Here is a 120,286-nt window from a genome sequence, read left to right as displayed (position 1 = left end):
TAATAGGCCTACTAGTATCTACTAACTACTTGGAATAGTCATAACAGTTGAGTATTTGCTAGTGAGACTAAAGACGGACTTTACACTGCCAAAGCTATTTCATTTCATGGCAAAACAACATTCATTTTTCTTTCATTCGTGAATGACATTGATACAATAAATATCAATATAGGTGACGATAAATGACTTTTTTGTCAAGTGAAAAGATGAGACTATTGTGGAAACCCCTCCTCTTTTACTGCACAAGGGGTTGGGGTCTATTACCCCAAAAAGCATGCATGGATGTGTACTTCGAAAATCCACCAGAAATAGTCACAATATAACCGTAAACAGTTTTAATTTAGGCTTAAAATAACATAGCTACTGAAGCTTGTACATTAGCCAGCAAAGTTTTAGTCTATCTTGGACAAATCCTAATTACTACTTTGTAGTGAGAATCAAATCCCAGTTGAGAGATATTGAGCATGAAAAGTAATTGAATTAAGCTTGACACAATATATGAGGGTACTAACTATCTCTGTACGAAGGACACTAGGTAGGAAATATGATGCCCCATTACTGATGGGTCACACCCTGTCCATACCACCTGCTATGAACTGTGTATGTGACTGTCATAGGACTCTCTGAAATAGACCCTTGGGTCATAGGTTGGAATACGCCATACAAGGGTTTTTTGTAGGATAAACTATATTTCTTATAATAGTCTGTGTAATGGTTGGCTATGACCACTGACCACCTCCTGTGTGTCCTGGTATAAATGACTGTGTTTACGTTGTAATCATTTGGAGAGAAAAATTAAAGAACTATGGAAAGGTTATCATCATAAACCTCATGCTGAATAAAGGCTCTCCCCTGACTCCCTTGAGTCTAACACGGTCCACTGCTTGGCAGTCCGCATCTTTAACCACTACGCTATTTAACAATGGGTAGTCAGTCAGTCAGTCAGCCAGTCAGTCAGACACTCACTCAATAAGAGACATGCACTCTTCTTGGCCGGCTCCGCTTACGTAGTCCCACAAAAAACATGCAGTCAGCAGCAGTTCTGTGGGTTGAAAACAGCTTTTTGATGAGAGAGGACCAATATAGAATGTCAGGAATTGTAGTAGTAGTAATAATAATGGTGGAGAACAGCACCGGTACGCCTGTGTCTGGTATGGCAGTGACTGCTTGGCAGGACTCTAAATGGAGGCAGGACTCTGACAAGGACTGGCGGTGTGTGTACTCGTAAAAACTTTCCCAGTGACTTCAGTAAATCAAATGAAATATCTTAGCCACACAATATTTTCACACAAAATATTTAATTGATTACAGATACAATTTATTCTGCACAAAATAGGTTTAAGAAGTATTGGTACCCCTAAAGAATATTTAAAATAAAACCAAACCAACTCTGTTCTACAGTTATAAAATTCTATGGTTTTTAGTTGATCAGGTTTCATCTAATTTGATGCTTTTTACATGTTCCTGTGGTATGAATATGAGTTTGCATGCAGTTAAAATCCCATTGTCATCCATCACCATAGGTAAAACCAAAGAGCAGTCCACTAAAAGGAGACAGGTAGTTGTTCAAAACATGTGATAAAGGATGATGGTGAGGGAGGCAAAGAAGAATGCAAGGATCATAGTTTAAGAGTCTTGGGGCAATTTATTCACAAATCAACAGCTAAGTCAACAAGCGCTTTAGAAGGGTGCACACAAAGGCCTGTGAAGGACCTTTGAACCAGACAGTGGCCCTGATTCATGAAATGTGCATAAGATCAAAGTTATTGTACAGTAATTTCTCAGACAGAGCTAGAATTTTTCAATGTTATCTTTGTTGTACGTGTTAGCCAATATTATTATTGGAGACCGTGTAAGCCAACATAAAAGAAAATAATAATGCTTGATTGGCATAGCCTAACAAGACCATTCCAGTCCCTGTTTAAGTTTTGGTTTTGTTGGTTTCCATGCCCTTATTTGGAGTTCCAGTCCTTGGTAGTTAATTAGTCCATGTCATGCACCTGTTTGCTCTCACCTGTTCTGTTTTGTCTCGTTAGTCCTTGTATTTATTTCTCTCATTTGTTCAGTTCATGGTTGGTTATTGTTGCTATATGTGGCAATGTAATGTGTTCCTGGTCTCTTTAGGAGGCGTATGTGTTCTGTTTGCTTGGCTGTGAGTTCGGTTTAGCATTGTGTAAGCTGTAAGCATTGTGTAAGCTATAGCTACTTTTTGGATTAAACATACCTGGTTTTGGGAATCTCCGTTCTGCCTGTGCCTACATCCTAAACACCCTTGAAATGTTACACAATGATCGTTATCATGAAAAAAATACAATCACAATAATAATAATAATAATAGGTAATATAAAATAGATGACAAGGAATAAAACATACAAACGTACCAATATGTTAAATAATGTATCACACCTTAATGTATGATTTATTCCTTTCACTTTATACTGAATTTTTTATCTCTTATTCCTGTTTTTCATGTGTTTGTAAGGTTTGAATTCACTTTGTGTACATAATGCTCTAGACAAATCACCTAGCTTTGCCTTGCTTTCCTTGTCATTCTTTCCTATTCAAACTAATTTCATGTATGTTTTCATGGGAAACAAGGACATTTCTAAGTTGCTGAACGGTAACAAGTACACCCCAAGCTTTTGAAAGGTAGTGTATATCAACATCAACACAGAAATGGTTACGAGACCATGAAACCTTAGTCTCTGGACTTGAATCCAACTGAAAACCTATGGTCTGAATTGAAAACAACTTAGTCAGTGGGCACACACTTTTAGAGGGATCTTGGATAGAAGCACTGAAGAGGCTCAGTGCTTGACAGTTGTCCAGAAGACATTCATTAAAACCCCTCTAAGAGGTGGGTAAGCCACAGAAGGTCATTGCTGAAAGGGCTGGGTGTTCACAGAGTGCTATATCAAAGCATATTCATGGAAAGTTGACTGGAAGGGAAAAGTGTGGTAGGAAAAGGTGCACAAGCAACAGGGATGACCGGAGCGTGAAAAGGATTGTCAAGGCTGATTCAAGAACGTGGGGGAGCTTCACTAGGAGTGGATTGAGGCTGGAGTAAGTGCATCAAGATCCACCACGCACACACATGTCCAGGAAATGGGCTACAAGTGTCACATTCCTAGTGTCAAGCCACTCCTGAACCAGAGACAACGACAGAAGAGTCGAACCTGGGCAAAAGGAGAAAAAGAACAGGACCGTTGGTCAGTGGTCCAAAGTTCCCCACCAAGTATTGAGTGCATAAATTAACATACTTAGGAAAACTTAGCAGGTGTTTTGAGTTAATTAGCTGATTTGAGCTCATCTCACATTGACATTTGGTATTATACATTTTTATTATAATATTTTGAGACACTGGATTTGTGATTTCCATGAGCTGGAAGCCATGATCATCAAGATTGAAACAAAAATAGCTTGAAATGTTTCACTTTGTGTAATGAATCTAGAACATATGAAGGTGTCACTTTTACGGAAGAAAATTTACTTTCCCATAATATTCAACATTTTTGAGATGCACCTGTAGATTACGAAGGTAATGGGTCCACCAGAACACTGAAAAAAGCATCTGCTTAAGGATTTAAATGTAAATGTTTCAACAACTAAATAACATTTACCAGAATACAGACCAACCAATCAAGACTAGGGACAAGCTCTTAAACAAAATTCTGTATTTATTGAATGTACAGTAAAACAGTTTATATTATTTCTCCAGATTAACAATTATTACATCCTGATGCATCATAGTATCATTCACCTTGACATGGAGGAAATGTTGTGACATAGTGTCTACAAGCTATATATTTATATATATATATATATATATATATATATATATATATATATATATATATATATATATATATATATCTCATTATTATTCTCTTTGGAACAAGACAAATATAAGCACTCCGCTGTATTGATTTCTCTCTATAACGCTGCCTAGGGCTTGGAAAGATCCTATTAAGGGTAAGGAAGGGAGCGATAGAATGGATCTTAAAAAAAAGCTTTCGCAGTCTAACAGTGTCAACATCCTTCTCTCTCTTTATCTTGGAGATGGGAAGGTTGGAGGGATAGCGAGGGTCAATGTAAGATAGCATGGCAGTCATACAGCGTCAAACAAACCCTCTCTCTGTCTTTCTGGACCCCTTTCTATATACAGTATTAAGCGGCCTGGGGCAGGGAGGGACTATTAAACTATTTAAGGGACTGACACCGGGATGGATGGAGTCATGGCAGTAGTAAAGTATGAATCGACTCAGTCTCCCTCTCTCTACAGTAAAGTAGCCTTGGCAGGGGAGGGTAGAGACAATTTGGTATGGGTAGGGATAGATGTAAGAAAAAACGGCAGTCGACAGCCTTACAGAAGGCCTGAGGGCAAGAAGGCAAGAAGAGTGGCCACATGGTTTACAGTCTGGGGCTGAAAAGTGAGCGTATGCATGTGTGTTACTCAGCTGAAGTTAGCCTCTAGGCAAAAGGAAATTATCCCCTCCAAGCTGATTCTCCCGGGTAGGAAACTGGCTAACCACATTAGCAAACCAAGCGCAACCTTCCGGCTCTTTCTTTCAGTTTGATCTAGATCTTATTTGATGTACATGAACACACAGATGCACACTTTCAGTTGAACTTTCTAGAGCATGTGACCAGAAAGGCCTTTTCATTGGTTGCATCTTTATCACATTGTTCCAACTTATCTTTTTACAGATGCCTTTTTATACCAGAAGTAGAATTGGGGCTAATCATTTTGAACAGGGGCTAACCGACTGTCTCATCAATATTACCGTGGCTTATAAGTACAGTGGCATTGGTAAATTAGGTAAAATATTTAGAAGGAATTTTACTTGTTGGAACTAGCCACCAAATTTAGCCAGAAGTGGTAACGTTACCTAGCTCAATTCCACTGGCCTCCTCAATTTTAGCTAGCAACTAACCGTTACCCTCAATGTTAGCTTGCTACATTAAACTACATGGTAAGACATTTGGGTGACAAATGATGAAAAAAGGTTTTCCTACAAATAACTTTTTTTCTTAAGAAATTTCAATGTTTCTTATCACCACAGTATTTTACTTCAGACCAAAATTGACCAGCACCTTAAGTATAATGGTTACTGGGGAAGCCCTAAAATGAATTTTCTAAATAAGTGTCAAAACATGCAATTCAAGAATTTAACTTTCTAACATGGAACCAACTGCCATATTCTAAAATGTTTAGAGTTCTCAACCTAGGTAATAGATAAGGTGACTTTATAAGCTATTTAAAAAGTGGTTGTCATGACATCCTGGAATAAAAGGTTTAAAAACTAAATTATAGAATGATTAAAGTGCAATAACTTTTATAAAACTAATTTTAAAACAGTTTTTAGAAAAGCATTCTCAAAGACAAGAAACAGTTAAAGCCAATGTTGTGCATGTTACACACATACCGTGACAACCCCCCCCCCCCCCCCCCCCCCCCCAAAATAAACTAGTATTTTGCACCAAGTATAATATGAACGTGTGCTACTCAATTACATTTAGGCCAAAATGTTCTGATGTACATGAATGCATCCACATCAAGATTTTGTAAGTTCCGTTACCCAAGTCTGAACATACGTGATGAAATTTTACTTTAAAATAAAACATTTTGAGGATAAATTAACCTGGCATGGCAGTAGTTAAAACTAAGGTACTCAAAAAATACATATTTGGTATATTCTCCCCAATTAGGTTCCCAATAATGGAGTTAACCATTCAAACAACAAGTGAACATTTTAAAACATATAAAGTCAAGCCTAGCAACTTAAAGGGAGGGGATACCATGATTGTTAAAGTACAATAATATTTGCATTTGATGATAACATTAAATAGATGAAATAGATCATCCATGATGATGTAAAATTAAAAACAGTAAAATAAAAGATACATTATATTTAAATAAAAATGGATAACGAAGATAAACATTGGAAGACATATTACAAGACAGACAGGCAGCAAACACCAGTGAGGAAAGGATTCCGAAAGGTGTTTCTATCCAAGAGCATCTCAATTTCTTTTTAGGAATGAGTGTCTCGGAAATACCTGTGTCTGAAGCTTACATATCACTCCATGTCATGTGCCAAAGACAACGTTTGCAATGTTAGCAAGACTCAGGCAATCCCAAAGACACTTCCTTGTAAAACAAAGAATAAAGAGTTGTTTACTACCACCATCACTTCTGTTCTGTTTTCCATTTAGTCCCCCACCCAGTCCCCCATTTAGTCAGTAGTATAAGTCATGAAAACAGACAACAATATGAAGTTACTCAGATTAATAGATATATATTTTTTAAATGTATCCATGGAATATTAGAATTCACTGTCTGCCGACGGATAACATCTGCTCCTCGAGTGTACACTGTCCCAAACAAGGAGACCAACATGTCATGGAGGGGTTTCATCATTAATATGGTAGAGCTGTGTGGCTGTGTGTGTGTCTGCTGGGTTATTTTGTTTAAATTTTTATATCCACAGTAACCTAACATCTGCCTCCTATAGAATGACACACACTACTGCCTTCTCACTTGCCATTTCAGCATGCATTTGAGTCTGCAGTTAGATTGAGGAAGCAGTGGAGAATGGAACATCGGCGGTATTTGCATGCCCTTGGTTAGTAAATAAATGTGTATAACATTGTGTGGCACGCAGCAGATGCCAAAACTAGTGTGAAGGATGTCAACTTCACAACAAAAAGTGAGAGAGACAGGGGCAGAGTGATCTAGAGAGAGAGGGTATGGAGAGCTGGTAGAAACAGAAATAGGAGAGACAGCTTCTGAGAGGGATATATGAAGGTCCCTGTTCCCAGTCCACTGATCCAATTCTGCTTTTCTAACTGAGGCTACAGAAACCCTGACCCATTTACTGGACTCACCGCATCATTCTGAACATGTGGTTTCAACCTCTGAATGCTCAGCTAAGAAAAGTCAACTTAAATGGAAAAAGGTTTTACGCTGTATTAAACCACTGTGCGCTTAAGGCGGTTAAGCCTCTCTAGGTTTCTTCCTAGATCCCGACAGTTACAGGGCGTTTTTGTTAGCTACTGAGATTTCACATCGGTGTTGCTTGTTCTCTCAGGTTTTATACTGTATATTTAAGCTCTTTGTGACAACTGGATGCTAAAAAAGAATTCATCAAATAAATGTGATTTGATTAACTAATGCATGGAAAATGGCTGAAATGAAAGAAAGAAAAGGGGGGATACTCTTACTTTTCTCTGTCTGTCTCTCTTGCTAACTGTGAGCATCGATGGAGAAGTAAGAGATGAGAAAAAGCTTAGTGGTCTACTCTGGAGATTAACACTTGCACACACAGAAATAATCTCCAGCAAAACACAAATAATAATATAATCTATATATGGTATGCAAACTAATTTATGTAATGGCAACTGAACATGGGGGGTTCAGAGGATTAATTTATTCAGTGTCCCATATGTCTCCACTGTTCACTGTATAGTACACTACGTTGACCATGGCTCTAGTCAAAAGCAGTGCCCTATATAATGAATAGAAAGCAACTTAAGCCGCATGCTTAGCCAACACATCAGGAAGCTTAACTGTGGACAGCAATAGGGTGTGTGTCTGAGAAGGTACCGTATCACACCTCACAGGGGTCAGAGGTCAAAATATGATCCCTGGCCAATGAGGCTAACAACGCACAAAGTATCGTGTACACATCATCCCTCTATTATTTCGTCCCTCTCTGTTTATCCATGAATGTCCAAGATGCAAATCAGGGGATTAGCATCAGCATCCTAGCAATTGATCACGTAAGATTAGTGACACGATCCGCCGTTCCATATGTAATCCTCAAGTGGCTTTCTTTATTTATTGAGTGTGGACAAAAACAGTCTTAAAAGGGCTAAGAGAAACCGCTTGCTTCTGCTGATACAACATTGCCGTTTGGTGGTCTAACTCAAGTACTGCAGCTTGGTCTATGGATTGTTTTGTAAATATTTCAACACTATGAGGGTGAAATAATACCATAAAATAGTGAAAAAAATTTATAATGCCATTTTAATGCAAGAGCTTCTGGAAAAGGAAGGGAAATTCTTGCTTGACCATTTTTCTATTTTGCCAAGTAATTTTTGTTTTACTTCACTATCACATTAAAACAGCTAATTGCTAGCCAGAAATTATTTGATATTTAGCTCCTAACAGCTGCATTGGTTTAAATAGTTTTGGTTCCTGACTTTCTGGTTTCAAAAATGAATTCTCAGCTATACAATGCTATTTAAATTTGAACAGATAACATTTCAGTTTTGGACAGATAGCAAACGGAAATATATTGAGAAAAAAAGGTGCTTGCATACAACTTGAGAATTTAATGCTGGAGTGTGTGTCAAACAAGCAAAGGGCTTTGGTAAAGAGAACACATTTCAAAAAGACACAGGCATGGAAAAAATACATTAATTTCATGAAGAAAAGTATCACTTCAATATCTTTCTCCCTCTAAAACCCCGGTGAGAAGAATTAGATTTTTTTAGAATAAGTAAAATTCTATTACAAATAAAAACAATTTAAAAATGAAAACATTAGAAGTTCACCAACAAAAGCCCAGGACAATTATTCAATAAATGTACATATTAAAATTTACCCCGTCAACTCTGCTTCTGATAGGACAGGAGTAGAGGAAGAGGATGAGTCTACCAATGAGGCAATGCTATTGTCCATGCTCCTGTTCCAGGTGCTCCTATTGGGAGTTAGGGGAAAAGTGGGCGTGGAGCAGTTGGAAGGTGGGCCCGAGCTGGAGCTAGGACTTGGACTGTTGTGATTGGATGAAAATAGAGCGTCACTACGGAGACCTTTGGACTCAAGTTCTGTTTGCAGGTATGTGCAGATCTCCTCTGGTAGACGCTGTAGCTCCTCGTTCAAGTCTTGCTCCAAACGGGCTTTCATCTAGACACATGGACACAGACACACACAAAAAATAAGAGATGAAAGATTAGATAAAATGTATTTCATATGAACAGCCATGCCAGTTAAGCATGTTTGAAAGTGCAACTGGATGTGTGGGTATTTTCTCACCAGTGGTTGGTCTTCCTCAATGTGTCTTAGGACTTCTCTATGTCCGATTAATAACTTCTCTTGACGCTTTAATTGGGCATCATCCAACTAAAGCAAGAAAAATATATTATTATTAGCATTTTGTACCCAGCATTTTATCCATATTTTTTAAAATATTGGTCCCCTTTTATTCCGACAAAAGTTTATCCCATTTTTATTTCTTTGTACATTTCATACAGCCATTGCTGTAGACAGGAATTCTAAGCCCACGGTGAAGTCATGGGTCTTGTTCCTTTATCCAACGTAGTGTCCACATCTTTAGGGCAATTAGGTCCATTGTCTGACAGGCTAAAATAACCAAAATCTAAAACAATACATCTGCAAATAATGTAGACATTCTTTGATGAGCAATGTGTCTGATATTACCCACGTGCCCTTTCAGACAGAAAAAGGTTGGCCTATAAGTTTATTTTTTTGGGGTTAGGGGAAAACAACCTTGGAGCAATTAGGGTTAACGGTCTTGCTTAGGGACACACAAGGTGACAATGTGAGGCCTGCACTCTTACCCGACGGATTAAGGTGACCGAGTCTGAGATATGCTTCCTGTTGATCTCTATCAGTTCCCTAAGGGAGGGGAGATAAAGTTAGCATCTGAGAATTATCACTAGAACCGCCAAGCCTTTCAGACGAACATTAACAGCCTGAGCCGAACGCAGTTTGTCGTCATTAGCATACGAATCGGCCCTATTAGCATACACATTCTCCTCTGCAGCGTCACCATCCAGTCAGAAGTTCAGTTCATCTACAGGGTCTTCATATACGTAGAACAGTCTAAAAATAATGAATTACAGAATTTGTTTTAAATAGTTAATGAATTTGAAAAAATACAAGAATGTCTTATCATACAAAAAGGATACAGAGAAGCATTATTTCTAAGAACATAGGCTACAGTATTTTCATTTGTTTATTAGGCCCTACAAATGTACAAAATGAAAATGACACAGCCAATCTATAGGTGACATGAATTGTCTAGAGGTGACATGAATAAGAAAAAAGAATAAGAAAAAGACAAGGTCCAATATGAATAGGCTATGTGAAAGGTGCGTCTTTGCAGGACTCTCCCGGGGGTTGTCATGGGGCTATCGAGTTGATTTCAAAGCCAATGCATAGCTCTAGTCTCCTAGATTAATAACATATAAGGTCTGTCTATAGTTGACAAAACCGAGAGGAGTTATTAGAAAAGACTATGTCCAAAATGAAAAGGCTGTGTTTTTGCAGATAGATTTTACTGTTAGGCATTTAGAGGCCCTAGTGTTATATGACCACATCGGTTCAAATCTGCCAATACAACAATAAAACACATTTTAGCAGTTTCTTTGTAGAGTGTGATGGGATGTTTAAAAAGGAGGAGCATATCAGCAAATGCATGACCTGAGTAGCAGTCAAATTCTTACCGTAACATAAACCCAACAATTTTTACCTCAACTGAAACCCTAAGCTGTAAATAGATTTTTCCTTGTGGGCAACAGCAAAATATTTTTGTTCCATGCCATAGGTAACACTTTATTTTGAGTTTCCCGAAAGAGTTTCTGTAGATGCTTTGACTATCATTTACTATTTACTCACTATCAGTAACATTTTAGGTACTTAACCATTAACTCTAACATCCTTACCCTAAATTTAATTCTAAACCTAACAACATATAGATCTACAGATGGAAATTCAAACCCTCAAAATAAAGTGTGATTTGTTGGTAAAACACACACGTACTGCTCGGCCTTCTCGCTTTCTCTGCTCTTGGCCTCGACAATACTGTTCAGTCTCTTCCTGTCTAGAATCTTCTGAAGCTCCTTCTTCTCTCTGTAAACAACAAAAGAAAATCTAATTTTGCCGACTTGATAGTGTTTTGATGTAACCCCTTCCACATTCAGAGTATTTCAAAGTTATTAGAAAGCAATGGCACATGTATGTTCAGTGTTCTGGCACAAATGATTGACCTTGACACTGGGGACAGGACAAGTGAATTTCCCTTTACAGTGCTTTGACCGGCTATATAAATTACCATAAAAGATGATATCTTTTTTCCATTAAATCCAGCTGTATTAGGAGAAATCCAATGGTTATAAAGAATAAGAAAGCAGTAGTCATTATTTATATAATGGCTACTGAAACTGCTAAACGTGTAGCAGAAATAATGTTAATTAAATATTACAATGTTGAAAAAAATATTATGTTTTCTTCCCCATTGTGCAAGGAATTCTGGATTATAAAACTATTTGAATACTGTACTTTTAAGTATACACCTTTTTTTATGTGTATTTCTGTTATTAACCTGTTACCAAAACAAATATAATTATGAGTAAAAGTCAATGTGATGTCCCTTACATCACCACAGCTTTCAGACAATCAGTATTCAGGGTTCAAACCACATGGTTTATTAATGTGTTAAATGACACCTTACCTATCACAAATGTCTTTGAGCTTTTTTAGCTGAGCCGTCTGACATTCCTGGGCCACCTCCTTCAGTTTTGGAAAAGACTGGAACACACAGCACCATAAATGAATGTTTGTGTGTACATACGTATGTGTCTGCGTGCACGTGTCGTGTCATGTACACGTTTGTACCTCCTCCAAGTGTTGGTGTTTCTTCTCTCTCTCCAGCTTGTGTTGTTCCTTGCGGAGTTTCAGGAGCTCCTCCATCTGCCACTGTCTGAGCTGCACTGTTTTTGTCTTCACCTCCATCTCCAATGCTGTCAACTGCTTCTGCACCGGCTCAGCTGACTCACTAAGACATACACACACAAAGAAACTAACCAAAATAAATGCATTGAATTTTTTATTTGATAGACAATGGTTGACGGTGGAGATGTTTTGCTCAACGAGCAGTGGGCCGGGTTTGAACCCATGTGGCAGCAATTCATGTGCACTTGTAAGCTTAGCCTGCTGGACCACCCACGGCCACGTATTTCAAGGTTTGCATCCATTTCAGTAGTCGTAATGGTAGTGACTAATTACCATTAAAAAAGTAGGTATATGAGAATACTGATTGATTTGAAAGCCTGAACATATGCAGATAACCAAGTTAATTTATACACATTTTAAATGGTATAAAAATGTGTATATTGAAAAGGTATACATACAGTAACATAAAAAATGAATTTGACATGCAATCACATTTAGACCAGTATGTGCATAATTTGGTTTGAAACTGATTGGTTATGTAAATTCTATGTGGGCTTTGACAGATGCTTAATAAAATATTTAAATCAGCCCACGAGAAGCAGCTGATGACATAAATTAGTTAACAACTAATGAATTAACACATGGATATGCGTAAGGGGCTTGTCATCATAATCCTCATCACCCCCACGGCCTCTTACTTCTTCTTTATACTGCGTTTCAAGTGTTTTTCCATCTGACTGCGTCGTCTCTCTGTGTCTGACTGGAGCTGGTTACAGCGATTCCTCTGTTCCTTACTCAGGGCCCACACCTATCAATTCACAAGCACAAATAAATATATTGCAGTTAGGTATGCATTGATAAGAACATTGTTGACCGAAACAATAACCAATATACAATATATTGAATAAAAAATAATATGTTCCCTTTGATGATGCTTCTTATTTCAACAAATGCAAATTCAATCGTACAAAAGTTACTTCTAAATACTTAATAAATAAAGACTATCTTTCTGTAATTGTACATTATACAATGCAGATAAATAAATAAGACATAAGACAAAACTGAAAATAAGAAAAATTACATTAAAACAATAGTTCAACGATGAGCAAAAAAGTTGATGAAAATTACTGGAGTATATTAGATGCCTATTCAGATGAAGGCACAATTGGCCTGAAATAATCAGTAAATTGAAAGCAATCAGCTTATACTGATTATTACATTTTGCCTATAACTAACCGATACCAATTGCTGGGCAATATATCCGTGCATTCCTAAATGCAGTTGTTTATTGGCCAGATTCTGCTGCAGTGAGTGAATGAGCCTGAATGACAAAGACCAAGAGTGAGGGAGTGATAGAGTTAGCAAGTAAGCGGCGATCAAGAGAGAGTACGTGAGTGAGAAAGCAAGAGTGATAGAGACACAAAGTGAAAGAGGGAGTGTGCATGTGTCAAACCTTCTTGAGGTGTTTCTTGCGGATCTCCTTGAGCTCTTTGCATTGCTTTTTCAAAAGCTTGAGATAGGACTTATGCTGTTTCAGCTCTTCTAGGGACTGAGGCTGGAGTTCTGAGTGGTGGGGGGGAGAGGGGGAGAGAGAGGCAAAGGAAGAAAGAGGGCAGGTGGAAGAAAAGGAGAGGGAAGAAAACAATGTAGTTAACTGGTTGGGCTGCCCACCGCATGGGACATAACGCGTTCTGTGGTAATGTACAGTGGTTGGGTGAAATGGAGATCACTTACTCGCCAGGACTGTGGCAATAAGATCCTCTTTCTGGCCTGAAACATGGAGATGTCGACAGGGACAGGAGTGATTGAAATGTAACACAGTGATTTTAACTTTAGGATACAGCACTTCTAATTCTATTGAAATACCACGTCTGTCCTAGACTTACTAAACATTGGGATATTTGTCTGCAATGTAGTAAGTCTGGACCCCAGTAAAGACTTATGAGTGCTTTCTCTCGCGACACACACACACACGGCTATGCATGAGTACACGTTAATTAACAAGAAATACAAGTCATAACTCAGTCCACAAAAAACAGTATATCTAACGCTATTGGAGTTAAAAAGCCAATTTAGCATGGGTAGTGTCTTCAACCTTCTAGGGGGGATGGGATTTCATCATTGGCTGATGCCTATTGACGACGCAAGGGTTGGCCAATTATGAATAAAACTGAACAATTCAAAATGGAGACTGTCTGTTCCCATTGTGAACTATACAGGGATGCCTAATTTCCTTCACTGTACTGTTACACCGAAAAAAGATGTGAGCTTACCTTGCCCTGGTGAGTTGATAATCTCGCTGATGTCATCAACAGGGGCAGGGACCTGGTGAAGTGGGGAGGGGACCTTGACCTTCGGGGCATCGCCCTCCCAATCAATCTCACACAACTTTGGTTGCTCCAACACTCTCTGTAAGGTGGTGGTGGAGTGAATTTGGAGATGGTAGCACAGACAAAATAAAACCAAAGCATGGTCATCTGACTAGGCCTGGGTACTGCCAGGAACCTCACAATATACAATGCTGTTGCGATACTTTGTGATTCCAATTAACTTCCCTTTAGTAAATGCGCACAACTGGCTGTTTTAAATAAACAGATGGTGTTATTATAATAATGGCAGACTTTATAATTCTGTGTGTGTGTGTGTGTGTGTGTGGGGGGGGCTCCTCACCTCACTGTTGTCCTCAATCAAAGAAGCCAGTTGTCTTTCTCTCTGAGCCAGCAGACTCACATGTTTGATGGGGTTGGTCAGGGCCTCAGCATACTCTAACACCACAAACACACACAAACAGTTAGTAGTTGGGACACGTATGATTTCAAAGAGCCACTCCAATCTCTGTCTGAAACTTGCAAATATGATTGGTTTAAAAGACATTAGTTACAATCAACACTAGTTTTTGTTATCTATGTAGTGCTATGGGGTTATGGGCAGTGTTAATGGTTCTCAACCTTTTTTGGGCCAGCGTCCCCCTATCCATTATCCCTTAATATTAAGGGATCCCTTAATCCTTTAATACCCAAATAAGATGTAGGCTAATTGCCCTGAATATTATTGATTATTATTATTGTTATGAGTTAAGATTATTATTATTATTACAATTGTTATCATCAAAAAAGCACATATTGAATTGAATGACAAACAACTGATTTATTTTTTAACAGCAGCCAATCAGAAACAGCTAGCAATTTAACATTCAAATCTGAATTAAACAACAGCCAATCAGAAATGGTATTGAAGTTGTATTGCAGTCATGTCAACAAAGCCACTTGTATTGAGTAGTGTTTCAATGTGTGTCTGGATGCTGGATGCTAAGTTGCTTTCTGAGGAAGTCCAACATCGGAATATCAGTATTTGAGTTTGTAATTAAAATAAAACTGCAATTTTGAAAGCTTCACCCTCCTCCTTCCATGACTTTTCCTAAATAGACGTATATTACATTGTTCCGTTGTCAGAATTCTAAAATCACAAAACTATTTAGAGACTATTTACCTATTTTTTTTTTTTACTGTTTTGCAACTTAATCGGCCAACAGCCCACACCACTTAGCACTGGCACCTAAGCAGCCACTAATGGTACCCAGGTGCTAATCACCCCTCACTGAATGCATGACGTCCCCTGGGAGAGTCCTGCAAAGACACTATTTTTATAGCCCATTCCTTTAGAAAAAGGGACCTTGTCTATTAAAAAAAAAAACTCAGCTCCGTTTTTCTATAACTTACTGATGTCACTTATAGACAAATCTCATATGTAATCCAGGGGACTAGAGCTATGCATTGGCGCTGAAATCAACTCGATCTGCCCCACTAGAACCCCCAGGAGAGACCTGCAAAAATTTGCCATTCACATAGCCTATTCATTTGGAGAAATAGACCCCTCTCCATTTTTGTATCATTTATTCATATTACCTATAGACAATTCATATCACCTATAGATTGGCCGTGTAATTTTCATTTTGTAAATTTCTAGGGCCTAATAAACGAATGAAAATACTGTGTTCTTAGAAATAATTAAATTAATATAAGAAGATCTGGTTCAGCTCATTCTTCAGACTGATGTAGTGGTAACCTACACGTATAGACAGACATTGTTTTCAGCATCTTTGTGTTGATCAAAATTGTTCTATCCAAAAACAACTTTCTCTAACTTTTATCCCCCCATGTTCTCTCCAAGTTATTTTGTTTTGGCACCAAAGCACAAGGCCAATGCCACATTGGAGTGGCTCAAAAACAAAAAGGTGAATGTCCCCAAGCTTATATCCTAGAACCCCCAGGAGAGACCTGCAAAAATGTGCCATTCACATAGCCTATTCATTTGGAGAAATAGACCCCTCTCCATTTTTGTATAATTTATTCATATTACCTATAGACAATTCATATCACCTATAGATTGGCCGTGTAATTTTCATTTTGTAAATTTCTAGGGCCTAATAAACGAATGAAATACTGTGTTCTTAGAAATAATTAAATTAATATAAGAAGATCTTCAAAGAAACACATTCTTGTATTCTTCAAATTCATTAACCATTTTAAACAAACAAATTCTGTAACTCATTATGTTTTTAGACTATTATATATAGTTTGATAACGACCCAGTAGATGAACTGATGCTCTGGCTGGATGGTGACGCTGTGGAGGAGAATGTGAATGCTAAAAGGGAAAATGTGTATGCTAATGACGCCAAACGCCGTTTGGCTCTGGCGGATACTGGGGGTCCGAAAGGCCTGGCTGTTCTAGTGTTAAGATCAATGTAGTCTTTCATGTTCTATATTGACGTTTGTGGTGAAAGATTAGAAAATAAGAATTACTTGCTCCGCACAAAAAAAAGGCAGTATATTTGTTTATTTAGGTTGTACTCATTAGCACAGGTGATTGTGATGTTAAAGGATACTTTGCGGTTTACTTTTGGCTAGGGAGGTAATGTTATGCTTCTGGCTAGCTAGCCTTAACGTTACCATCAATACTGTAGCCTGTTTGTTGTCGTCATGTGAACGCTCCCAACTAAAACTTCTGAAATGAAACCGATTCCAGAATCTACAAAAATGTTGAGGGAGGAGTAGATGTAATTTCAAGGATTAAAACGTGTTATAATAAATTAGTATTCAAAATATGATATTAAATAAGTGAATAATGTATGTTTTTATGCCATGCATGTTTTTTTGTTCATTTGTAAGCTCCAAATCCTCTTATTTCACTCAATGACCTTTGTGCCCTGGCATGTGGCCTCGGTGCCCTAAACATTTTTGTGACACCAAAGACCAAATGGCCTTGTCGCTAAAATGACGAAATTCCAAGCCTGGTTATGGTTAGTATAGTTTCTTACCCTGGTGTTCGTTGGGAATGTAGTCTTGAGCCTCGGTGAAGACCAATAGCGAAGGCAGCATCAGGGGCTGGTTCAGCTCATTCTTCAGACTGATGTAGTGGTAACCTACACGTATAGACAGACATTGTTTTCAGCATCTTTGTGTTGATCAAAATTGTTCTATCCAAAAACAACTTTCTCTAACTTTTATCCCCCCATGTTCTCTCCAAGTTATTTTGTTTTGGCACCAAAGCACAAGGCCAATGCCACATTGGAGTGGCTCAAAAACAAAAAGGTGAATGTCCCCAAGCTTATATCCTGATTTTGATTTTATTAAGAATTTGTGGCATTAATAAAAAAATCGCAGCCCACAAGCATTGTACAACCAACCTGAATAGCCTGTAGCAAATCTGCCAAGAAAAATGAGACAGGATTGATCCGAAACCATGTACAATTCTGCTACATACCAAAACACTTAAATGTGAAATTGCAGCAAAAAGTCCTGAACATTTATGGAAGCAACATATTTATGTTTTTTTCACCATCCAAAAAGCAATGTCACCATACAATAATTGATTTTGATTGTCAGTGTATAAAATGAAATATCAAACTGCACGATTTGACTAATAGTTATTCTATAACATTGGGGAATTGTTCTGGGGTCTTGAATACTTTTGCAAGGCTCTGTATGTACAAATGGTAGGGGGAGAGTGACTAGTCAGTAGGATATATTGTTAAAAGCAAAAAAATACTAGAATATTCAATGAGTGTCTGTGTGAGCTGAGGTGGTCTGCATGTGTTTGTTTAAATTATAAGAACTATGGTGAAATCAGAAAAGGTTGACATTGCTCTGTAAAGATATTTCCAAATGGGGACAGGAAGAGAGAGAGCAGAGGAACCTGTACCAAATGGATCAGTTTGAAAACATGTACTTTTTCATCATTTCTGCAGACAGCTGAAAAACAAAAGACCAATCCCAGAATCCATCATATCTCTACTCACCAGGGCGGATGGTTGAAACAGGGCATATTCGATGTCCCAGGAACTTCCCGTTCTCCTCAAACACTGCTATCCTCAGAGAGGCCAGGGTTGGAAGGACAATCTAGAGGCAGAGAGAAATTATCAGTTTGTCATCAGTTGCTTAATCATGGTTCAGGTTTAGGACACACGAACAGTTGAAAAAAAACTGGTGAATAAACTGCATTTAAATTTCATATTCTAGTCATTTAGCAGATGCAATTATCCACAATTTACAGTTAGTGCATCCATCTTAAGATTGCTAAATTGGACAACAAAACAACTGATTCACAGTAAGTACACCTCACTCAATGAAGTTACCTTGCTAAAGACGAAGACCTCTTCATCCCAAACGGGGTCTAGAGAGTTTCCGTTAGATGTCTTGGTACGATGCTTTCTCTTCGTATCAGCAGGAAGTCCAAATATGTCCACCTCCACATATACGCCCACCTTTTTATCAGTCAGGAACTGGCCCGAGATCACCTGTCAAAAGAAGGACAGATCGTAGAATCTTAGTTAGTAGCCTAGTGGTTACAATGTTGGGCCGTTATTCGAAAGGATGACAGGTGTAATCCTAGAGCTGACAAGAAAAAGTATTCCCAATTTTCCCTAAACTAACTCCAATCCTAAATCTGATTTTAACATAAACCTATCCTTACTTTTAACTGCAATATACTTAATCTGACCCTAACCTTTACTCCATGACTAAACCTAAAACAAACCCCAAAAAGACACTACCAACAAAGGATTTACTCTTAACCTAATCCTGGAAATCGTTTTTTATTACTATGACAGGTTTGACAATCTTTCTGGAAACTTTTGGAACTGGTAAAACCAGGATCACACAAACACACACTTACCTTGATCTTCACGGTGTTGGCTACAATTCCATCCACAATGTTCTCAGTGAAGGGGTCAAAGTGCTTGTCGGTTCTTCTCATGAACTCAGGTTTGAGAAGGTAGCCACTGCGCCCATTGTACTCAAACACACCCATGTTCAACTGCATGGGCAGGTCTGAGAGAGGGGGTTGAGAGAGGGTGGAGGAAGAAGATGTGTTAGCCATAGAAACAAATGAAACAAAGGAACAGAGAGACACACAGGACAGATAGAGGAATAAGAGCAAGATGAGAAAAGAACTCAAGGTTAAGATGAGATCAGAAGTGCAATGGTTGAAGAGTGAAAGGTTATTTCCTAGGGCGTCCCAGTGGTCTAAGCCACTGTTGCAGAGTTGGTTCAAATCCTGCCACTGTTCTTTCAGGAACAACTCTTTCACCACTTTCCTTTCCAATAAGGCATAACATTCCTGAAACCATTAATCTTTAAAAATAAAATAAAAGATGGTGGACTTACCAAGTGTCTGAAAGTTTAATGCCACCATCTGGCAGCCAACGTTCCAAAAGAGTTGTGGCATGTAGTTGGAACTGTCTACTCTGGTGCCTTTTGGATAGATACGACTGAGTTGCTTCTTATTGTACTCAACAAACTCGATAGGAGAACTCTTCAGCGTGTCCATACCCTTGGTTTCCACAAATGACGACATTTCAAAATACTTATTCCTCTCTGAAAGAGAGAGAAAGAAAAGTGAGAGAAAGAAAGGGAGAGAGAAAGAAAAGTAAATAAAGGACGTTGGCTGACAGACCTAGAAACCTATCTTGTGCTATTGTTTAGTTTATATATGATTTCTTTTAATATTTACTCGTTGACAATCTTGATTATTATCATTACTTGAATTATGTTATATTGTAAATACAATTATTAGGGTACACTATGGCAATGTGTACATTGTCAAGTCATGCCAATAAAGAAATTAATTGAAAAGGAAATTGAGAGCATTTCAAAGTCAAAATCAATCTGAGTGTGTATTTATCTTAGCTAATCATTAACTATGAAGAGTCATTTAGCTGGCCTAATGAGCTACATGAGAAAGGTGGTTAGGACAAATGATGCATATCCACCCACACACAAACTTGGCGCCAACCACGGCTTACTACTCATGCCTCGCACTGAAGGCAGGCAGACACTTACTGTTTGCGTTCTCGAAGCTTTTAAACTTAACAGGTTCGATGTAGTTGACCAGAGTCGACATTTCCTCTGTTGCATTCACTTCACTACTGGCTGTACCCTGAGAGAGACAGGGAAAGAAACAGAGAGGAGAGATAGAGAGGGAGAGACCAGGGAGAGAGGTAATGGGGAAAGAGGGACAGGGGAGGGAGAGACAGGGGAGGGAGAGGAGAGAAAGTGTTAATAAATGACTTCCCCATTAAAGGAGCCATTTGGTAGATTTCCAACAAACAAAACAGATTTATAGGGATGACCAAAAGTCAATAAAAAATAAATAAATACATAAATCATGAATAAAAGTTTTTTCAAAACAATGGTATGATGTCATAATAATACTTAGTATTATGCATGTTTACACATTTACAGTTGTGTAAACATGCAGGGTGATGAGTAGTGTTGGCTGCAGTATAGTGCAACAAATTAATGTAGAGTGCTTTAATCACCCTGATATTTGCTACACTAACATAATGTGGACAGCAAATGAGCGAAGGACACTAGGTGTTACAGTGATGCATTCTATTCAGTTGGAGTGTTAGATGGTTACCACCAATAATATTGTACAATAAGTTATTTCCCCTGTGGGCTGCTATCCAACTCAATATAGGTCTTAAAGTGGGAAATATACTGGCCAGATTGACTAGCACTGGCACCACAGTATTCAGCCCAGAAAGAAGCAACTCACTGTGGACAATTGTAAAAATAAAATGACTTAATTTTTCATGCTTCTGCTTTTAGTTTTCCTCACAACCAATTTCAAATACCATATTTAGTTAAAGAATTGCTCTAAGGCAAAAGTATTTTAGAGGAATGTTTTCCTCTGTGTGTCTTATGATTTGTGTGCTCATAATTATTTGGTGTCAGTATTCCCCATACTTAGTACTGTGTAAAACAGAGCATTTTAATAGAAATGTATGTACTTGATGTGTCAACACAGGGCTCATCTGCAGGTCTCAGTAATAAAAATAAAGGTTAAATAACAGAACCATAGTTGGAGAACCATAATGCACGGCACTCATGGCAGCCAATTAAAGGGACCCACAATAACTTTTATAAACAGAATAAAATTGTGTTTAGGAATTACTACATACTGTTTAGTGAAGGGAATAATTATGTTTGAAGTTAATCTGTTTTATGATTCCAGATTGCATTTTTAGGATCAACCAATAGGTGACCGCAGAGGCAAAATGTCAGATCTTGCCGGCTCTTTTGTGATTTTCTTGTTTATTTTTGTCCAGATGTTGTGTAGTATTACCAGTCCCAAATACATTTTGATTAAAATTTAAGTTTACATTCTATAGTTTAACTCGATCCTCATTGTATTATTTAAAACCCAAAGTGCCGGAGTAGAAAGCAAAAATAACAAAACTGTCCAAACACTCATAGATTGCACTGTATACACCAATCAGCCATAACATTATAACCACCTGCCTAATATTGTGTAAGTCCCCCTTTTTATACAATTCAGTTGCCGCGAAAGGTTGCACATGGTCTGCAACAATGTTTAGGTAGGTGGTACATGTCAAAGTAACATCCACATGAATGGCAGGACCCACGGTTTTCCAGCAGAACATTGGCCAAAGCATCACACTGCCTCTGCCGGCTTGCATTCGTCCGATAATGCATCCTGATGCCATGTGTTTTTCATGTAAGCAATGCACACGCACCCGGCCATCCACGCGATGTTAAAGGAAATGTGAGTCATCAAAACAAACCACCTGCTTTTCCTTCCTTGGACCACTTTTGATAGGTACCAACCACTGCACCCCCACAAGGGCTGCAGTTTTGGAGATGTTCTGATCCAGTGGTCTAGCCATCACAAATTGGCCCTTGTCAAAGTCGCTCAGATCCTTAAGTTTGCCCATTTTCCTGCTTCTAACACATCAACTTTGAGGACAGAATGTTCACTTGCTGCCTAGTATATCCCACCCACTGACAGGTTCCATGAAAACGAGATTATCAGTGTTATTCACGTCACTTGTCAGTGGTCATAAGGTTATAAGGTTATGGCTGATCAATGTATAAAAGCTCACTCGGTTAGAATTACACCACAGACACAATTAAAAGCACATGTTGCATAACATTAGTTAGATTGCTACGCTTGCTAGCTGTTACATAGCTAACAGCAAAGGCAAAACCTAGTAAATTTTCTCTTTTTGGCCCGACTAGCCTGACACAGAATAGGCTCTCTTTAACTTGGTATGTTTACCATGGGCACAATACGCGGTAAAAAAATTTATAAAAAAAAATGGAATAGCTTATGTCATACAAACCACAAGTTGTATGACATTAGCTATTCCGTCAAAATGAAGATGTCGAATAATCTTTGAATTCAAAATGATTATGTGACATGCAATCATAAGTCCTGATTGATCTACCCCAGGGGTTCCCAAACGTTTTTGACCAAACAACCCCATTTCAATATCTAAAAATGATTGTGTCCCCAACCATGTGAAGAAAAACGATATCATATATTTTTAAAATTTGAGGCTATGAGAGTCATTGTAAAACATTCCCTCTAAACCCCATTTTCATATCAGGGGACCCCACATTGGACCCCTTGTTTGGGAACCTTATCTACACGCTAATTTGGGGCATGATTTTGTATGGTATGTTTATTTGGATGTCGGGTTAGCTTTAGCATCACTGCGTTCAGTCTTTTGTAATAGTTGTCTGGTTGGTATAGCTGCCCATTCATCTTGGCAAAATGCCTTCTGGTCATTCAAAATCTTGGGTCGCCTTGCATGAACCACACGTTTTAGATCTCCACAGAGCGTCCCATGGCCAGCTTTCGTGCAGAAGAATGCAAATTGTCTTCCAGTATTTTCTGATAACATGCTGCATTCATCTTGCCATCAATTTTCACTAGATTCCCTGTGCCTTTAGAGCTCACACACCCCCAAAACATCAGTGAGCCACCACCATGCTTCACAGTGTTCACTATAGGCCTTGTTGACCCCACTCCAGACATAGTGATTACGGTTGTGACCATAAAGCTCTATTTTGGTCTTGTCATTCCAAATTTCAGTGTGCAAGAGACTGTGAGGCATGTCAAGGTGTTGTCGGCATATTGTAACCAGGGTTTTTTGTGGCATTGGCCAGTATTGTCATATTGTGCTCCTTGAAACAACCACACCACCTTTTTCCAGAGCAACCTGTATTTCTCCTGAGGTTTTTCTATGTATCCCGAACAATTCTTCAGGCAGTTTTGGCTGAAATCTTTCTTGGTCTACCTGACCTTTTCCACTTCTTAATAAGTGATTGAACAGTACTGACTAACATTTTCAGGTCTTTGGATGTCTTTTTATATCCTTTTACATCTTTATAAAGTTCTGTTACCTTGTTATGCAGGTTCTTTTGACAGTTATTTTCTGCTCTAGCCTGCTCAGAGCTAACAAACTCATTGACTATTTATACACAGGCACTAATTGCAATTTAAAAAGCCACAGGTGTGGGAAATTCACCTTTAATTCCCATTTTCATCTGTGTGCGTCACCTTGTGTGTCTGAAACAAGGCCAAACATTCAAGTGTATGTAAACTTTTGATCAGCACCATTTGGGTGATTTGTGTTAACATCTTATGAGCACAACTGTATGGGGGCAACCTAATTGTTAGTATGAAAGCCAAAATAAAGGACTAACCTCATCTGAGTTAGGTTTCTTCAGTTCAGGCACTGGTTCATCTTCCTCCTCTTCCTCGCTCTCTCCCTCGCCTCCTAGAATATATAGATGTGTCAATAACGTCCAGCTGTCTATGTAACTCTGTCCATCGTTCTGTCCCTTCCACCCACCCACCCACATTCTTCATCCAGGAAGTGAACTGACCAAGAGACTTGCGAGGATCTCCATCTTTGATAAGCCTCTCAGCCTGCTTCTCCTCCCCATTAGAAAGCAGCTGGCCAGTCTCGCAGTCACTGAAAGTGGAGTCTGCATGCGTGGTGGGCACACACACACACAAAATACATATGCATGCTATTAGACTGAGTGTGAAAGTTAAACTTGAAAAGGGAAAGAAAATAGAAAATACAGCAAAACATACAATGCCGTTTCCATTGTTAAAAGAAGAGGAGATGCAACACAGTGGTAAACATGCCCCTGTCCCAAATGTTTTCAATGATTTGCAAATCATTGCATTCTGTTTTTATTCACATTTTACACAGTGTCACAACTTTTTGGGAAACAGGGTTGTACACAACCAGCAGTAAGTGCGTGTGTCTAGATTTTCCTGTTTTACATTCTTAGTGAGGAACTAAGAAAAGTTCACTACAAAAGCTCTTCAATCAAACAAATGTATTTTATAAAGCAGTTTTTACATCAGCAGTTGTCACCAAGTGCTTTTACGGGTACCAAGCCTGAAATCCCAAAGAGAAAGCAACAACTAAGTTGATCAACTGGGGCTAGGAAAAATTTCCTAGTAGGTCGGAAGGAAGAAACCCAGAGAAGAAACAGACTCTGAGGTGTGGCTAGTTCTCTTCTGGATGAGGATTACGTTTTGGACCATAAAACCAACGTCTTTGAGTATGTGTGTGTAAGTGTGTTCAGTATATATACCATGAGCAGGTGAAGAAGCCATGTCCACAGCATCCTCTCCTGTCCTCCTCCGACAGCTGCCCCCGCTGGATGCTCTGTTGTGCTGGTGCTTCTTCTTGTTCTTAATCAGAATCTTACCCAGCAGCTCCTGTGGTGACGGTAAGGGCTGTCCTGGGACCAGCTGTTAGAGGGGACATTATTCAATATGTTCATACCTTTTGGGGGGGGGGGGGTAAGCTTGTGTTTAGAGTTTTGGTCTCACAACTAAAATTGGTTTGAATTGACAAAGTAAAAGCCCTGTTGATGTGCCCTTCTGCTAAGCCCTTAAATATAATTGCTTAAATATAATTGCCCTGTACGTGGCACCGCTTAAGAGTGTCTGCTAAGTGACTAAAAAGTCAAAGCATCTATAGAAAAATAGTAAATTAAGCAATATCTATGGAACCAAATTGAGCTCAAATGTAATGTCTGTAAGAAAAGAAATACGTAACTGAAATATTTCATAGTATGAAAAAATTCGATCATAGGAAAAAAATAGATTCAAACGTCAGAAAATGTATCCTAAAATCATTAAATGGATTTTCGCATCCGACCTTAAAAATGCGTCATTCAAACAAGTTTTTTCTACGTTCGCTTCTTCTTACAATTACAATTTATTTCCAGCTTCATTCTAATCATGTTTTCTCAAAACCAAGTTTTGAGCCACTATTGGTGTGGAGGCGGGGCTTTATCTAGGCACTGTTGCCATGGTCACAGACACAGATATTGATGAAAGTTTGTGTTCTGTAGGTAATATGTACCCCAACATAATCTCCCCCCAGATTACCAGGGTGACTGGAGCATATAAAACACGACAAACTCACGGCTTGTCAGGCCTCTCAGTGCAGACTTATGTGTGTGCTATGGTTTATGTAACTAATTAATAACTATCAAAGTTAATTTAATATACAGTTGTTCTTCATGTAAAAAATGGGCCGTTATTGGGGTGGCACAAAAAATAACTGCTTTTTTGCTGTGATGTTTCCAAACCATTAGGCTTAGAACAAATGGTAATTAGCCCCTGTCTAACTTCAGTCACTTGGACACATTAAACTTTAATCAATATCTGTGTCTGTGACCATGGCAACAGTGACGTCGATGTTACCTGGGAATAGCAGTTTATTATTTTGCTTAAATGTACACATTTAGCCTAGTTCATACAATTATTCTTGAAGTTCAACTTCGCTCCACATGTTGCATTGGGAAAGCAGTGCATGGAAAGGCTAAGATTTTCACCTTATTATGGGGTGATTCATGGCTAATTGGGTGCGAGAATGCCAATAGAGGCTCAAAACCTGGTTTTGAGAAAACAAGACTCGAACGAATGTGGGAAGAAACTGTAATCGTAAGAAGAAGCGAATGTGGATTTTTTTTAAGATCGGACACAAAAATCCATTTAATGATTTTAGGATACACTTTTTCCACGCTTTAATCAATTTTTTTCATACAATTTAATTTAGTTTTTTCAAACTATGAAATATTTCAGTTATGTTTTTCTTTTCTTACAGTCAATACCTTTGAGCTCAATTTGGCTCCATAAATATCTTGCTATTCATCTGATATTATGAAGCTAAGGGAGAACACAGGGTCAGCTGTTAAAAACCAAGAACACAGCCAAAGATTGGTGTGCATTTACATAGGCATCTCAATTAACATTCAAATCAGATGTTCTTGGTCAAAAGTTCAATTAGTGGAAACTTTTGGGAATTAGGCTTCCCATGAGACTTATGAGGAATGATCTGAACTCATTTAAATAAAAACAGTTAAGAGAGTCTGGAGTCAGGTCATAGAGGAGACATGTTAGACTAACAGAAAATATTATTAGGGTTAGTACATGGGTTCCAAAACTTTCTTGGCCTGTGAAACTTCTAACCCTTTGCAAGACCCACCGGATATTTCTCCAGAGGGTCAATGAGCAGGGCGTCTCCAAAGATTGTCCGGCAATACTCTGCCATCTTGGCCTGCTGCTTCGCACTAAGAAAGGAATAGAGAAAGATGAAGACAGAAAATAGATTTTTTTTTAATAACACATCCACATGTGTAACAACACCCACCCCCAATGCACACACCCCACACCTCGAAAAAACACAAGTAAAGGGAGAGGGGGAAGAAAGAAAGAGGGGGAAGAGAGAAACACTAGAGGAAGATAAAAATAGAGGAAGAGATGCGAAGATGGTGGGGGCAGAGGGAGAGGGGGAGATGGGGGGGCAGAGGGGGGCGAGACAGAGTGGGAGAGGAAGACCAAGATGGAGAATGTGTGAGGGAGAGAGTGTGTGAGGGTGAAAGAGGGAGGGAGAGAGCGAGATAATGGTTTACTCACGAGTCAACATGGTTTTCAAAGGAGAGTATGACAGGATATGGAGAAGACTTGAATGCACTCTCTGCTATTGCTTCAATAACTTCCTATAGCAAGAGACAGAATTTAATGAAAGATGAATAGAAAGAAAAAGATGGATTGAAAGAAAAAAAGATACAAAGAGTGTGAGAAAATTGTAAGTTTATGTATTCCATTGTTGACGATCTCAAGACTGCGGGGCTCAGGTCAAAAGCAGTGTACTACATAGGTGCTAGGGTGTGATTGGAGACAACGCATTTAAACTGTCCTGGAATCCTGAATGCGCTCTCATTGGGTCATGCTGAAGTGCGTGATAAAAACACACACATACACACACACCTTGAAGGGTATCTCTGTGGTCATGGTGAAGCCATGTGTGATGTAGGGTTCATCGTCTTGCGGCCGTCCTTTCCAACAGTCCAGCTCGATACAGCGACATCCAGTCAGCAACACCTGACGATACATCTCCACTGACGACAGACCAGTCAGCTGACCAACTGGAGGTGAGGGAGAGAGATGTGAACTGAGAGTGCGTGCACCCATGCGGATAGAATTGGGATGTCTGCAAAAATGGGATGGTGGCCAGTTCCTGTTTTACTGAACAGTTCCCTGCTTTCTTTGAACGCAGACTTCCAAAGGATTGGTCAAACTCTTCATTCCCTCCTTGCCTGGCAACTATGACGTGCGTATGAGGTGAAAAACTAACATGAGACTCTGTTCTTGTGTATGTTTCTGTGTGTGTTTACCTGTGAGGTAAGTGTTGTGTGACGAGTTGATGAAGTAATGGGACAGTGGCTGGTTCATGTCATCTATAATGTCTAGTCTCTCTGGTGGGACGATGGTATTCTCCTCTCCTCCTAGATACTTGGTAAACCCCATCAGACTAATTTGGTCTGCGGGAGGTTGAAAAAAAAGGTATTCAACGAGAATAAGAGAAAGAGACAGAAAGGGAAGGAGAGACAGTACATAGATTAAAACACTTAAAATTTGTTTATCCTTTTGCAAATGCGGGTAATGTCAAGTAAAAAGTAGATTTTCTTTCTTAACTGTTTTACTACAAATTTTCCACATTTGCATTGGAAATGTACACAAATCTTTCCCAATCCAATAAAGCCATTACATTTCATTGAGAGAGAGAAAGATTATTTCTTAAATTAATGAGGGGATTGAGGGAGGGGACCAGAAAGAATGAGGGACAAAGAGGATGAACGACCCAAAGAAACTAAACCAACACACACACGCACAAAACACACACACACACACACACACACACACACCTCTCTCCAGCTGGCTGGCGTTACTCTCGTATTTCTCCATCAGCTGTCGAATTTGTTCCCTCTTTAGCGGAGGGTACAGTACCTCGTTGAGTCGAGAGTCTCTTTGACGTCTGTTTATAAAGTCTGTCAGCTGATCGAGGGAAAGAAATGGCTTCCCCTTAGAGCCACTGTGAGAATGAGGGGGAGAAAGAGAGAGGAACAGAGAAATAGGAGGATGGGAGAGAGGGGGACATGGAGAGAAAGGAGAGGGAGGAATGTTTGTTGTTTAGAGAGAGATTAGGTTGGCGTGGTTGGATTTGTTATATTAGAGGGAGATTTTTTTTTTTATATGTGCGTATATATGTGTGTGAGCGAGCACATATGTTAATGGGTTAAATGTGCGTGTGTGCACATGCATGTGTATCTGTGTGACTCACAGCTCTACGAAGATGCGTTCTATTTCTGGACGTAGACAGAGACTGTGAAGAAAACTCTGGAACATCTCCCATGTAAAATCATCTGGTTTAATGCCTTCCACCTGGAGTAAATGGCAGAAACAGATGAAGAATGATAACCCATTTCAAATCCAATACTCCACATTCAGTTATCTATATCGGTAGAAGTTAGACCAATGTAAAAAAACAAAAAAACAAGAGATAGTGAGCTAAATGACTAGTGTTGGTAGCGCCATAGCTAACGGATGAACCAGAAGCTCAAAGGCAGCCCTTTAGAATCCCATGTCAGACAGTAATAAAAAAGGTGAAATTATCTGGCAAGTAGGTTCATATCACAAGGGTCCTTGAGCTAGGCCCATAACCCAACAACATGGTAAAAAGCTGAACACAATTTTTTTTGTTTTTTGGCTTTGACTGTGGACAATAGTTATATTGCATTGTTACCACTAAAATCTGCAAGTCTATCCATATGCTTCAGATGTGCTAACATCTGGGATTTGGTGCAAATATCTTAGCAATTAACAAGAATACTGTGCTGATATCTGCAAATTCATTGTCCTACTGCATACAGTATGTTTCAACAGTTTGTAGATTTGCTGCCTGATACATTACAGGCAGGATTAAATTTCAGCTCCATTATGCTATCAGCATTGCGACAATGACAAACTACCTGCCACACCTGAAACCAATCATAATACATTTTGTTAATTCATTATATTTTATTATTATAACTTTATTTCAACAAGGAACACAGACTAAGACCAAGGTCTCTTCTAAAGCTTGGCCGTACAATGATTACAAACAGAAAAAAACACAGAACAGACAAAACAAGACGATCACAGATAGCAGAAGACAAAATAGATTGCTTTAAACATAGATGTTATTCCCTTAGAGGCCTCAGGTTTTAATGGATATTGGACCGTTCCATACCTTCTAGCCCAGGGACCTAGAGACCATGCACAGACCCCTTCAACACACACATAGCTTCTTTAAAGTTTTATAACCTTTGTCAATCACAAAGACCACAGCTGATTGTTATTACTCCTGTTCACAAGGCCGAAAGCACAATCAAGGATCAAATATCAGCAGTCCTTGTGCTTTAACAGGAAGTCGATTTAGCTTGCTGTGATTCTGACAGAGGATGATCCAATTTCCCTAACAGGCCTTTTTCTGTTATTGTACCAGCAGGGGGCAGAAGAAAACAGCAATGAAACAAGCTACATAAAACAGTTACCGTGGCAACGCACTATGACTGAAGGCATTGGTGGGTGCGTGTGTGTGTGTGTGCGTGTATGTTTGCCCATGTCCAAGTGTGTTTTCACAGGGGACAAATGGACAGAGGTCAATGGAGAGAACTACCACGTGGTAAGGGAGAAAATGGGCTTGAACTTTGACCCTTTCACATGATGCCGCTCCAAAAACCATGATCGAGTCCCAGTTGGGACCCTGTTCCCTATATAGTGCACTACTTCTGAACAGAGGCCTCTGTAAAAGGAGTGAAGTATAAAGGGAACATTGTGTCACTTGTGACACAACCCCATTCATTATGACTAGACTGTATTGCTTCAGGGTGAAGTTTATTTTCAGTACAGATCTCGGATCAGCTTGCCCTCCCATACAATTCTAACCTTAAAGATTTAAGGGTAAAAAGGAAAACTAAAATTTTAATCTTAAAGATTTCTGTGTGAAATAGGTGAAGATGTAAAGACCGAGCAGTGTTTGTATTGATGGTAGAACCGGTTTTCACTAGGTGAAACTGCTTACATCTAAATTGTAACGGAACACTGCCAATTTCAGCAATGCATTTTGTTAAAACCTTTACCACACTGCTAACTTTGGATTTATCCCTGACACTACATAAGAACCCAAAAGTCAATTTCTTTGTTTCAACAATTTACATAAGACAACAGACTTTGTGGCTGTTTTAACAAATGCCAACCATGACAGACGTGGTTGATGAGTCTATTTGAACACTGACCACTGTTCAAAGCATAAAGGAAGGAATCTGAATTTGTTATTGATAACTGTTGAAGGGGGTCTGTGATTATGGATTGACAATGGACTGCTTAACTGATTACGTTACAATAAAAATAAATGAAGGAATTTGAAGCAGAAATGCAACTGCTAAGTATAAAATGAGGTGACTATGAATAAGTATGAATTATATGTTAAATGTTTTATTACCCTGTTGGTGACCAGACCGCACTGTTCCAGGGCTGTCTCCACTCTCTTCTTATCAGAAAACATTTTGAGGATACTGCGAGAAAGAGGAAGGATAGAGAGGAAGAGAGATGTCAGGGGCGACCAGGAAGACGGGAAAGAACACGAGCAGGAGGGGAGAAAAGGTGGGAGGAAACAGGTGGGGAGAGAGAGGGTGAGTGGGAAAAGGGAAAGACAGAGGGCAATTTATTCAAGACTGATGTTTTGTCAACACTGTAGGGTTTTGTTTGGCCAATAAACAACTTTAATTGAATGAAACTGAGGGAGAGAGAACACGCTATCTTAACCACTCAAACTTAATTGGGTGTAATAATGAAGTTGACCTAGCCACGTTTCATTTAGTTTGCAGACACAGCACTACATCTGAATCTCAGTTACACCGAAATTAGTTGAGCGAGAAATTGAAAAAGAGAAAGTGAGAGAAGGTGTGTGTGTGTGTGTGTGTGTGTGTGTGTGTGTGTGAGTGAGTGAGTGGAGTGAGTGAGAGCATTAGAGCAAATGAGAGAAAGTGAAACTGGGATATTAGACTGAAAGAGAAGTGGCAAGTCAATGTTGAGCTGTGACAGGAAAAGCAGAAGTGTGTGTAGGTGTCTTTGTTTCATAAATAGCAGAAGTTTCTCACTTCTTCACTGGGATCTTTCCATCCTGATTAACTTGCAACTTTAACCTGGTGTACCTGAGACAAAAAGAGGGGGGGAGACCATGAACAATCTTGCACTGTTAGTGGAATAATTGGAGTATAAGATACACAAACAGACACATGCGCATACAGCCACAACTTACGCTTTGAGGAGGAAGGTGTTGCGAGATGCATTCTGGGAAAGGATGTTTGTGGCTAGTTTAAACAATTCATCTGTCCACACCTGAAAACAAAGTGCACAATGATTTTTAAATACTTTTGAATACACACACACACACACACACACACACACACACACACACACACACACACACAGAGTTAGGTCTGGAAATAACTGGACACTGACACAAGTTTTGTTATTTTGGCTGTTTACCAAAATATATTCAAGTTACAGTTAAATAATTAATATGGGCTTAAAGTGCAATCTCTCAGTTTGAAGCCATTCATATCCAAATTGGAAGAAGGGTTTAAGAATTACAACTCTTTAATATGTAGGCCCCTCTTTTTCAAGTGACCAAAAGTAATTGGACAATTAACTCAAAAGCTGTTTTATGGACAGGTATGGGCTACTCCTTTGTTATTTCTTAATCAATTGAGCAGGTAAAAGGTCTGGAGTTGATTCCAGGTGTGGCATTCACATTTGGAAGCTGGTGCTGTGAACCCACAACATGCTGTCAAATGAGCTCTCAAAGTAAGTGAAACAGGCCATCCTTCAGAGAGACAGCAGAAACATTAGGAGTGGCCAAATCAATAGTTTGGTACATTCTTAAAAAAAGAACGCACTGGTGAGCACTGCAACACAAAAAGGCTTCCACAGAAGTCAATAGTGGTAGATGATCATAGGTTTCTTTCTATGGCAAAGAAAAAACCCTTCACAACATCCAGCCAAGTGAAGAACATTCTCCAGGAGGTAGGCATATCATTATTCAAGTCTACCATAAAAAAAAAGACATTACAAGACCAAATACAGTGTTCACTACAATGTGCAAACCATTCATAAACCTCAGGAATAAAAAGGCCAGATTAGACTTGTTCTGGAACAGCATACTTTAGATAGATGAAACTAAGATCAACCAGTACCAGAATGATGGGAAGAAAAATGTATGCAGAAGGCTTGGAATGGCTTATGATCTGAAGCATACCACATCATCTGTAAAACACAGTGGAGGCAGTGTGATGGCATGGGCATACATGGCTTCCAATAGCACTGGGTGTCTAGTGTTTATTGATGATGTGACAGAAGACAGAAGCAGCGGGATGAATTCTGAAGTGAATAGGGATATATTGTCAGCTCAGATTCAGCCAAATGCAGCAAAGTTGATTGGAATGGCGCTTCTCTTTACAGATGGACAATGACCCAAAATGTACTGTGAAAACAACCCGGGAGTTTTGAAAGGCGAAGAAATTGAATATTCTGCAATGGCTGAGTCAATCACCTGATCTCAACCCGATCAAGAATGCATTTCACTTGAATGCATTTCACTGAAGACAAAACTTAAGGCAGAAAGACCGACAAACAAGGAACAACTGAAGACAGCTGCAGTAAAGGCCTGGCAAAGCATCACAAAGGAGGAAACCCAGTGTTTGGTGATGTCCATGCGTTCCAGACTTCAAGCAGTCATTGCCTGCAAAGGATCCTCAATGAGGTATTAAAAATGAAAATGTTATTTATGATTGTGTTAATGTGTAACCTGAAATAAGGTGACCTGAAATAAACCTCAAATCCATTGAGGCGGCATACAGAACCAAAATTGTGTCAGTGTCCAAATATTTCTGGACCTAACTGTACACACACACACACACACACACACGCACATAGGGGAAAAGAGGAGGAAGGAAAGAGAAAACAAGAGAGTGAATGAGAAAGTGTGGGGGGGGGGTTGAAGAACCTATCCTAATAGTGAATAGACAAACATATGAAGGATAGGGTCATGAAGGGAGAGAGAGAGAAGGGCCAAAGGGAAAAAGAGGTGTGTCAGAAAAGTGGAGATGCAGGAATTAGTTGAACAGGATAAAGGAATAAGAGGACAGATCGAGGGGAGTCAGTGATAGAGGGATGAGAAGAGGGATGAGCGGACAAGGAGTGAGCGGCAGTGAGATGAGTTAAGGGATGACAGTGAAAGACACGAGAACAGAGAGTGAAGTTTCAGTGAAGTGATCAGGGTAGACAGAGAAGACAGGTGAAATGAGGGATGGATGAATGAGAGATGTTTCGATTGTAACCTTGGCGGTTTCCTCATTCATAGCCTGGAAGTTGAGAAAGGAGACATTGACCAGGTCGTTGCCATGGACGACCGTGACCAACTTTGCCTCCACGCTAACGCCTGCCTCGCCCGGTTTACCGAATCCCAGCACTTCTCGGACACGTGGCTCCTATCGCAAAGCACATAAATCATACTAAACACATGCAGTCAAGGTGTCAAGAAGTACACTAGGTAGGAAATAGGGCGGTACTGGGAATGAAATACAGTATGTAGGAAACAGGGTGAGGACTGCCACCACAATTCTATTGATGCAGTGTGTATGTTCAGAGGTTCATTTATAAGCATTATCTGATAGAATGTATCACATTCAGCATTTCAAGTATTACTTCTAACCCAGATAATGCTTTAATCACTGAGGAAGGATGCAGAAGTATTATTGGAAGAGCGTGAGACTGCTTTTGTTTTTGTGTCTTTACCTTTAGGTCTTCATTTAATTTCAGTCATCTGGTTTGTTTTCTTAAATGCTTTTAAAGAGGAATGACCCAAACTATTGTTAATTTGTTGCTTTAAATTATGCGGGGGGAAAAACTGCTGTGGTTAATGTCAGGGTCGGGAGAAGGAGATTTAGGCGACCTCAGTTCGCCACTTGCAATAATTTCCTGTTCCAGTGGGAGTATTTCTGTTAGACAGTTGATCCACTCGGTCACCTTTAGACTCTTAAACAAGGCGTTGCACACACACACCTTTCAGTTTTTGGTGAACGTTTCACACTTAAGCTCACTTCTGGTGTGTGTTTGCATTACTAGTAGGGACCAGAATTCCAAAAAATTCCCCACAGTTAGTAAATCCATCAATATCACATTCCACCAGATGTCTTTACGGTCCCAAAGTTCAGAATGGAGTTTAAACCCCAAAAGTCAATGGGAAGGTGGGGTTATCTAGACTTAATGCAGAGAATTGCGCTGAGAGTTAACCAAAACATGAATGGATTAAATGCATCATTTTCGTCCATCATGAAGTGTTCAGGAACTGAAAACAAACACACACAAGTTACCGACCTTTGGCAATTTGGCAAACTTCCCTGTTCTGGTATCCCTGATCTGGCTGATATCCAGAATTTCCACCTCCTGGAAAAAAGAGAGATAATAGAACAGACATAAACAGTTTGTTAATATATCGTGTTCGGTCTCCCTTGCATTACTTAAAACAGGTTTGAATTTGGATTTTCAATACATTCTTACATGCAAGGTGAAATTAGTTATTTTTTCAGAAGGATGGAGAGAAATACAGTACTGAATGAGAGGAAGCGGGACAGACACCAAAAAGAGTTATGGAACAAGAAAAGGAAGCAGAGCAAAAGTCGAACGGAAGCTTTTGTCACATTTTTCCCCTCCAAACCTGCTAACTCTTATTAAGCATTGCTCCTTTCTCCTCTCAGTCACTTCTCTCATCCGTCTCTCAAACATAAACAGCATGGGAGAGCGGAGCGGCAAAAAGTTTAAAGAGGTTTCCGGCAGCTTCTATGACTGTTTAAAGTCACACTGACAGCCAGCAAACTTGAAAGGGACTGAAAAATCACCCAGATGACTGGAAAAGAAACCATTGGAAGCGGAATGAGAGGAAGACAAGGAAGTAGAGGGATAGAAAGAGAGAAGTAGAGAGGGATGGTGCATTGGAGGGCAGCATGATTGTAAAGGGGACCATAAACAGACTTGCAGCCACACTGTAAATATTTGTGCTGTGAAGCTGAATGAGAGCTCTCCCTCCCTCTCTCCATCCCTGCCTCCCTCCCTGTATTTCCTTCTTCATTTCTCTCCAGACATTTCCCTAAAGTAGCAGTCATTAAAGGTTAAAGGTTAGGACTAATAGACCTATAGGATTTGGTTATTCTCCAGGAGCTTATCCCTGATTGACCCGTGGGGAGTCGTACTTCCTGAGGAAGAAAGCTTCTGGGTCGTTAGGACGTTTATATCCTCTCCCTGAGGCGCTCCCGCACTCACCTCTCCCAGAGGCCTTGGTTTCATTATATCGCCATGACGTTTCCCTGGAAACCTCGCAAACAGACTCACTTTCAAGCCGACCACCAAGAGGGCACTCTACATGTGGATGTGTGGGTCCATTTCTCTGTGACCATTAATTACAGCTATACCTGGCCAGGTAAAGACCAGAACCCTTGGGTCTCTCTGATATACGCGCACAAAAACACACAAATATACATTTGATTTTCTATCACTGTGGGAACTCAAAACCCAGAAATGTTCCCCATCCCCTAGCCCTAAACCTCAATAAGATAGGTCGTAATGCCAAACCCCGTAATGCCTGAATCTTAAAGTATCCGCTATTCTAACACTTGTTTGTTTTAGCCAAAACTTAACACCGATGCCCAAAATTTTCCAAGTAAGGACCGGCCCCAAAAACGTTTTGGAGACCGGCCAAACATTTTTGCAACTGATTTATCAGTTTGTACTCCGTGTGGCATCTGGTCCCAACATGTAAATAAACATGGATCACACACAGACATGAGCTCACGCACACAAACACACACCACAGAAATATATCAAGTACACAAATCCTCAACATGTCCTGTCTTGTGAAACATTCTCCAAATGAGAAGTGGCAGTGTTTGCCGTGCATGTGTGTTTGCGTTTTACAGTCAGTTCCAGGCACACATTCCTGGGATATTTTGGCCTGTTCATGTTGTTGGCTTAGTGTGTAGTAGTAAGCCTTTTCTATCACTTATTACTAGCATAAGTTTCTCAAAGAGACAGAGAGGCTGAGAAACAGAGGGCTGATTCACTTAAACAAAAAATGATCACTAGGCTTACATTTCTATACAATCGCAGTCAAAAGTTGGACACACCCCTTAAACCTAATAGTTAAGCGTCCAACCTTTTGAATGGTACTGTTTATATATGTCAGCATTATATTATATTATACATAGATATATAACGCTGACATTGACCTTTGCAACAGCAGCATATTACATCGACCTTTCTAGCTAGTTAATTGGAGATCATTAGCTTCCTTGGTGAATGTCAATAAGACATGAACCCAGAAACTTCTGAATCTAGCCAGACGTTGGCCTAGTCAGACAATGTACACCACCACTCACGAGACTGCAATATTATGGTAGTATGTGTCCACCCCATAGATTTTGTTAACTAATCACTGGGAAGTAGGGACTGTAGTGGGAGGCAGATTGTGAGCATTTTTAAGTTGTAGGGGCAGGAGTTACTTACTGAGAGCCCAAAGCCTAGAGTATCCTGCCTCTTAAGACCATCGTAAGCCTTTGACATGTACACAAATCGAATTGGTCGTCTGGGGATGAGATCTCTTCCCCAGAGCAAGGACGCCGAGATGTTATAACTTCCATTTTCATAAGCAACGATGCAGTTCCTGTGAAATAGGGTAGGTCTAAATGATTTCCTTACATATACCACAAAATATAGAACTCTGTTAACTGCAGGTTGTAAATACACTACTATACTGTCCAGTGTGACACGGCACCAATCAACGCTAAAGGCAGTCTGCCCCACAATGAGGCAAAAGCCATCCTCAAGGGAACACTTAAATTCACAGCTGCTTTTATCAGGCCATTTTCCAACCCGCCAATCTAGACATGCAGCACATGAAATTTGGGGAGGTCATTTATTGTGCTGAAATTTTCGCAAAACACAACACTTGTTGGAGTGAATGAGGGATGGCAAATTGAGGATTGGCAAAACCAGCTTGCTCAAGTCACATAAGGATGCCATCCCCTTGTACATGCTAGAAATGAAGTGACAATCCCCAGAAAAAATTGTCACAGACCTGAGTTGCAGTGCAGTTGTACTCTCCGCTTGTCGAAGAGGACGGACCTGGTACGGGTGAATGGGAGAAAACCCACGTCTCAGGGACTCCGGGGGATAAGTGCGAGGACCCAGCTGAAAACTACTGCAGAGGAAAATCTGCAGGTCTACCCAGGGATGCTCTACTTCCGCAGCATAACCAAAACAACATCAGTAGGGGACGAGTAAAACATAAGGGATATCTAGAAGCCAATCACAGTCAATCACTTATCATAAACTGGATGTGATTGGAAATTGACAGAGCCTAATCAATCACTTTTCAAAGATACTGTTTGCAGTTTACAGTGTGCATCATCAAGTTCCCTGAATTCCAGACCTCATAGTCACGTCAAATGATTTTCAAATTTTTGGCAACTTCAATATTCACATGGAGAAGTCCACTCAGGCCAAAAGGCCTTAGGAGCTATAACTTACTTCAAGCATGTCTGGGACCTAATTATCCAAAATGTCCAGGACCTACTAAATGGCATAATCTTATCACGGATCAAGTTTTGTCCTGTGGAATAGGGTAGGTCTAAATGATTTCCTTATAAACACACACCACAAAATATAGAACTCCATTAACTGGAGTTTGTAAACACACTACCAGCAATAAGTGCGGAGTAAGTTGATGTACTCCTGGATAATATTAATGCCAAAATATTGGATGTCATGGATCGTGTTGCACCGGTAAAGATAAAGAAAACTATGAGCAAACAGAAAACACCACGGAGAACCACCATGATGGTAAGCGCCCTGAAGAGAATGTAGGAAAGCAGAACGTAAGTGGAAGAAAACTTCAAATCCACTATGACATCTATCAACAAAGCCATGGTAGCTTCAACAATGAGTTACGCAGGGCCAGACAGCAACATTTATCAGGAATGATATTCAACAAGAATATCAACAATACCCGCACTTTATTTGTCATGGTCGACAAGCTTACAAACCCCCTAAAGCAGATAGCGTCAGAACTCATGTCCACTGTGAATGGACATTCAGAACTACACAGTCTAACAAGGACACTACCATCACTACAACCACCAAAGACACAACTTCAATATTATGTCTCAATTTAATACAATTGATCAAAAATCGAATGGACAGAATTTCTAGGCGCAGCCAGGGGCCGGAGGGTGTCAGGTTTGGGGACCACACAATTTCGTCTCTGCTTTTTGCAGATGATGTTGTCGTGTTGGCCCCTTCTAACCAGGACCTTCAGCATGCGCTGGGACGGTTTGCAGCCGAGTGTGAAGCGGTGGGGATGGAAATCAGTACCTCCAAATCCGAGGCCATGGTCCTCAGTCGGAAAAGGGTGGCTTGCCCGCTTCAGGTTGGTGGAGAGTGCCTGCCTCAAGTGGAGGAGTTTAAGTATCTAGGGGTCTTGTTCACGAGTGAGGGAAGGATGGAACGGGAGATTGACAGACGGATCGGTGCAGCTTCTGCAGTAATGCAGTCGATGTATCGGTCTGTCATGGTGAAGAAAGAGCTGAGCCGCAAGGCGAAGCTCTCGATTTACCAGTCAATCTACGTTCCTACTCTCACCTATGGTCATGAGCTTTGGGTCATGACCGAAAGGACAAGATCCCGGATACAGGCGGCCGAAATGAGCTTTCTCCGCAGGGTGGCCGGGCGATCCCTTAGAGATAGGGTGAGAAGCTCGGTCACCCGGGAGGAGCTCAGAGTAGAGCCGCTGCTCCTCCACATCGAGAGGGGTCAGCTGAGGTGGCTTGGGCATCTTTTTCGGATGCCTCCGGAACGCCTTCCTGGGAAGGTGTTCCGGTCCCGTCCCACCGGGAGGAGACCCCGGGGAAGACCTAGGACTCGCTGGAGGGACTATGTCTCCCGGCTGGCCTGGGAACGCCTCGGTGTCCCCCCGGAAGAGCTAGAGGAAGTGTCTGGGGAGAGGGAAGTCTGGGCATCCCTGCTTAGACTGCTGCCCCCGCGACCCGGCCCCGGATAAGCGGAAGAAGATGACACATGATCAAAAATCCCTAGAAGAAACAGTTTGACATCCTAAAGCTTCCACATATTGTCTCGACACACTGCCATCATACTTTATAACAATGGACCTGCAGCAAATAGTTAATAGTTCTCTGCAATCAGGCATTTTCCCAACTTCTCTAAAAACAGCTGCCATTTACCCCTATTAAAAAAAGAGAACACTGGATGCATCTAAAATGAACAACTATAGACCTGTATCAAATCTCCCTTTTAAAGCCCTTTTCATTGAGAAGGTTGTCTTCAATCAACTCAGCAATTTTGTGACCTCAAGCGGTCTCTTAGACAAATTTCATTCAGGCTTCCGACCTCACCACAGTAGTGAAACAGCTCTGATTGAATATTGAAATGATATACGGCTGAATACCGATTCAGATAAAATAACAGTTCAGGTTCTATTAGATCTCAGTGCAGCATTTGACAGGGTAGATCATAGAACACATAGATAGGCTGGAAAATTGGGTAGGACTCTTCGGGACAGTCCTTGATTGGTTCAGATCTTATCTAGATGGCCAGAGTTACTTTGTCAACATTGGTAATCATGAATCTGATAGGGTGTCTATGACATGCGGAGTTCCACAGGGATCAGTTCTCGGACTGCTTCTGTTCAATCTCTATATGCTACCTCTGGGCCAAATTCTACAGAACAACATTAACTACCACATCTCTGCCGATGATACTCAAATATATATATGACACTTAAACCATATGACAACCCAGCAACAGACTCTCTGTGTCACTGTATAGAGCACATAAATACCTGGATTAACCAAAATTGTCTACAATTAAACCAAGATTGTTGAGATTATTGTGTTTGGCAACAAAAATAAAAGAACAGGTATTAGTAAAGAGCTATATTCTCTGGCCCGTAAAACCAGGGTTCAAGTGCGTAATATTGGTGTTCTGATAGACCTAACATTTAACAGTCATATCAAAGCGGTCACCAAAACAGCATTCTATCATCTTAAAATATAGCCAGAATCAAAGGCTCGGTGTCCCAAAAAGACCAAGAGAAGCTCATCCATGCTTTTATCTCTAGTAGGGTGGACTACTGTGAAGGCCTCTTAACTGGACTAAAACAGCTGCAGCTCATTCAGAATGCTGCTGCTAGAATGTTAACCAGGACAAAGAGAACAGAGCACATCACTCTGGTTCTTAAATCTTTGCATTGGCTTCCAGTCAGTTACAGAATAGATTTTAAAGTGGTGCTTTTAGTTTATAAATCTCTGAATGGTTTAGGACCCAAATACATTTCTGATATGTTTGAAGAATATAAACCGAGCAGAGCTCTTAGATCCATGAACACAGGTCAGGTAGTAGAGCCCAGAGCCCAAAGTAAACATGGAGAAACTGTGTTTAGGAGTTATGCTGTACATAACTGGAATTAACTACCAGAAGATCTTAGATGCCCCCCTGTTACGAACCCTGTGGCTCTAGCAGTCTAGGGTGGATGGTACACAGACCCGTAACATAAAACCCATGCAAAGTGGTGTAGTGTACATGAACAGTGGGAATAAACGACACAGTCAAACATAAAACTTTTATTTTAAACAAACGGTAAAGGGGGTAGGGAAAAGGGGCTGGACCCAATAAATGAAATAATAAAACTTGCCTGCCTCTAAAACCGCTTAGCTAACTACTAACCAGTACAAAAATACAGTGGGTGGTCCGCTCAGTTCTAACTACTGTTTTTAGACAAAGTTTTCCTAAGAGTTGTGTATGCCCCAGGGCGACTTGCTAAAAAATTTAAAATAAAATTCCCAGGGACAACCAAATCACACAGGAACTAAACAACACACATCAAATTGACTAGACAACACCAAACAAAACACCAACTAAACTAAGTGATTAATTAAGTGTCTGTCTATCAAAAGGGTGTGTATCTCAAGAGTGTCTATGTCCATGTCGGTTAAAGCAAAAGAGTCTCTCTGGTAGAACCAACTGACTGGGTTTTAAAACCAGGGGATGGGTGATGCGATTGGGTAATGGAAAAAGGAACAGGTGGTGGAATTAGGAGGGGTGTACACTGATTGGTCCACCTCAGCAGTTAGGCAATGCACTCATGACTGCCAGGTGGGAAACACCAACAAGCACAATCAGGAATATAGGGGACACCTGGGGAAACAGCAGGAGGGGAAAAACAAAAGCACATACAGGGTACCTGCATGCGTAACAGCCCCAAACATATACATTTTTTAATCCAGGTTAAAAACACTTCTCTTTTCACGTGCCTATGAATGAGCACTTAAACTTAACCACACTGTTTAGGTTTACAGCTTTTCTTTCATCCTATGTTTTTATCCCGTTTTTATTATTTTTATATTTTCTTATACTATTTTTTATGATGTTGTTTTGATCAACAAAGGAACTTAATCCTACAGAATAACCTAGATGTGGGTGTAACACTGAAAAGGAAACTAATGCATTGCTAGAAACATGGAACAGAAATGTTGGAAAGACAATACAGAAAAGCATGTGTCTTGATCAGCCTAATTTCCCAAGCTTAACGAATTGTTTTGATACAGTTGCAAAGCTATTTAAAAAGCAGCATTACACACGCAAGCCTTTACCTCGGAAGCAATGAATTCCTGAACTTCTTTGACAAAAAATCATAATGGTAATTAGAAAATAAATTACAGTTCTTCTGAGATTGCACAAAGCTGTCAGTACCTCTGATAATAGGGGACATTGTTTTTCTATCTTGTATCCCTTGACACATTCACTAAAACAGTAATGACTTGACCCTATTCCAACTAAAGTACTAAAGGAGCTACTTCCTGTGTTTTGCCCTCCAACGATAAACCTAAAAGAAGGCTCCCTATCCTATCTATGTTTACTCACTAAAAACGGCAATAATGAAGCATCTCAAAATGTAATAACTATTGGCCAATTGAATCTCCCATTCCTCAAACATTTGAGGAAAAGTGCTTTCCCAGTAATATCACTTGTTTTAGACCAGATTATAGTACCAAGACAGCACTTGTGAGGGTTGTAAATTGGATCTCAATGTTCTATGTATTCTGCCTCTTGATGATGTCATCCAGTAAATTCATGTAAATTGTCACTACTGTACAATGCAGATTAACATGGCAAAGCCTCCAAAGCCCTACCTGGAAGTTTGTGCTTCAGGCCTTTCATGTACAGAGCTTGATTTTTCTGGAATGATATTCAAATCAATATAAGAGACGCAAGACTCTGGCTCAAACTTTAGTTTTTACGGACCCTTATGGTCTCTGCCTGGTGGGCTTTCCGGTCTCCAATGTATACACACACACGGCCTGGTCCATTAGAGGGTTTATCATGTTTTGTCAGGCCTCTCAGCTACACGTCAGCACTAGGGTGGTTGGTGGTTAGTTGGTGTCTCTTTTGTGGTCTGGTGATTGGCAAAGGGAGTAGCACTATTTCCTGCCTGGTTGGCCCTTTCCAGGGTTTGCGCCATATTGTCCCTGAACCCCTCTGAGCCCACAGAATGTACATTGCAATAGTCTGTGTTAGCGATCTGGGGGTCAGTCTGTCCTGCCTTCTGCTAATCAAGCTAAGTAAATAACAAACCAATCCCTTTCCAAACAATTTCAGCAAACTAGTACCCACACTATATGATTGTAAAATGTAAATGTTACACCATGTTTTACTTTTGATTGGGCTCTCATCAGTCATTATATATTCTTCTTTGGTTAGTGCTTCATCTTTTGCAAAATAAACTACAAACATCCTTAACTGTTGACTGTAATAACTGCAATATATTTTTGCATTGTACAGAAAACGTACAAATTTTGACCCTCAAACCATAACACATACCATAACCATAGGTTTAGATGACCATCGCACCTTCACAGTAGAAATAACACGTTTATACCTCATAACGTTTAAAACAAAATTGGCAAATACACTTTACCATACTCGTTTGTCACCTTACCTGACACAAAGCATTGTCCGCTTCTCTCTCACTTGCATAACCCCTTTGAACTTAAAACGCAATCTCTACCCAGGTAAAATTTGTTGAACATATGGCTTGAACTCCAAAATGTTTGTGTTGATATATTTTTAGTTACCTACCCACTGGTGTATACATGAACATAGCAATCCTGCCCTCAGAGAGTATTGCATTGTGGGGTTTGTAGTTGTCTTGAGAATTGTGGAATTTAATCATTGAATGCGTGGTTTTGGGTGAACTCTAAGTTTGAATGGCACGTGTACATGTTGCGAGAGACATGAGTGGTTGTCGGGCAAACTCAAATGTCTTCATTCATTGCTGCCAATATAAAATGCATCCTCACTTTAAAATAATTGCCCTATCAGTACGGTTGGAAGTGACCTTTAACTTAGTTGGACTGGGAATATTTTCAGAGTCTTACATTGATGTATTCGAATGCAGTTTCTGATACAGTGATCAGAAAAAACCCACACAAAGGTCTAAATAATGACCAAATTGTTCTAAACAAACTGTAATTGGTAAAAGAACAGTTCAAACACCTCCTCCCTCCTTCCCCTCCATCCCTGTGTTGTTCTCAATCCTAATAAAACAAAGATCAGGACAAATAAAACAATGAGAGGTACCACACCTTTCCTCTTATACTTAGTGTGTGTGTACGTGTGTGTGTCGGTAGTACTCTATGTCTGAGACACTTATAGCCCAATCAGTGCGGTATCTAAATGTCACATGACGTCAGTAGGGAAACTGATAGTTTCTCCTGAGAGAAGAAAGTGGTGGAGGCTTAACTTATCCATTTAGCAGGCACACGCTATTTTTCTGGTAGTTGTGGGGCCGTATTCACAAAACATTTTACCTTACCACTAGGAGAACTCCTAAACCAGTGGTTCCCAACCAGGGGTACTAGGACCCCTGGGGGTACTTGGCCTCTCCACAGGGGGTACTTGAAAACTCATGACACCATAGACTTACTAGTGAAATTAACATGAGGGGGTACTTCAGGGGTACTGAAAGCAGTGCAAAAACATTTTGGGGGTACAGTAACTGAAAAAGGTTGGGAGACACTGTCCTAAACAGCACTAGCTAAGAGTTCCTAGCTAAGAGTTTCCTATTCACAAAGCTGCTAAGACCAAATTTTACAAAGGACAGGGGACAAGTCTTAAGCTAAAAGAAAGGGCGGGTTTTACCTCATTACTATGGATGATGTCCAGTTCCACGAACAAGCCAACTTACTATGTCCACAGCGATTAACTGATAGGGGAGGGGTCTCTGTCAGTGAATTCATTACAGCAATATTGTAGAAGAATGAGTCATGTTGCCATATTGAAATAAATATAGTAAAATGTGGTCTAAGTGTCAATGATTACACATAAAACCAAGAATGATATACTGACTAGTCAAGATATGTTCACCCAATTGTCAGCCTCTTAACTGTCTGGCAGCTTTGAACGATGATGGAGGCTACACCAGAGGGAAGGCGCGTATGACCAAAAACTTCAAAAGTATTGAATGGGACTGCTTTACTTTTAAGAATTCAACAAAAACAGTTTGTTGCAAAATTTGCAAACCAGAATTCCCATTGCATGGGAGCACGACTGTAATGCCTGAGCATTTAAAGAGAAAGCGTATTGTAACCGTGATGACAGAAGATGAAGTGTTCAGCACAGCAAGTTAAAAATAATACAAATTCATCATTCATTATAATTTGTATTCATGGATTTACAATTTTAAGTGAGAGATAGTTTATCTTGAATGCAGGGCTGAGTCAACGTTAATGTCAAGAACCAACCACGGATCTAATTGGGCACGTTGAGTCTGTGTATAGATGAGCAGCTCCAGCTAGCTAATCATTCAACACATCACTGATAAATTAACCCATTACTGTCAAAGTTGGTTAGTTCTGTATTTCACCACAACCTAAATGTTTTGTTCCCCCATACCCACAGCCGATGGTATGAATTACATCGGGTCTGGTCATCCCAGTCACGTTACGATCAACTTTACATGCATATATACGCTTCATAATTTTTCATCTCGGGGGGTGGCTATAGCACAGTGATTAGACATGCCCCCTCATTTACAAAAATGCACCCTCAGTAATCAAATCCTGGAGCCGGGCCTGTTACAGTATGAGTCAAAAGTCGATCAACCAGCTTCATGATACACTGGAATGCTTTTCCAACAGTTGGAAATAATATTTTGGATATCACTTTAGTTTTGGTATGTTTTTATCTGCCTAAAGTTGTTTTAATGATGGCATTGTAAAAGGATGAGAAAAACAGGGAAAACTTTTATCCGATTTAATCAAAGTAATCGACAGATTAATCGATTATCAAAATAGTTGACAATCTACTATCAATAGGATTGAGAATAGCAGGGTCCGGGGTCCTTTGCTAAGGGCTGTCAGGTCCCTGTACGACCAAAGCAGGAGCTTGGTCCTCATTGCCGGCAGTAAGTCAGACTTGTTCCCAGTGCATGTTGGACTCCGGCAGGGCTGCCCTTTGTCGCCGGTTCTGTTCGTAATTTTTATGGACAGAATTTCTAGGCGCAGCCAGGGGCCGGAGGGTGTCAGGTTTGGGGATCACACGATTTCGTCTCTGCTCTTTGCGGATGATGTTGTCGTGTTCGCCCCTACAAACCAGGACCTTCAGCATGTACTGGGACGGTTTGCAGCCGAGTGTGAAGCGGTGGGGATGGAAATCAGTACCTCCAAATCCGAGGCCATGGTCCTCAGTCGGAAAAGGGTGGCTTGCCCACTTCAGGTTGGTGGAGAGTGCCTGCCTCAAGTGGAGGAGTTTAAGTATCTAGGGGTCTTGTTCACGAGTGAGGGAAGGATGGAACGGGAGATTGACAGACGGATCGGTGCAGCTTCTGCAGTAATGCAGTCGATGTATCGGTCTGTCGTGGTGAAGAAAGAGCTGAGCCGCAAGGCGAAGCTCTCGATTTACCGGTCAATCTACGTTCCTACTCTCACCTATGGTCATGAGCTTTGGGTCATGACCGAAAGGACAAGATCCCGGTACAGGCGGCCGAAATGAGCTTTCTCCGCAGGGTGACTGGGCGATCCCTTAGAGATAGGGTGAGAAGCTCGGTCACCCGGGAGGAGCTCAGAGTAGAGCTGCTTCTCCTCCACATCGAGAGGGGTCAGCTGAGGTGGCTTGGGCATCCGTTTCGGATGCCTCCGGAACGCCTTCCTGGGAAGGTGTTCCGGTCCCGTCCCACCGGGAGGAGACCCCGGGGAAGACCTAGGACACGCTGGAGGGACTATGTCTCCCGACTGGTCTGGGAACGCCTCGGTGTCCCCCCGGAAGAGCTGGAGGAAGTGTCTGGGGAGAGGGAAGTCTGGGCATCCCTGCTTAGACTGCTGCCCCCGCGACCCGGCCCCGGATAAAGCGGAAGATGATGAATGAATGAACAGCAGCCCTACACATATCCTTTTCCTTTATCCCTTGCTCGCTCTCCCTCGCTATACAACTGAATAGATAAAACATTTTAAATGGGGGAGAGCGCGAGAGAGAGCGCCAAAACAGCACTGACCCACTGAGGCATGGACTCTACAAGACCCTTGAAGGTGTCCTGTGGTATCTGGCACCAAGACATAAGCAGCAGATCACTCAATTCCTGTAATTTGGAAGGTGAAGCCAGCATGAATCAGACTCGTTGGTCTAGCACATCCTACAAATGCTCAAACAGATTTAAAACTGGGGAATTTGGAGGCCAGGTCAACACCTTGTCTTCATCATGTTCCTCAAACCATTTGTGCAGTGTGCAATATCCTGCTAAAAGAGGACACTGCCATCAGGGAATATCACTGCCATGAAGGGGCGTACCTGGTATGCAACGATGTTAAGGTAGGTAGCACATGTCAAATTGACATCCACATGAAAGCCTGGACCCAGGGATTCCAAGCGGAACATTGCCCAGAGTCTCACACTCCCTCAACTGGCTGGTCATCTTCACATAGTGCATCCTGGTGCCATCACTTCCTCAGGGAAATGGCACACAAGAACATGGCCATCCACGTGACGTAAAAGAAAATGGGACTTATCGGACCAGACGACCATCTTCCACTACTTCTAGGTTCAGTTCCGACATTCATGTGCCCATTGTAGGTGCATTCGATGGTGGTCACAAGGGTCATCATTGGCCTTCTGACCAGTCAGCAGCTACACAGCCCCATACTCAGCAGGGGGCAATGCAATGTGTTGTGACACATTCCTCCCGTAACCATCATTAACATTTTCTCTGACTTGTACCACAGTAGACTTCTGTCGGTTCCAGCCAGATGGGATAGCCTTCGTTCCCATCGCACATCGATGAGCCTACTCACCACTGCAGACAGGGAGCACCTAACAAGTATTGACGTTTAAGAGATGCCTTGACCCAGTCATCTGGCCATAAGAATTTAGCCCCTGTCAAAGTCGCTCAGGTCTTTATTCCTGCCCATTTCTCCTGCATCCAACACATTAACTACAAGAACGGATTGTTTGCTTACTATCTAACCTACCCAGACCTTGACATGTGCCATTGTTAGAAGATGATTAATGTTATTCACTTCCCCGGTTTTGGCTCATCAATGTATATTAGGAAGAAAAATACAAATTGCTTTTTGTTTGATTAGCTAAGTAATCAATCAGAGAGAGGCAATTGGTGTGAAGTCTGCTGTACCAACAAAAAGGAAATCAGCAGTGGAAAGGAAAAAAAAAAATCAGTGTACAAAAACAAAGAGCTTCATGTAAAACCTTTTGAATTAAATAATAAAATTAATTAATTATAAAACATCGGTAATTACAGTGGAACAAGCGTTAAACAATTTGGTGATATTTTGGGTGCATACAAAAGTGCATCCAAAAAAATGCATAAGGCGCTTAGGATTATTGAGTCAAATGGAAAAGCAGCACCCTTGTCATCTCTTCAATTGGCGTGACTAAAACACAAGATAATCTCTGCTGAAACAAGCATGGCAGAAGGGAGGAAGCGGAATCTCCCAATTCCTACACATTTTACTACTTCTCTGTTGAAAGGGACAGTTCACCCAAATTACAAAATGATAAATAGGTGTCCTTTACCCGATAAGCAGATCTATATGGACTATGTATGACTGGAATTAATGCTTTGGTTTAGTTTCCATGGAATTGTTTCGGCCACAAATCCCATCCAAGTCTGCAGCCCCAGCATTTTTCATGCTGACCCAGGGATTGAGACCGGTTGCCGTTTGCACCCAAGTCTTCAAAATGTATTTCAATAAACTGGCACATGAACTGGAGAAGTGTAAGTACCAGGCATCACCCTACATTTAAATCTCTACTGTTTGGAGACGATCTGGTGCTTCTGTTCCCAATCAAGGAGGGCATAAAGCAGCACCTGGATTCTCCGGAGTTTGTTGGATTTGGTCCTTAAAAGTTAAATTCTGACAAAATAATGATATTCCAAGAATGTCCAGATGCCACATGACATCAAAACATTTGACCTAAATATGATTGCCCCTAGATCAAACTTAGAATTACATCTGTTTCCGCCTAAACATCAACACCACAGGCAACTTCAACAAGGCTATGAATGATGTGTTAAAAAACAACAGAAACCACAGAGCCCCAAATCCGCAACCCAGTTAAACCATAAAACACCATTTCAAAACAAAAAGAGAATGAATTGACAGACACAAAATAATCAATAAAAACAAGCTAATTGAAATGTTACCCCCTAATGAAGTATGGCAGAATGCCTCACTTTGTTTAAACTCCATTATCATGAACTTGCTATTGACCATACCTGGACCTTGAGAATTTACTATGCACATTGCCCATCACATGAGGTGGAAAAAGAGCTGTTCTTTTTATACCCTGCCAAATGTTTGACCACATTAGAGGCATATTTCCCTGAGATTATACAGACTCACAAATACTTTGAAATTTTATGTAAAAATAAATAAATTAAGTCACCTTACAGTTTGAAAAAATAACAATGTGTCATCACAGCAACAAGATTAGAGACCCAGTGTCACAAGAAAAGTGCAGCCACTGGAGCACAAACAATTGCTATTGCTAAACCAATATATACTTTTATTTATTTGCCCTTGTCATTTCATCTTTACTTTTTTTTACTGTTACAACACTATGTATAGTAAACAAAATATATTGAAACGTTTGTGTATGAAATTTGTCAATTTACTGTAGGATTTATTTTCCCACTTTCATTAATATAGCTTTTTCATTTAAATCCAGTCAGACTGAGTGAGAAAGAGAGACACATTATACCATGACTCAGCATACGGAGTCAGGGCAAATACCTATTATTTATAAACTGCATAAACAAACAGCAATTTTGTGACTCACATACCATGCATACGTTCAACAACATACACACAAATACAAAAAATACATTGAGACATACAAAGCTGTGACACAGAGGAGATTTTAAACTAAGCACATAAGCAACACAGAAATACAAGCATGCAAACCTTACGAGACAGACACACACGACTAAATCTGAGCATGCTGGGCCGTCAGAAGGAGCGGTTGAGCGGAGTGGACAGAAGGAAAAAAAAAAGAGATGGATGGCCTTGGTTCATCCAGTGGTATAAGCCAATGCCTCCTGTACAAAAGCACTGCTGCATCATGGGATTGAATGCGGCCCACTGGCCTTTCAGCAAAACCTCTCGTCTACCTTTAAACATTTCTCTGTCAAATACATCACATACTCGGCAACAAAATAAAATGAATGGAACACGTAATCCAAGTATAACACCATGTCAATTAAACAACAGGGATGTCAATCTGTCCAGTTAGGAAGCATAAGTGACTGTGAATCAATGTCACCTGTTTTGGTGCAAATGAAACAGGTGCACTGGAGAGGCAAAAGCAAGAAACCCAAAAAATTGGAATGGTTTTGCAGGTGGTGGCCACAAACAATTGCTCGCTCCTTATCCTTCCTAACTGATTCCTCTCTAGTTTTGCATTTTGCTAGTGTCATTGTCACTACTACAGCCTAGAAGGTCAGAGTTACACTTAAAAGATCACTGGAATCTTTAAGTGGTCATTCATGATTTCCTGTTTTACAGGGGTATAAATGTGACGTGACACAAATGCCAAACTCCCTTAGTTATACATCAACATCTGCTTTGTATCTGAAACTTCTACAGGAGAATGGCAGTGTCTTGTAGCGAGGCAATGATCTGAAACATACAAGCTAAAAAATCTGCATATGGGTTCAAAAACAAGAAATGTAGAGTTGTGGAAAGTCCTAAAATGCATTGAGATGTTCTAGCAGGACCTTAAACGAGCAGTAGCAGAAAACCACTAAGTGAAAGCAGTTTTACATAGAGGAGTGGACAAAAAGTCATCAACAGCAATGTGAATCAATAACTACAAGAACATTTTTGTTGCAGTCATTGCTACCCAAGGAGGGTGGATTACTTTTTCCACAAAGGGGTACTGGATGTAGCATATCATCAGCTCAATCAGATTATTAAAGAGGCATTAAGAACCGCATAGCTAACAATTTTTTTTGGACAAATTTCTTAATTTGACATGGTACAGTTACGAATAGGTGTACCGTTACAGCCCGATCAAAGAATATAGAACACTAAGCGCTGTTATATTGCACAAATGGTAGAGTGTAGAAAGCACTTAATGCAGGGGTAAATGCATTTATATTTGATTATAGTTCATTTTTCATATAATAATTATAGGATTAAGCTGATCAACAACAATTACATTTTAATTGTTGTTGATGTACCTAAGGGGGACTATTCAGTTTGCATTGGAGCGAGACCTTGAGAGACAGACTGACTTCTTGTCTAACTTTAATGAGATATTGTCATTACACTAAAACCAATATCAATGAGAGATCGAGAGAGATACAGTGAGAGTCAGTCAGTCAATAATCTCAAAGAAATATAGACAGAGGGAAGCTAAGAGGATTGGGCTGAAAACTATTTATTTGTAAAACATCTTTCAGTTTATATTGCCTGTTCTAATATCTCCACTCTGGTTTAGGAATGGTATTGAACTTGTTTGCCAGTGGTTCGCCACACACACACACACACACACTATATGAAAAGAAGCATACACTTTCATTTTTACAAGGAGGAAGAGAATTCAGATGTTACCCAACTGTCTACTTCTACACACTTGCACACACTTTCCCTGAACTGCATGATGCAAAATAATGCCCTTTTACTATACAGAAAAGGCTGTACCTGTGTGTGAGAGAGAACTCTTCCGTGTTCAAATTTATGTTATATTGTCATTACAGAGTGTGTTTTGGCAATATGTACATTGTTAAATCATGGTAATGGGGGGGTGGGGAGGCTGTCTGAATAACTCCAACCCTTTGGTACCCAGCAAACAATAATACATTTTGGATCTCACAAGTCAAATGTAACAAAGTCTGTTGTACATGTTAATGACTGTCGCCAACACAAAAACCTAAGCTCGAACACCTTTTCAAATGTCAAATTGATGGCCACAAACCTTCCTGACAGAGTACATTCACAAATCTTTTAAGAAGAGGTCAGTTTAAAACAACTGTATGCAACAATGTTTTTCTGGTGTGAGGCTGGAGGGAAGTGAATGTTTTAGAAGTGGGCTGCTCGCTTGAATCTCACAGGGCACGGCCCATTGCTGACAGGTTTCCCAAATACCAGCCCCACATGTCACACCTAAAAAGCCTTGGCTATCAATAGAAGCTTGTGGAGCTGATATTTGGAAGTCTTAGCCGTTTACGTGGTTCATAGACAAAGGCGAAGCTGCTGGCATTGTAAGGCTCCATGTCAGCAGTCGTGGGTGTCTTCGCTGTGCTGAGGCTCTTCAACATATCCACTAATATTTTAACTTTTAGAGAATCTTATGGGATTCGGAGATTCAAATAAAGCATTTCAAGTGTGTGTGTGTGTGTGTGTGTGTGTGTGTGTGTGTGTGTGTGTGTGTATGTACGTGCGTGCGTGTGTGCATAACAGTGATAAAGAACAGAGAGCTTATGAAAAACGGAATGAGAAAGCGAAGAGTGATATAGACGGGAAACTGTCACTTTATCATCCAAAACACATTTACTTCCTCCTTGCTTCTACAGTGACCATGCAAATATCAGTGTGTGCACGTGTGTGTGTGTGTGTGTGTGTGTGTGTGTGTGTGTGAGTGTGAGTGTGAGACAGAGCGCAAGTGAAAGGGGGGTAAGATAGCACAAACTACATTAAATGACACTTTTAGACCGGCTTCTTCAACTGGCTTCAAGGGATAGTTCCACCAAAATACACACTGCTATTTTTTAGATTGTAAGATAATGCAAGTATATATAAAAACAATATTTTCAATGATGTGACATTTTATTTTTTTGTAGTAGTTAGTTGGCAAGTGAACTATAGTCTGCAGAGATTCAAGTCAACTACAAATCCCACAATGCAATGTTGTCTAGACACTGACAAAACTATTCAGGCTAGCATTTGCCAGAGTCAGCAAAATACAATATAACCGTGACCTGCTAACTAGGTAGTGAACTTAGAGCTTTTCTTTATTTGACGCAGTCAAGACAGCTATATTATCAGAACAGATGAATAAACAAGCACAGTAAGTTTACTAGGCCAGAGTGAGTTGACTGGATTGCTATCTCTCGGTTCCCCTCTACATCACTCACGCACACCATACGCCCTCGCTTGACTGTTGCTGCTATACATCTGTGTTGCAGATCCTGCAATAACAAACATAAAATGTTTGCGCTAGGTAACTGCTGTATCAAATTGTTTTAAAGACTGCACTGTGCAATATGCAAACTTTTAAAACCACTTTGGCCACTTTTTATAGGTTTTCTGAATTGCTAAAACATTAAACCCCATTCTCTGAACCAAATTTTCAGTGGCCTAAACCCATATGTCAAATGAGTCACTCTTTTGGCAAAACCTTAAACAAGTTTAGGTAGTTAGACACCATTTGCAAATTACATTCATAAATACTTTTTTTGCAAATCCCTAAACACATTCTCACTCACTAAAACACATTTCACACTGATGGTAAACACGGGCGGCAAAAGGTAAACACAACTACAACACAGTTAATCAATGTTTTAACACACTTGTTTCTAATGTGATCAAACCAATTGCACAGAATATAAGCCAGTACAGAGCACACAGGTGGCACAGGTGCGTTGAATGTTGATACCAAAAATGGACGGAAACAATCTGAGAGGCAGAGGACGAATGTATAAGAGGTCGTGGATGAGTAGGTAGAGGATGAGGAAGGTCAAGAACAGTAGTGTCAGATGAAATTTGGGCAACGAGATAGACTATGTTCTTGTCCATGGAATGACAATGAGGGAAGCAGGACAAAGAGTACAACCCAATTTGAGCAGATTCTGTGGCCACCATAATCCGGACATTCAGAGAAGAGAACAGGTAATTGTTTCTTTTCATTTTGGTCATTGAAAGTTTACTTTATACAGTACATCACTTTGTCAACAGAAAAAGGACTGGGGAAGACAAAAACCTTTCTTACCGTACAACATTTTACATACAGTACAGTAATGTCCATTAAATTTTTACTGTATTCATCTTTGTAAGTGCTTTTTCCCTTCTTGCAGAATTGCAAGACTACCACATGAGGGTGAGAGGACTGTTATGTTCTCCCAACAGCAAGAGGCTCTCATTGTTAATATGGTCCTTCAAAATAATGCCATCCGACTGCGTGAAATACAGCAAAGAGTTGTTGAAGACAATGTAAACTTTGAAGGAATCAGCAGTGTCAGCCTTTCTACCGTTGACCGTGTCCTCCAACGCAACAGGGTATGCATGATGCAAGTGTACAGTGTACCCTTTGAGGGCAACTCAGAAAGGGTCAAAGAACTACGATTTCAGTATGTGCAAGTGCACACTCAGACACTCTCAGCGCTGATGCTTACAGTATAATTCTATGCTACTAACCAACTGTTACTGTAGACTACATTATATTGTAGATTATGTAAATAAGGTGTTCATACAAATACACTATTGCAGAAGTCTTCCTTTCTGTATCACTTACTAAACTACTTGTTTATCTGTTTTTATGTATAGAGTGTGTTTGAACTGGATTCCATGGAAAGGCCCAATGACATTTTTTTGTAGATGAAGCAGGGTTCAATCTGGTGAGGCAGAAGGAGAGGCAGGTACATAATTGGCCAACGTGCCATTGTGGAAGTCCCTGGCCAGCGTGGTGGCAATGTCACCCTTGGTGCAGCTATAAGTAATCGTGGGGTTCTCCACCGTCATGCAATCCTGGGGCCATATAACACTGAACATCTCCTTCCATTTCTGGGTGGTCTTCGGGATGTTTTGTTTGAGCATGAGCTGCAGGATGATCCGGATATGCGAGTGGTTCAACATCAACCAGCAATCCATACAGCCCTCAACCCAATAGAAGAGTTTTTCTCTGCATGGTGGTGAAAGGTATTTGACCGACAACCATATACCAGGGAAAATATTTTACAGGCAATGGAACTGGCCTGTGGTGACATAGGTGTGGAGTGTTGTCAAGGCTGGATCTGGCACACCAGAGGGTTTTTCCCCTGTCGCCAGGTGAGGGAAAACGTTGCCTGTGATGTGGACAAAGTCCTCTGACCGGACCAAGCACAAAGACATGATGCTGAGGCAGAATACATCTCACATTGCGAAACTGCAAAGACAACTTTTTTTAGTTTACTGTAATGTGCCTTTCATTTAGAGTGCACTTTTTTTTGCCCTTTGCAGTTGGACTACTCTATTTTCATGCAAGTGTTGAATATAAGGACATTCAATACTGTATTACTTACAGTATGCAATTTAATCATAGTACTAAGTTGTGACTGTTGTACTTTATTTATTGCAAAATGCGTTTACTTTGTAAAATAAATATATTTTTCTGTAACTACATGCTCTGGATGCTGAGTTCTCCAATTTTATATGTAGGGTCAAATGGATGCTCTGTAGTGTTTATATATTGACTGGCTGTGTGTATGATTTGAAAGCATTGCTTGATTTTGAGAACATATGAAATGGTTTTGAGTGTTTGAATTTGACAGTCAAATGCAGTTTGAGTCAGGGATGCAGTTTGAAGATTTGGATCTGTGTTTACAGTTTTGAGAAAATAGGTCAAGGTTTCAAGAAATGTGTCCTAGCAATTGTGACTGTAATTAAACATTTTTAATTTGGAAATAGTTTATTTATCCTATTAATCAAGGTATTAATGAACAGATCTCCTGATATGTAACTATTTACATTCACCACAAAGGAAACCCACTAACTAATGTTATAAGATATTGAACACCTTGTACATAACGTGATAGCCAGAGAGTTGACAGCCAAAGGACAATGGGAACAGAGAGAGAGAAAGAGAGAGGGAGGCAGGGAAAAGACTGAAGTTGTTGAATTGAGATGGCGATCAATACCAAAAAAGGCATTCCAGGCGACAAATAAAAAAGGTGGTGGAAATGCCCACTGACTGGCCCATTCCCGATGCAGAAATATTTCATAAAATAAATTATATTAAACAGGGCTACATCCCGCGAGTACCAGCAGCAACTCACTATACATACAGAGAGAGAGAGAGAGAGAGAGAGAGAGAGAGAGAGAGAGAGGGACAGAGGGACAGAGAGAGAGAGAGAACTCTTCGGTGTTCACATTTATGTTATATTGTCATTACAGAGTGTGTTTTGGCAATATATACATTGTTACATCATGGTAATGGGGGGATGGGGAGGCTGTCTGAATAACTTCCTGCCCTGTTTCCCACGCTGAGAGCGAGAGGTCCGGTGTTATCCCACTGTTATCTGTGTCATCACTGATTAGATATGTGACTTTGTGTTTGCTTTGGCAAAGTGCGGGGTAACACTTCCCAAGCTGAAGCTTTTTTCAGTTGAACTGAGAAATGAGAGGTCTTGTATGGCTCAGCTGTCAGAGCAGGAAGTCTCCAAAGCCGGGATTGTGGTTTAGATTACCGAGGACACCCGTATGTAAAATTTATGCACCTGTAAGTCCCTTTGTAAGAGTCTGCAAAAACAGCATATATTTCGATAAATGATTGTCATCAAGGAGAAAAAAAGATGGAGAACTGGAGGCTGAGGTGGAACGGACGGGGAAGAAATACTAGAGAGAGACAGAGAAATATGGATGGAGGGACTTATGGAAGGATAGAGGGAGGAAGATGGAATGCAGAGACAAGGAGAAAAAATAAGTTTCACCCATCGGTTTATTGAAAAGGAATTCGTTTGTCGCCTGCTGTCCATCACTGATGACATCCAGATGGCCCAGAGAGACAGAGGGATTGAGGGATGGACAGAAAAAGGATGGACAGAGGGAGGTGGATTTGTGAGGTGGAATAACAAACAAGTGACAGAAAAGAAACTAAGTAGTGAGAGTGGGCCAGTTGAGGATAAAAAGGATGACTTACAAGTGATATATGGACCACGCTGTTATAGAAATTATTTAATGAAGCATGCACACAGACAAACAAACACACAGCAATTAACTACAGAAAGATTAGCTGGAGTCAGTCATTCCAAAAAAGCTTGTTTAAATTCCATTAACAGAAAAGGGAGTGGAGAAATGAGAGAGAGAGAAGGGGGATTTAGGAACCTGTTGAACAGAATGGCGCTGTTTTCCCCTCCCCTCTACAAAGCATGTCTCCTACCCACAATATCAAAGATTGATTCTCTTCCCCAAAATTGAAAAAAAACGTTAAAAAAAAAAGAAACGTAAAAAAACAATGTACAGTGTAGCGTCCTGCCACACCCGCAGGGGTAGTCAGTGGAATGCCTAACCAGAACAACAGCTTTACTAATGATGATTTCTCTAATCCGGTCACATTGGTTGCTATGCTAGGGAGTTTCTGCTGGTACACGCACTCAGGGGAACACATTCCCCAGGCAAGCAACCACAAGAAGTCCCTAGAGAGCAGCATGACCTCCACGCCATAGACAGTGCTGAGACAATTTGTACTATCCCACGTTGTCGGTACGCCGTGAACAGGATTCTAACACTTAGACGCAGCTGTATTGCAAGCAAGAGACTTAATGGCCTGTTTACATTACAATCCATTTTCCTAAACATATCGAATGAGACTTGAGATTTTGTGAATAGCTCGAGATGCCACTTTCCAAGGTAGCATGCGCCACATTTTTGATCAAGCCCAATGGAGGCTTCCAAGTGTGAAGACAATTGTGTCTGAACTGTATCAAGTTTATCTTTGCGCACGCATATCGCTAGATTTTCCTGCTATTGATGCCCACACGCAGGAGCGTGGTACGTCCAGAAAATGCAGGTGTAAATTCAAATGCTGTAGAAATGATAATCCAAACTAAGATATGTCTATCAAGCATTTTATTCTCCCTTTCATAATATAAATAACCCCTTAGACCACTGTGTCAATAAAGGAGTTTCTTTTACTAATATACATCTGCATAGATCTCCTACCTTTTCTCCAGGGTCTGTTAAATTCCAGGCACACCTCTTTTTACTAAATGAGGTACTGATTAGGTGATTACCTGAACCAAATCTAATTTAACAAGGAAGAGTATAAAAACCACTGCTGTGGTCATCACTATCCTCTTGCAATAGGACCAGCTGGATGGCAAAAACAGTGCAGGTAGTACCTCAAAGTTAATTTGAATAAAAAAAGTGTTCAGCATGACAAAAGAGTTGAAAAGAAAAGCTTTGAGTGAGGAAAAGAAGGGCTCAATTCTGGTTTTACTGGCAGAGGGATACAGTGAGCGTCAAGTTGCTTCCATCCTAAAACCTTCAAAAACTGCATTTCATAAGAACAAGGTCAAGCAACAGACACTGGGGACAACAAAGCTACAGACTGGCAGAGGGCAAAAAACGAGTGTCCACTGACCGAGATGACTGTCAACTCATTTAAACGTCACTCAAGGCTGAAGTCGTGCAAAGCCAGAAAAAAGCCCTTCATCAATGAGAAGCAAAGAAGAGCCAGGCTGAAGTTCGCAAAAGACCATAAGGACTGAACCGTAGAGGAATGGAGTTAGGTCATCTCTGACAAGTCAGATGTTCAGCTTTGCCCAACACCAGGTCGTCTAATGGTTAGACGATGAACTGGAGAGGCCAACAAGCCAGTGTCTTGCACCCACTGTGAAATTTGGTGGAGGATCAGTGATGATCTGGGGATGCTTCAGCAAGGCTAGAATCGGGCAGATTTGTCTTTGTGAAGGATGCATGAATCAAGCAAAGTATAAGATTTCCCTGGAAGAACACCTGCTTCCTTCTGCTCTGACAATGTTCCCCAACTCTCAGAATAGTTTTTTCCAGCAGGACAATGCTCCGTGCCACACAGCCAGGTCAATCAAGGTGTGGATGGAGGACCACCAGATCAAGACCCTGTCATGGTCAGCCCAATCTCCACACATGAACCCCATTGAAAACCTCTGGAATTTGATCAAGAGGAAGATGGATGGTCACAAGCCATCAAACTAAGCTAAGTTACTTAAATGTTTGTGCCAGGAGCGACATAAAGTCACCCAACAGCAATGTGACAGACTGGTGGAGAGCATGCCAAGACACGTGAAAGCTGTGATGAAAAATCTGGGTTATTCCACCATATATTGATTTCTGAACTCTTCCTAAGTTAAAACATTAGTATTTTGTTGATGATAAATGAATATGAATTTGTTTTTGCATTATTTGAGGTCTGAAAACAATATTCTTTGGGTTATTTTGACCAGTTTTTATTTTCTACAAATAAATCTCAAAATGACAATTTGTTTATTTGGAACTTGGGAGTAATGTTGTCAGTAGTTTATAGAATAAAACAAAACTGTTCATTTAACTCAAACACATACAGTGGAGAGAACAAGTATTTGATAACCTGCAAAATGGGCAGTGTTTCTCACTTACAAAACATGCAGAAGTCTGTAATTTTTATCATAGGTACTCTTCAACTGCATGTGATGGAATCTAAAACAAAAATCCAGAAAATCACAATTTATTTAATTGCATGACATAAGTATTTGATACATCAGAAAAGCAGAACTTAATATTTGGTACAGAAACCTTTGTTTGCTGTAGTTCTTGACTGCAGCAGGGATTTTGGCCCACTCCTCCATACAGACCTTCTCCAGATCCTTCAGGTTTCAGGGCTGTCGCTGGGCAATACGGACTTTCAGCTCCCTCCAAAGATTTTCTATTGGGTTCAGGTCTGGAGACTAGCTAGGCCACTCCAGGACCTTGAGATGCTTCTTACGAAGCCAGTCCTTAGTTGCCCTGGCTGTGTGTTTCGGGTCGTTGTCATGCTGGAAGACCCAGCCACGACCCATCTTCAATGCTCTTACTGAGGGAAGGAGGTTGTTGGCCAAGATCTCGCGATACATGGCCCCATCCATCCTCCCCTCAATACGGTGCAGTCGTCCTGTCCCCTTTGGAGAAAAGCATCCCCAATGAATAATGTTTCCATCTCCATGCTTCACGGTTGGGATGGTGTTCTTGGGGTTGTACTCATCCTTCTTCTTCCTCCAAACACAGCGAGTGGAGTTTAGACCAAAAAGCTCTATTTTTGTCTCATCAGACCACATGACCTTCTCCCATTCCTCCTCTGGATCATCCAGATGGTCATTGGCAAACTTCAGACGGGCCTGGACATGCGCTGGCTTGAGCAGGGGGATCTTGCGTGCGCTGCAGGATTTTAATCCATGATGGCGTAGTGTGTTACTAATGGTTTTCTTTGAGACTGTGGTCCCAGCTCTATTCAGGTCATTGACCAGGTCCTGCCGTGTAGTTCTGGGCTGATCCCTCACTTTCCTCATGATCATTGACGCCCCACAAGGTGAGATCATGCATGGAGTCCCAGACCGAGGGAGATTGACCGTCATCTTGAACTTCTTCCACTTTCTAATAACAGAGCCAACAGTTGCTGCCATCTCACCAAGCTGCTTGCCTATTGTCCTGTAGCCCATCCCAGCCTTGTGCAGGTCTACAGTTCTATCCCTGATCCCTATCCCTTACACAGCTCTCTGGTCTTTGCCATTGTGGAGAGGTTGGAGTCTGTTAAATTGAGTGTGTGGACAGGTGTCTTTTATACAGATAACGAGTTCAAACAGGTGCAGTTAATACAGGTAATGAAAGGAGAACAGGAGGGCTTCTTAAAGAAGAAATAACAGTTCTGTGAGAGCAGGTATTCATACTGGTTGGTAGGTGATCAAATACTTATGTCATGCAATAAAATGCAAATTATTTATTTAAAAATCATACAATGTGATTATCTCAATTTTGTTTTAGATCTCTCACAGTTGAATTGTACCTATGATAAAAATGACAGACCTCTACATGCTTTGTTAGTGAGAAAACCTGCAAAATCGGCAGTGTATCAAATACTTGTTCTCCCCACTGTACCTATGAATAGTAAAACCAGAGAAACTGATAATTTTGCAGTGGCCTTTAAATTTTTTCCAGAGCTGTATTGACTGAGTTACATTACAGTCTGCATTAAATTAAATCAAACAAACCTACCGATGCGTCATTAGGCAATGTCCATATTATTATTATCATTTATTGTTTAGAAAAATGTGCATGTCCACATGCTCCAGGAGTAGATGAGTAGGCTCACATAGTCAGTTGACTATCTGGACTGCAGCTAAGGAAACCCTTTTAACCGGTACAGATGTTTTTGGGATGCACAGTTATGTTTTCGCTAGCTGTGATAATTTCCTGTACTTGGCCGTTAGCCAGATTTGTTCAGTCAAAAAGAAATAACACGTCATTACAGCCGCCAAGTGAGCCAATCGGTAGTAAAAAAATGTTTTGTAACTTTCAAAAATGAGATTAAATGCCATCCTTGTCGAAATGTCGGCAGTTCAACTAATTGTTCTTACCCCTACTATTTATTAGAAAAAGAAAAGGAGAGACTAATTCACCACTAACAATGAAACTACATCCTCATTGACTTGTTACTGCTTTCCACGTTTGCACTGTACTTCTCATGCCAACAAAGCTATTTCAAAACAAAAGATTGCTAGAGGGATAATGCAATGAGACAGTAGAGGGAGGAGAACAACAATTCCAAAAGAAGAATGTGGGTCCTGACATTTCCTCTTACATAAACACACCTAACTCAACCTTTACCTCTACAAAAAGAAAGGAAGAGAAGAAAAGAGGGACAAATTAAAAGAATAATAGAGGGTGGAGGAGGTTTCAATGATAACAGTGGGGGGTCTTTTGACCTTTCTCTACACAAAACTAGATGTCTGTAAAACACTCAACTATTAATGGGCGCAACAATTATAGCCATGTCATCTAGATATAATAGTAGAAATAATTTATTTTAATAATAGCATATTCCACTCATAGCAGTCCATCTTAAAGTCTGATTACACTTTATCCCAAATGGAACACTTTTGTGTTAAGTTCACTAATTTCAAAAGGCATGTACTGTACAGGAGAATAGGGCACCATTTGGGACACAAAAACTTCATTTACCTATGGCCCTGGTCAAAAGGAGTGTACTAACTGAGGAACAGGCGCTATTTAGGAAGCAGATTTCATTTACCCTTCCCTGGGGCATTCTACCACCATCACTGAACAGTGTCAACGACAGCCCTGGGGCTTGGGTTGGCCTACTCTAATGTCCTACTAGAGAACACACACACCAAATGCAATTGGAACTCATGTCTGCACACACGCACACACAAACACACACACTCTTAACTTCTGAGTATTTAACAGGCCATTCCATACATACCATTCAAGTAAATATGCAACAGAAAGAAATGAGAGAGAGACAAAGGTAGAGAAAGATTGAGACAGCAAGATAGACAACCAAAAGAGCTTGAAAGAAAGCAAAAAGGAACATGTGAAAACTGGGAGAAATGGAAAGAGAGAAAAAGAGGTGGGCAGACCTGAAGAAAAAGGGGGGCAAGGAGAAGATTGATAGAGAGAGGGGTGAACGAAGAAAGAGTTTATTTAATTTGTGGCCTGAAATTTGATTCGATCCATGAGGCCCGCCTTCACATGACCAACTGGATGAGGCTGAATCCCAAGCAGTGCGCTAATGCTTTTATATTGCACTACTTTACATACAGGGAGCTGGTGAATAATAGTGGACTAGGAAATAGGAGACCAGTTGGAGCGCACAGCCAGCTGCCTGTACTAATGAAGCAAGGAAAGCAGGACAACAACAGAATCAGGAATGGACAGCGTGTGTGTGTGTGTCTGAGAGACAGAGACAGTGATTAAGAGGACTTCACTTCCACTTAAAGGTTAACATGTTACATTTTCAAGCTTCAAACATCATTAGCTGAAAGTAGTAGCAAGATGGATGGATAGATAGGATAGATTCTATTGAGTAAAGAAAAAGAAAGGAACAGACTTACCATGTTGGCTCCACCCGTCCAATAAAGGAAGAATCCATCTGGGTCTACCCTCAACGTAATCAGGGTGGGATGGCCACTGTTGGGCTCCTACAAAACACACACATAAGAATATTAATACAGCAACATAGACAGCGCACAAGACAAAAATATGCCAAACCGAGGATTGAACACAGGTCTCCTGCAAGAACGTGTATGACAAAATCATTTTGCTCAGGCATTTGCTAGGGAGCTAATGCAGGTGTTCAAGAGGAATCGTACACATGCCTCATACCTTTGGTCTTAGTTCCAATGCTGGCTATGAGAAGGAAAAAGAAAATAAATCTTGAACATGTTTGACAGAATCTTCTCTAGTCTAATGGTAACAGTGATAAATGTTCTTTACGCACTTTGATACGAAACTAGGATCAGCTTTGTTTCCCAACCTTAACAGTTAAGGCCGTCCTAAATTCAATGTGGAATTCAGCCTATGATTATTGTATTACACTGTGCTTACAGACAAAATTGACATCTTGATATCAACCTGGCCAGATATGCTTGAGGTCTGTTGTGACATCAATTTGCCATGCAAGGCTAAGTCAGCAGATGTTTTATGTCACCTAGCAATTACTAGATTGCCATCAATAATGATGAACCCCTGGATTTGACTCCATGGGTTTTTCAGGGAGCATGAGATATGGGGAAATGCACCTAATCATTATCAATATCCTTTTAAGACACAAAATTCAAAAAGCTTAATGACATCATTGCCTGTATGGTTTCAACTGGTCAGACACAGGGATCGTCTTTTAGCCAAGATGTCATCCGTCAAGTTTTCCACCAAAGAGTTTGTCCTCAACAGTGACATAAGTTGGCTACAATCATGCAGTCTTTGCAGGCCATTTAGAGGGGAAAAAGCTGAACCATGATCAGCATTTAGGAACAACTTCACCTTACAGTACACCGCATTGGACGATGCAGAGAGCTTATTTGTATTTTTTTATTTGATAGAACCACCATACCTTAATTTTAGGTTCCATGGCAGGCTGCCAGAGTAAAAGGAGAAATTAGGTTGGCAAAGATCTTCTTTTAACAATATATCATTCAGTAGTAACTTTTTTAATATTCCAGTAACAAAACGACAGACATACAAACAATGACATTTACTGTAGAGTTGAATGTAGACACAGATGTAGATGACAAAAGAAACATTTTATATTTATTTTAACATACATTTTTAAAAGAGAATATAGTTCTTGTTGGGTTCACAAAAGAACAGGTAGAAATAATGTTTTTGTTGTTGTTATTGCTGCCGTAAATTATACTGTATTCTACTGCATGCAATTATGGCAGATGGGGGAAAACATTGTTCTTTGCAGCGGATTCTTTGTACTTGCAAAATGACATGTCAGTTCCACCATTAAGGAAATGGTTCAACCTGCACCAAATTGATAAAATAATATACAGTTTATATGCATGTGTTTATTTAAGCACACACAGTGATTTATTAGACAGCCATTATTTATAAATGTCACACTGGGGATAAAAGCACTGGGGATTTAATGATAAGATTCAAATGCAAAACTAGCCATAGACCTTTGTCTCTGACTTTGTTGGAGATTTAAAGAATAGCCCATTGTTGAAAAACGACATTAAAGAAAGGGAGATAGGTGTCCTTCTGCCACTCTCTTCTTTCAATCCCCTGCTCCAGTCTCAGTTTCTTTTTGAATGACCGCCTTTGATGTGCTTTTTCCTCCCATCCTCTTCTTATTTCTTTATTCAATTTCTCTTTTGTTCTCCTTTCTCATTATTTTCAGTAAGCCACAATGAATGCCTGCAATAACCAACACATTTCTACTAAAATAGAAATGTAACTGTTCATCTACAGTGCCCTCTGTAAATATTGGGACAGCTAAGCATTTTATTTCTTCTTATGGCTGTATATTCAAGAAGTTTGGATTTCAAACTATTACCAAACAGTCACTATGAGGATAGAGTAAAAAGAGGATTCATTTTAGATTCTTAGCTTTTGTTTGAGGGTATTGGTGTAGATATATGTATTAATATTTACAAAATAAAATTTTCATAGATAGTCACCCCATTTCAAGGCACCAAAAGTAATTGGAAAATTGGCTTAGCAGGTGTTTGGGTTAGTTGTGTTTTGTCACATTGCTTTTAGACAAGAGAGCAGTCTATATCAAATCATATTTCAAGGCATTGTGTTTGCCTTCAGAGTAATATATTGGTGCTGGTCAACATGATGACTAAAGGTGTTCATTAATCTAAAAAGATATATCAGAAATAGAATCAAAACCATAGGTTTACAAAAAGAACAGTAAGGAAATGTGAGGCTATGTGAGCAAAGCTAAATGGTCGACATTCCAAATCATAAACTGAGCACTCTCCAAGGGCACAATTATAAATTTCAACCTCTAAAAATCTTTCTTCGCCTTCTTTATATTTGCTTGGTACATTTTAAAACAAAATCTTTAGGCTAGCAATTGTTTTTGAAGTAGGCTAAGAAGCAATCAACATTTCAACAGCAAGTTGTTTCCCATATCAAAAGATGGAAGAGTGATGAAGCAAAACCATGGGTCAGACCATCTCCAAAACAGCAGCCCTTGTGGGGTGCAGTGGTTAGTACCTATCAAAAGTGGTCCAAGGAAAGAAAAGTGGTGAACCAGCTGACCAACTGGTCCAAGGCTCATTGATGCACATGGGGAGCAAAGGCTGGCCCATGTGGTCTGATCCAACAGATGAGGTTGCATTATGGGAAGAAGACAAGCCGGCGTAGGAAGTATGATGCTTAGGGGAAATATTTGGTCCTGCCATTAATTTGGATGTTACTTTGACATGTACCACCTACCTAAGCATTGTTGCAGACCATGGGAACCCTTTCATAGCAACGGTATTCCCTGATGGCATTGGCCACTTTCAGCAGGAAACACGCCTTGCCACAAAGCAAAAATTATTCAGGAATGGTTTAAGGAACACCACAATGAGCTCAAGGTGTCGACTTGGCCTCCAAATTCCACAGATCTCAATCCAATCGAGCATCTGTGAATTTGCTGGACAAACAAGTCTGATCCACGGAGGCCCCACCTCGCAACTTACAGGACTTAAAAGGTTCTGCTGCTAACATCTTGTTGCCAGATACTCCAGCACACCTTCAGAGGTCTAGTGTAGTCCATGCCTCGATGGGTCAGGGCTGTTTTGGCAGCAAAAGGGGGACCTACACAATATTAGGCAGGTTGTCATAATGTTATGGCTGATCGGTGTATGTTACAAGAAGTATGTATAGATGTGCAATGAAGGCAAATGCAAGTGCAAATGGCAATTCTAAATGTGCAATGAAGGCAAATTGAAGGTGCAGGGTAGTATGTGCAACTGCAATGCAGGGATAGGAGCAATGAGGTTCCCCAGGTAGACATGTACATGTAACTGAAAACATCCTTACCAGACTTTGCAAAGTAGTGTGAGAGTCCAGTAGTACAAAAAGAGTACTGCAAAAAGGACCCTGAGAGGCAATACTGCTCTAACGCAATATAAGCTGCTTTATATTCTAACACAATTTAAACTGCTTTTAGTTCTAAACCATTTAAGAACACTCCAGTCCAGCTTAAATGCGCTTGCACTTTGGCTCAAGCCTGTTTGATTAATTTAGGATATCATAAAATCTCATCAAAATTTTGTATTAGAGTTAGGTTATTTAGACAGGTATCGGCATAAAAGAGTGGAGAGAAAATGCAGACGCATTTGAAATGTTGCAGACAATATGATGCAGACAATAAAGCAATTAATGTCCTACCTGTGGCATGTATATAAATGTTGAGCAGGCCCAGTTGTTCTCAACTTTGGATCAAGATGGCAAAATGAAAGTTCCTTATTAGGGCACGGATAACTGGAGCTTCTGTCAAATGGACTGCTCAGCTGTCTAATGTTTTAATCGGAACAGTGATGAAAGTTACATCTGCATTTAGATTTATGGGAAAGACATCAGTAAATAGGTTTGGACATTGTGGTTGAAAGCGCACATTTGATGACCGTGATGCTCATGCAAGGAAAAAAAAGTGAAAAAAAATGCACATTCCATGGTTCATTGGTGAAATATCATAGGCACTGGTCTACAGAAATGTTGGGGAAAGAAATTGGTGGGAGTGGTCTCTCCGAAGATGACAATGCCCCCACCCACAGGGCACAATGGGTCACTGAATGGTTCGTTGAGTAAGAAAATCTTGTGAATCATATCATATGGCCTTCACAGTCACCAGATCTCAACCCAATTGAACAACTATAGGAACCCCCTAATTTGGTAGGAGTTGACCTATGATTTTTTTTTTGGGATGTCCTACTAGATACAGGGGTATTCAACTAATACCACACGAGGTCCAGAGCCTGCTGGTTTTCTGTACTACCTCATCATTAACTGTACCCTCCTGGTGCCCCAAGTCTAAAATACAGCTCGGGACAAATTTAAGAGACCACTGCACCTTTTTCTTTCCTTTCCAAAAAAGTTGAAAAAGAAGGTTTAGAGTGAGGAACAGAAGGGTTAAAATTTCGAGTCCACTGCAAATTGAATGCTTCTGTTCCTCACCCAAAACTTTCCTTTTCAACTTTTTTGGAAAGCAAAGAAAAGGTGCAGTGGTCCATTTTTTTTCCAGAGCTGTATATCCATGATAAAAAAATGTTATTGAACAGGTTTAGAGGTCCAGATGATAATGTTTTTCTTTCCGTTTATGATATATAAAAAAATATAAAGAGTTTTTCCTGTCAGCTGTTACATTTTCTAAATAATATGACATTTCACTGGCATCAAAAACATTGACTTAGTTTCCAATGATCATATGAAAATAAAAACAATTTGATTACCTAACTGAAAATAACTACAATGTTTTACTAAGAGTAAAATAACAGCTCCATTTGTTCTTTGTGCATGAATGTATTGCATAGATTGGATGAACATATCTTAATTGCCACAACAATTCTTTAAATTACAGGCTTTCTTCATAATACGTTCTTGACTTCAACTAATGCTGCAAATTCCTGGCAAGGCTGCAAGCAAGCAACTCTAGACAATACATGCAGGGCTATCCTGATTTGTGTGTACCTTAGACCAGAAACAACACAAGCTGACAACAACATAACCATAACAGACACAAGTAGGGCTGTCACAATTATGAAATTTTAGTTGACAATTAATTATTGCACAAATAATTGCGATTAACAATTGAATTGTCTATATTCTAAGTTATAGTGCCACTATTGCCACAATTATACAGTAGTGTAAGCCTAATAATATTGTAAAAATACACAGGGTGGATCCAGTAAGGATTCTTCAGATTTGCAGTGGCAATTTGCCTCCAAATTATTGTGCTCACCTCTTTCAATTTTGCTTAAAACCAAAATGCACCCAGAGCGGTGCAGTAGTGTTTGGAACTACCACTAAATCAATGTTGTTAATGATTACTGTTCACACAATACAACCGCAAAGCAATGACAATAACATTGCACATTGATGATGTTAATGTTTTACCTCTCGCTCTGCTGCAAATACAATAGCCTAGTTATTTGAAGTAGCCTTCCATACGTAGCAAACCGTTTTAACATTTTTAATATGCTATGGGACAACATTTATTACAATCCAGTGGCAGTCCCTACCATCAGGCAAAATAGGCAGCCGCCTCTGGCCCAAGAAGGCCTCTGTAAAATTTCAAACTGAAATACATTTTCAGTTTAACCACAGTTTAACCGACTGCTCAAATAAAATTAAGAGAACACTTAAATCATGCTTTAAGACTCGATGAACAAAATATATTAAAGATTGTTACTGTACATTGTATATTTCGTTGGGAACAAAATGACGTAACAACAGTCAATGGAAACCAAAAACACCAACCAATTGAGGGCTGGATTCAAACTCACACCGAAAATCAAAGTAGTAATGGGACTTTATAAAGATGGAAAAGGATATAAAAAGATATAAAAGGGGTCTTCCAAAGGCCAGTCAGTACTGTTCAATCACTTGCATCGGCGAGTTGCCCGAAAGAAGCCTTTAATGTGCCAATGCCACAGAAAAGCCTGCTTACAATATGCCCGACAACACCTTGATGACTCACAGTCTCTGGCACACTCATTTGGAGTGACGAGACCAAAATAGAGCTAAATAGAGGGGTCAACAAAGCCTATATGTCTCCTGACCTTAATATAATTGAGCCACTGTGGGGAGATCTCAAATGTGCGGTTCATGCAAGATGACCAAAGACTTTGCATGACCTGGAGGCATTTTGCCAAGACAAATGGGCAGCTATACCACCTGCAAGAATTCAGGGCCTCACAGACAACTATTACAAAAGACTGCACGCTGTCATTGATGCCAAAGGGGGGCAAAAAACTGTTATTAAGAACTAAGGGTATGCAGACTTTTGAACAGGGGTCAGTAAAATTATTTCATTGTTGTCATTTTGTTTTAAGATTGTGCCATTATTTTAAGGTTATTACCTACAGTTCAATGTGAATCCCAAAATAAATCAAATATGTATTTTGCCTTCTCACTCATGTTTCTTTACAAATGGTACATATATTACCAATTCTCCATGGGTATGCAAACGTTTGAGCACAACTGTTACATCCCAGAGGTTCTCAATTGGACTCAGGTCTGGGGAATGTGAGGGTCAGTCAATGGCATCAATGCCTTCATCATCCAGGAACTGCCTACACAACTTGGCCACATGAGGCTGGGCATTGTCCTGCCCAAGGCCCACTGCACCAGTGTAAGGTCTAACGATGAGTCTGAGGATTTCATACCGGTCCTGTGTTGGGGAAGTTTCTGAAGCCTGATGCATTCTTACTGATTAAAGGACTTGAGTCCCATTGTTTAGAAACGTAAAGGAATGTGGGGGATCTGGTATTTGCATAGGGGGCATCTATTGTCTGTCCAGATACTGTAAGAACTCTTAGAATTGAAGAGGTAATTTATGGCAGAAAGGATAAGGTGGGGGAAGATAGCATTTGACTTGTGTGATAGAACAAAAGGGAATGTGTTTGATTGACATGAGACAGATGGCAGCATCTTACCACACCCCTTTTTCCTATATGATATATACGGCTGAATGAGCTATATGGCGTTAGAGACTCCTCAGACGATTATGTGTGTGTAAGCGGTTGACGCGTCTCTCATAATAGTCTCTGTGCATAATAATTAATAAAATAATGTACGAAGAGAACTTTGTCTCTGTGTCCCTTACTCCGAGTGTCGATACATGGAATTACCATCACAACCGTTGGCTAGCATGTGGAGGTCAGTGCGACCCTCCAAGGATATGCCAACCCTTGTCTCGTGAGGACACACCTCCAATCAAGTCTGGCCTCCTTGGAGGTCTGGATACTTGCCTATTAAAAAAAGTTGCTGCTATGTTGAATACTTTTTACTAATATTTGTAAAAATATTTGACACGCTTTTTTGATCAGAGTTGCAACAGGCAAGCAACTGAAACGTGTTTTTCTATTAAATAAGTGTTGTAAAATTACATTACTGTTCATAGCAAAACAATTAGAAACTAGGTTTAAACATACTCAAATTAAGAAAACGAGTTTCTGTAAATGATCTCCGCCTATACCATTCCGCAGAGCTGTTAAACGCTCTTCTGCACCCATGCGCTAGACATCCAATGGAAACAGATATTACATAGTTATTGTTGAGACGTTTCAAACATTGGCCTAAAAAAAACTTATTCAGATTGGAAACATATGATTTTGGAATAAAAATATTGTGCAAAAAGATTGTTAAAAGATCGTTGTCTATAAAATTATTCTGTTCTGGCTCAAACAATCGCGATCAGGCAATTATGTAATAATGGAGACAGACCTAAACACAAGCCAAAACAGGTAAATGTAATTTTCCCTCCTAAAGCAGGAGTCTCAAACTTTTGGCCATGAGGGCTACTTTAAAAAAAAAAAAAAACTATCTGAACACGCCATCTCCGCTCTGGACAGGCTAACCTCCTACAGCCTCTGAGGACAAGGCTGCGAACAATGGGTGACCGTGCCTTCTGCTCAGTTGCACCAGCTCTGTGGAATGCTCTCCCTGTTCATCTAAGGGCCCCACAGACTGTGGACTCTTTTAAAAAGGGCCTGAAAACCCATCTTTTTAATGTCGCTGTTCTATGCTTTTAGGCTAGTGCATTGTAGCACTTTGAGGTCATTTAATTGATATAAAGTGCATTATAAATAAAAGGTATTATTATTATTATTATTATTATTATTATTATTATTATTATTATTATTATGTTAAGAGCTACTCTTTTCTTTGCTTTTTACAAACATTTTCCATAATCTGTACAGAAGGTACTGCTGTTGTGCTATTAAATTACAATAATTAAAATGGTTTGTGTGTTTATGACAGTCTCGTGGGAACACATGAACACTGCATGTACCTTGTACATTGTTTTGGGACCAACTCATAAATGGGTTGCGAACTACCAACAGTTCATCATTGACCTATTAATTAAAGACCCACTGGGCCCTCACTTGCGGGGGCATTTTACACCAAATCCATAAAAGTGAACCCTAATTATAAACCTTAACCCCAAGTTTAAACTATAATGTTTATAAAAAACAACCAACTAAATGTCCTGATTTCAACAGATTTTCATGTGTTGCTATTTTGTCACAGAAATCTACAATCTTACAGAGCAGAATAACTACAATCAAAGCCAAAAACAGCAGAATCACAACACAAGTTACAATAAAACAACGTCTTCCATCTAAAATTATGCGGAAATCGCATTTTCTTGGCTTGGCACATCAACATGCACACACAGACACGTTTATCCCCCAACAACAATGTACTATGAAACCACAAGGTCCATACTTGAAAACATATAAAGACGTTGAAGTTCAAGGTTCATTTTAAGAATCAGCCAACTGAAGTTACAAAAATCATTGCACCACAAAGAATGTAACATTCTAATCAGGTGTAATCTGGCCAAATTCAGCCGCAGCTAACCACACCAGCTCAACTGTCTGTGACACACGGGTAATTTCTCAACAGCCGAATGCAAATGTTGACAGACTTGGACATGACCAAACACTTCTTTGATACAACCATGATAAAGGTTTGGGCATTATAAACTCAAAGAACGGGTATTTGCTTTATTTAGTAACACATCGCTACAGCGAGTCACTGTGAATTTTTTGAATACAGTTACTGTGAATTGAAGTCTCCCCTGAAATACAAATAATTTTTTTGCTGAGAGAAGGAAAAAAAAAGGTATTTTTTTCATTATTTAAATGAGAAGATTAGGATTTTTGGGGGACATTTTCAAGGTTGTGAAAAGACAGTAAATACAGATAGCTGGGAAACAGACTTAAGTGTTAAAAAAAAGTCTGTGTCTAAGCTGTGAGAGTTACCACCAAATCACAGGCTCTGCACAGATGACAATGCAATGATGATGCAATATTTTCACAACACACTTGAAACTGACCAAGTAAAGGAAAACAAAGTTAATCTTGAATTTGGAGGCAACATTTTATCCTTTTTTTTGAATCACACACTTGACCTACTGCAGTAGGTCAATTTGTGCAAAGTTGACCTACTGCATAAAAAAAAAAAGTTTTTTTTTTAATCAATGATTCTTATGTTAATAGGTTAAATGAAGAAGTTGATACAAGGAATACTCAAGGCCACCTGCTTAGTTTAGCATAGGGCTAAATGTAACTCACTGCAAGGTCACAGAACAGGGCTGTGGGCAACTGAACAAAAATGCTGGATAAACAAAACACCTGAGGGACCCAGCATCTAGGTATGAAACAATATTGATATACATCCATGGTGTGTCACAGTCCCTCCCAGAGCAGCGCCTCCTACAACGCCTCCCCTGCGCCGGTCCACATAATCTCCCTTTTAGTCGCCATCATTCTCTATCCCTCTCAATGGGGCGCTCTTGTAGACTGTCTCGTTCTACCACTCTCACCTGATTCCCCATTGGTGGGTGCATTTATGTTCCCTCAGCTTCCCAGTTCATTGTCTAGTACTGTCTCAATGTCACGCTGTCTGGTAGCTGGTAGTGTTCATTCGTTTCTAGCCGTGTCTAGCCCTGTGCACCTGTTCTACTAGGATATCTATTTTGGCCTTATGCCCCTTTTCCGAGTACCAGTTTATTTTTTTTCTGCTTAGGTAGAAGAGCATGTTAACCATCTGTGTTTGGCAGTGTGTCTACGATTGTTAACCCTTGACTAATAAACATAATTTTGTTCCTGCATCTGCCTTTGGCTTTTTCCCATACACCGTGACAGTGTGGTACTTTCTTTAACAATCTATTGCACTATTTGGACAACAATGCAATTATTTTTTTGGTTTAGTTTGCTGTGTCCAATAAATGACACAGTGTAATGAATTTTGCCAAAATTCTGAGACATGATTTAAGGGAAAGGTTTGCTATTTTTAGATTATCTAGCCTAATCCTGGACTATGGAGACATCATTTTTTGGAATTAATACAGTTTTGGGAGCTTACGATTAGTTTTGCACAGTTTTTTCAGTACATGGAGACCTATTTCAATACACAGTGGCCTTCCAATTTTGGAAAACTCAATGCATCATATAATTCCGCATGCTATATCTGTTCACCCGTTCACTTGTAGCCGGAAGAAGCTTAACTTTTTTTAAATCGTAAACTCTCAAAACTGTATTAATTCCAAAAGATAATGTCTCCACAGTAGATAATCTGAAGAAAATGCCCCAGGATCAAAAATAGCAAACTTTACCTTTAAAGAAGAAATATGACAGGAGAGAACAGTTTTAGCAGCCATTTTAAGGGCAGGGGTTTAATGTGGTAACAGAACCAACAGCAACAGCTGTGTCTGTGAGAATGTCCCCTTCTGTGGTAACACTTGCTAGCTTGAATCTCACTGTACTGTAGATACTGTCTTAGCTAACAGGGGCAGTTTAAGATAAAACTAAAACCACCCAGCATGCAAACAAAAAAAAGGAAGTTCTAGGAGAAGCATTCAAAGATCTACTCAGGTAGGCTTCAGTGCACAAACATTTTATTGGTGCTAATGTGCATGGTTGTAATAGAAATAGCTAGTCTCAGACCTAACCGTTTTTTTACTTCTTCATCCTCCCTTTTCTTGGAAAAGTACAAACTTATCTGTAATATCTGGTAACATCAGCTATATTTAGCTGGTGATAGCTAGTGTTGTGGAAATTACCAAAGATGAACAACAGAAGTCTGAATGCAAAAAATTCACTTTCATGATTTCAGCATACAGTTGTGCTCAAAAGTTTGCATAACCTTGGAGAATTGGTAATATGTACCATTTGTAAAGAAAAAATGAGTGAGCAGGCCACATTTTCTTTTTATTTCTTATGGGAATTGCATTCAACTGTAGGTCATAAATAAATGGCACAATCATAAAATGAAAGATGGTTTAGCTGCCCATTCGTCTTGGCAAAATGCCTCCAGGTCATGCAATTTTTTTTTCGTCTCGCATGAACTGCACGATTGAGATCTCCCCAAAGAGCTCAATGATATTAAAGTCAGGAGACTATGATGGCCACTCCAGAACCTTCACCTTTTTCTGCTGTAACCACTCGAGGGTCAACTTGGCCTTGTGCTTAGGATCATTGTTGTGCTGTAAAGTCCAAGACCGTCCATGCACAGCTTTCGTGCAGAAGAATGCAAATCGTCTGCCAGTATTTTCTGATAACATGCTGCATTCATCTTGCCATCAATTTTCACAAGATTCCCTGTGCCTTTAGAACTCACACACCCCCAAAACATCAGTGATCCACCACCATGCTTCACAGTGGGGATGGTATTCTGTAAACTACAGGCCTTGTTGACCCCTCCCCAAACATAGCGCTTATGGTTGTGACCATAAAGCTCTATTTTGGTCTCCAAATTAGTGTGCCTCAAGCGGAGGCGTGTCAAGGTGTTGTAGGGCATTCTGTAACCAGGCTTTTTTGTGGCATTGGCGCAGTAAAGGCTTCTTTCGGGCAGCTCAACCATGCAGCTCATTTTTGTTTAAGTATCGTCGTATTGTGTTCCTTGAAACAACCTCACTGACAACCACATTTCTCGTGAGGTTACCTGAAGGTTTTTCTTTGCATCCCGAACATTTCTTCTGGCTGTTTTGGCTGAAATCTTTCTTGGTCTACCTGACCTTGGCCTGGTATCACGAGATACCTGAATTTTCCACTTCTTCATAAGTGATTGAACAGTACTCACTGGCATTTGCAAGGCTTTGGACATCTTTTTACGTCATCATAAAGTTCCATTATCTTGTTACACAGGTCAGTTAAGCAGGACAGTTCTTTTCTGCTCCCAATGGCTCAGTATCTTGCCTGCTCAGTATATCCATGTGAGAGCTAACAAACTCATTGACCATTTATACACAAACACTAATTGCAATTTAGAAAGCCATGGGTGTGCGAAATTCACCTTTAATGTTCACCTGTGTGTGTCAGCTTGTGTGTCTGTAACAAAGCCAAACATTCAAGGGTATGTAAACTTTTGATCAGGGCCATTTGGGTGATTTCTGTTATAATTATGATTTCATAAGGAGCCAAACAACTGTGATAATATATGGCTTCATATGATCACTATCCTTAAAATGTTTAATTGCATGATCATATATTCAATATCAATGCCAAAATGTCACACTTTCTGCCAGGGTATGTAAAGTTATGAGTACAACTGTATATGCAGGAAACAACCCTCACAGACAAATGCAACAGGTTATTTGCTGACCAGAAGTCATAAACACAGTTAAAACATTCCTGCTGAGAGGGAGGGTCAACCCCCTGCCCAGGCCAATCAATGTCCATTGTCTATTATCCTTTACAGACAACTGGGCTACAAAGCAACACATGTTCGTCTTCATTCAATGAACAAGGAAAAACCCGAAACCCAGGTCAACTGAAGTTCTCTTTTCATACAGTTGTTTAACAGGTTTTAGAAGAGACCCGCAAACCTAGTTAAAACATTTCTTTACACACTACACTGGCTTCCAGTTGAACCTCAAATCCACTTCAAGGATATGGTTCTTGCCTACGGATCAACAATGGGAGTTTCTCCCTACCTCAGGCAAGGATCAAACCCTACATTCCTTAACCAGGATATACGTTCCTTAACCTCCAAGTTATGTTGTAACTCTCTTTTTCTTTACGATGAGGCAGGTACAATTTCTGCACTGAGGTAACCTTCACGGATTGCGCACAGGAAAGAACTGCTACATAACACACAGAGGAGTGGGTGTGGTTCTTATGTAACGTCAGCTCAGGTATATAATCGTATATATAAATTCATTGATTAGATAATGTATATAGAAACAGCATGTTCAGGATGATTGATTTCAATGTTGTATTGCAACATAAGTATTTGAATAATAACTTAATTTTGAATATTCAAATAACCATACCCATTCCTAGCCTGCAGCACTGTGGGGTAAATTGGATGGCTTCAGATCTGTGAATCGTCAAAGTAGCTTGTGTTCACAAAGTGCACACCACATTCCAAAATGTTTTGTGAAGGAAAATCTTTAAACAAAAACAAAAAAAAGTATTCATGGACCAGTTCCGATGTTGTGTATTCCCATTTCAACCAGTAATCCTACACGCTTTAAGATTGTGACACGTTCATATGATGTTTAGAAATGCAGATTTGGGATCAGGAGCCACCCTAACCATGTGAAGTCCTCATTATACGCTAAATACTTCCTCTTTAAGCCCTGTCTCTCCCGGTCCCTCTCTCACTCACTCTATTTTCACCCCCACCCTCTCTTTCTCCTTCAACTCTCATTCCCTCTCAAACGAGTGTGCATGTTTACAGCCTCTCATAATTCGCTTAAACACTTCGCTGGTGATCGTCTGTGTGTTTATATAACAACCATCCCTCTGTCTCTCTCATTAGATGCCAAACATTTTCCCTCCTCTTCTCCAACAGGCTAGTCACTAGTTGCCAAAATGTATCTCTCCCCCTCTCTCCCTCCCTCTTTTCAAAAATGACACACAGGTGGTACTGAACACACCTTGTTAGATCATTACAGCAATACAGATATAGATGAACTAATGTTTACCATGCCAATACAGCCCCTATAAGGAGAAAGGGTAGAGAAATAGAGAAAGATACAGACATGCAAAGACAGCAGGCCAGCCAGACAGATAGGCCAGGCAGGCAGAGATGAAAAGAAATGCAGAAAGACATACAGAGAGAAAGCAAGACAGAAAGAGACAGAAAAAAGGCCAGACAGACATACACAACAGACAGACAGCTTCTCAACATTAGATCATTCTGTCATGCATTAACATCAGACTAAGTTTGAATATTTAAACACCATTAAGCATTGTGTTAAACTGACCAACGTTTCCAACGTTGCCAGTAATAAGCATACTAGTATCTGCTAACTTATTACTTGGAACAGTCATAAGAATTGCGCAATTCCTAGTGAGACTGAAGATGAACTTTACACTGCCGACGCAGTTTCATTTCATGGCACAACAACGTTGGTTTTTCTTTTATTTGTGAATGACATTGATACGAAAACTATCAATGTTGGCTTTTTCGATACGTGAAAAGACAAGAGAATCATGGAAAACCCTACTCTTTTACTGCCCAAGGGGTTTTGATCTAGCCTATATTACCTGAAAATGCATGCGCAGATGAGTTCTTCAAAAATCCACCAAAAAGAGTTGTAATATAACTGTAAACACTTATTTTAGGCTTACTATCACATAGCTACTGTAGGTTGTATCAGAATGCATAATTTATTTTGACTGTGACAAGCCACAAATGCAGGACCTCATTTGGTATTCCATGTCACTAACCACTACTTCAGTCAGGCAGTCAGTCAGTCACTCTGTCAGGAAGAGACATCCACTCTTCTTGGTGATCAGAGTGAATATCAGTAAGGTTAGGTGGTAATATACCCACCTTGCCCACTCACAAGGTAGAGGTTTCACCATTTCTGAACTCTTATCAGATCTCAACAAGTGCACAGTCATCGATTTGGGACGAGGAACGAGTCGGTTCCTCTCCCCCTCCAATATGTGTAACGACATGTTTCGCAAAATGCTGTGACTTGCTTATACAAACAGTAGCAGGTTCTCTCTTGCCCTCCCTTCCTCCATTCTCTCTCTCTCCCCCCTCACCCCTCTGAGTAGTAATGGTGTGTTACACCGTGTGGTGTGAATCATACTCAAACTCATCTTTTCTCCTTCCCAACTCTCTCATCCCATTGAAGCTCGCTATACCTCCCTCCCTCATTCGTTGAATCCATTTAGCTTTTCACTCAGTAAGAGACATTCACTCTTCTTGGCCGGCTCCGCTTACGCGGTCCCCTCACTCTTCCCCTCTTCTCACGTCACATCTAATGTTATGCTAACTTCAAAATCCACAAATCAGTGTTGTTTTGATGCTGTGAAATCGTAAATGATTCCCTCTTTCAGTCACAGACTAACAGAGAATAATTTAAACTGAATATAACATGGGATTTACCACAATTGAATTCAGAAGCATAATAGATGGAGTTTAGTAAAATGAGGCAGAAAGGAGGGAGGGACATTTCGGCTCTCGGGATCACAACAAGCAGAGACAGGAAGTCATTCAGAGTGAAAAACACAAACTGTAGACATATTTGCGGCATGTCTTTCTACGAAGTGAGTGTGTGACTGTGTGTGTGACTGTGTGTGTGACTGTGTGTGTGACTGCGTGTGCGCACGACTGTGAAAGAGTGTGTGAGAGTACCCAAGCCTGGTGTTTACTTGGGAATAGGTTCTCGACTCTCTCACACTTTCACAAATCAGATGTCCTTATTTGGGTTGGGCAATGTGAATTTTTTTTCTCATAATATCAGTTCTGTTCGTCAGAGGGGAGGAAGGGAGAGAGTCTGTTGGATAGAGTGTGAGGGATAGGGAAAGAAAGATGTCCATATTTAATCACAACTTCCTGGGAACTCCCTTAAGGAAGAACATTTTGGAGAAAGAGATTTAGAGAGGCAAGGCAGACGGGCAAGGCAGACAGGCAATTGCCCAAACTGGTTAAAATAGGAACATTTATGTTGGGGACAGTTTCCCTTCTAACAAGGCATTTTGGGGCTTACGTGTACAATGGTTTCGAATAAGGGTTTTCTGATACAATATTTAAGGAGACAACTTGAATATCTCTATTCATTTAACTAAGTCAAATACTGTGTGTGTGTGTGTGTGTGTGTGTGTGTGTGTGTGTGTGTGTTTACATGTGTGTTTGACTTAAATATATAATAGGGCAAAGAAAAATCTAAAATTGTGATTCATGCAGAAATAAGTTGACTAATGGAGTCTTTGCTTGCCACATTTAGGGGAAAGTGTTTAGAGATATTGTTACAATCGGGGCTAGGCTTAGAATTAAGGTTAAGCTAGGTTAAGTTATAAGTCATAAATGATATGACAAGTTATTGAGGTTAAGGACAGTCAACTTAGGTGTTCCCATTTAAATAGCCACGCCAACATAGGTGTTTGTGGTATGTGTGTATCACAGGCTGACAAAACATGGCCTTCAGATTGCAGGCCTGAATAGGAAAAAGGTAAAACAGCTAGAAAGGGACTCTGTTTCAGTGAAACCGACATTAATATGTTACTGCTATCAATGTAGCTTCCTCCACTCACAGATCCATAACGGGCGCCAATCAGTGATTCTCGGCTTTGCAACACCCGTGACAACCCTACCTGACAACATTCCAAACATTTGAGCTATACAAAAGGTCCTACTTGTTGTATAGCCATATGGGCAGCATTTTAAAACTAACTGAAATGAGCATACAGTACATGAACTCTGTTAAATCAAAAGACTCTGACAGCCATGCTGCATGACAGAGCGTGTTATGAATTTCCTTAGGTGTCCTGATATCCGAGCTATGTTGTATGATTTGTGGACTGAAAAGTATTTAACCTGTGTGCAAAGTGTCAACACAGCAAAGGCTATCAAGTTGATTTATGATAAAAGACCCTTAGGAACATTAGCTGCTGAAGCCAAAGTATCCTTTCAAAGAAAGAAAATAAATATTAACAAACACACGCAAAGTTCCACACACACCCCCCTATTAGATATAAATGTGTCGGAGTCCTTCATATTGCAGAGTGTGCTGAGTGCAGATCGAAGAAACCACACATTAGTCTTGCCCAGAACACTGGTCTGGTTAATAATTAATCAGCAATACACAGCTTTTTCAAGCCACACACACACCACTGTAATAGGCACTTAGACAATACTAAAATCAGATGTGGTGAAGTTAATGCTTGTAATGATCTAAAAGTTATTTGCGTCGGTTTTCTAAAATATTTTCGATTCAGACACCATAAAGCATACAGTAAAACGATTCAGGCACCCTCGACTAAAATACTGACAATGAAACTAAATCACTCACACTCCGTAACACGCACGCACGCAAACACGCACAATGGGTAAAGAGAAAGGTAATTCAGTGGAGAGATCGACAGGGTTTCGTTAAGTACTAAACGTGGGGTAGAATGATCCATTTAAAAATAAACAGTGCTTTACTGATTGACCAGTTAACAAAAATACTAAGTGTTTGGTTGTGAGGATCGAGCAACTGGGCTGTCATGTAACTCTGGGTAAAGAGAAACTAATAGTTTCAAGCCACACCCCGACACACCCACCAAACCGAGCAAACGTACCTGAATGTATGTTCAACAACCGAAACAGGTCATTGAGTACAAACTGTTCCAAAATTTTGCAAACGTACATGCAATATGAACGCAACCCAGATGTCGGAATTTCCCGTAAAACATGTTTGGGAAGTATTGATTTATTACATTAAAACGGTTTCCAGATTAACATTTGTCGAACCGAGAGTGCAAAATAGCACTGCGTTTGTTTTTTTTACAGTTAGAACTATACACATTACATATAGATTTTAAATAACCTAAGTTACACGTCGACATGTTTTGGATGTGTAGGCAATGTCCATGTAATTCAGTGTCTGATGTTGAAATCCAAATTCATCCAACTGACTCCTAGTCAATCAAAAAACGGCGGGAAAGTGGTTACAAAAGTCTACGTTGGTAGAATGGAATATAATGAAGAACGATAAAAGTGGCGGAGGCAACCAATTGGCCAATAGTAGCGTTGTCAAAAAAAAAACACGAGGGAAAAACGCACCCCCCTAACGCCACACTCTAGGCCAAACTGTTGCTTGACCAGGATTTAACGGAGCGCATAGATAGGTCAAACTGTTGCAGGAGATAGGTTGGTATCTTACTGCTATGTAACGTCCCAAAAAAACACTATTCTGTATATAGTGCACTACTTTTGACCAGAGCCTAAAGGAAAAGGCGAAGGTTAAGGGAATATGTTGATATTTGGGACGTCACCTCGAGGGGCTAATTGTACAATAGGCCTACTTTAAAAAAAAAAAAATCGATTTTATTGGGTTCAAATCTTGAGTCGTCAGTTCGTAACTATAAACAGTAGCCAGAGTTTCAGACGTTGAATTCCGAATAGGCTGACAGCTTTTGTCAGCTTTTAACTAGACTAAGCTCTTCAGTTGTCTTGAAGGCACTGACGTCGGAGTTGTTTTGAAGGTTACAAAAGCATGCCTGTCTGCTCACCTATCTACCTGACTAAAGGTGCGGTGTCAAGAAATTTCAAAACGACATCTATTAGGCCTATACTGTTAGGCTACTAATAAATAGCACTCGTTATGGGGGTTAAGGTGAAGACATACACCCCCCTCTCCTTGACCGCGTGTTTTAAGTCACTGCTGTATGGTTACTAACCTCATCCCATTTTATGAACTTGCTGCCGCGTTTTAGTATGTCGTGAACCGACACCGGTTTGAGTTGCAGAGCGTGGACTCCTGGCTTCGCCCCAGCCATGGCTCTGGATCAACGCTGTGTGGCAACGCCTAAACTCCGACTTCGGCGACCTGCCCTCCTCCGTGCCCCTTGGTCCTTGGGGCTAAGTCCTTTTCCGGGATGAGCTGTGACTTGCAGCTTTTGACGTTGCTCTATATAGGAGTAAGGAAATACGATAACTTGGCTTATAATAGCCGAAGTTTCAGTAGTCTACTATCCTAAACAGTTCAAAAAGTAATACGCTAAGAACAGTCGGGCAATTGAGTTGCGTTGTCTTGTCTGCCGGTGTAGGCTAGATATGTTTATAGGCTATAGGTCCATATCGCATTGAAAGGCTGGCTGGCTGGATAGATAGATCCATTCCTTCCTTCATTTCTTCCTTCCACCCGCCTATTACTGTCGCACTCTCTCTATTTCATCTCCCTTTAAAAGCTTTCTGCAAACTTTCTCATCACACTCGTCCCCGCCGGATTCTTCTCTTCTTTTTCTCCCTTCATGATTATAGAAAAGGGGGAGCGCAGAGCACGACAGAGTGAGAGAGTAGGAAGGAGGGAGTGGGGAAGAGAGGGAAAAAACGAACAGACGGGGGAGTGTTTTTCTCTCGCTCTCTTATTTTCAGAAAGGATTTCGACGCTGTCATTCCATTTGGTCTTTCAAGAGGCGTGTTCAGTGCGTTGGGGACATTAACGTTTTGTTTAGTAACGCTTTTGAACTGCCTGTTAACCCAGTTACATTCAACTCCAATTTACCAAAAACTTATATCGTTTTTACAAGATCGTCGTTTTCATACATGCAAACTCCTACAAAACCCATAAAGAATTTCAGCTATGTGCTGTAAGTGTCTCGTAGGTTCACTCCTACAGAAGTGTGTGTGTGTGTGTGTGTGTGTGTGTGTGTGTGTGTGTGTGTGTGTGTGTGTGTGTGTGTGCGCGTGCTTATTCTGAAACCTATGCACACACTTTCGTCAAACAATAAAAGGAAACAAGAAAACAATTTAATAAAAATGCTTGGTTTCAATTGTTAAAGTTTGCTGGTTGGTTTCATAGGGAAGTTACCAGTAAACAGTTCAAGTATGTGTGAGTGTGTGTGTCAAGGGACGCCTATGTAGACCAGTGTATCAATCCATTCCCACAACATATTGCACATACGCACACACACCTTAAACAGAGGGCACTAGCCCCCTGACACACACCACAATGGCCTTCTCTTACTTGTATGTGCATGGAAGGGAACACATACTAGTGGAAACCTGTAGTTGCAATAGCCTCAATTACTATCATTCTACTCTCTTATTTCTCTACACACTGCCCCGATACACACATTTACATTAATTTCTCTTTTGCAACTACAATTTTTTCTGTCTTTCTCCCACTAACCACTTTCCATCTCCATGTCCTAAATGACCTGTTAGCATTAAGCTAATGTACTTCTGACCAGAGCATTATGGAAGCTGGTCAAAAGTACTGACTATAGGAAATCGAGTTGCCTTTGGCATCTACATTGCTTGTTATGTTCCCAGAGTAGTAGATAAATAATAAAAAATAGAAAATGCAGTTTAATTCAGATTTCTTAAACAACAACAAAAAGTTGTTAACACAGAATTTGTAATGTTGAAGAGTAGAGAGATGGAGATAGACTTACACAAAGAGAAACACACTGGTAAACACAGCTGTGCCCTGTGTCCATATTCCCTGTTGGCCTGATTGGTGGGTCAAGGTCAGACCAAGTCTGGGGGGAGAGAATGACAGAGGAGAGAGAGAATGAGATTGAGAAAGGAGTGAAAACAAGAGGAGGGGACAGAGAATGGTGCACCTGTTTGAGGGAAGCATCATTTGAATTTTGTTGAATTAGATTATGAAAAGAGAGAGGGATGGGAAGAACATTAAAATGGAAAAACGAGGGGTGGCTGTATACGGTAGTGTAATCTGAAAGGCCCCTCTTCTCCCTCCCTCCGTCCCCCTCTCTATCTACTCTTTCTACCTCCCTCTCTCTTTGCCCCACCTCTCTCTCTCATTCTCTCATTTCACTGATATCTAAACATTTCTCACAGCATGCCAAGGACTCACAAAGGCACATTGTATCTTTGTAGCTGCGCAGGCAGGCAGGCAGTCAGGCGTGCATACACACACACATACACACTTACACCCGCACACACACACGCACACTACTCTCTCCTAATGATAATTTCCTGCCTCAGTCAACAGTAGAAATTATAAGAGCTACAATACATCAAATTACCCTGTAACACAGCAGAGATGTAGGCCTGTAATGCAGAGTTCATCTCAAAACCTCTTCTGCGGCTGCAAAAGCCAAATCATCTGCTACTCAAATCATTATTTATTTAAAGTGCATAAAGAAATACAGATATGATAAAAAGAAAACAACACAAACAACAGGAAATTAACAGAGAACAAGACAAAAGAAAACAACAACAAACCTCCAGTAACATCCAGAATTAATGTGAAGGTATTTCAGGATGGTGTTGTGTGGATGGTAACTAAATTGAGAAAGGGCATTAGGGAAGTACTGATGAAACATAAACTTGTGTTCTTAGGTCAGTCTTAAATATTTATCTGTGTCCTAAGGTGGTCTAACCCACTGCCTCTGGTGAACATGTAGTATTAGATTCACAGATTTGAATCTGGCCCACTGTTCTTTCAGACAAAAGAATACTCTCCTCAATCTTTCTCCACAATAAAATCCCTAAAAGTATTATATTATATACTATTATATAGAGCTGAGTCTGCCACCCAAACATGGATTGGCAGACAATTCCAGAGGGAAATTTTCCCCTTACTGTCTTAATATTATTGGAAAGACAAGAATACTTATTTGTATGTATAGAATGAAATTGATAGCATAAGGGTTGTATGTTAATAGTAAGACAATATAGACAGTATGTGCCTTTGTAACAAACCTGTGAACTGAAGCACAAATTGTGGCCACACTTTATGATTCCTGATAGACTTTCAGATTAGTAGTAGTATAGCCTGATTACATTCTGTTACAGTAACCTTTAAGGGATGCAATGAAGGCATGGCTTTGTTTTGCTGCTACTATTACTACACGTTCCTCTGCCCTTCAATATGTAGTAATCCTACATCTCCATCTATGGGCCGCTTGTCGTTATTACTGATCTCAAACCATGAGTTAAGCTGTTCTGAAGAGGTCAACAGGAGTTTTACTGGGAAAATGTTGCAGGCAATTTGCTGCTACCAATAACAACAGCTTATAAAACAGATGAAGAAACACCTTCTATACCTATTTCACAAGGACTTTGGTTTTTTTTTTTATACACTCAACTAAAGGATTATTAGGAACACCTGTTCAATTTCTCATTAATGCAATTATCTAATCAACCAATTACATGGAGTTGCTTCAATGCATTTAGGGGTGTGGTCCTGGTCAAGATAATCTCCTGAACTCCAAACTGAATGTCAGAATGGGAAAATAAGGTGACTTAAGAAATTTTGAGCGTGGCATGATTGTTGGTGCCAGACGGGCCGGTCTGAGTATTTCACAATCTGCTCAGTTACTGGAATTTTCACGCACAACCATTTCTAGGGTTTACAAAGAATGGTGTGAAAAGGGAAAAACATCCAGTATGCGGCAGTCCTGTGGGCGAAAATGCCTTGTTGATGCTAGAGGTCAGAGGAGAATGGGCCGACTGATTCAAGCTGATAGAAGAGCAACTTTGATTGAAATAACCACTTGTTACAACCGAGGTATGCAGCAAAGCATCTGTGAAGCCACAACACGCACAACCTTGAGGCGGATGGGCTACAACAGCAGAAGACCCCACCGGGTACCACTCATCTCCACTACAAATAGGAAAAAGAGGCTACCATTTGCACGAGCTCACCAAAATTGGACAGTTGAAGACTGGAAGAATGTTGCTTGGTCTTGATGAGTCTCGATTTCTGTTGAGACATTCAGATGGTAGAGTCAGAATTTGGCGTAAACAGAATGAGAACATGGATCCATCATGCCTTGTTACCAGTGTGCAGGCTGGTGGTGTAACGGTGTGGGGGATGTTTTCTTGGCACACTTTATTTGGGCATCGTTTAAATGCCATGGCCTACCTGAGCATTGTTTCTGACCATGTCCATCCCTTTATGAACACCATGTACCCATCCTCTGTTGGCTACTTCCAGCAGGATAATGCACCATGTCACAAAGCTCGAATCATTTCAAATTGGTTTCTTGAACATGACAATGAGTTCACTGTACTGAAATGGCCCCCACAGTCACCAGATCTCAACCCAATAGAGCATCTTTGGGATGTGGTTGGAACGGGAGCTTCGTGCCCTGGATGTGCATCCCACAAATCTCCATCAACTGCAAGATGCTATCCTATCAATATGGGCCAACATTTCTAAAGAATGCTTGTTGAATCAATGCCACGTAGAATTAAGGAAGTTCTGAAGGCGAAAGGGGGTCAAACACAGTATTAGTATGGTGTTCCTAATAATCCTTTAGGTGAGTGTACAGTATAGAGATGGTGATTATTACAACTATTTCAGTATAATGTGTGATTGTCTCACCTGGCTGCTTTGAGAAGATGCACTTTCTGTCTATCAATATATATATCTATCTATCAATCAAATGTATTTTATAAAGCATTTTTTTACATCAGCAGTTGGCACAACATGCTTTTACAAACACCCGGCCTGAAACCCCAAAGAGCTAGCAACAACAGGGTTGAAGCATTGTGGCTAGGAAAACTCCCTAATAGGGTTGAAACTTAGGAAGACACTAAAGAGGAACCATGCTCTGAGGGGTGGGCAGTCCTCTTCTTGCTGCACTGGGTGACCATTTTAAGATTACATATTGTAATAATTAATAAATACATGTGGACTGTATCCAGAGTCTATTAAACATAGTCTAATTTGCTCTTGATGTAGTTAATGTGATTTGATTAATCAATATACAGCCATATATAGCCTACTGCTATACATATGTTTATATAATTTAGTTATTTTACCAAGTATTTACAAAAAACTGCTTCTCAAAAGCTGTCCTGCTTCTGCAGAACGGACTAAATCAATTACCCTGACTCTCTGTTTACATTGCTCTTGCAGCTCAAAGGCTGCTGACATCCACCTCTCCCTAAGCTTATAGGAAAGTGTATGTGAGTTTTGACATGTTCTTCTATGTTTGACATGCTCACTATAGCATTGCTGCAACCTCTGATGTTTGCATATGACTTCAAAGACTTTGGGTCTTCAAACTTTGTTTGGCTAAGTGAGTGTAATTTCCTTACTGTCATGATAACAAATGCTTTGCCTTGAAATAACCTCTACCAGAAGCAATGTGTAAGCATCTCCTTGCAAGTTTTTGTCTCTGAACCTTGGTGAATTACTTGAGGTAGTACAGTTGCCGTGTAATGAGAAATGTCTGTTGAGAAAAAGTGGAAGTGTATTCAACGAAGTGGCATCTGGAAGTGTGGAAGTGTATTTGACAAAGAGGCGCGCCCCACCAATTCTCCAACACACCCTTGGTGATATTAATCATTTTCTTCTCCAAAGATCCGGAACACCTGGGGCCTCATGTATCAATCGTGTGTATGCACAAACATATTCCAAAAAAGTTGAAAAGGAAAGTTTTGAGTGAGGAAAAGAAGTGTTCAATTTGCAGTGGTCTCTTAATTTTAACCCTTCTGTTCTTCCTTTTTTGGAAAGGAAAGAAAAAGGTGCAGTGGTCTCTTAATACTTTCCGGAGCTGTATGTGCATAAACCATGAGTACACAAGTTCTGATGAAAAAGTTGGCATTTATCAAGGTTGAACTTGATGGGAAAGTGTGCGTATCTCTACGCAAATTTCAACCTATGTGTATGCACACCCTAGCGGTTGAATTGAAGAAATACCATGCTATTTCCGAAAAGCTGGTAGGCGAATTTCAACTGAAACACATGGGAAAAATCACATCAATAGAAATATGAATAGGCTACAGGAATACACAAACTGTTTCCTGCAATAGATGTAGGCCTAGCAAGCGTCAAAACCCTACAGCCTGTAGCTGATGCAAAAACGATTAGAACTAATAGGTTGCAAAACGTAGCCCTTTCAGTGGGCATATCCATACAGTTTGAAAACAAGACTAACAACAGCCCCATGTTTATGTGCGTAAAGCAACACATTCAACATCGCATATTTTATAATACACTACAATATGACCAGCCCAATTGCTCGATCCTCACAACCAAACAGACATATCTAAAACACTCTCCAATTAGTCATTAGGATGACTTTACCTTGGCAAACACAATGGCCCTCATTTATCAAAAGTGCGTACACCAAATTTCCAGCGTACACCTGGCGTACACCCAAAACCACGGTGACTTTGAGATTTATCAATATGGACGTTGGCGTACGGCACTCTCAAATCCTACGCCAGCTCAGGAGGTGGTGTACGCACGTTTTGAGTTAGTGCGGAAATGCGCATGTTGAGTTATATGTTCTCATCATTTATGTTATATTATGTTGTTTAATTATGATACTGACTGTTGTATACCCAAAATTGTGCAAGAGTTAATTGTGCGCATGTGTGAAAAGACGGGACTTTTATTTTGACCTGTCTCAAGTAAAAAATGTGTAGCCGTATACTCAGCCTCTGCTGCAGTTCCCTCGTGCACTGATGTTATGCCAGTGCAGAGATGTAAACTGAAAATAAAACAGTATTAATAGTTATATATATCTTTGGTGGATGGATGACAACAAAATATTGCACATGGACATGGCGGAGAGAAATGAAACCTTAACAGCGCAGAAAAGAAAATCCTAACGCACTGACAAACTAAAAGATGTGATATATTATGACCTACTGTAAAAAAAAAAAAAAACAACATAATTACAAACTTCAGTGTTTATTTTTGTGCAACATGGACTTCAAAGTTTCATTTGTGTGACTTTACCAAAGCATTTGACTTACATGTATTCCTTCAGATGCGAGTCTGTGCGCTTTACATGACGTTTCAGGGTTAGGCCCGGCAGTTGCGCATGGACTGGACTCAGTAATAAAAGGCTTTGAATTACCAAAATATAATTCAGACTGACAAAATAATAAAAATGACATTCTTCTTCTTTTAGACAATAATAGAAATAATAATAATAACGATATTCTTCTTCTAAATAACAATAAACGTCATTGATAAATATCATGAAATAATAAGACGAATATTACAAATTGTCATGCAGTTATTAATGTGAATGAATGGTACTCCACATCACATCATCATCTTTTATTCCGCTTTTTAAACTGCCAAATGAAACAATTTTATTTCTTTCTACCTCCCTGGTGATCGTCTCAATCTCCACGTCAGAGAAGTTTCTCTTTTTTGCCGTCTTCCGTGTGTCCATGGCGTAAAATGAGGGCGTGGGGGAAGCGGAGACTTGAATATATAGGGGCGTGTTATTCTAATGACGATCGTTTTCAGCCGCGGCATTTATCAAGGGAAAGTATTGCGTACACCTGGATTTTAAAGGTACGTACAGTTTCATAAATCAGGCGATGAGAGGAGTGTAAGCAAAATCTTACGCCAACATATACGCCCGTTTCTACGCAATAATGATAAATGAGGGCCAATGGCCCTCATTTATCAAAAGTGCGTACACCAAATTTCCAGCATACACCTGGCGTACACCCAAAACCACGGTGACTTTGAGATTTATCAATATGGACGTTGGCGTACGGCACTCTCAAATCCTACGCCAGCTCAGGAGGTGGTGTACGCACGTTTTGAGTTAGTGCGGAAATGCGCAGAAAAAAAAATCCTAACGCACTGACAAACTAAAAGATATGATATATTATGACCCACAGTAAAAAAAACAACAACATAATAATTACAAACTTATTTTTGTGCAACATGGACTTCAATGTTTAATTTGTGTGACTTTACCAAAGCATTTGATTTATATGTATTCCTTCAGATGCGAGCCTGTGTGCTTTACATGACGTTTCAGTGTTAGGCCCGGCAGTTGTGCACGGACTGGGTTCAGTAATAAAAGGCTTTTAATGACCAAAATATAATTCAGACTGACAAAATAATAAAAATGACCTTCTTTTAAATAATAATAATAATAATAAAATTCATAATTTTTATGGACAGAATTTCTAGGCGCAGCCAGGGGCCGGAGGGTGTCAGGTTTGGGGACCACACAATTTCGTCTCTGCTCTTTGCAGATGATGTTGTCGTGTTGGCCCCTTCTAACCAGGACCTTCAGCATGCGCTGGGACGGTTTGCAGCCGAGTGTGAAGCGGTGGGGATGAAAATCAGTACCTCCAAATCCGAGGCCATGGTCCTCAGTCGGAAAAGGGTGGCTTGCCCACTTCAGGTTGGTGGAGAGTGCCTGCCTCAAGTGGAGGAGTTTAAGTATCTAGGGGTCTTGTTCACGAGTGAGGGAAGGATGGAACGGGAGATTGACAGACGGATCGGTGCAGCTTCTGCAGTAATGCAGTCGATGTATCGGTCTGTCGTGGTGAAGAAAGATTGACCAGTCAATCTACGTTCCTACTCTCACCTATGGTCATGAGCTTTGGGTCATGACAGAAAGGACAAGATTCCGGATACAGGCGGCCGAAATGAGCTTTCTCCGCAGGGTGGCCGGGCGATCCCTTAGAGATAGGGTGAGAAGCTCGGTCACCCGGGAGGAGCTCAGAGTAGAGCCGCTGCTCCTCCACATCGAGAGGGGTCAGCTGAGGTGGCTTGGGCATCTGTTTCGGATGCCTCCGGAACGCCTTCCTGGGAAGGTGTTCCGGTCCCGTCCCACCGGGAGGAGACCCCGGGGAAGACCTAGGACACGCTGGAGGGACTATGTCTCCCGGCTGGCCTGGGAACGCCTCGGTGTCCCCCCGGAAGAGCTAGAGGAAGTGTCTGGGGAGAGGGAAGTCTGGGCATCCCTGCTTAGACTGCTGCCCCCGCGACCCGGCCCCGGATAAGCGGAAGAAGATGGTATGGTATGGTATGGTATGTTCTTTGTGTTTGGCAATTTGCCAGTCAATGGGGAAAATATCTGTCACTGTCACACTTTGTTCACCTTCTGTAATGTGGACACTGGTAAGTAAGGAGTGCAGCAAATCGCTTTCTCATGTCCACCTTGACTGATCTCAGCCGCGTATTGCAATGCGGAATATTTATCATTGCTTTTTGTGCTATTGATATGATTCGAAAAATGACATGTTTTTAGATTCTATATCAGATAATATTATTTGAAATTCACATTGTGGGAAACGTATTTTGTTGTAAGTTTTTTCTGACCGGTCTCAATCTTGCTCTGTATCGACTGAAATTACATAGTCAATAGGGCTAATTTGGATACCTTATATGGGTAATTGTAGGCGTTCTCAAACTTCACAAGAACGTTCTAGAAATGATTGTCCTTGTTGCATGCCTGACAACAACTGGTGGCAACCCCGTCCATTCAATCAATTTGCATTGATTAAGTGGGACAGTTTCTGTCCTATGTGTTCATTGGCCCTCATTTATCATTCTTGCGTAGAAACGGGCATATATGTTGGCGTAAGATTTTGCTTACACTCCTCTCACCGCCTGATTTATGAAGCTGTGCGTACCTTTAAAATCCAGGTGTACGCAATACCTGCCCTTGATAAATGCCGCGGCTGAAAACGATCGTCATTAGAATAACACGCCCCTATATATTCAAGTCTCCGCTTCCCCCACGCCCTCATTTTACGCCATGGACACACGGAAGACGGCAAAAAAGAGAAACTTCTCTGACGTGGAGATTGAGACGATCACCAGGGAGGTAGAAAGAAATACAATTGTTTTATTTGGCAGTTTAAAAAGCGGAATAAAAGATGATGATGTGATGTGGATTACCATTCATTCACATTAATAATTGCATGACAATTTGTAATATTCGTCTTATTATTTTATGATATTTATTATTAATGACGTTTAGTTATTTAGAAGAATGTCGTTATTATTATTTCTATTATTATTATTATTATTATTATTATACCATACCATCTTCTTCCGCTTATCCGGGGCCGGGTCGCGGGGGCAGCAGTCTAAGCAGGGATGCCCAGACTTCCCTCTCCCCAGACACGTCCTCTAGCTCTTCCGGGGGGACACCGAGGCGTTCCCAGGCCAGCCGGGAGACATAGTCCCTCCAGCGTGTCCTAGGTCTTCCCCGGGGTCTCCTCCCGGTGGGACGGGACCGGAACACCTTCCCAGGAAGGCGTTCCGGAGGCATCCGAAAAAGATGCCCAAGCCACCTCAGCTGACCCCTCTCGATGTGGAGGAGCAGCGGCTCTACTCTGAGCTCCTCCCGGGTGACCGAGCTTCTCACCCTATCTATAAGGGATCGCCCGGCCACCCTGCGGAGAAAGCTCATTTCGGCCGCCTGTATCCGGGATCTTGTCCTTTCGGTCATGACCCAAAGCTCATGACCATAGGTGAGAGTAGGAACGTAGATTGACTGGTAAATCGAGAGCTTCGCCTTGCGGCTCAGCTCTTTCTTCACCACGAACAGACCGATACATCGACTGCATTACTGCAGAAGCTGCACCGATCCGTCTGTCAATCTCCCGTTCCATCCTTCCCTCACTCGTGAACAAGACCCCTAGATACTTAAACTCCTCCACTTGAGGCAGGCACTCTCCACCAACCTGAAGTGGGCAAGCCACCCTTTTCCGACTGAGGACCATGGCCTCGGATTTGGAGGTACTGATTTTCATCCCCACCGCTTCACACTCGGCTGCAAACCGTCCCAGCGCATGCTGAAGGTCCTGGTTAGAAGGGGCCAACACGACAACATCATCTGCAAAGAGCAGAGACGAAATTGTGTGGTCCCCAAACCTGACACCCTCCGGCCCCTGGCTGCGCCTAGAAATTCTGTCCATAAAAATTACGAACAGAACCGGTGACAAAGGGCAGCCCTGCCGGAGTCCAACATGCACTGGGAACAAGTCTGACTTACTGCCGGCAATGCGGACCAAGCTCCTGCTTCGGTTGTACAGGGACCTGACAGCCCTTAGCAAAGGACCCAGGACCCCATATTCCCCAAGCACCCTCCACAAGATGCCGCGAGGGACACAGTCGAATGCCTTCTCCAAATCCACAAAACACATCTGGATTGGTTGGGCAAACTCCCATGAACCCTCCAACACCCCGTAGAGGGTATAGAGCTGGTCCAGTGTTCCACGGCCCGGACGAAAACCACACTGTTCCTCCTGAATCCGAGGTTCTACTATCGGCCGTATTCTCCTCTCCAGAACCCTGGCATAGACTTTCCCGGGGAGGCTGAGAAGTGTGATCCCCCTATAGTTGGAACACACCCTCCGGTCCCCCTTCTTAAAAAGAGGGACCACCACCCCTGTCTGCCATCCCAGAGGCACTGTCCCCGACCGCCACGTGATGTTGCACAGGCGTGTCAACCAAGACAACCCCACAACATCCAGAGACTTGAGGTACTCAGGGCGGATCTCATCCACCCCCGGTGCCTTGCCACCGAGGAGTTTCTTGACCACCTCAGTGACTTCAGCCCGGGTGATGGACGAGTCCACCTCTGAGCCCTCATCCTCTGCTTCCTCAATGGAAGAAGTGACAGCGGGATTGAGGAGATCCTCGAAGTACTCCTTCCACCGCCCGACGACATCCTCAGTTGAGGTCAACAGCTGCCCACCTCTACTGTAAACAGCGTTGGTAGGGCACTGTTTCCCTCTCCTGAGGCGCCGGATGGTTTGCCAGAATCTCTTCGAGGCCAGCCGATAGTCCTTCTCCATGGCCTGACCGAACTCCTCCCAGGCCCGAGTTTTTGCCTCCACAACCACCCGGGCTGCAGCCCGCTTGGCCTGTCGGTACCCGTCAGCTGCGTCAGGAGTCCCACAAGCCAACCAGGCCTGATAGGACTCCTTCTTCAGCTTGACGGCATCCCTTACTTCCGGTGTCCACCACCGGGTTCGGGGATTGCCGCCTCGAGAGGCACCGGAGACCTTACGGCCACAGCTCCGAGCGGCCGCTTCGACAATGGCGGTGGAGAACATGGTCCACTCGGACTCAATATCTCCAGCCTCCCTCGGGATCCAGTCGAAGCTCTGCCGGAGGTGGGAGTTAAAGATCTCTCTGACAGGAGACTCGGCCAGATGTTCCCAGCAGACCCTTACAGTACGCTTGGGCCTGCCGAGTCTGTCCAGCTTCCTCCCCCGCCATCGGATCCAACTCACCACCAGGTGGTGATCAGTTGACAGCTCCGCCCCTCTCTTCACCCGAGTGTCCAAGACATACGACCGCAGGTCAGATGAGACGACAACAAAGTCGATCATCGACCTGCGGCCTAGGGTGTCCTGGTGCCACGTGCACTGATGGACACCCTTATGCTTGAGCATGGTGTTCGTTATGGACAAACTGTGACTAGCACAGAAGTCCAATAACTGAACACAGCTCGGGTTCAGATCAGGGGGGCCGTTCCTCCCAATCACGCCCCTCCAGGTGTCACTGTCGTTGCCCACGTGGGCGTTGAAGTCCCCCAGTAGAACAATAGAGTCCCCGGTCGGAGCACTTTCCAGCACCCCTCCCAGAGACTCCAAGAAGGTCGGGTACTCTGCACTGCCGTTCGGCCCGTAGGCACAAACAACAGTGAGAGACCTATCCCCGACCCGTAGGCGCAGGGAAACGACCCTCTCGTTCACCGGGGTAAACTCCAACACATGGCAGCAGAGCTGGGGAGCTATAAGCAAACCCACACCAGCCCGCCGCCTCTCACCATGGGCAACTCCAGAGTGGTGAAGAGTCCATCCTCTCTCAAGGAGTGTGGTTCCAGAGCCCAAGCCGTGCGTAGAGGTGATCCCGACTACCTCTAATCGGAACCTCTCAACCTCACGCACTAACTCAGGCTCCTTCCCCGCCAGCGAGGTGACATTCCACGTCCCTAGAGCTAGTTTCCGTGTCCAGAGATCGGGTTGTCTAGGCCCCTGCCTTCGACTGCCGCCCGATCCTCTTCGCACCGGCCCCTTATGGTCCCTCCTGTGGGTGGTGAGCCCACGGGAGGGCGGCCCCACGTCGCCCGTTCGGGCTGAGCCCGGCCGGGCCCCATGGGGGAAGGCCCGGCCACCAGGCGCTCGCATACGAGCCCCAACCCCGGGCCTGGCTCCAGGGTGGGGCCCCGGCTGCGCCATAACGGGCGACGTCACGGTACTCATAATTTTGTTCATCATTAAGGGGGTTTTGAACCGCTCTTAGTCTGACCCGTCGCCTAAGACCTGTTTGCCTTGGGAGACCCTACCTGGGGCATATAGCCCCAGACAACATAGCTCCTAGGGTCACTCGGGTACTCAAACCCCTCCACCACGTTAAGGTGGCAGTTCTTGGAGGGGACAAAGAACATCTAAGTCGTAAAAGTGTGCATCTTTAAATAAATCGGCATATTGTAGTGTATGGTAAAATATGCAATGTTGAATGTGTTGCTTTAAGCACAAACGTAAGCCAGATTGATACATGAGGCCCCTGGAGAGGTGTGAAACTGAGCAGATTGGAATGTTACTAAATGCATGATATTGTGGACATTTATCTGTAGTGTTTGGATTTTTACAAACTATTAGTTCTAATAGTTTTTGGATCAGCTACAGGCTGTAGGGTTTTGACGCTTGCTACATCTGTAGCCTATAAGCCTACGACGTTGCAGGAATCAGTTTGTGCATTCCTGTAGGCTATTCATATTTCTATTGATATTACTTTTCCCTTCTGTTTCAGTTGAAATTCCCCTACCAGCTTTTCATGTATGAATTTCTACCATGGTGCTCCATTACTTATGCTTATATTGTAATGAAATTGTGCTTTAAAGTTTGGACGCCATGCACTCTCCCCACACACTTGTATTTGTATACAATAATCATACGTTGAGTACAAAACTAACATTTAGAGGATTTGAAGTAGAAATGTCATGTTTTTTTTTTTTTAACTGATAAAAGTTGAATGCACAAACCCAATTTCATCATGTAAGATTCTGTATTAGCGCTTTCCATTTCAACTTTAGTCCACAACAAGGTATTGAAATTAATAATAATAACTTTATTTTTATAGCAGATTTCTAGTACAATTACACAGTGCTTTACACACAATAAAAATAGAAATACATTAAAATAATAATAACAAAATTAAGAAAGTAAAAAGAATAAACAAAATATAAAATCACAAGGATAAAATATTTGTAAAAGCCAACTTATAAAAATACATTTTTAAGTAAGATTTATAACTATGGATTGACGTAGCATCTCTGACATTCTGTGGTAGGCTGTTCCAGTGTCTAGGGTTCTGTATTGCAAAGGCCTGGTTCCTTTTAGTCTTCAGTCTAGACTCCGGGACAGCCAGAAGTCCTTTTACAGCTGGTCTGAGAGGCCTAACAGTGCAGTATGGGTTTAGCATGTCACTAATGTAATCAGATGACAGACCATGTAGAGCCTTAAGAGTGATAAGAAGAATTTTTAAATCTACTCTGAACTTCACAGGTAACCAATGTAGTGCTGCCAACACTGGTGTTATATGAGACCTTGATTTCGTCCTTGTAAGTCTGTCAGCCGAATTCGGAGTTTACCTAGGGACTTATTGTTGAGGCATGTAAACAAAGCATTACAGTAATCTAGGCGAGATGAAATAAAAGCATGTATAATTTTTTCAGTGTCCTCAAAAGATAAAACCAATCTTATTTTGGCAATGTTTCAGTGAAGTTGGTAAAAGCATGACTGCACCAGTTGTTTTGTTTTATATTCAAATTTAAGTCTGGATCAAAGAATACTCCCAAAATTCTGGCCACAGGCACAATATTTTTTGCTTGTGATCCTAGAGCCAACCGAACTTCAGCCAAAATAAATGGGTGGCCAATAATTAAAACTTCAGTTTTATTAGAGTTTAACTGAAGAAAAGTATTGGACATCCAGTTTGTAATGTCTTTCAGTCAATTATGCAGAACACACAACTTGCTGAAGTCATTTCGCTTAACCGACAAATACAACTGCAAATCATCTGCATAACAATGAAAAGAAATGTCATGCTGCCAAATAATACTACCTAATGGAAGCATATACAGAGAAAACAGGATTGGCCCCAGGATGGAATCCTGCAGAACACCACAAATGACATATGACAGGAAGACAATTGTTAATGGGCTCTATTTGACAGATACAACTATAATCAATCTAGTGCAATCCCTGAGATCCCAACCCAATTTCTAAGTCTGTCAATCAAAACATTGTGGTCTATAGTGTCTAAAGCTGCACTAAGGTCCAGTAACAACAGGACTGAACATTCTCCAGAGTCAGCATTCAACAACAAGACATTTTTAACCTTAACTAGAGCAGTTTCATTACTGTGTTCCACCACCTGTAAAAGTTACTTTATTTGGATGAGAAGGGCAGCTTGGGAATTGACCTGTAGTTATTAAAACAGAGGTTTTCAAGATTAGGTTATTTTAGAAGAAGCTGAACACATGCTGACTTAACATAGTCAGGGACACAACCTGTGAGGAGAGAACTGTTTATAATGGACTGTAGTTCAGGGCCTTCTATTCCAATAATTTATTTAAGCAGTCTGGGTGGTATAATGTCTAGAGGGCAAAAGGAGGGTTTTAAATGAAATGTGATATCTAAAAGGTATTCTAAAACAATTGGAGTAAAAGAGTTAAATAAGTTGACAGGGGTCAGGAACTTCAATACAGGGCAGAGTATGGTTTATCATAGATCTAATATACATTTTCTGATTAAAAAAGGTTAAGAACTTTTCAGTCTGCAGCCGTTGAGGCCATGGCCATGACTGGTGCTGGATTAACAACACGGTCAATAGTTCTAAATAAGAACTTTGGGCTATGACAGTTTGCTGCAGTTAAGCCAGAAAAAATATCTAGCCTTTGCATCCTTAACTGCCTTATTGTAAGATAATAGCAGCGCCTACATATAGATGTAATGGACATTTTCCATTCCTTTTCGATTTTTGTTCTGTTTTTCTACATGTCTTCTAAAGGTTTCCTATCTTCTCATGTAACCAAGGGTAAAGTTTAGATTCAGGCCTTGACTTGGTCTAAATGGAGCAATATCATCAAGAGTGTTTTGACATAGTTTGTTGAATCAATTTGGTGATACATCAGTACTACATGTGGCATACAGGTTTTCACTATGACTTCAAAAAATTGAAGGTGTCTGTGTATTAATAATGCAAGAGCAAATATTATGATTTTCCTTTTTGGGGAAAACATTAAACAGGACATTAAAAACAACACTAAGATGATCAGACACAAAAATATCTTACTTGACAAGATAATTCAGGGTAAAACCAAGAGTAAAAACCAAAGCCAGTGTGTGGCCATGATTGTGGGTCTGAACAGAGACATGCTGTGTCATGTTAAATGATTCAGTTAGATCTATAATGTCAGTGGCTGTTACAGTTAGGTCTGGAAATATTTTGAAACTGACAACATTTCCATAATTTGGGCTATGAACGCCACCAAAATGGATTTGAAATGAAACAACCAAGATCCAATTGAAGTGCAGACTTTCAGCTTTAATTCAAAGAGTTGAAAAAAATATTGTATTAAAAAAGTTATTAATTGCTACCATTTTCATACACAGTCCCCTTATTTCAGGGGCTCAAATGTAATTGGACAAATTAACACAATCCTAAATGAAATCATTTTTAATACTGTGTCCCCAAGTGCAGTCGCAAAAACCATCAAGCAAGAAACTGGCTCACATGATGACCGCCCCAGGAGAGGAAGACCAAGAGTCACCTCTGCTGCTGAGGATAAGTTAATCCGAGTCACCAGCCTCAGAAATCGCAGGTTAACAGCAAGCTCAGATTAGAGACCAGATGAATACCACACAGAGTTCTAGCAGCAGACACATCTCTAGAACAACTGTTAAGAGGAGTCTGCTCGAATCAGTCCTTCATGGTCAAGTAGCTGCTAGAAAACCACTGCTAAGGAGAGGCAACAAGCAGAAGAGATTTGTTTGGGCCAAGAAACAACCACGTGTCTTTGTGCGACGCAGTAAAGGTGAACGGATGGATTCTACATGCCTGGTTCCCACGGTGAAGTATGGAGGAGGAGGTGTGATGGTGTGGGGGTGCGTTGTTGGTGACACTGTTGGGGATTTATTTAAAATTGAAGGCATACTGAACCAGCATGGCTACCACAGCATCCTGCAGCGACATGCCATCCCATCCGGTTTGCGTTTAGTTGGACCATCATTTATTTTTCAACAGGACAATGCCCCCAAACACACCTCCAGGCTGTGTAAGGGCAAATTTGACCAAGAAGGAGAGGGATGGAGTGCTGCCTCCACAGTCACCGGACCTGAACCCAATCGAGATGGTTTGGGGTGAGCTGGACCGCAGAGTGAAGGCAAAAAGGCCAGCAAGTGCTAAGAATCTCTGGGAACTCCTTCAAGACTGTTGGAAAACCATTTCAGGTGATTACCTCTTGAAGCTCATCAAGAGAATGCAGAGAGTGTGCAAAGCAGTAATCAGAGCAAAGGGAGGCTGCTTTAAAGAAACTAGAATATAAGACATGTTTTCAGTTATTTACATAATTCCACATGTTCATTCATAGTTTTGATGCCTTCAGTGAGAATCTACAATGTAAATAGTCATGAAAATAAAGGAAACACATTGAATGAGAAGGTGTGTCCAAACTTTTGGCCTGTACTGTATATCCCTATACACTTCAGAATTCATCCGGTGTGACAACTGCGCCCTCTGCTGCTTCACCTCCCCCTGCAGCGGACGGGCTCCAGCGTTCGACGTCACCGGCCTTCTGACACCACTGTCCGTCTCATCATGCATTTCACCTGTGTCCTGTTTAGCGCACCTGTTCCTCATCCTCATCATTCCCCCCAGTATATATGTTCCCTCTGCTCCCCCTGTCTTTGTGTGTAATTGTCTCTGACCCTACAAAGAGCTGTACTACGCTTCGTACTCGATACATCCATATTTCCACTGGATTGTAATAAATATCCTTCTACCACGTCGTTCTCCTGCTCCTCCTTGTTCCAAACCCCCGAAGCCGTGACATCCGGCTGCTTCTGTCTTGTGTCACATCATTAATAAACACTAGTGACACAGTGCCCATGACATCACAGATGATGCGGTATGCTTCGGATCATGAGCCGTTCCAAGCCTTCTCCATACTTTTTTCTTCCCATCATTCTGGTACAGGTTCATCTGTCCAAAGAATGCTGTTCCAGAACTGAGCTGGCTTTTTACGTGCTTTTTGGCAAAGTCTAATCTGGCCTTTCTAATCTTGAGGCTTATCCACCTTGCGGTGAACCCTCTGTATTTGCTCTTGTGAAGTCTTCTATTAATGGTAGACTTGGATAATGATATGCCTAACTCCTGGAGAGTGTTCTTCACTTGGCTGGATGTTGTGAAGGGCTTTTTCCTTTACCATGGAAAAAATCCAATGATCATCCACCAATCTTGTCTTCTGTGGAAGTCCAGGCCTTTTTGTGTTGCAGAGACCACCAGTGTGTTCTTTTTTTCTCAGAATGTACCAAACTTTTTGTTTGGCCACTCCTAACTGCTCTCTCTGATGCCTGCCTTTTTTGCAGCCTAAGGATAGCCTGTTTCACTTTCATTGAGAGCTCCTTTGACCGCATGTTGTGGGTTAACAATGACAGCTTCCAAATGTAAATGCCACACCTGGAATGAATTCCAGACCTTTTACCTGCTTAATTGATGAAGACATAATGAAGGAAAGACCACACCTGTCCATGAAACAGCTTTTGGGGCAATTGTCCAATTACTTTTGGTCCCTTGAAAAAATGGGGGCAACATGTTAAAGAGCTGTAATTCCTAAACCCTTCCTCCAATTCGGATGTGAATACCCTCAAATTAAAGCTGAGAGACTGCACTGTAACTTGAATATATTTTGGTAAACAGACAAAATAACAGAATATGTATCAATGTCCAGTTATTTCCGGACTCAACTGTATATTTGAGGGGATATCAATATGGAAAACGAAATCCCCTGCAAAAATGATATGGAAAGAAATTCAGAACATTCAAACATGAAGTTGGAGTTTAGATTTGGAGGGCAATAAATCACAGTACATAAAATTGTCTCAAGGCAGTTAATAGAAAAAATACAGTTCTGCTCACAAGTTTGCATAACCTGGCAGAAATTGTGAAATGTTGGCATTGATTTTGAAAAGATGTATTTTATTTAAATCAGTGATCATATAAAGCCATTTATTATCACATAATTGTTTGGCTCCTTTTTACATGATAATGATAACAGAAATCAACCAAATGGCCCTGATCAAAAGTTTACCTTGAATATTTAGCCTTGTTACAGACATACAAGGTGAAACACACAGGTGAAAATGGCAATTAAAGGTGAATGTCCCAAACCTGTGAGTTTTTAAATTGCAATATGTGTCTGTGTATAAATAGTCAATGAGTTTGTTAGCTCTCACATGGATGCACTGAGCAGGCTAGATAATGAGCCATTGAGAGCAGAAAATAACTGTCAAAAGACCTGTGTATTAAGGTTATGGAACTTTAAAAAGATGGAAAAGGATATAAAAAGATATCCAAAGCCTTTCAAATGCCAGTCAGTTCTGTTCAATCACTTATTCAGGTATCTCTTGTTACCAAGCCACGGTCAGGTAGACCAAGAAAGATTTCAGCCAAAACTGCCAGAAGAATTGTTCGGGATACAAAGAAAAGCCCACAGGTAACCTCAGAGAAATACAGGCTGCTCTGGAAAAAGACGGTGTGGTTGTTTCAAGGAGCACAATACGGCGATACTTGAACAAAAATGAGCTGCATGGTCAATTTGCAAGGAAGAAGCCTTTACTGTACCAATGCCACAAAAAACCCTGGTTACAATATGCCCGACAACACCTTGACACGCCTCAAAGCTTCTGGCACACTGTAATTTGGAGGAACAAGACAAAAATTTGTTTTATGGTTACAACCATAAGCACTATGTTTGGAGAGGGGTCAACAAGGTCTATAGTGAACAGAATACTATCCCTACTGTGAAGCATGGGTGGTGGCTCACTGATGTTTTGGGGGTGTGTGAGCTCTGGAGGCCAAGTTGACCCTCCAGTGTTTACAGCAGAAAAAGGTGAAGGTTCTGGAGTGGCCATCACAGTCTCCTGACTGTAATATCATCGAGCCACTCTGGGGAGATCTCAAACATGTGGTTCATACAAGACGCCAAAAAACTTTGTATGACCTGGAGGCATTTTGCCAAGACGAATGGGCAGCTATACCACCTGAAAGAATTTCGGGCCTCATAGACAACTATTACAAAAGACTACATGCTATAATTGATGCTAAAGGGGACAATACCCAATATTAAGAACTAAGAGTATGCAGTATTTCGAACAGGGGTCAGTTCATTTTCTCTTAGTTGCCATGTTTTGTTTTATGATTGTTCCATTCTTTTATGACCTGCAGTTGAATGTGAATCCCATAAGAAATAAAAGACCTGTTTTGCCTGCTCACTCCTGTCTTCTTTAGAAATGGTACATATATTGCCAATTCTTCAAGGGTACGCAAAATTCTGCGCACAACTGTAAGCACCTCAAAAGAGTAGAACTCTGACACAGATGGGGCTGCATTTGGTTTGGTGAACTACAGCAATTCCCCCTCCACAGCTATTAATCCATTTCAGTACAGTGAACTCATTGTCATGTTCAAGAAACCAATTTCCCATTCTGACACTCCGTTTGGAGTTCAGGAGATTGTCTTGACCAGGACCACAAGCCTAAATGGATTGAAGCAACTGCCATGTGATTGGTTGATTAGATAATTGCATTAATGAGAAATTGAACAGGTGTTCCTAATAATCCTTTAGGTGAGTGTATGTGGCCATGTTGTTAATGTCCTCCGAATGCATCATCGATGCCCCCAATATGGAAGTGAATATGGAAGTGAATATTTCACGTGGTTTGTCTGCTGGCATTTGTCACATACAAAACCTTCAATAAAATCCTCTTTCTCCACTACCACAAACATCTCACATATTTCGCACTTCATGGCAATGTCCTTGTGGTTTGATGTCTTTATCTCGGGCCAAAACATGATGCGGCTGGGAAAAAACTTGTTTAAAACCAGGGGCGTAGGTTTGATATTAAATGTGAGGGGGACAAATATTTTTTGAATTTGAATTTCACAACTTCACCTCCCAAGAACCACAACTCTCTGGCATGACAATATTGGTCAACTCAACCACCTTCTGGCTCTGCTAATAAATATGAACATTCAAAGATATGGGCTACGTAGTATAACAAATAATTTTGTTTAGGTTATCCACTTTTGTAGACTACTGCAACAACATTTCACCTAAGCGCCACTGTATACCTTTTCTCCCTGGCAATCTGACCCTGCTGTGACAGGAACCCCTGTCACGTTCACTGTGTAACCCTGCTAAAATGCAGTAAATAATTACATAAACAGCTTGATCTAGATTGACGCCTGCAGCACCTGATGACAATGTTTGATCTATAAGATCCACATTAGGTTGAAATGTCAAATGCAGCTACCTATGTAGCATGCAACTTCATGAGATCAACTATTATCCAAGTTAGTTTCTAGCTATATCTTTTATATTGCTCAAAGCTAGCTTGCTGTAGCACTCACTTTGTACAAACCCGATTCCAAAAAAGTTGGGACACTGTACAATTGTGAATAAAAACAGAATGCAATGATGTGGAAGTTTCAAATTTCAGTATATTTTATTCAGAATACAACATAGATGACATATCAAATGTTTAAACTGAGAATATTTATCACTTTAAGGGAAAAATAAGTTGATTTAAAATTTCATGGCATCAACACATCTCAAAAAAGTTGGGACAAGGCCATGTTTACCACTGTGTGGCATCCCCTCTTCTTTTTATAACAGACTGCAAATGTCTGGGGACTGAGGAGACAAGTTGCTCAAGTTTATGAATAGGAATGTTGTCCCATTCTTGTCTAATACACGCTTCTAGTTGTTCAACTGTCTTAGGTCTTAGGTGGAGTGCATGTTCGGGACCCTCTCTGCCCGGTGGTGGATGTACCGATGGGTGCTTGCACTAAAGCCAGAGACAGTTGAGGTCTATGTGAAGGCTACCTGCATCCTCCACAACTTCCTAAGAACATGCCAAGGGACCCAAAGGTCCCAGCTGTCGACACAGACAGAGATTAGTGTTCCAAGTGACAGCTTGTGACTCACTCATGCTGGATCCAACAACACCCCCAGGGAGGCGAATGAGGTGAGGGAGACCCTGACGACCTACTTATTTTCTCCAACTGGTGCAATCCCATGGCAACACAAAGTGGTGTGACCAATCCATGACCGTCCTCCTCCACAGTACCACAAAAATGATTTGGGGACTACTAAACAAATATTTATTTGTACAAAATGTATTGTAACTAATATTAACAGAATATCTATGTAATTTCAACAGTAAACAAGAATTTCCAAAAACGTACTTTATTGAGTGAGTTTGTGTGATGTGGCTCTATGTGTGTGTGTGTGTGTGTGTGTGTGTGTGTGTGTGTGTGTGTGTGTGTGAGATGCAGGGCTGGAAAAGTTGGTCCATGCAGAAGGAAATTCTGGGACATCATATTTTAATTTAATCTCTACAATGACAAAAAATAATGAAATTATATTGCAAATACAAAACATGTACACACAGAATAATATTCTATAGTTGTAGTATTCAAAAATACTGCTCTGGAAAGAATTCAGAGATCGCTTTTCTCGTTCTTTTCCTCACAGAAACTGTGAAGTGGTCTCTTAAAATTTACCCAGAGCTGTATTTCTGATATTGTGTGTCAATGTATAACTTAAAATTAAATTCTGCATCATAAAGCATCTGGAAAATTAGCATTTTTGCATAAGCCTTCTTCTGTGTTGATAGTCTTTTTAGTGAGGGCACAATAGTTTTAGCAAAAAGCTCATCCTCATCATCAGGTCTTGGTGGAATGGTAGCTTCTACCACATTGGCAGTCTGGAGGCACTGCTGAAACGGCATCATGTTGGGGGTGGCTTGTCCTGTCCGATGCCTCTGTGTATGGGGTCTGGGTCTGGTAGCTTGTGAAGAGCTTGTGGCTGAAAATGTATCTTCATCAGTCACGGACTCATGGACAGTAACATTTTCCAGCACGATGTTCTCTTCTCTACTCTCATCTTCTGCTCTCCTCTTTTTCGCCCTCCTTTCTCCTCCCCTCCTCTCTCTTGTCCCCCCTCTCCTCCCTTTTTCTTTCTTGTCCTCCTTTCTCCACCCCTACAGTCATCTTCTAATAGTGAAAAAAAAGTATTTTTCTTATGCACTTTAAATGTGTTGACTACTCATACTTTCTCTAGCTCTCTACCACACCTAGCAGGTTATTAGCCTATACAACGTGGCTAGCAAGAGTTACGTGACAAAAAAGAGCTACTGTTGCCAGCATGGTGAGCTAGCTATAACAAATGAAGAATTTCACAACTCTACAAACCTGGCATCTTTACTTGCATGGCTACACTTTTCCAAGCCGCATTTTTAACATTTAGGTCTCGGTAAACGTCCGAGGTAGTATCATATAAATAAGGGTAGCTAGACACCTGCATGTTTTGATGCTGAGGCTTAATCTGTTACATTACCAACTAAAATATTGTAATTGGATTACAGATACACAAAATAAATTATGATTACATCTTGGATTACTTCAATTGAAAAATAATAGGTGTGTGAAATAATTATGACACGTTGCATGTTCGATTTTTTTATTTAATGTTTTAAAAACATCGTTATTTGAACCAAAACAACAATTGTGCGCCTCAGTTGTGTGTGTGATCACCATGCATGCAAAGGTGGGTGGGCGAAACCAGATTAGTGACCAAGGAAGCACTAGTTTAATTTCCTACAATTATATAGGCTTATCTACAATATTAGCCAACCCATATAAAATGTGAGTAAATGTACTATCGACGCATCTTTCTCAAAAAAATGATAGATGATAGGCCTACCTGGTGTTATATCTTTTTCAATGTTCAAGGTTTATTTGTCAATTGCACCCAACAACACAGCCAGGAAGAGTGGCAATGAACACCTCTGACAGGAATTGTTTAGAAGATTAGGCAACTCTGTTAGATAGCTGTAACATGGCGCTGTCTTAAAGATAAAACATTATTTGGAATTTATCACGGTATATGAGGAGAAAAAGTGTTAGAAAGCACTCTGCCAAAGGATGATGATTTGCATTTGATGCAGTCACCTCAAATCCATTCATATAGGTAGGCCATGTGATTCTGCTTGCTTTGCATCTCAGAAAATTGTGTTCATTGGTTATCATTGAATCCTGACAACATTGACATTAAGCTAAGAGTGCAGTGCAGGTATGATCACAGTTTATTTCTTCAATTTGCGTTTGAACAGAGGTGTCAAAAGTATTCACATTCATTACTCAGGTAGAAGTATAGATATTAGGTTTTAAAAAGACTTCTGTAGAAGTTGAAGTATCAACTCAAGCTTTTTACTCAAGTGTAAAAGTACAAGTTCTCTCGAGTCTCTGCCATTGACATCTTCGTACTTGGCTACATACATTTGCTATTTCCTTGCTGGAGTGTGACGTGATTTGTGTCATGTGCAGGTGCGATTGATCGCGTACAAACCAATAGGGGGTCGAATGGTATGTTTATACTTCTCATCCAACCACAATCAAATTCACTCTCTATCCGGAGTGCACAATTTATCTGGATAGGTATTTTTTGTGTGTGTGTGTGTGTGTGTGTATTTTTGAACGATGACAAGCCGGAATGAAAACAAGCCAAACTGAAATAGGAGTAACAAGGCTATTTTTAAAATGTAAGGAGTAGAAAGTACAGATAATTGCGTGAAAATGTAAGGAGTAGAAGTAAAAAGTCTGCTGTAAAATAATTACTCCAGTATACAATAGATACCCAAAATGTCTACTTAAGTAAGGTAACGAAGTATTTGTAAAAAATCCATCGCTGGTGGCCCTAATAATCTCAGGCAACGTTTGCGCGGGTAAAAATTGTGTGCGGGTGCAGACTGCGAACGTGCATTTGCGTGTCTCCCAGCAAACACGTTACGTAACCACGACCAACCGTGAGGTGGTGGATTGGTCATGTCGTGACATTACCTTCTTACAACGTTGTGGCAATGTTGTCTGTTGGTAATTGCATGACCACATCTTCCTCACCTGCTCAGGACCTTGCAGAAACGTAATTCAATGTAAAATATTACGTACCAGCTTGGTAACCATCTTACGTAACTACAACTGGAAAAGTTAAACTCCTATTTTCGCTGCTACAGTGTACTTTGCTTACAATGTAATTACTTGCCACCACATCGAAAACGATATTCAAAATATTTCGGAGTTCAGCTGAAGAAACAATAATCCTCCAATACACGCAATTGCTCAATTCAAATGCCATGTAGCCTAATCTCGCACAAGACCAAATAGAAGGCATACACAAATTAACTGTGCACGCACGGAAGAGCCGCAGCTCGATGTCTTCGCTGTAGTATACGTACTCCAAAATAGTAATGAGAAGTTTACCTCAACAATTACAATATCGCGGTGGCTGTATACTTCTGATGTGTTAAACTATATTTATGTTATATGTCATGGAGCTCCACACCCTAGAGGGGCTTTAGCTCCTAGTCATTTACCCTGGCTGCTGAAGGAATATTCCCTTCGGCTCATGGGCAGAACGTGTCAAACTGGTGGAATCCCCTGCGCCTGAGGTCCGTGTTTTCAAAGCCATTTGAGAAATGTCTGTCTTTCCATTGGCTGATAGGTAAATCTGTACTTTGATTGTGACACACATGTCTCTATAATATCAGAGGATTATTAGGTATTTGGGCCATGTCCTCCTGCCTAGAAGAAGGATGTATTCTTTGTCGTCATATACATGGATGAATGAGTTACTAGTTAAAGATGCCGAGAGGGGTCTGGTGTTTGAATAGGAGACATCCTTGACCGGCACGGGTGGATTAGAGGGTTACTCGTAAATCTGTATAACCCTTTAGTGTCTTCTGTTGACTATCCAGACATTGTGTCTCCTCAGGAGTTGAGAAGGATAAGGTAGGGGGATAGCCCGCCCTTTGGGTAAACAGATGGCAGCATCTTAACACACCCCTTTTCTATGTAATAAATACGGATTGTTCATGTATGGAGTTAGAGACTCCTCGGATGATTATGTCTGTAAGCGTTTGACGCGTCTCTCTCATTTGCAAATGATTTAATAAACTGTTAATTTGTTACAAGAGTATTTCGTCTCTGTACTTCCTTCTAAAAGAGTTCTGATTGATAAAATTGCCATCACAATATTCCCTGGCCGTCCAAGAAACCCAGATCATCCTGACTGGGCGTGGAGCGTGCTACGAGTAGCAATGTTGCCCTCACGGTCCCCACCTCTTCCTCCATCAGCAGAGTAACGGCTGAGTCTGACAGCGTTGCAGATTCGGGCCGACAATTTTATCTTTTCAATAAACAAGCTAAACGATACTCGGGTGTAAGTTGTACTTTTGTGCAGACTCAGGCGGTGTCTGAGCCTGTTAAGTCGAGTGTGCGCTCTCTCTGTCTCTATGTCTGCCCTGTTGGATATGAGCAGTGACGCGTTATGAGCGGCTTTTCCCTCATTCTCTCCCTGCAACCTGCAGGTATTCTATTCCTTTCCCTATTCAGTGTAATGGTAAGAGCTATTTTAGCTATGTTCAGGGTAGTGATTGTTCTCAGGAAGTTATACGGATTACTACTCTCCCCTCTACCCACCACCTCCAACAGACATAAGTGCCGGCTAGCGGGTTCAGAGGCGCATCTTCTTCTCATTCTGCTGCCTGCCAGTCCCGAGTGTATTCGCTCTCAGAGTTCTGCCCAGCACATCTGTTTACATGCACTCGCCTTCAATGAAACGTATGCAAATGCCGGGCTCCTATCTCCTGCCATTCGCGGGCTACCGAGCGTCCTGAGAGTTCACTTGGTGTTACAGATGTAACCGTGGTGGCATCTCAACCCGCTCGCTATGACGGAATCTAACGGCAGGTAACGTCGTCGGCTCTCGCCTCCGTTTCGCTACCTGTTCCTTCTGATCACCTCATTCCCGTCTGCACTACTCTGCGTCTCCTTAGCAACTCGTCCCCACTCAGGGTGCAACGTCTGCGTATGCAAATGCCGGGCTCCTCTCACTCAGGTTCCTATTTTTCTCATTCCTTTCTCTACCCTGCCCTCTTTGGGCCGTGTCTCTTCCTCTCGGGTCGAGCTCAGCGGCGGTGAGGGCAGAGAAGGAATTTGAACGTTTCCTGACCAACGCCCCCCAACTTCAAGCTCAAAGCGTTATTGGGAGTGGCGTCATCACTATACCATGTCAGCCTGGCTCGATCGAACGATCAGACTGGGTTATCTGATTCAGTTTCGCTCATCTCCACTGCCCTTCTCCGGGATATTGGAGTTGGTGATGTCATCACCCGACAGAGCGTCTGCTCTACTGTCAGAGGTGACGGAATTGTTGAGCAAAAGAGGAATTATCTGAGGTCCCAGAGGATCTCAGACAGGACGGCTTTTACTCCCGTTACTTCCTGGTTCCCAAGAGAACGGGTGGATCGCCCGTGGTCCGTTCCGCTCAGACAGGATGCACTGTCCCAAGCGGAGGGCTCGATTCTACATCCTCCATCGCTGTCAGGAACTCTCAGGGTCTGGCTCCTAAGCGGGACAGGCTTTTGAAGAGGTCTGTCCGCTCCCATCATCAGCACCATCCAGGGTGCTAGGGCAGTGTCTACGTCCAAACTGTATTCCTCTCACTGGAATATCTTTGTGTCATGGGGCACGCAGAGGTCCTCGGACCCTACGTGTTGTCCTGTGGAGGACATTCTGTAATTTCTGTAGTATCTCTTTGATATGGACAGGTCTCCTTTGACCATCCGTGGATATGCATTGGCCATCTCTGTGTCATAAGGGCTTTGCTGGAAACACGGTTTTCAGCCACTCTCTCCTCCGCTGTTTCCTTTGGGGAATGGGCTATCTGCGCCCGGTGGCCAGGCTGGGCGCTCCGTAATGGGACCTTGCTAAGGTGCTCAGCAGTGTTCTCTTAAGTTGCTCTCCCTTAAGACTGCCTTACTCATCGCTTTGTACTCTGCTAAGTGAGTGAGTGATCTCTGCACACTCTCGGTGAGCCCGGGCTGCCTGGCTATCAGAGTGGACTTAGGTTGCGCTACGCTGAGACCTAATCCGTCCTTCGTACCCAAGGTTATCACCAGCTCTTTTCGGTCTAGGACTATGGATTTACAGGCCTTCTTCCCTTCTCCGCATATCCGTGAGGAGGACAAGAGGCTGGTACGCGCTCTTGCCCTTTACGTAGAGTGCATCAGGTCTATCAGACTGACTCCCCAGTTGTTTATTTGCTATTCAGGTTCCCGAGTGGGTCGTCCGCTTTCTAAGCAGCGTCTCTCCCACTGGCTTTGTGACTGCATCACTTTGTCCTACGGGGTGTCTGGTTTTGTCGTTCCAGAGGGTCTCCGTGCACACTCCACGCGGGGTGTTGCTGGCTCCTCTGCCCTTTTCCACAGGCTCAGGGTGGATGACATTTGCGCTGCGGCATTGTGGTTGTCGCCTTTGGCGTTCGTGCGTTTCTTTTTGCTAGATGTGTCTCGTTCATCCCTTGTTCATTTGGTTCTCGGTGCAGCTGCCCGAAATCTCTGAATTTTTCTAGGGAATCTCTTGCTTTGCCTTGATTCTCTCTTCCCTAACAGTACAGAATTCAGTAGAATTCATTTTATTTTTGTATTCCCATGCCCCTCATCTCATGATGTGTGGTACATGAGTGTTTTTTGTTGTGCTTATGTGGAACGAATACGTTTCGCTTGAGCTCAACATCCTTTCTACCTGGGGCCTGCTCTGAGGGAGGATTCCATAATTAACGCATCCGATCATCCCTTTTCTGACCTAGTCAGCTATCTGGGATGTTTTGTCTTGGAGTTTTAGGGGACGGGTTCTACTGGACCCTTTGAGCTGTGCTGGTTGGTCCAGCAGAGAGTACATCCTTGGCTCACTCGCTCTGCCATGAACCACTAGGAGCTAAAGCCCCTCTAGAGGGCAGAGCTCCAAGACATATAACGTTACTTACCGGGAATGTAACTCCGGTTATATGAGTGGAGCGGAGCCCCCTAGACCTGTTATGCTGAATAAAATCGGAAGGGCGCTCTCTGGGCTCACGGGTCCTATATAGGGACAGGCGTGCCCTGATTGGCTGTTGCATCTTGCATAATGAGTTTTCAGTACGGCCGCGGAGGGTAAACCACTAGGAGCTAAAGCCCCTCTAGTGGGCTCCGCTCCACTCATATAACTGGAGTTACATTCCTGTTAACTAAAGTTATTCACTCCAGTTTATGATAATTCTGGTTTATTCCTGTCTGTGAGTTTTCACGAGTACTCTTCTACTCTGGTTAGCGCAATAGCTATTATACTGCTTAGGCTGCAGTCATAGTTTTTTCAAATGTATAATTTTTTATTATTTAGCAATTATGTAATTATTTATGTTAACCTTTCAAACTACAGCAAGGTACTTTCGGTTTTTCTAATATAGCAATTTTCCAATTTAGAAATGTTATTATTTAGTCGTGTATCCTACACAGTATACCTTGCTAGCAATTGCAGGTAGAGCAAGTTTTCTGTTAGAGTAACGTACCTGGCTAACTAGCTACTGCAGCTAGTTAACACTACTGTACGACTAATTAACAAACATCTGCTTAGCTGGTTAAGCCGACATAATTTCTGTTGCACCGTGTCATCATTTCTGGACAAGGAATCTCAGGTAAGCTTATTTAACTTCTTTACAAAGCAGATAGCTATCTTACATATCTGACAAATTAGCTAAAACCACTATGGTAGTTATCATCGAATAACATTAACTCTGTAGAGCAAGCCAAATAGCATTAGCAAGCTACAGTACTGTAAGTCAACTACTATTGTAGTTAGCTTGATTGATTTGTTGTTTTTCCCCACCCCAGGCTGAGCTCAGTGCAATAAGTGTTTCACTAAGCATGCAGTAATCATCATGTTTTAAAAGTATTTCCTTTGTGTACTTTATTGCTGTAATGTGCACTAGGCTACCGAGTGGAATAAGCCTAACCAGTACCTCATTAAGTAAAATGAGGTGTGCCTGTGTTGGAATTTAACAGACACTGGAATGGAATGGCTGCCATACATGTAGAGATGCCAATTTAAGAAAAATTAGGAGTGGTCTCTTAATTTTTTCCAGAGCTGTTTAACCATTGAGTCACCCAATAAGTACTCAAATGTAAAGATATTTACTGAGTTCACACAAAGCATGATTCAACAAGACATTTGATAGTAATGTAAAAGTGATATAATAAAATTATGAAATAATGGAAACAGATTGTGGACACTTTTATACTCTTTTTAAACTTGTTTTCATTGTCCATGATCAGGTGCTGTTAGAGTACGTCTGACCCAGAACGCAGAGAAATCACACAGACCACGTAAGGTAGGTTAAAAAAAAAAGGTTTTAATGGAGAGCCAGGGTACTCCGAGAAAACTGTGTAGGCAGGTCCGAAGCTGGGGGAGAGCTGACGGCAAAGGCTGGGTGGTGAGGCCAGGAGCTAGTAGGCGCAGCAGAGGAAGCAGCAGGTCTGAGCAGGTAACAGGAGAGAAACACAGGGTAAGTACAAACTCAGGGAACAAAGGCGAAATAGAGCACACGAGAATACACGGATGATAATAGCAAGTAACTAGAACTGAGAGCCAAGTACCACATGGGTAGTAGATAACGAACTGGCGCCGAAGAGGTGATCAGCCCGGGTTTAAATATTGCTGGAGTGAATCATGTGGATGAGGTGCAGCTGCGAAGAATGGCTCTGCAGTGAAGACTCTGCCACGCCCCTTGCCCTACTGAACACACCCCCAGCACTCCAGGTGAAAAAACAAACAGGGACCGAACCACCTGATTCAGGGCGGAGGGGAAGCAACCCGTAACAGGTGCAGTTGTGGGTCCCAACAACAAAGGAAGGTGAAGATAGAATTGATGACCACTCAGATTCATTTCTGACAACAAGGAAGAGTAAAGCTTCCAATTTTGCTTAAGTTATTGTATTTTGACGGTTGGATAATATTTGTTCTTCTTTGATCAGTTTATAGTAAAAACAAAACTCGTGATTTTTCACAATTTCTTCCCATTAGAAGAACCCAATGAAGAGTAAGGGATTAATATTGGTTTATGTTCTTATATTTTAATTATTTGTAAAAATGGCCAGTTTGATAATATCTCTTATGTGATCAGTTGGTAGTTGGATTTCAATTTCAGTGATTTGAGAAGGATATAACTATTAGTGGAAAAGGTAATTGTTTAGCCTGGTTATTGCAATTGAAGACCTGCAATTTAATTATAGTAAACTATGTGGTAAACTATAGTAAACTATTATAGTAAACTAACCCTAACCCTTTATATCCTTCCTGTTTGTTTTGAAGTCCCACACAGTTCTGATTTTAATTTCTGTACCGTTAACCAATTTGGGGGAGTGTGAGGTGGGTGATCAATAAAATGATTTTTTAATTACATATATTTTCTTGATTGTTTGTAAATGTTATATTCTTTTTTTACTACATTTCATATGTCATGTACTTTGTTAGGAGAAAATACCTGGACTGATGATCTAACAGATTTGACATAATTATATCTGGAAAGGGGTTGAATAAATGTATACATAATACCTCACTGTAGAACTAAAGTCTGTTTAGAGCCCTGCTGAATGGTGTTGTGCACCTTTAAGAGGGCATGGGACAGTTGGAGTGAATAAACACAAAGTTTGAGAGAAGTGTCATGTGAGATATGTTGACTAGACAGAAATTAACTTAACTGTACCTATGTATGAATATATTAATTTTAAAGTGCAAATAATTGTTATGGCATATTAAAATACCTGGTACAAAATATTGTTTCAAAAATTACAAATGGGTTACTTTAAATAAATTGCATTTCAGGTTGTATTTATGTAAGATCATTATCTAACTGGTTCCAAATGTAAGTTACCTTGTCAGTACGCCGTGACAATGCAATATTGTTTGCAGGGAAATTACTACTTGAGCAGAATATCTAGTAGGGTTGACTATGTGGTTTGTGCTTTAAAAAGAGCGGGAGATTATATTGGAATGTACTTGAAAATGTTTTGACAATTTTGGTGGTTGTGGAGCAAAACAATCAGACTACTGCAGATTTAGTGTACGTGAGAAAAGCTAGGGATATCTTGGTTTTTATATACAATAATGTCTATACCCTTTTCGAGAAATTGCCATTTATTATTCAACAATGTTTTGAAGCAATTAAAAATATGAATAAAACAAAATAACAGAATAGGCAAACACATCCTTAGAATTTGAGCTTTGTTCAGATAAAAAGTCAGATTCTAGAAAATCGAGGGTTACTGGATTAATTGGAATGACTGAATATCTGACAGACCTTAAGCGTGTAATGTAGAGATGTAGGCCAATCATATTGAAGTAGAAAGCTTTAGAAATCCTTTCCAAAGGCATGTAAAACACAAATTCAGTTTTTAGCCAGCTATGTAAACACTAACATTGATCGATTCTTCAAAAGGTGTTTACTTGGTTGTTGGCTATTCCTATTTGTTTTCTAATGCCTCTTAATATGAAAGTAATCTAAAATCAATTCAAAGTAATCGGTTTATGTTACTGAGTTTGAGTAATCAAAAAGTTACATTACTGATTACAAATGTGGACATAACTTGTGACTGTAACAGATTACATTTAAAAAGTAACCTACCCAACCCTGACGATAACTAACTTTTTCATCAAGTGAAAAGACAAGAGAATCGTGGAATCTACTAGGAATAGTCTCAATACTGTATAACTGTAAACAGTTTTATTGCTGCCCATAAATAAAATTGTTGTCTCAATAAATTCGAACTTTGGTCTGTCCACTACTGTCCACTACGCCACGGCATTACACGTTTCCGCAGTCACTAGACACCATTGAGCATTGTGTTGAACTGACTAATGTTTCTTATTACGTTTACCTCCACCACAGCGTCTATGAACTGTATGGCTTTTGCCACTGGCTGTTGCCACTGGCTGTTTTAACAGCTCATTAGCCAGTAACAGATTTACTAATATCTACTAACTTCCTAGGAATAATAATAGGAATTGAGCAATTTCTAGCGACATTGAAGATGAACTTTTTCATGCCAGAAACAGTCTCAATATAACCTTACACAGTTTTAGTTAAGGCTAACTATATGTAACTACTGTATGTTGTAGCCAGCAAATGTGTTTGTCTATCCTGACCCAAAACGCGTGCACAGATGCGTACTTCGAAAATCCACCAGAAACAGTCACAATATAACCATAACCTGTTTTATTTCAGGCATACTATAATGTAGATACTGAAAGTTTTAGCCAGCTAAGTTTTTGTCTATATAGAATAATTCATAATGCGTACTTTGCTTTGCCTGTGAGGAGACACGAACGCAGGACCTACAGTTTACAGGTCGACTTCTCTAACTACTATGCTATTTAGCAAAGGGGACTCACTCAATCACTTGAGATAGACATTCGCTCTTCTTGGCTGGCTCCGCTTACACGGTCTGGCAAAAATTAAGGGACCACTGCAAAATTATGTTTTACTATTCATAGGTATGTGCTTGAGTAAAATGAACTGTTTTGTTTTATTCTATAAACTACTAGCAACATTACTCCAAAATTCCACCCCAAAATATTGTCATTTTAGAGTATTTATTTGCCGAAAAAAACAATTGGTCAAAATAACTTTCAGTTATATGTCGTGGAGCTCCGCCCCCTAGAGGGGCTTTAGCGCCTAGTGGTTTACCCTGTCCGCGTCCGCGGCCGTACTGAAAACTCATTATGCAAGATGCGACAGCCAATCAGGGCACACCTGCCCCTATATAGGACAAGTGAGCCCAGAGAACGCCCTCCCTTTTTATTGTCTACTGATTACTCTACTTCAGCCTGAGAATTTTTGCCGTTGATGTTCTTTAGCTCTGTGTCTCAACATGAACACATTTTTTGCTGCCCCTTGCCGTTGCGCCGACCTGTCTCCGGACCAGGACTCCCATCGTTCGTGTATTTTCTGCCTGGGACTGGCCCACACTCGTGAGGGTCTCACAGACTCCCCGGCTTGCTCCTCCTGTGTTGCCTTGTCCCTCTCTACACGTGTATAGAGGGTGCGAACTACATCGAACAGGAGGTGGACGTCTCCGCCGTCTTGAGTGACGACGATGGCGTGATGTCTGAGGAGGACGCTCCTACGCGGGACACGACTCCTCTGATGCAGGTGGACCTGCTCCCTTCCCACGTGGGTTGTGGTAGCAGATCTTGCGCTTCTCACTCTCTCCGGGGAGAGCTGGAGGACGACCTCTCCTCCGCTGTTTCTCTACGCCCGCCCCCTCTCCGCGTGGAGTTTGCAGGCATGATTGAGAGATGGCCGCGCATTTCAATAAACAAGCTAAACATTATTTGGGCGTAAGTTGTGCTTTTGTACAGAGTCAGGCGGTGTCTGAGCCTGTTAAGCCACTTGTACCTTTCACATGCCCTAGTTTGGCTCCATCGGTGGCTAATAGAGACTCAGTGAACGCTCTCTCTGTCTCTATGCCGGTCCCATTGGATATAAGCAGAGGCGCAAATGAGCGGCTTTTCCCTCATTCTCGCCCTGCAGCTGGTAGGTCTTCTAATGTGTTGTCGTGCACGCTCTATTCCTTTCCCTATGCAGTGTAAGGATAAGAGTTCTGTTAGCTACGTTCAGGGTAGTGAGTGTTTTCGGGGAGTTAAAGGTATAATTTCTCTCCCCTCTCTACCCGCCACCTCTAACAGACATAAGCGCCGGCTAGCGGTTTCAGAGGCGTCTCTAATTCCGCTGTCAGGAGCGTGTTCGCTCTCAGAGTTCTGCCCGGCAGGATTGTGTTTACATTCACTTGCCATCAGGGAAACGTTTGCCTATGCAAATGTCGGTTTCCTCTCTCTCCCACCACTCGCTGGTTACCAAGCATCCTGAGAATTCACCCATTGTTACAGATGTAACCGTGGTGGCTTCTCATCCCGCTTGCTATGATGAGATCAAATGCCAGGTAATGCCACCGGCTTTCGCCTCCGTATCATTCCAGTCCCGTCTGCCCTACTCAGCCACTCCTTGGCATCATGTCCCCTCTCAGGGTGCAACGTCTGCGTATGCAAATGCCGGGCTCCGCTCTCACTAAGGTTCCTATGGGTGAGAGCGCGGTGCCGTTTGTACAGCAACTAGCGTGCTCGGCTTTGTTCAGTGGACCCGGGTTCGCCTCCCGATGCAGCGCATGTTTTTTTCTCAATTTTTTTCTCATCCCTTTCTCTCCCTGCCCTCCTTGGGCCGTGTCTCTTTCTCTCCGGTCGAGCTCGGTGGTGGTAAGGGCAGAGAGGGAATTCGAACTTTTCCTGATCAGCGCCCCCCGAACTTCATGCTCTTCCTCTCTCAGAGAATTATTGGGAGTGGCGTCAGCATTGTACAATGTCAGCCTGGCTCGATCGACCGATCAGACTGGGTTACCTGGTCCAGTTTCGCTCGGCTCCATCCCCCTTCTCGGGGATAGTGGAGACAGTAATGTCATCACCCGACAGAGCATCTGCTCTACTGTCAGAGGTGACAGAATTTCGGAGCAAAGAAGCGATCTCTGAGGTCCCGGAGGATCTCAGACAGCTTTTACTCCCATTACTTCCTGGTTCCCAAGAGGACGGGAGGCCGATCTTGGATTTGCGCAATCTAAATGCGCACGTAGCCCAACGACTGTTCTGTATGCTCACCACCAGTCGCCTGCTGGAAGCCTTCCTGCCGGGGGATTTCTGTTCGAGCATAGAACTCAAGGATGCTTACTTCCATGTCCCGATCGTTCGCAGGTACAGGAAGTTTTTCCAATTTGCCTTAAAGGGCAGGGTCTATAAGTATACAAGGATTCCATTCGGCTACGCTCTGGCTCCACGCACCTTCTCCAAATGTCCGGAGGCGGAGCCCCTACGCAGGGAGGGCATCAGGATTCTGGCCTATCTAGACGACCTCCTGACTCTGGCATCGTCCCTGGAATTGGCCAGGACGCACACTGTCCGAGTGGTGTCCCTTCTCATGCGACTGGGTCTCGCGGTGAATTGGAAGAAGGGCGCGCCGAGGCCAGCCCAGCAGGTTTCTTACCCGGGTCTGGTCATGGACATGCGCACGATGAGAGCGCACATTTTCAGACACGCTGGCTCTCGATCTGGTCTCTGCCCTCAACTTGTGCCGGCCGCCCGGCAGGCGCCCAGTTCAGGCCATCATGTCCCTGTTGGGTATGATGGCCACAGCGCACAAAGTAGTTCCACTGGGCCTGCTGCACATGCACAGCCTACAGGCCTGGTTTGCTTGCAAGGGGGTCGACCCGGTGCGTCATTGAAACCGGACTTTATCTCTGCCAGCTCGCCAACAATGGGATCTGAACTATTGGAGGGACCCCTTAGTTCTCTCTCAGGGAGAGAGTCATGCTTCAAACATGATGTATATTATTCTAAAAATAGCTGACCTACTTATTCAAGCTTTGATTTGGTGAATAAATCTATTGATTTATGAATTATCGATCAATCAATGGAAATACATTTAATTAAGTAATTCCTCAATATCTTTTTAAATATTTATCATAAGAACTTCAAACCTGATGTATATTATTCTACAAATAGCTGGCCTACTTGTTCAAGCATTCTCTTTGTGAACATTTTTATTATGGATTTATTGATAATCCACCAGTCAATGGAAACAAGTTAGATTCAGTATTTCTTTAATATCTTTTTCAATGATTGTCATAGGAACTTCAAACATGATGTATATTATTCTCTAAATAGCTGGCCTAATTGTTCAAGCTTTGTCTTGGTGGAAAAAAATATTATGGGTTCATTAATAATCAATCAATCAATGGGAAGGAGGTGGACGTCTCAGATGGAGTAGACGTGTCTGCGTGTCTCTCCCGCGTTTACTTCTTCGTATAAGCCCATTTATACGTGTATTTCAGTTTTAAACGGTTCATACAGACGACATTTCTACCCCTTAGCTAACATGACCTCCAAAGTGAGCAAGCAAAGCAGAAAAGAAACTAAAACGGACCTCGCAGACGTCGATTCCGGTGAGCTCAACATGGCGGGGATTGCCAAACTGTTGGACAAACACCGTCAGACCCTCTTGTCCGAATTTAAGTCGTCCATATCCGCACTCGAGGCCAAGATAGACTGTGTCCGGTCAGCAGTGTCTGACCATTCCAACAAGATTGCTTCCCTTGAGGCCAACGCTAACTCCCTGGAAGAGCGCGTGCTCGCGCTGGAAACAACTTGTTCCGCGTTGTCTGACAGTAACGCTAAGCTGCAAGCTAAATTTTCTGACCTGGAATCGCGCAGCCGTCGTAATAACATTCGCATAGTTGGTCTGCCGGAATCGATTGAAGGACCTCGTCCTTCTGACTACTTTTCTCAGCTCTTGTTTGACGTCATGGGAGAAGATGTTTTGCCTTCTCCACCCGAGATCGATTGTGCGCATAGGGCTCTCGTTAGTAAACCCGCGGCCGGAGTGAAGCCTCGCGCGGTCATTATCAGGATTCACCGCTATCAGCAAAAGGAGCGGATTATCCGCGAAGCTCGTGTTAAAAGAGGCAAGTTGATGTTCCAAGGTAACCCCATCGCTATATACGAGGATTATGCGCCCGAAGTGATGGCACAGAGGTCTAAATATCGGCAGGTGATGGCGGATCTGTGTAACCTGGGACTCAGACCAACTCTACTCTTCCCTGCGAGGTTGTCCATCAGGGCCAAAGATGGGAGTAAGAGGTCGTTCTCGTCGGTGACTGAGGCTGAAAAATACGTGGCATCTGTACGAGCTTACTCTACTTTGTGAAACGATTCGTTCCATATCCTTTTTCTTTTCACTTAAACTTTTGTCTGTCAGCTGCTCATTCCTAACACATGTACTGCAGATGTTGGATTCTAACCTTTATGTGTATGGGCGCACAATGACAGAGGTTGTGTTAAAATACACATGTTAATATGTTATATTCATAGGGTTTATTTTTGTATTTGTTTGTTTTGTCTGTAATTTTTACGAGAGCATTTGTTCTTAAAGACTTAGGTTGAAAGTGGGCTATTCACTACATCTAGACTAATATTATGTTGGATCATGAGCTTGGTTTTTGACTAGGCCATTGGATATGTAGTCACAATATCTTTGAATTTCATGTTTCATCTCAAGTTTAATATGTGCTACGTACGTAGACGTTAGCAGCTTTGTTGGCTGTTTTTTTTTTTTTTTTAAACTAACTGGTACTAATTCATATTTAATTTAGCAGCAGGCCACTTATTGTATTTATATTAATACTCCATTGGACTTGTAATATGATAGTGCTGCTGTGTAATTTATGTTGGTACTATTCATATTAAGTTAGACCATTGGTTGAGGGCTAAGTGGCCATGTCATTTTTGAACTTCATGCTTTATTTTAGGTTTAATGTATGCCTTTCTGTAAGGCGGTTCATTTTGTCAATTTCATCTTAAGTGCCTCGCTTAGTCAACGTTATATATATATATATATATATATATATATATATATATTATTTTTTGTTCTTCTTTCTTTGCATGCTTATCTCTTACGTTATAGTATGGT

The 120,286-nt window shown here is 41.1% G+C and overlaps 1 protein-coding gene across 2 annotated transcripts; it reads right to left on the bottom strand.

Annotated features, from left to right (window-relative positions):
• Positions 1-8,317: 8,317 nt before the first annotated feature.
• Positions 8,318-82,236, bottom strand: plcb3 (phospholipase C, beta 3 (phosphatidylinositol-specific)). 2 transcript variants are annotated; one of them, XM_010865891.3, is made up of 33 exons: positions 81,578-82,236; positions 62,828-62,914; positions 34,813-34,881; positions 33,774-33,923; positions 31,694-31,773; positions 31,533-31,586; positions 30,875-30,947; positions 28,673-28,773; positions 28,257-28,423; positions 27,726-27,872; positions 27,319-27,476; positions 26,965-27,047; positions 26,534-26,618; positions 24,627-24,786; positions 23,901-24,002; positions 23,718-23,791; positions 20,043-20,139; positions 19,368-19,577; positions 18,877-19,031; positions 18,338-18,499; positions 18,002-18,101; positions 17,021-17,125; positions 14,372-14,466; positions 13,975-14,110; positions 13,436-13,471; positions 13,155-13,264; positions 12,400-12,509; positions 11,645-11,828; positions 11,481-11,557; positions 10,790-10,879; positions 9,586-9,643; positions 9,041-9,127; positions 8,318-8,911 (listed from the first exon to the last, which is right to left on the bottom strand). In XM_010865891.3, exons 1-33 carry the CDS (start codon positions 81,674-81,676, stop codon positions 8,606-8,608), a joined length of 3,807 nt encoding a protein of 1,268 aa, XP_010864193.1. In that variant the 5' UTR covers positions 81,677-82,236; the 3' UTR covers positions 8,318-8,605. The 2 variants fall into 2 exon arrangements, with proteins under 2 accessions (XP_010864193.1, XP_010864194.1); XM_010865892.5 differs by having other exon boundaries at positions 11,645-11,804.
• Between the last annotated feature and the right edge of the window lie 38,050 nt (positions 82,237-120,286).

This window comes from Esox lucius, chromosome 24, assembly GCF_011004845.1.
Source record: "Esox lucius isolate fEsoLuc1 chromosome 24, fEsoLuc1.pri, whole genome shotgun sequence".
NCBI classification, from domain to species: domain Eukaryota; kingdom Metazoa; phylum Chordata; class Actinopteri; order Esociformes; family Esocidae; genus Esox; species Esox lucius.
This window is presented reverse-complemented; position numbering and strand designations above follow the sequence as displayed.

Bases quoted from the DNA above. Each gene is read 5' to 3' on its own strand.
- plcb3 (XM_010865891.3), bottom strand. From the start codon at position 81,676: ATGGCTGGGGCGAAGCCAGGAGTCCACGCTCTGCAACTCAAACCGGTG. The intron at 20,140-23,717 runs GTTAGTCCTTTA...TGTCTCTCTCAG, and splicing joins AGAAACCTAACTCAGATGAG to GGTACAGCCAGTAGTGAAGT. The intron at 9,128-9,585 runs GTAAGAGTGCAG...TTCTTGCTTTAG, and splicing joins CGGTCACCTTAATCCGTCGG to TTGGATGATGCCCAATTAAA.